General features: G+C 47.8%; 1 protein-coding gene and 1 pseudogene across 1 annotated transcript; one reads left to right on the forward strand and one right to left on the reverse strand.

Moving 5' to 3' along the window:
• The first annotated feature begins 19386 nt into the window (after positions 1-19386).
• Positions 19387-20646, forward strand: LOC149335515 (uncharacterized; annotated as a pseudogene).
• Positions 20647-36624: 15978 nt separating this feature from the next.
• LOC149335516 (calcium-activated chloride channel regulator 1-like) lies at positions 36625-105816 on the reverse strand. The gene is made up of 17 exons (XM_089553950.1): positions 105699-105816; positions 104821-105068; positions 101495-101676; positions 101253-101369; positions 81518-81695; positions 79143-79440; positions 77018-77124; positions 74422-74595; positions 73487-73614; positions 66182-66296; positions 64184-64408; positions 61462-61761; positions 50964-51182; positions 45230-45506; positions 43310-43483; positions 38916-39203; positions 36625-37211 (listed from the first exon to the last, which is right to left on the reverse strand). Exons 1-17 carry the CDS (start codon positions 105814-105816, stop codon positions 36625-36627), a joined length of 3735 nt encoding a protein of 1244 aa, XP_089410076.1.
• Positions 105817-118166: the final 12350 nt, after the last annotated feature.

Raw genomic sequence — 118166 nt, forward strand, 5'->3', positions numbered from 1 at the left:
AGACTGGTCAATTCCGACCCGACCAAAAAGAAGCAGGGATGCACGATAAAGCATCGAACCCCCTTTGTGGAGTGCACCGAAGGCCTTGTTTATTGGTTGCCAGTGGCATGTGGTAAACATTACATAGGGCAGACTGGCAGGTGCATGAATGAAATGCTACTAGAACACAAAAGAAATTTCGAGCAAGCTTCCAGGAACCTGGGAATTCATTGCAAAGATTGCCCTTCAACAAGTTATGCACCTGTTTTCCAAACATGCAAAGCTTTGGCTAATCACGAAGACCAGTTAGACCGGGAAATAATCGAGGCACCTTCGATAGCGAGTCAGTGCGACGATTGTGTCAGCCCGCCGTCTGTTGCTTTGACAAAGAAAGAATTTTAAATGTTAAAAATGTGATTATAAATCTCTGTGATTATTTATCTTATGGTTTTTTTGGACGCTTGAACGATATGGTTGTGACGCATTTGTTTTTGAGGGGGTGAAGAAGGTATAAAATGCAGTGTTTCTTGGAAATAAAAACCAGTTGTAAGTCAGCGCTTGTCTCTTGTCCCGGTGCTTTGCGCTGTTCCGTCACAAATGAATAACCAACATGCCCAAGCTGCTGTCCTGGATGGTTTAGCTTGGTTATCAAAAAGGTTACATCTTTATCGTTTAGCTTGATACGTCTCAATGTTTACGTTTTGTTGTTACCTATAGTTAAGTCATGGTTACCTTAAACACTAGACATTTGTAAAGTGTAGCGCGTTTGTTTTCAAAGTCTTCATCTTGTTGTTTGTCAATTGCCACAAAGACGGCCCGATGGTCGGTGAAGTAGGAAGCAGCCGTCTCAATGGCTCCGACACAGTACCTTTTGGCCAAGGATTGTCTCTGGTAAACCAGGTCGTTCGTGGTTCCCCAAAGTGTAGTCTGCATGTTGGGGTCACTGGCGAGATTCAGGTTAAAGTCTCCTGCCACGACACGCAGTTCCTCGGCAATTCCACGCTTGGGGATGCAGGTGGCCACTACTTCAATGGTTTCCCGGATAGAGTTGCTTGGTGACACGTACGCCGCTTCAACGGCCCGACCACTTTACCAGCCGGACGGCACACGCTTCAACGTTGGGAACTGCTGCGGTAGGCAACGGATTGGCGGTGATTCCTTCCTTGGCGTAGACGCAGACTCTGGCGTTATTTATCTGTATCTACTCGCCTGGCCGCGTCGTATTTACGACGCTTCTCGAGGCGTGCGGCTCGTTCATTCTCCGTCCCCTCGGCTCGCTGCTTGCTCTTGGTTTCGTACCGACGATGAAGCCTGGTTTCTTTCAGTCTCTCCGAGTCTCCATATCTGCCGACGAATCCCACCAAGCCGCCCCTTTATACATACGATGCAACGCTGGCTCCTCCTCTGCTGTTGCCTCGCGGTTTCACCTGTTCCTACTCTGACGGCATGCCAGATGACGCAGCGGGCGCCATCGGGCGATCGGCGCTGCAAGATGCGGCGGTTGCTAGGCAGCGGCTAAGCTCGCGATGTGGCCACCGTATACCGATGTGGCACCGATGTGGCACGTATACGCAGCACTGATGGGCAACTTGCTCCAATTAAGGGAGTCTTCTACGAAATGTCAAACTGGTCAAGAGCGTACAGATTTTAAGTGGCGACTTACCATTGCCAAACTCGGTATGGCGATGGCTACTTCGTCTCTGTTCGCCGTTTCATGGCAACCTTGGCACGGCTTCCCGCTGGGGTCAATGAGGCTGGCGTGGATTCGCATGTTGCCAGGGCTTTTTCGCTTCACGTACACCACCGTCGAGTTTCCGACAGCGGCGTCCACTTGGAACTTCCTCTCAAGCGAACTCGTGAACTCTTCGTCGGCATCCAGCAGCTGTTGGGGGAAGAGACCAGCGCGAAAAATTAACTGAAAGCAGTCAGTCTGGGGAGTGGAAGTAGACGTCACGCATAAAAGAAGAAAAAAGGAGGAAGCAAAAGAAGGTGCAGCGATGGTTGGCCTGTGTTCTGTACAGGTGGACACGTGAAAACCACCTGTTAGAAGCCGACGGCAAATTCATTCGCGGCGCCCATCGATAGAACGAACTTTCAAACGCTCGGCTTCATCTTTATCAGCAGGCTGGATATCTCTTAGCTTGTAACCGGCCAATTTGTTAAAGGTCTTAGACGTGTATATCTGCAACAGACATATGTTAAATAACATGGAACTGGCGTCTCTTAAAGAATGAGGGCTGTACAGGCCTTTACCAAGAAACTCTTGATTTCGCAAGGGTTTACAAATATAGAGTTTGTGTGAAAGTTAATTTTGATGTGGGAAAACAAACAAAAAAAAGAATTCGTCTTTGCATAAAGTAGTTTACCGTATTTTTTGGTCCATTAACATGAAAAGACAAAACTGATGAAGCTGAATAAGATGGTAAAGTACCATTGTAATACTTTACCATGAAAGCTGAATAAGATGATAAGCTTACGATCTAAAAAATTCAAGAGGCACTTTGACCGTCCAAAGTGCGTAGGGGCGAAAGCATTTTCCGCACCACTTTCACTGCCTCTGAGACACTGGTGACGTCACCCCTGGATGAGGTCGCACTTATTTACTGACTAATTACTAAGTAATCACAAATTACTTAATAATGGTTAATGCTCATTACTGCCTAAGTACTAATTAACTGATAATTAATGACGCTTAAGATTCGCCTTTGGGGATGGAACGCGACAGCGTGCTGTTGCGCTGCCAGGGAGTCCACAGAACGCCACCACGCGTTCGGCGCGATGCTTTGCCCTTTGAACGCAACCTGAACCGCACCGTACAGGAAGGGAGGAAGCGAAAGAAATAAGAGAAAGAAGAATGAAACAAATGAAGAAAAGGAAAACTGTACTTGAGGAAAGGAAATATTACGCAGTCTCGCATAACTCGGTGAATACCCGCCAAAAGCGTGAAACCTCTGCTGACAAGCTTCTGCTGTCAGCCTTCTGCCAACAATGATGAGGTATTAAGGCGGAAGCCTTTAATGCCTCATCGTTGTAAGCAGGAGTTGTCGACAGAAAATGTCACGCTTTTCAATTGGTCGAAATGCTCGTGACGTCACAGTGCGCGAATTTCAAATGGGGCCAATTGTACTTTGGCTAGTAACCATGCAATCAATCAAAGGGATCGTATAGGGATGCTCCAACTAAGTGGGACTGAGTTTAGTTAATTGCTTAATAAATCAATTAGCCTAATTAAGATAGAGAAGAATGAAGAGGTCAGAAGTCAGAGGAAAACAAAAGAAAGACGCGCGTCGCAGCGATAACAGCGTCCGCGGGAGACGCTGCTGAAAAAAAACAGATAAGTACGAAGCCGCGTTCGCTCCACCACCACGCACTTCCCCACTAAGTTCGACGTTGCTCGTTTCATATACATTGTGTCGAACATCCTAGACAGTTCCAACATTTGACAGGTGAATGACAGAACACGATGGATAGAAATGCAATAATATAAATATGAAATAGCCTAATTAACCTTTCTAGTTAGACCGCATAAATCGATAAAACCGAGAACGAAATTGGTCGAGTTGGGGAATCGAACCAGGGTCTCCGGAGTGCGATACGAGCACGCTAGCCACTCCGTAATGCCAGCTGAATGGTTTGGAATGAACAAAGGCGCGTCTAGCTAATACGGCGTCTTCGTTCACTCCCATCTTCCCCTTTCCCTTACGGCGAGGTGCAGGTGTCCACCCAGATATGCGAGAGAGATACATTTCCTTTCCTCAAAAAATAAATTTACCGTCCAGCAAGGCGTACAGCCGAATTGGCGATGGCGTTCTGTGGACTCCCTGGCAGCGTTGCAAGACGCTGTCGCGTTCCACTCTTACAGGCGAAGCTTAACATGTTAACCACACATCAGTAACACACGCAGACAGCCAATGGACGCGTCATTCGCTGGTAGCACTTGAATCATCATTCACAACCACATTCGTGGCAGAATGCTGTACTCAGGCTTTCGCCTTGCACCACTTTAGTCGCCAAAGTGACTCCTAATTTTTTAAAGCTTTCGCTTAAAAGAGGAAACATTCCAGTTGCTGTCATGCACTCCTGGTCTAGTCTAGTTCCTGGCGCCAAAAGTACAAAGAAACTTCAGCGCGTCTGTCCGCGACCGTTCTGGCTACAGCTCTACGGCCCTTGGAGGCGTACAGCTCCTTTGCTACAGCAACTAGAAGACCCTAATTATAATATAGACAGCACTGCTACTGCTACCGCACGACGTCAGTGGCAGTGCACATGCATCGATAGCGCAGAGCGACAGCGCATGCGCACTGGAGACTCACTTTGCGCACTGGAGACTCGTTGCTCACAGTCAGAATAGGCTCAAGACATTGCCAAACGTCATGCGGAATTCAGCTGCCAGTGTCAGCAGCCGAACTCTGACTATGACGTCACAAGTCGAGCTGACGCATACAAGAGCTCCTCCATATAATCGCCATCATGTCCCAGCAGCCGGATTAAAAGCGAGTGAACGAACAGCTAGTGGACCGTTTTTTACACACGCACAAATAGGCTTTGCGCGCGTATTATCCTTACAGGGCGCCATGTATCTCTTCACACACAAGGAAATGACCGCGAAAGTTAGTGGTCACCTTCATGCTTTTTGAAGCATCCAGCGCCAGCGCAACGGGCTCGGTGAGGTTGTCGTCCGGCTGTACTTCATCGAACGTCACCTCGATTCGCTTGGACATGTCCGGCCTTGGGAGGCTGGAATAAGAAAAGAATTCCCATTCAGTCTTTCCTTACTCAGCGTGCGCAGTAGCGCGTTCAAAAATTTGTGACGATTGCAAGGAATTGTAAGAGCCGCAACAATAGCGCCGGAACCTTTAAAATATAGTTTGTGATGTCCATGGTACACTGATCCTGGTTGGCACTTTTTCATTGCAGCCTTTCTTTAATTCCCTCTGATGTCTAAAGGTACAAGCAAGATATTGGAAAACAGGCCGCGCTAAATAACAAAACTTGTTTTCACATCGATGCCGAATTTATAAAATACCTAAACATTCCCACGCCCCCCTCGATTGCATAGTTTGGACACAATAGTTGACTGCTTGATCATAAAGTTGTGTCTTTTATTGGGAAGCGTTTTTATTTTTTTGCTACCTCTCTCTGATTTCGCGTGGTATCCGGACTCGTTACGACTTGCTGAACGTCGCGCGCACCGCACATGCGCACATGTGGCCGGTCAGATGCTCAGCTTGCAGAGCTCGCTCGACGACCGAGGGTCCATTGGTCAGCCCTCCTATACCTAAGTTGAACAAAACGTCGAGTCACAAGAGATGTGCTCTCGCTGGCCACCATGAACCACAGAAGAGGAGCTCCTTTACAAAAAATTCAGTAGATACTTTGTTGACCTAAAGTGCCTTGAGGCGAAACCCTTAAGCGTGGTGTTGGTGCTTGTGTCATTTTTATATGGTTAAGATGTTAAGCTTTGCCTCTAATTACAATTTGGGCCACAGAGAGGAGCCTTGGGGACATGGAGGACCGCCTTCAGCAGGCCGCTTCCAAAGTCGATGCGTAAGCTATTGACTGTGGGCTCCAATGTGCTCCAGCAAAATCAGAGCGTCTGCATGTCAGAGCGAACCCGCAGGATAGCACAGCAATACACATCTCTCCCTCATGAGGTCCTGTTATAGAGGTGGAGGAGGTCTGGTTTCTGGGCCTGTTCATTCCCCACAGACTCAGGCCTGACTCCACTATTGCGAAACTCAAGAGAGTAGGCGAACAGGTAAGGCGCATGATCCGCCCCGTTTACAACAAGCGGCGCGGTTTGCGGGGCAAGGACGCGCTTCGGCTCATCTATGCCTTCGTGACTAGCCGGATCCTCTACGTGGTGCCGAACATTCGCACTGCTAAGAAAGACGACGCGCGAATAGACGCGATCATCCGCAAGGCAACTAAGGGATGCCTGGATGTCCCGGTGGCTACATCTGAGGCCAAACTCTCAAGGCATTGGCGGCGCTAAACACCTACCAGGAACTGCGGGAGGCCCACCTCGTGGATCAATACGCACGGCTTATGCAGATGGCTCCCGGAAGCCGCCTGCTTAACCGCTTACACATCCAACACGTTTGCACTCCAGGGGAGGCGGAGCGTATCCCAGGACAGTGGAGCCATATGCTCTGGGTCTGCCCGCTCCCTCGTAACACGGACACCGACATGCACAAAAACAGGCGATAAGCGCGGGCTAGAGCCCTTGAGAGACAACACGGCTCCCGAGGAAATCTTAACCTGTAAATTGCGATCTATGATCGAGACCGCCATGGACCAGATCTCGACCAAGGTCATATCTTCCGTACCCGCGGTGGTCTCAAAACACATCTCGGACAACCCCCGCCTCTTCCTTCGGACGGGGCCCATTAGGGACGTATCCCGACGGGTCTTTCAAAATTCAACCGCCTGATTATTGATTCGGACAATGACGACAGCTGCCCCGCTTCTTCCGTCATCACCTACTTGATGGCGCAAGTAGCTGCCTCTGGGGCAGCCAATACCTCCTCCTCACCCCTAAAAATTTTAAATCATGGAGAGACACTTTAAAGGGACAGTGAGGAGAGCTCTATCAATATTTTTTTTTACAGTAAAATCCGATAGTTTGGCATTTCATGGCTTTGTTGTCACTTGGCCGGCAGCGAAAGATGCATTTATTTCTAAGAAATTTGGATTCGAAGTTGAAAAAGTTTTTCCCGCCGCTCTGATTCAAACTTGGGATTCTCCTATGACGGCACAGGACTAAGTGACGTGAAACATGACGTGCTCATGACGTAACGCAGACTCCTTGATTTCAGACAGCCAGCAGTGCGGCCTGGCAGCAGCCGAAAACAAAGCTACCGCCGGCCGCACGTTGAAGGCATCTATCTATCGGCTATTGCGGCCGTCGCTACCGTAGCTTCGTTTACGTTTGCACCGGCGTTTTGCAAGCGTTACGATGGATCCCGTTCTCGAAGCCGTCAACGAAGTTCTAGCAAATAGACACCTTTAGCATACCGTGTACCATGTTACTGCTAGCGTAATACCGGGAGCCCGCCTACTGCCGGGGAGCAGGCGCTGATTGGTCCCGATGCTGCAGGCGCGTGCGTAGCTGCCGGATACGTGCTGCCATCTGGCGACGTCAAGGAGATTTGTGCATGCATTGGCTGCGCCTCAGTGATTCGGGCCTCCTCGTGCTCGTGTTTCTAGAACCATTGGTTCTAGCAACACTGTTTTGTCCTATGACGTCATCACGCTTGTACTTGCGAGTTTGGCCTGTGGCGGCGATACCTGTATTTTGGTTCTTGCTCTTTTCTACGTTACAAGAGCTTTGTTGTCAGTATGAGTGGCGTGTTTGTAATCAGGAGCTCGTATTCTGTCGATACAAGCAAGCTTCAATTTCTCCACAGTGTCCCTTTAATCAAAGGAGTTCCGCTATCTACAATTCAGCCATGTAAACTTCAATAACACACTGGAACTGTAGAGGCTTTAAAGACCGCGCTAAGCGGGCCAGTTTCCGCTTCTACCTTGAAACCTTCGAGTCCCTACCAGCCGCGGTTGCTCTCCAGGATCCAGGCCTGGGCGCCACACTTTGAAATAACACGACGTTCCAACAGGATCCGTTGTCTTGTCTTCTTGTTCACAAAACCTACAAAGCCAACTTAACCTATCTCGACCTCCAGCTCGGGTATTCCAATGTAATGGTGACTATCCTACCACTCCGCCGCATGGACCCGTCGTTGGATACACTCAACGTGTACTTCTCTCCCAAACTCAAGCGAGTGACTTTCGCGGAGCTATTAAGCCGCGTGCTAAGACCAGCTGGTTGTGCTCCCCTGCTGATTGTGGGCGACTTTAACACTCCCAGTCAGCTGTGGGGGTATCGCAAGGAGGAGTCGCGCGGACGTAAGCTGGCGGAACTTGCGTCCACGTTGGACCTCACCCAACACGGCTAGGAAACTGTGTGACGCGGGATACGTGTCCGGACATAACTATTACTCGCAACATACTACACGCAGACTGGCTCAACCCTCAGGAGACCCTCAGTAGCGACCACTGCATCCTTAACACTACACTACGCGCACGCCCCCTCAAGCATCTCAGAAGACAAGCCCGTATCCCAGATTGGACGAAATTCAGGCAAAATTTTCAATCACTTGGTAATACACCCATTTCCGAGCCAGGCTACCCAGTATGGTCCCAACAGCTGCTGACACACCTTTGCTCGCATGAAACTCAGATCCAGCTCTCAGAGGCGGTCACGGATGCGGATAACCACCTTCTGTACCTCTGGGAAGCCCGTCGTAGCCTCGGCCACAGTTGGCGACGCCAGAAACACAATAGAAAGCTTAAAGCTCGAATTGCCGAGCTTTCCCAGAAAGCGGCAGAGTATGCGGCCCAACTTGCCGACTCCAACTGCATGGATAGATGCAACTCAACCGCGCGGCAAATGTCCAGCCGCAACACGCGGCTTCTCTTTCGAGCCCTAATCGACCCAACCCAAACACGAATGAAAACATTTGCAGCGAGTTATGCACGCTTTCCCTGGCAACACAACTCAACTGGCACAGAAACGTCGGGACCGGTATTTGTGTACAGCTGAAGACCGCCGTGGGTCTGCGTATTCTTACGCAGGCAAAAAGAACACGGAGCTGGATCAACCTTTCCAGCTCCATGATCTGCGGGCGGTTCTCGCCAAATTTAAACGGAGCACTGCACCAGGAAGAGATAACGTCGCTGTCAAGCTTTTGACGAACCTGCCCGACTTGGCATACCAGTCCCTATTCGACTACATCAATGCAATTTGGCGCGGAGACACTTCCCTGCCAATCGACTGGAAAACGGCTCTGGTCACTTTTATTCCTAAAGCAAGCGAACCAGTTGACACAGATAACCCTCGCTCCATCTCTCTCACCTCTTGTGCGGGCAAACTAATGGAGACGATGGTGTGGGATCGGTTATCTGCATATCTTGAACACAAACATGTCTTTGCGAGCAGTGTTCGGATTCCGCCCACACAGAACCGCACAGGATGTCCTCGTGCAACTCAATCGGGAAGTCCTTGAGCCCCTCGAATGCCCCCATACTGATCGGGTAGTACTCGCCTTGGATCTTAGAGGGGCATTTCACAATGTAACACACAAGATCATACTAACTTAAGCGAGACCCACTGTGGCCTCAACGCATTCCAATACATATGTCAATTTCTAATGGATCGTCAATCCTACATCCAAATCCAAGATAGAGAGCATGGTATTTACCTACACGGCACGCGGGGAACCCTCAAGGCGCGGTACTTTCCCCGCTGCTCTTCAATCTCGCTATGATGTACCTGCCAGCCCAGCTGGGTGGTGTCGCCGGCGTACAGCACGCCCTGTACATCACCGTATGGGCCACGCAGGGCAGCACCGGGGACATTGAAACCAGTCTGCAGACAGCAGCGACGACAGTAGACCGCTACGCCCTCCGCTGCGGTCTTCAATGCTCCCCTCAAAAATCGGAATTTTCGCACCTCCGCCCCTCACCTCACAAAAATGCACAACAAAAATCTCTCTTTGTCCTGAGAGTGGTCCCATACGCGAAACTGACGAGATACGGGTACTCGGACTATACACATCGACAAACACAGATGGCCAGACACTGCATTGGCCAATTGATTGATTGATTAAAGACATCTTTATTTGTTCAATATTCTCAGAGCATGTGGATGGGCCACCTAGTCCGGTAGTCCACTGGCTGCTGCTGCCGCGCTGGCCATCCCCAGCAGCAGTGCAGACGGTCAGGATCATCGCTGAGCAGAATAGCCTCCCACTGCTCCTCTGAGGGGTTTGGAAGGGGGTCAACTAAGGGATTAAATTGGCATGCCCACATCATATGGTAGAGGTTAGCTACACCTCCACAGGGTGGGCACTGCGGAGAGTATAGTGTAGGGTACCACTGGTGTAATTTAGCTTGTGTTGGGTATGTGTTGGTTTGTAATCTCCTCACCTCTTCTAACTTATTGTGGGATTTGTGTGGTGTTGGGTACTCCTCTTTGTCTGTTCTGTGTGGCATGAGATTGTCAGCTTACACTGCTAAACCTATCAGGTCGCGGCACCCTTTATGGTCATCAGCGGGAGAAGCCTGGTATAGAACAGCTGGGGTATGCCTGTGAGCGGCTTCGTTTCCTCCTGGTAGTTCCAGGTGACCGGGAAACCAGATGGCCAAACTCTGTAAGATGGGGGACCAGGGGGGCCGCGTGGCCCGCCGGGTTTCCAACAAACGTGGGGGGTTACAAAGAAAGGATGCCTTGCGGCTGGCAAGCGCCTTCGTAACCAGTCGAATTCTCTATTCGACTTCTTATCATCATCTACGAAAACAAGAGGAGGATGCGCTTGAGGTCATCCTTCGCAAAACTTTAAAGCGTGACCTTGACCTCCCCATCACTACTTCAAACAGCCTGCTTATGGACCGTAGGGTGGTGAATATCTTCCGGGAGCTCCGGGAGGCGCACCTTACAAACAAGTACACGCGCTTGTCGCTAACTGAGACGGGTCGCCGCCTTCTTGCTCGACTCGATATCACACACACCCCTCAAATAGAAGACAACTAGGTTTCGCATCCCAGAACTGTGGAGACGTGCCCTCCACGTGCGGCCTCTTCCAGCCAACATGTCACACGAAGACCATAATGGTCAACGCCTGGCACGAGCGGAAGCTATAGCCCGACATTATGATAGCAAAACAGGTGTATACTACGTGGACGCCTCCGGACCGCACCACGGGGGATGGTACACGGGGGAGGTAGCTCACTACAGCAACACAGTTAACGGCCTCACCTTCAGAGCCCGCAGTGCAACGCAAGCAGAAAAGGTCGCGATTGCTCTCGCGGCCTCACATTCTGATTCAAAATACATAATCACCGACTCACTAAAACCTGTCCGAACGTCGAACTAGGCTATTATCCCTTCCTGTCCTATCGAATCTACCAAGATTGCGTACGGGATACAGACACCCCACACCGTTACCTGCTCTGGGCCCCTGCTCATCAGGGGTTGGCAGGAAACGAGGCAGCAGACGCCGCCCGTCCCCATCCCCAACACAACCTTGGAGGACTGGGAGGCGACTCTGCTCGGCTGCCACGACTTAGAGGCCCAACAAGCCTTAGTTGGGCGCGCCCGAGTGGCGGCCACCGCCACTGGGGTCCCATGCTAGGGACCTCCACCGAGCGCTTGTAAGGATCGGTCTCTTACGGACTGATCCAAGCATACCTCCTGTCCGTTCTTAATAAATGTTTTCACCACCACCACCCGGTGTTTACTATGTAGACGTAGCAGTGCCATCGCCCACGGGATTTTACACGGCCGCTGTCATTCACCAGGAAATGCACGTTGATGGACTCTCCTTTCGAACCCCGAATTCAATGCGATCCGAGGAAGTAGCGATAGCGCTTGCTGCCGCTCACGCCAACTCGAGAATCATCATCATGGACTCACGAAAAATATGTAATCATCACTTGGCAGGGGAGCCCCTCTCCCCCTTAGCCGCTTGTATTCTAAGACGTACTGCCACTGATCTAACACCGAAAAGAATCATTCGAGCTTATGACCACCAGGGCTTCGAGGTAGTGAGGCCGCTGACGCGGCTGCCCATGCGTTTACTCACCGGGCTCCTCATCCCAGCTCTCCTGGCTCGGGGAACAACCAGCCGCTGCTGCGGTTCAGGGAAATGATAACACATTATAGCGACAACCACCGCCGTTTTCTGGCCCCTGCAAAGGGGCTGAGTAAGATGGAGGAGCGAAATTTAAGGCGTCTGCCGTCAGGTACTGTACTCTGTCGTGCAATAACCAAACATTACGATCCTAACACGGATCGGCGATGCCCGCACTGTGGGCAGAGCTGTGATATCTTCCACATGGTAAGGGCCTGTACTCAAAATCGCCACCTCTCCCCTTCCCCTACCCCCTCCCGAGAGGCATGGGAGACTGCCCTCCTCAACTGCTCCTCGCTCGAGTCCCAAAGGGCTCTGGTGAAATCTGCTTATCCTCTATCAGAGCTTAACCTGAATCTATATCATCGTCAGACTTGGGGACGACCCTGCAAAGCAAATACATGAGCCAAGCAGGCTAAACACGAATTTTCGCACTTGCACTCTACTACTCTACTACTACTCTACTACTCTACTACTCTACTACTCTACTACTCTACTACTCTACTACTCTACTACTCTACTACTCTACTACTCTACTACTCTGCTACTCTAGTACACACCTCTGCTCTACTACCACCGGCCATATAGGCAAGCAAACTGCGGTTTGTGGACAAACGTCTCATGGTTGTGGGTACCACTTGGCTAAGATACACCGTGATTCACTTATTCACTTCAAAATCACCTTAAAACTTTGGTCATTGAGTTCCTTGCGGCGCATACGTGATAGACGGGAAATTTTTAAAGGAATTTTTGTAGCAATATAAAATCGCTTTTTGCAACCAGACAAATATCAAAGTGGCAGAAAAGAAGAATTATGAGCCAATTTTACTAAACATAGATCTGGATAAGGGTAATAATTTTTTTTAGTGGCCTTTCAAGGTTCCTAATGAGAGTGTTATATTTTTGCTGTGATGTCGCTGGCTTCAACTAAACATCTTTAGACGAGAACCGCTAGTTTAGGCAAAATATTAATAGCGTAAGTTGCTACCAGGGTTCTTTAGTAAGCGCTTATATATTTCGAATTGTTTGTTTGAGTTAGTTACAAACTAGGAGTGCAATTTAAGAAACCTGTATCCCGTGGAGACTTTTGTTCTACACCTTCGTTTCGTGAATCAGCACGCTTGCTCATTCTCAACATGACGCGAACTTGCGCCGTTTCGGTCAAGACTCCTTGTATGTCTTCCCTCAATTCTTTCTCTTCTGAATCACCACGAAGGACACAGAGAGTGCTTTAGAAATAACCGTACTTTACCTACAAGGTTTTTAGTACGCTTTGTCTCTCGCTTCAGCTGTTTCTTTCTGCACACCGCAGTATGCGCGTACTTCGAAACCGCAAACCACCCAGTGCCACAGACAAAACGTATTCCAGTCATTGCGTCGAAGACAGTTAGAAACTGAAAAACCTTCTTGGATAAATAGCCATAAAGATATCGCCATTAAATCGCCATAAAGATATGAATAACGTTTCGCTCAAAAAGCTACACTTATACGTCAGTAAATACTATTTGACTTCTGCCTCGCATTTTGTGGTTATATAACTTTGTACATGTGTCCTCTTTTGTGTGCTTTGCATATAAGTATGTACATTTTATTGCGTATATTCTGTTTAATTTTGTCTGCCTGTCGCTGCTCTGTAAACGTCTCCGGGACTCAGTCAAGGCCCAGTCGGTCCTTTTAGCCCGGAGAACGTTTCAGTGTATAACTGGAGAATAAATTAATTGAATTGAATAACCGGCAACGTCAGCTCACTCGGTCTGTAAGGAAGGCATGCGGTAAGAGAGTGGAAGATTTAATATGGAAACTCGTTTTTTTGTCCTTTAGTTGATGTTGTGATTTAAGGATAACTGTTTTTTTAACGTAATTGAAACGTAGTTGAATTTATAGCTCTGAAACATCTGTTTGAATAAGTTTACATACGTGGATCAGTTTGCTTGTTAAAAATTTTGTTTAACCCAACAAACAATATATTCATGATGAAGAAGTTCTCCTTTTTTCTGGGACTAACAGTACTCGAAGGAAACGATGCATGATCAATAATACAGAGGTTTGTACAAATGTCACGACATTTATATGTTTTAAAAGTAGCCTGGTGAGCTTCTGGAATAGCTGTACAAAAGTGAACAAGGCTTGTGAAGATCCATCATGGCTTTTTCAGAATCACTGAGGGAATATCGGAAGTAGTTGTGAATATTATTACTGCTGTTCTGGTTGTTAACTACTGCTAAGCCCCAGTGACCGGTAGCGGATATGATCAGCCCACTCACTTCTTGAAGTCCTCGTGTTTGCTGATGACATCCCAAGTGGAGCGTTGATTGCAGAGGTAGTTCTGCTTGTTCGGGGCGAACGGGAAGTGGGGTCGGGGCCCGTCTTTGCTGTCACAAAACTGGCTGACCTGTAACGGGGGAGAGTGGGTCGACGCACATCAGCGTGCGGGGCGATGTTTGAAAGAAGACGACGACGAGGAGGTAAAGTCTCTCAGCTGGGAGCGACAATCACTGAGAGAGAGTGAAAGCGGTACAGGAAAGTAGGCAGGTTATGAAAGAGGGTGGTCTCGTTGGCTAACCTGCACTGTCGGATAGAGAGAGAACGGCATGTAAAAGCGCAAGAAGAAAAAAGAAGATGGGGTGGGCAGCCATGACGTCAGGCAAGGATGTGCGTGCAGCAAAGTCACAATTTGTCAGGCAAGTTTGACACCCTCGAAATTAGAAACAGTCCTTTGTACGACTGGCACGCAATGGATAGAAAAATTAACAGGGACACCTAGTCCATTATGTGTTGGCAATAAGATAGTATTAGCAGCTCTTAGTTCATTTACCGAAAGTTGCGTCATTTTCGTTCTGCTGACGTCACTTCGCGTCTGGTCACACCGATATTTTTTTGTCCTCATCTCCAGCGCTTTTCTTTTTTATGGTGAAATCTCGTCATTGCAGCCAGTGGGAATGCTGCAGTGTGCTGAAGCCTGTTCAGTCCAGGCAAGAGGCGAATTTTATGACTGATATTGGATTTTGACCCCAACGGCTTTATCAATAATATATAAATTCGGGCGACATTTCTGCCAACTACCTTAAATGTAGCTGCTCTGGCACAAACTGCAGTTCAATCGCAATAAGCTGCAAGAAAGAGGCCAGACCTATCGCCTGGTGCTATCCTTATATGATGACATCATGATCGCCTGATAGGCCTCTTAGCCGCAGCCCCCTTGCTTGCTCTGCATCAGACACTAACCAGCTTTTGCAAACTCTAGGCCCATTCAAACAGAGCGGGTGATGCCGCACTTCGCCACCACAGTAAGCGACCACTTCTTACATTGGCAACGTAGGGCATGAACATGATGGACGACTCCACGGGGTTAGGTTTCGGCTGGCGGATGGTCACCACGCAGTCGTCGAGAAAGCGGCACTTTTTGTCGATCGAGCACCTTTCTCCGTCTGCCGTTGTCGGGATGAAGACGATTCTGCCCGAGCAGGCATTCAGCCGTGCCTGACAAAATAATTCGCGCGCACGTTTACGAAGTTTGAAAGCACAAGCTGATGGGCGAATTGGTTATTCATTGTTTGATTTGAAGCAGCGCAAGGCCAAAAGCCAAAGAGAGCAGAGAAAGAAACGGACGACACAGCGCTGAACTAACAACTGACATTTATTTGGCACGCTGTACGTATAAATACATTCAGGCACCAAAAAGAAAACAAAGCAAAGAGCTCATTCATGCACTGGGATTCTGCACGCCAACACAAGCTGAGATGTGCGATTCAGGAAGCGAAGTTCTTTTTGAGATAAAGACACTGATGGAGCGCTTGTTGAGCGCATCTGATCGGTGAACAATGCAATGCAAATAAAAAAAAATCAGCTTTTTTTCCTCTTCTCCCTTTTATCCATCGCTATATAATGAACAGCTCAGCAGTTACTTAATTGGCTAAAAGGGGCCCTGCAAAAGAGAGAGCAAGCCTGATTTGACTTTCTGATGTGTTTATCTCTCTTAAATGCGAATCAGCCCTAACAGCTGATGTGTTTTGTTTGCTAATTAGGCCATATAACTTTTACTGGGCTTACTGACTTCCAGAAACGGCTGATCTCGTTGGTGACCGCCACGAAACATTGCCGAACTGTATTCTGGTCGTTATCATGTACCAAAGTTCGCGTTACCCAGCCGCTGTACCACCCCCGTTATCATCTGCACCAGCCTGAATACGTAAAGTGCTGCTGCTGGTAATAAAGCTAAGAGGGAATCGAAATGATATTTTTTTATATTTAAAGAATATAGTTGTATTCCAGGGAAAAGGTTTGAACGCTTTTTTTTCAAGGAACTATGCGCTGCTTCATGTCGCAAGGCTTTTCCCCTGAGCCCGCTTCTTCATAAAAAGTATCAGGAAACTGGCCAAATGCACGTTTCGTTCACCGTTGCCGCTAAAACATATTAGAAGCATTCAAACTAAGTCTTTAAGGGGCGCTATTGACGCACAAATACTCGCTCTTCGCGTGGCAGCCTCGAACGATGATGTGCCGGAGCTCTTGAATGTCCCGCTGGGCTCTTCGTCCGCTTATAAAGGACTGGTGTTTTTGTATATTTTATAGAAACACTACCCAGCTCTATTGTCCTTGTTACCGAGCATGTCTGTGTTCATATTTGTGCCTTATTTATGCACTTTAAATTTGTCTCTGCCTCGCGATCCAAAATATGGAACGGCGGTTATGATTGCCGAGGAGATCGGCACGCCCACATCAACTATCGCATAAAGCGTACAACCTAGAGTCGCATTGCGGCCTATTACATTCAGCTGATGTTAGCGAGGTTTAAGTCTTTGCTGCAAAAAGTTTAGGTTGAGTCTCAAGTTCAGTATAGTAGCTTTAAAGGCGAACATTTTGAACGAAAGTATGTCTGGTTGGGTTTTTAATATTGAAGGAGTCTCTGGCGCCAATCGAACACAGAAAACAAGGTCCAACCTTTAGGGATTTGCTGGGTCCTCCACAAAAGAGAACATGGACGTATGCTCGGGACCTCTTCCCTCTGTAAACATTCTACGTTGCGCCACGGAGAAAATTCTAGATCTACTGCGTGCTAGGTACTCTCAATTTTAGCCCCATTTCAAAAATTTAATGACCGAGTTGGTCACGGAACGTTGATATTTCAATTTCAAATCTCGGTTCACGACAGAGCCTCCTTCTATGTATAGTTGTCTTCCTAGCTACGCTCAATATCTGTTTATAATAAGTTTTTTTTTTTTACAACTGTCTGCTAAAAACCGCCAACCCCTCCCATCTTTGTTTACGCCATCCAATATTTTCCGTGTGGCTCACCGTTCCCTTGTGGCAGTAAGTGAGGGGGTGCCTGCTGTCGTTGCGGCTGCCGTACTCGTCGAACACGCCGTACCTGAAGTGGGCCCACTCGTGCACGAACATGTATGCTGCGAATGTGTGAGCGTCGTTCTTAATCATACTTTTAAGCATAAAATGCTGTTTGGAACTTTGCACCAGAACGGAGGAGAAAACAGAGCCGAACCTAAGCTAACACTGCAGAAACTTCTAGTTCACCCTCTCCGCCAGGTGCCTACGTGCTGCTCTGCCACAGGAGCTGCTCACGTGTCAACGTAGCTTCGTCGTGTTCTCGTAGTGGTAAAAGCCAGCGGCGACGCGAAAGAAGTACTGCCGTGCATCCCGAGAGGCGCATGCGCAGACCTGATGGAACATGATGAACGAGGCAAGCGCCGTGAGCGAGCAGACAGTAGTGCGCATGCCCGCGAGAGTTTAATTATTACGTAACGGGCGCTGCCTGCACGGGCATCCACGGCGCCGTCCGTTACCACGGCCAGCAATCATCTCTGGTTACGCAGGTCACCATATAAACAATAATTTTTAGCTAATTTTCGCTTCATAAAAAAAATTATCGCTTCCTTGCCGGATTCTGCGACGGAACAGCGAAGACATCTGAATGGCTGCAAGTCTGTGATGCACACACTGACAACACACATGCTCTAGGATTATTCCAAAATATTTACCTTGGGTCACAGCTACTTTTCGATGTGCCTCAGTTATAGTGACGCATCGCAATCTCATCCTCTAGGCCGCTTCACTCTTTCTTTGGCCTCTTTGAGCCGCCGTGGTGGCTCACTGGTTATGGCGGTAGGCGGCTAACCCGAAAGAGGTGGTATCGATTCCGGCCGCGGTAGTCGAATTTCAATGGAGCCGAAACTCTACAGGCCAGTGCACTGTGCGATGTGAGTGCAGGATAAAAAACTCCTGGTGGTCGAAATTTTTGGAGCCTTTCACTACGGTGACCCTTATTGCCGGAGTCGCTTTAGGACGCTAAACCCCCTTAAAACATGCACCATAAACCTTTCGTCACTTTGCTGCGGGCATTGATTCTCTGGTTTCTGCTACACTCTATGCTCAGCAAAGCACATACGGATAATGTCGGCGCGTTTCCGAGCGAATTCCTCGTAACAGTGTAACGCTCATTTCGGCGGCATAACGGCTGCATCCCGACAGTGGCTTCCTACGCTGTCCTGACTGCATACATGCACGAGCGTGGTACGAGGAACGCACCGGCGGCCCGGCACCTGTCAGCAGAGGGAATGGAAGGACTCTTGGTTAGTTAGTGCTCTGGGGGATAGTGTTCTGCGCGCGCGCTGTCACTCTGCTTTCCCATTTACGGAGGGGTTCCCCTATTCGTAATCGCCCTGGTGTAGCCATCCCACCCAACTATACTAAATGCCTTTCCGACACATCCACATGACCTTAAGGTGCTTTTACTTTTTGTTTTTCCTGTTTTGACTCTACCCCCTTCTCCCTACCACCGTGGCAGCATTGTTTTCACCGTTCCTTCTTCACGCTTCTCCTTTTCACAAGACTCGGATGTTGCTACGCGAACACACGCGCTTGCACTCAACTTGCTCGGCAACAACGGCCATCGCTGTAAAAGAACTAAAAGCGTAAATATTGTGTCGAAAACTACCTCAAATACCTGGGTTAAGCCATAACTTGGCCGTAGAGTTCTTGATTGTGGCCAGGAATCCGGGAGTGAGCTGGATGAAGTCTCCTGGGCGGCCACACGGCTTCACCTGATGTGTGAAAGGCTTGTCGCCGGTCTGCTCCGTGGGCATGTCAACGCGCACGTCGCTCCTGTAGAAGGCACTCGACGAAAGTGGCCGGGTGCCATTTCTCTTATGCCATGTCTTGGGAACCTCGATGGTGACGTGTTTGAAGTACACACGTCCACTGGTGGCCTTGTGCAGGAACTCGGTGGAGGAGCGGAACAGCCCCTGCGTATTTTCATCATGCTCACAATCTACTTCGAAAAACGTAGCGCGAAACACAAGACACAGGTAAGGTGAAGACAGGACACGAGCGCTTACCTTACCTGTGTCTTGTGTTTCGCGCTACGTTTTTCGAAGATGCAATTGCTCCGACTAGCCCAGTTCAGCTTACTTGTGCAGTTCACAATCTACTCGTCGCGTACAGATTGTACAGAGGGAAAGGAATGAGGGTGGCGTAAAAGGACAGGAGGAAGTAGAGAAATGGAGTCGGTAGCAAGCACATGAAGCAGTGTACGCACGCTAAAATCAGAGGCGACCACACCTGTAGCCTGCGCACCAACCATGGTGGCTGCCGAGAGCTGTGACCTGAGCAGTGCACATCGACCGTCCTTCTTCGCTTAATACGCAGTGCAGATGTTCGGCCGTCAAGGAGAGTGGACGCCGTTCACGTCGGCTCCGCGAAACGGATGTCCTACTGCCGAACCATCAATCTGCATTGCTCAGCACTAGTTGAGGTGCGTCCAGCAGGTTACCAGGCACCCGTAGATACCATTTTAATCCAGGTGGGCCTGCTTTTGGCGATTTTACGGGGTTGTGTCTGTTGATCACGTTGGCGCAGCTGCTAAGCCTAAGGCTTGGGGACGACGCTGGGCCGCTGACGCGGCACTAGGCGCGGCCACCATGAGTCTAGCAAAGGGGCTACGACCGGGAAAGCATGCAAGTAGTGGAGCTACAGGCTGCGAAGAAACCAGTCTTTGATGAAGCCTCCGAATATGCTATTCGGAAGAAATTAGAAGAGCAAGAGCGAACGTCCGCAAGGCGCGCGAGCTCGGAATGCCAGGAACGCTTGCGCGGTGGAGACGCTGCTGACGGCCAAGACCCCACTTCGGCGCCTAGCAAACCGCTTCAACAGAAGCATTGGAGACCAGAGGTGGTGCCCAAGTTCGGCACTGAGGACTATGTTGTCGTCGTAAAACCCAAAGGAACGCTGAATTTGTCAAATTACAAGGGTACCCATCAGATTGGAGAAACTCTATATGCTGCTGCCGGCATCGAACGCAAATCACAAGCGCTTGCAATATGGCCAGCGTGGGATCAGAACATAGTCACCGTTGTAATTCGAGACGCAGCGCTTATTCGGCAAGTCCTCGCGGTGGAGAGTGTACAGATTGGCGGCCAATTATATATGGTGCAAGTCTACCTCAAGATTCCCGAAAATACGTGCCGTGGAGTAATTCAAGTGGCTTCCAAAGCGTCCGAAGCAGATATTGCTCAAGCTATTTACTCGCCAGGCACTCCCGTGGTGGGTGTGAGGAAATTAGGAGAATCGTACGCGGCGGTGATCACGTTCGAGGGCCGTAAAGTGCCGTACGTTCAACATGTTCTACTGGGGAGAGGCTGTGCCCGGCCGTCTCTACCGGAAGTTCACGCCACCTTGCACCCGGTGCGGAACATAGGGGCATAGAGCGGACGTTTGCCCTAATCCACTAGATAAGCTCTGCCGGGCCTGTGGAAACATAATCCAAGAAGAGGGGCACGAGTGCCAGCCCCGATTCATAGTCTGTGGGGCGGCCATCTCACGAACTCCGCGGACTGCACGTGGAAATACAGGAACGGTGCCGGAGCCGGGCGGAAGCCTGGCGGAAGGAAATCCAGCAACCAGCGTCAATCCAGAGAGGACCGGAAAAATTGAGGGCCTGGGCCGCAATCACAGAAGAAGCGGATAGGGGCTCCGTCGCCGGGTCCCGCAGCGAGGACCGCAACGGGGGAGTCCCGGCAAGGGCCTGAAGGAAGCGGTCGTCCAGGTGACAAGAAATCGGGAAGAGCCGGATCGGAGGAAACCACGGGCAGCAAGGTGAGCTGGGCACAGGTTGCCGCTTCCCTGCCTCCCACGTTGGCTGTTGAGAAACTTAAGGAGGAAAATAGCAGATTAAAAGAGGAACTAGTGAAGTATAAAAGTCAGGAGTTGAGAACATCGGCAGGGGGAGAAAATATGCCAGAAGCGCCTGGTGTATCTGCAATGGAGGAGGATGCTTTCCTCCCTGCTACTCAGCAGGCACGAACTCCTGTCCCCAAGGGTGCGAAATAGAAGGAGGAGGAGAGAAAAAGTAACGCAGTGGCTACGGAGACCGATAAGGGGGCTGGTGCCAGAGAGAAAGAAGCCAGGATTGAGGATATTGTGGAGCGATGTTTGCTGAACGAACTTCCGCGTTTGGAAGCTCGCTTAACGCAAAATATCCGGACGAGCTTCCAAGGAACTCTAGAAATTATTATTGAGAAAAACGTTCAGGCAGCTATTGAGAGGGGCATTCAGGCTGCGGTAGAGCGGGTCTTACAGGGCATCTTGGAGGCCCGTCTGATTAAGCTGCAAGCCTTTGAAATCAGAATCCATCGGAAACTTCAGGAGCTTGCGGAGTGTACGCGGACAAAGGTTCCAAAATTAACAGGCCGGTTGCTAATAGACAGCTTGCAGCTGATGATTCGCCCGACACCGGTGTGGACGCACCAAGCGCGATTTCCTTTAGTGTTCAACACTGCCCGCCCTCCTTAATTGCAGATTTTTCAGTGGCACTTCCGCGGGTTTAGAAAGAAGAGGGATTCGCTACAGCAATACGTAGATTCGTTGGATAAATTACCAGATATTATTGCACTGGAGTACGTGAATACGGAAGCCAAACTCAGACCATACAGCACGCATCCAAACAGCTCATCCACTTGCATTCTGGTGCATAAGGATTGCACGGCTTTGACAATTGAGCTGGAGTTAGTCACTGAGGTGGAGCATATATTTATTCAGCTTCTACCGAACGTACACACTAGCATAAGTGTTTATGTGTTGAACATATATAGTCGACCGAAGAACAGGGGTGCGTCTTTCCATGAGAGTTTCCAAAAGGCCGCGCAATTGGCAAAAAGGGCACCTCTCATCACTGTGGGGGATTTTACCGCGTATAGCTTCTTGTGGGGATATAGTAAGGAGGATATATTAAGGGAAGGAGACTCGCTGCGGCCATATCGGACCTAGCACTGACGATTCTTACTGACCCGCAGCATCCCACGAGGATTGGCAACAGTGTATCGAGAGATACATGTCCAGATCGCTCGTTGATTAAAGGAGCGAGAAACTACGATTGGCACAACACGGAGGAAACCTTAGGGAGTGGCCACTGCATTCTCAAGATCTGCCTCGACTACAATAAGCATCGCAAACCGAGAGGGAATGCCCGGCTCACGGACTGGTCGTTGTTCCGACAGGCGGAAGACTCTACGCTCAACGCGCCCATAGGAAAGTACGAGGAGTGGGCTGAGTCGCTGCTGGGAGTCAGGGACCGCTTCACACGTACGCTGCAGACATCAGGAGTCCCGGCCATTGACAACCACCTACTACATCTATGGGAGGCCAGAAGAAGTCTCACACGGCGGTGGAAAAGGCAAAAACATAACCGCAAGCTCAAGATCAAGATCGCGAAATTAAGCTTGCAAGCAGAAGAATATGCACGACCCCTGGCCAAAAACAACTGGTTAGCCAAATGTGACTCTATGAAAGACAACCTTAGCACCAAGGCGGTGTGGAGTCTTCTGAGATGTTTGATAGAGCCCGCCAAGTCTCGCGGGGATCAGCAACGTAACCTCAAGAGAGCCCTACACGGCTTCGCGGGCACGGACAAGCAGCTAATTGCAGCCCTCGCGAGCAAGTACCTCTGTACAGTGAAAGACAACGAGCCAGTACGGGATTATGAGGGTATGGACAATCCCGACCTAGACAAAGAGTTCGAAGTCGAGTAAATACAGGCGGCGCTTATGGCCATGAGGCGGGGCGCGGCGCCAGGGAACGACAGGGTGACGGTGGGATTGCTTGTAAATCTCAATCGGCAATTGCTTGAACATCTCACGCAGTATATCAACGAATGCTAGAAAAGTGGACAGTTACCCAGGGCATGGAAGACGGCTGATGTCAGCTTTATTCCCAAGCCTGGAAAGGAGGTGAACATCAATAACCTCAGGCCCATCTCGCTTACGTCGTGCGCCGGGAAAGTGATGGAGAAGGCGGTACACATGCGGCTTTCGACGTATTTAGAAGACCACAATATTATACCTTACACAATGCTTGGATGGTTTGGTTTATGGGGTTTAACGTCCCAAAGCGACTAAGGCTATGAGAGACGCCTAACAATGCTTGGATTTAGGGCACACTTGTCAACCCAGGACGTGTTACTGCAGCTGAAGATGGAGGTTATCGATCCCCGCGTAAACGAACCAGTAGGGCCATACTGGCACTGGATCTTAATGGGGCTTTCGACAACGTGAAGCATTCCAAGATTCTGGAAAATCTACAGGGTACTCACCGCGGAAAGCGTACCTTTAATTACATCAAGGATTTCTTGCAAGATAGGCAAGCGCACATCAGGATTGGCGACACGAGGTCCGAGGCGTTACCCATGGGCACCAGGGGGACGCCTTAGGGAGCAGTCCTTTCTCCATAGCTCTTCAACGTTGCCCTCATGCACCTGCCGGAACAACTTAATGCCATAAGGGGAATCCGCCACGCCCTCTACGCGGATAACATAACCATATGGACAACGGAGGGAAACTTGGGATAGATGTAGGAGGCCCTCCAAGAGGCTGCCAGTACGGTTCAAAAGTATGCAGAAGAATGCGGACTGCGCTGTCCCCGGACAAGTCGGAGCTCCTCGTCCTGCGAGGGAAGGGGGATGCTGCATCGCTGGAAATCTTGGTCCATGATACACCTATTCCCGAGGTGGAAACAATACGTATTTTGGAGCTGCTCATTAACAACAAGGATGTGAACGCAGCAGCGATAACCAAGTTCCGAACGGTGTGTGAACAAGTCATCCGTACGATATCTCGGATCACAAGCAAGAAAAACGGCATGCAAGAACAGGATACCCTTATCCTAACATAGGCCTTTGTCATCTGCAGGATAGTGTACGTGGCCCCGTACCTTCGTATGAGGAAGACTGACCTAAACCACCTGGACGATATCATTCGAACGGCTTATAAGAAGGCACGCGGCCTACCCATGAAAGCATCTACGGAGCGTCTGCTAAAACTAGGGGTACACAACACGGCTGATGAAATGATTAGCGCCCATCTTACAAGCCAGGTAATGCGACTGGCCACAACTACGACCGGCCGCAGGGTCTTAGAAGATTTAAACATTAGCTTTCCGCAGCAAGTGGCTGGGAGACAAGATATACCTAAAGAGTGGAAGAGCAAATTGCTTACGCTTCCGCTTCCCAAAAAACATGCACCCGGAGCATCATCAGGCTAGACGAGTGTCGAGGAGCAAGAAGATGAACGAGTGCTATTCAAAAGAAGAAGGAGCCTTCTTCGTGGACGTTGCGGGTCCTGTACAAGGCATATCAACAATCTCAGCGGTGCACCAAATGCAAGTCGTGGACGGGCTTTGAGTTTGCAACGGGGATTTTCAATTTCAATTTATTTTCGAATTTCTTTTACAGAAAATACAAACACTTTTTGGACCCATACCCAGTGGCTAGTTCGGGTCCAAGTACACGAAATACGTAAAAGCAAATTCAAAAACGGCGGACATATACAGAAAAGCGTAAGCGTAGTACAAGATTAAAAGCAAAGCAGTCTAAATAACACTGGTAGATAACATTCGGCGCGGCAAAAGAAAGAAAATAGCTTTGAAAACATGACATGCAAAAAGAACTTTCGGACATCAAGTGTTAGTAAAAACTATCGTATTACATATCGTGATACACAGGCTATGGAGGAAGTAGCGATAGCCCTAGCCGCAACGCACTCCGCATCGAAATACATAGTTACAGATTCCCAGGCGGCTAATAGCAACTATATGCGTGGCAGAATCACGCCACTAGCCTGCAAAATTCTTAGTCAATGTAGGACTTCAGCTGAGTGGAAGGAATTAATATGGGTACCTGGTCACCAGGGAGTTGAAGGAAACGAGCGCGCACACGCTTCGGCCCGAGCTTTTCTTCCCCGGAACCCTTTACGTCCTCCCTTACTGATTAAGGCTCCCCTTCTTCATTAACAACATATTCAGAAATATTACAACATTTGCGCCTTGAAAGGCATACAGACATGTGCTAAACGTGTTTTGCGAGGTGTTATATTTGAGCCCGGTATGGTCTTCACTGCGTTCGGCGCAGTACAGAGGCGGATATGCTTTGGTAAACGCTTCACTGAAACATGTCTTTTATTAAAAACACTCACGAGCACACTGCTCGGGGCATCTCTGCGGGCATATATGTGTCCACATGGTTACTTACGGCAGCCGATCGAGGCGAGCGCCGATCCTGTCGTCGCCAACTGTTGTACAGCTTGATCTTCGCTTCATCTACATATGCTTAAAATATCTGAGAGGTACTTTAGGCATGCATCTCCTTGCGTTTGGCTCATTAAATAGATGAAAAGAATCTGCCAGCGCTGATTATGCAAGCACACACCGTACGTGAGGCGCCGACACGCAGGGCTTGATTGTAGCGCCTTTCGATCCAGTGCCAGTTCTGTGCGGTAAAGCTGTGGCATCAGCGATACGACACGCAGCCAGATTTGCAAAGTACACGCGCTTGTCTTCAAGAAGCTGATATGCAAGTTCAAGAAGCTGATATGCCCTTTGGCGAGAATATGCGCGCATTCCTTGCCCGCAGCAAAAGCCGGCGGCCGACAGGCTGCAGTTGAACAGAACGTATCCCGATGTTTTCTCAGTATACAGCTTACAGGAAGCAGTTCACGAGCGTAGAAATCGCAATGACCACACCAGAGTCACGCAGGGTCGATCGCCTGCGGTCATACCAGTCATACTTACTGCGTAGAAAAGAAACACGCGATAATCCGAGAGTACGGCGGGTTGTTTGATAAGCAACGCACAGGCAGTTTTTCCCTCCGATGAGGTGTCGACTGAAGCACGTCAGATTACAATTGCTCATCGCATGCTTTTGATGATTTCTAGAATTTTACACAGCACAGTGTGCACCGAAGGCACACGCTCGCATTCTCGTCGCCGATGTATACCGGTGCGAGCACGATCAGCTCTTTTTTCTGCAGTCAGCGGCAGCCCTGAATAACTTCAGTTCGTTGTTTTAGATACCAAGCAGCCTATTTCTGCCGTACGCGTGCGCAGCAATGAGAGACAGCCGCACGCACAACTACGGGTCTACGGGGACCATGCGCCCTCCGTGATCCGCGTCTTTCTTGTCGCCGCGATTGCCGGCTGGCTGGTCCCGGTGGCCACCAGACCATGCGACCATGATGCGATTTCCTGTCAGAGGCGAACTTTGTTGCAGCTAGTGGGCTGCCCGAGCGCTGTAAATCGAAGAGGCCCATTGCTTCATAACAGAGGGTGTGCACTACTTCGGGAGCGATAGCCAAGTGACTTGCCGGTTCCGCCCTTGTACAGGAGTTGGTCGTTGTGCTTCGTAGCGATTGGCTCCGGATTTTGGGGGGGGGGGGGCGCAATACTTGCTTGGTCACTGCTGTACTGTGTAACTTGAGCAGAGATAGCGAAGGCCCGTATACGACCATCGTCCTTACATTGCGAGTCATATGGGTCCCGTTCTTTATAGTGGTATGCTGAGGGCAAGGACAATTTGCAGAATCATAGACCATCCTTCCCAATGGCCACAGAACTCCTAGTAGACCTCAGACGAGGGTGACAACGTCGTCGCGCCTTAGCAGCGGCAGCTTTTTGTGTGGAATAGTCCCGTCTCATTCGTTCAACCTCCCGTTCCTTTTCAAGCAAGGATAATCTTTTGATGCACCTTCATGACCGCCGCGGCAATTGGCAAACTTTAGGACTCTATCTGGCATGCATCACCGCTGTGTGGATGAGAACAGCACGGCACATGATGGAGAAATTTCACATACTACTCTCGTGTCCAATTTTCATGCATTTCCGGCACTGGAGAGCCTTCAGAACGAAAGGCTTAACCACGTGCCTCAAGTGCCTTGGTTAACGTGGTAGTTATTCTAATCGGTTTTCAAACCCATGCCAAAAGCAATGAGCCGTGAAAAAACGCTCCGCATTCCCACGGGGGGAAAGGGGAAGGAAAACTTCCTTACCTTGATGTTGTCAACGATGGACTCGTCCGGAGGAACATTGTCGCTTATGGATACCCACAGTTCCTTGTAGCCCCCATCTTCCTTGTCGATGTCGACTGACGACGCCGTGGTTAACAAAAGCAGCAGAACGTGCGTAAAACCAAACATCCCGCCCACTTTCACGTCGCCCTCAGTGCACCTGGGAAGTATTAAAAAGAAATATTTAAAGGCGTAACAACCACAGCTGTTCTATTGAAACTGTGTAGCATTGATTTGAGAATGGAGAGAGAGAGAGAGAGTATACTGAAATTTGGCTTTTATTCTAGACAAGTGGGCAAAATGATGGTCTTTTTGCGCTCGGTACCAGCACTGGTGCACTGTAGGGAAGAACAGAAGCTGCGTTTACTCTGGTGCTGCTCATCGCTTCCTAGACAACACTTGCAAGAAAGCTAAGAATGAAACTTTTCACTGACGAAAGTCTGAAGGCCCCGAGCGGTGTGTATTCTTTCCACTCTCACAATTCACGCATTTATCGATTACTCAGGATTACTTTCGTAGAACTGCCCTTTCTGTACGAACTAAGTGTGAGTGATTGGGCCGCAAAAATTCCTTACCGGTGCCTTACTTTGCAGAAGAAAAGGCAAATTGCTTTCGCAACAGAAGCGGTCGGATGAACAGACTTTAAATTATAGGCTCCCGCCGTTTGGATTAAAGACTGTCTAACAGAAAATATTTCCTAGATTCAAATCCGTGTGAAAGCACGGATTCTGTTGTTGTGGTCCTCAAGATGATAATGGAGCTTACTCATGGCGGTGGATTGGCGAAAGGCACAAACGGGGACTGAAAGACGCTGAGAAGTTGTTAAAGAAAAAGTAATGCAGGTTTGGGTATTTACAATAAGGACAAATCGAAAACTGTGAGATTGGTGACTCAGAATGGTAATTGGGCAATACTTGCAGTGTTTAAAAGGTTTAGGTTACAGATCAATTTTTGAACAGAAGCCGCCATAAGAGAGATTTGGGAAAGCTTCAAGCACGTCACCCATTTCGTGTCCCAAAGGAAACTTTGTATGGCGGAGAGCAATATCCTGTTGCTGGTCCCAAGGGTAGAAGCACCAAGAGGCAGAACATCCTCCGCGAAGAAATTTACTCTAAGCTGTCGTAACGGGTGTTCGAGTAAGTGCCCTTGTACTTCCCGCATCCCGACTGCCCGCGTCTTCTCTACCTGTGGTGCAATTTTTACTGCACCACAGGTTGAGAAGATGCGGGAAGCCGGGACAGGAGGCAAGCGCTGAGGCTGAAAATTTCTTTCAATAGCAGATACCTACGGAACCTGGCCTTTCTAATATGTGCGCAGGTTGGAAAAAAAGTCAAGACGGGGCGCTTCACATCATAACCCACTTTGTGCTTCATGGGAAAATAAATCTATTTGTTCGGAAAGCCTTGACAGGCAGTTCCGCTCTGGCACTGTCAGCGACCCCATTTTGCCGGCGCGAAGACAGCCTTTTCCGAAATACTGCTTTTAGGTATACAGTTGGGGTGATTCTTTTTGTCTTCATCAGAGAGAGACGAGCAACACCTAATCGTTACCCACTGCGCTTTCGAGCTCGCACCTCAGCATCCAAATCAACGCATTCAACAGCTGATATTTCTACCACACTGTGATTTTGAGACTTGCTTGGAGGAGCGGGCAGTCGCACTGTTAGCACTTGGCATAATCGATTGGTAGCCGTGTGGACAGAGGATTGGGTTGGTGCAGCCAAAGCTGATGTGAATGCGGCACATAGAGGAGCAGTGGAGGCGTGCAACAAATTGGACGTCTGATTCGCCATCCCCTTATGGTGATCTAGTGCGACGAAGCTCCCATCTTCGGGGACGAAAGCAATTGTGATGCTCCTTACTCCACCACGGAAGAAGCAGTGGAGTAGCAACTAATCAGGGGAGAGACAGGCCGACCAGGGGGAGCTCCCCTGGCGAGCCGAACTTGTGGACATCCGCCAATGTTCACGCTTTCAGCCACACTGTAAAGCAAGAACGCAAGAAACAAAGCACAAAATCATGAGATAGCGCAGCCCACCTGGAACGTAACCACAACCCACGAGGCGCCGATGTCGTACAGAAGTTTGAGTCACCACGCGTTCGAACCAGAGGGAGACTGTTGTTGTTGTTGTTCACCTCATAGAATGGCAACGGTTGAGCTTGCTTCTTCTTCAGCTTCCCTCCACCTGGCGGCCAAGGCAGACTGGCCGGAGTCCGCTCTATTTCGGATATGTGCTGCGTAGGAGACGACGATGAGCGGGCAGTCCTCCCTGCCAGTGCCCTGCTTGTCGTGGAATGATGGGTGGGAGACAGCTCATCGACATAAAAAATCTCACCGGAAAAGCCTCTCTCATAACGACTTTCCGCAAAATTGGTTAAAGTATAACTTTTTCGCGGCTTCATTTAAAAGGACCATTGGTAAAGCGAAAGAGGAGTACAATGTGAATTTCAAAAGTCGTCTATCAAGCCCTAATGACCGCAAAGTTTTGTACCGATCCATGGAATAGGACTTGTTAATGTTGTTAATCTTATCCGCCGACGTAAGTTTCTGCCGCCCACTGCTACATTTGCCTTCTCTTGGAATCCATTCCGTTACCCTTAAAGACCACCGGCTATCGTGCCTTCGCATTGCATGCCCTGCCCAAGCCCATTTCTTTCTCTTGATTTCGACTAGGATGTCACTAACCTGCGTTTGTTCCCTCACCCACTCCGCCCGCTTCCGATGTCTTGACGTTACACCTATGATTTTTCTTTCCATAGCTCCGTGCGTTATCCTTAAAGGGACACTAAACCAAACTTTTGGAGCTGCTTTTTTACATGTAAACAAGAGGTTGTCTGCTAAAATTGATAAATCCGACAAGCATTTTAGCGAAAAAGGCGGATAATACTTTTTTTTTCGCGATTTATTGCCGTGTCGTTGCACCTGGCGGCCGCCTGTGGAAGCTGCGACTAGACGTCATTACACCCGCGCCATCCGCGCGCCCACCATTCCAGCAGAAGCACGATTGCCAGCGCGTCGGCCGCTCGTCGTCTGTCTGTCGTCTGCGCACGGCGTGCACAGATATGTCAAGATGTTAATCGATGCTGTCTACATGCCATAATCGTATGCACGCTTACGATACGCTAAATGCAGCTATTTTTTTCGGACCTCACGCCGTTTCTAACATTCTTACTTTTAAAAGAGGCGCGCGACGATGTTGAGACTAGTGGCGCCATCTGGTGGTTAGGAGGGGAACCATGTCTGTCAACAAACCGACACCCCTCAAGCCTAAAAGGGGCAGAATCGTCGCTCTAAATAAAAAAAAATAAAGCAAATTTATTACTGTACGTTTTCTTATCGGTGACAGGAGACGAAGCAAAAGACCAGTGGCCTCTTTATGGCCAGTGAACGCGCTGAATAAGGCAGTTACAACGACGAATCCAGTCCGAAGCGAGGCTTCATGCATCGAAGGGCGCCGCCATATTTGTCGCCGCGGGAATGCAAGGGCGGTGCCTTGACGTCACGCTCTTCGCCTCGCGCCGGCCGGGAGGGCTTGGCGCGCGCTCGTGAAACATCGAAAATAAAACCATCGGCTGATAAATATGCGCAGTGACGACTAGACTTCGGTGCAATCACATTCCGAGAATTTATTTGCATTGTTTTTGCTCAATTTTAAGATTTTGCTTCAGTATCCCTTTAACTTATGCTGAACCCTCTTTGTTAGCCTCTACGCTTCTGCCACATCCTCTCGCTCAATTCGGGCTACCGTTTACTCTTCCCGTCCTCCAATCACTCGGTGCAACCGTCAAAGGACATGCCCTTAAGCAGTTGTGTGTCAGCTTCTTCACAAGTATATTATTCAAACTGGGAGATTTTTGTGTTAACTTCTCGTAGCCTTTACTTTTCTCTCAAAATCATTTTATTTCTGATTACTGATTTAAAATTTAGTTATACAACCGGCACCGCTTCGTTTTCTCGATTTTCATGGGAATGTCCTGAATATCTTTCAAAATTCGTGATTTTGTTTTAACAGATTCTTCTGTTTATATTTATCAGCCGATTGAGATAAACCACGATTAGCTCTTTACTGTTTCGATCTGCACCAAACCCTGGCTAATACACCCCCCCCCCCCCCCCCCCGGGGATATGTGCCATATTTCTTTGGCAACAACAAAAACAATCTCTGACAACTTTGATGAAATCATGAAACGTCTGAATAATGAAGACAAAGAAATCGTGCACCTGCAGAAAAGAATGGCACAGGTATAAAATACGCGCTGCGAAGAACAACTCTCCCAGCCCCATCCTGGATAACCTGGAATTCTTAAGAAAAAAAGAACAGAAGTTCATGGTGTTTCTTAAAGTGGGCTTGAAATTCTCCTAGTGAAAGTAAACGAAGTGCCTAAACAAAATAATGTCGCAGATATTAGAGCGACACTGAGCCCTGCTACCGACTTCCTGCAAAAGCAAACAATATAAGCCGTTATTTACAAGCTCAAAGAAACCAACAGCTTCAAGGCAGGAGATCTTGAGGAGAAAAGGCAAAGTAATCCTTACTGCTGCAAACTAAAGATTGGGCTCGCCGATAAAAATTAACGGCGCTTTAGCGTTGGTTAAACCCACTGAGGAACTAGCTTCACGATGGTTTATCTTGGTGAAGTCTTGTATGCTGTTGTTGAGTGTTCCTTTGATATTTTCCAGGCTAAACCATTGTGACGCTCCCGCTTTTCAATGGGTTTAACCAAAGTTAATTCACAGTTAATTTTTTTACCCTCTTCTGAGCACATGACGCCATGGCCTGGCACGTAAACACCACACGTGGACTCTGCAGACGCTGACGTCACGGCTTGGCACGCGAACACCACGTTTGCACTTAGGCCTACTGTCGGGCGCACCGGTGTACTTCCTTTATGTACTCGCTTTAGAAGGCAGGGACGGCACGGCCCAACGCGTATACACCGCATGTCGACTTATTCGTAGGCGCGCCGGCGCTCTTACCGTCATGTACTCGGTTAAAGATGGCGCGACGTCTCTTCCTATCCATGTTGCGTTTAGGCTCTTCGGCGAGCCCAAAGGCGATCACGTGACGAAATGTTTGGTTGACCTTGACTTGACCTTTCACGACCTTGGTGCCCCGGCTGCACCTTGACTTGACCTTGAAATAACTTTCACCCCTGACCTGTGGAATTGCTTGACCATTGGTCTTTCTACTGTTCATCCACCGGTTGTCCAAACATATAAACTGAAGGTTTGACCTTGGCTGAGCGTTGAAGTCATCGGCAACTGTGGGCAATCTCATCCAGAGACTTCTTGTAGTGAAGCAGAAATATCCGGTTTGTTTGGGGCTCTAGTGGCAAGGTGCTTGTTCGCGGAAGGGAAGGGGACCCGGCTCAAATAATTCCATATTAATGTGACGTTGTGGACTTGTAATGGTAAGCATGTATCGTTTGTGGCATCTGCATGAAAAGAAACAACAGTGTGATGGCTCCGAACACATATTCTCTCCCATGCGAAGTTCGTGAAACTGCGTTTTAAAATAGAAAGCCCGTCAGTACTGAAGTGTTTTCATCTCAATGTTAGATCAGAAAGGAATCAACGCAATTAATTCTTTATCTTGTCAAGCAGCCTTGGTTTACTTTTCCTGCGTTATGATTTCGGAAGACTGACAGCGATAATTACGGATGACCTTCGTTTTCAACATTTTCTTTAAATTGGACAACATCTCGTGGAGGTGCGAGATGCATGCTTATAGGTGCACGTTTTTCGTGCGAAATTTTTACCGAATTGTGTTATTTGCTGGATGGTCTTCAACTTCTTTCAGTTAGATCAGGAAACGCTTTAATGTATGTTGTTTACAGGCCACCGTTTGGTAATTAGCTCAATTTTTGAACCCATGTATGTTTTTAATGTTTTTCTTGGTTTATTGGGGTTTAACGACCCAAAGCGACTCAGGCAATGAGGAACGCCGTAGTGAAGGGCTCCGGAAATTTCAGACCACCTGGGGTACTTTAACGTGCACTGACATCGCACAGTACACGGGCCTCTGGAATTTCGGCTCTATCGAAATTCAGCCGCCGCGGCCGGGATCGCACCCGCGTCTTTCGGGCCAGCAGCCGAGCGCCGTAACCACTCAGCCACCACGGCGGGTTTTTTTTTTTTTAATGTTTTGCAATGATGTAATCGTTGAAGGCGAGTTGAATATAGATACGTGCAAGGAAGAGCAGTGCAGTTTGTTATCTTATACTGTGATTCTTTTGTGTTACAATTGTGATTACCAATGCAACCGATGTAACTCCCCCCCCCCCCTTCTCAAAACTGCATTGATCTTAACATTGACACTTCACTCATTCACGGAAAAGTTGCTTGCTGCGACATCAGTGATCATATTGGTGCTTATTTATTTAGCAAGCAGGATGTTCCAGAGCGTGACCTTCGTGAATGTGTTATATTCTGATATGGAACAGAGGGTTCTCTAGAAAGATTTCTTTCAAATGTTCTAGATGTTTAGTGGGAATAAATGTATTGAGAAAGTGGTGTGGAGAGCGCTTATGAGTTATTTCCGGGTAAGTTCATTCGTGTATATAACACGCATTTTACTCCAAAGTAAAGAGGGTATCTGACACCAGAAGAAAGCCGTAGATATCGCTTGAATTTTGCATGCGTATTAAAGAAAAGCTCAAATTATCTAATCTATCTATTTGCACCAGAGATGTTCCCGATTTTCAGCGCTCCAAGGGTAACTTCAATTGCGACATACGACAGGTGAAGGAGAGATATTATGAAGCTTACTTTCAAACTCCATCGAATCGGCCTGATAAACTCTGGCGTGTGCTTCGGTCGCTCGACTCTTGCGTCTCGCAGGTTTGAAGCCCCAGTAAGATAACTAACAGTGGCATAGAGTATTGTGGAAGTCATTTCACAAAAGAATTTAACAAGTTTATACCTACTCATCGAACTACTTAGTCCATTCATCTCACCATGCCATTGATAGATGCCCTGTAATAAGGGAGTAATTACTCATTGGCATCCTCCCGAGCGCAGCCATACGGCTACAAAGGAAAGCTATACAGCTTTCTCAGAAACTTCGTAGTTAAAGAAAAATTCGTCCTGCTCCGGGGTTCGAACCCAGGACCACCGCTACACCGGAGCAGTCGCTCTACCAATTGAGCTAACCAGGACGGCAAGCTTATGGTAGGACAAGAGCGAATTAATCAAAAACTCGAAGTGGGAGCTGTGTTGGTCAAATGTTTAGGGGAATCCCCCAAGGTGGAGTAGATTTGTAATAAGGTGGAGTAATTGCTCACTGACATCCACCCGAGCGCAGCCATACGGCTACAAAGGAAAGCTATACAGCTTTCTCAGAAACTTGGGGGATTCCACCTTGGGGGATTCGCCTAAACATTTGACCGATAGATGCCCTTCGTCCTTGTTTCTGTAACCAGTTTCAATGCATAAAGTTTTGTCGAGATTTATACACCTAAAGAATGGTATCTCGTGGGATACGGATATTATATAGATACGTGCAGTTAAGCACGTCAGCTACATTACTGCCAACCATTAGAGCACATATATGCCTTATGATGTATGGAAGCAGCCACTTTCCCTTCGAAAATGCAGGCTGCTAGAGTAGCAGTCATATACATGAAAGGAACACATCCGTAAGGAGGTACACGAGTGAAGACACGTGCAAAACACCTCGTATGCGCTGCTGGTTGATCGGCTCCTTTTCCAAATGTGGGAAATGAGGCGTGCCGTGAAACGACGCTGGAAACGCCAGGGTTTGAAGCGTAAACTTCACCTACTCATCTCTGCAATGTCTCTAAGAGCGACTGACTAAGCCGCGCAGTTGACCAAGTCCAGCACGTCAAGCATATTTTGCGCCAAACGTTGGGGTCCAAACGCTTGTGGAACCACCTCAGAACATTGCTGGACCCCTCCATCAGTAAGACGCGCTCACAAGTAAACACACATTGTCTTATTCACATCCAGACGCTTGTGGGTACACGAATTTCATCCAACCTAAATCTAGGGTCCCTAGAAAATGCAAGTATTTCTAGGGACCCTACTAAAACAGCGATACGTACCGGCTCAAGTTTTTCTAGACCCTAGCAAGCCGTCCCTGGAGCCCCCAGCGTGGAACGCGGAAATAGACGCGTATATAACGCTCATGCTAGTCCGACAGGCCCTTTCTCTCATACAGCGAGGCACGGCGCGGCGGGCCTATCAGATTTATTTGAAGATGCTTTCAAACCCCGATGATGTGTCGCTCGCAGAGGTGACCGGCCTTTTCAATGAACACTGAGGGTCAGTTACGCTTCCCGCTTCCTGGATACACACGCACATCGATTTAATCCCAAACCTGGGCAAAACACACAAACTCGTGAATCTCACGCCCATCGCGAATACGAGCTGCGTAGGTAAATTGTTTAAGAAGGTTGTGCTCGACGGCTTGCGAACCCACATCGAATCAGCGGGGTTGTTTTCCCAGACCCAATATGGCTTTGGCCGAACATTTCGGTGCAGCACATCCTGCTGCAGTTGAAAGAAATTGTTCGCCAAACGCGCGAATTCCTGGGCAATACCCGAGCCACATTTGCATTAAATGTACACAAGGCCTTCGACAACGCCTGGCACGAGCACATCCTCCACAGAGTGGCCGCCACCAGATATTGCACGCTAATCTGCAAATACAGGATTACTTTTAGTACACACCACACGGCACAATTTAGCGTCGCAGCGGTGTCGAACCCATCCTTTTACCTCCCCAACCAAGGCACTCAACAGGGAGCTGTAATTTATGCTTTGTTTTTAATGTTGTCATGGTGCTACTCGCGCGGATGCTGGCCGAGATTACAGACCTGCATGAGGAACTCTACGCGGACGACATCACCTTCTGGATCACAAGAGGGTCCATCGGCGCGGTTCAGGGCAACCTTCAAATCGCGGGGCAGATGGGCGTGGCCTGCTCACACAACAAATTGGAAATACTTGTGATCCGGTCGGAACACATGATCCTCCCATAGAAGTTGACTTCAGCTGCCAACCTTTTCCTACAGTAGAGCTCCTCCGCATTCTCGGATTACATTTGTAAGCAAACGCGGACGCCATATATATCTAACACCTCCTGGAAAAGCAGATAGCATAAACAGAGAACCTCATCAGCGTGTGGCAAACCGCAATTGCACACTTGGGGAGCGCGACACGCTGTGCATGGTGGACGCATTTGTTGTCGGCCGCCTCGCATACCTCCTTCCCTACCACAACCTCCCACCCAAGTAGTCAGAAGAGGCCAATATGATCTGTTAAGATCGGAGAGCACGGTCCTGGGCAGAATTGCAGCGTTTCAACGGCAGCGTTTCAACGAAGGCGAAACGCACATGGCACTCTTGTACTATGCAGTGGCAGGGCACGTTAAAGATCTGCACGTGGACATTATCCGTGGGCGTGTCCGAAACCAGCGGCCGTCGGGCGCGTCCTGACCCCATCTCGCTCTTCCTGGGAGACGCTCTGCTTGCCGCGGACCTGGTGATCAAGCGCAGACTGCTCCCTAAGGCGTGGCATGAGGTGGAGGCCAGAGGGCTCCTGGACATTTAGGAGCCCTCCGACGATGGAAGAAGCGTTTTTTTTTTTATTTTTGCTTAGTTTTGTGAAGTAGAGCTTGTCCCTTGTCCTTCCATGCGGTTTGTCTCCTCCTCCTCCTTGCGGTTGAGCATCATCGATACCGCGACCACGATGGCAATCACGATTAGCGCTGCTATGCAGGAAAGTGGAACCCAGAATAAGGGCGACGCAGTGAAAGGCGACTCCTCACTGGATTCTTTTGGTGAATCCATAGCTTGCGTTGTCGTGACCTCTTTGTCCGGGGCCCTTGTCGTGGTGCTCTGCGTCGTCGTGGCCTTTGTCGGTGTGGCTTTCGTGGTGGTAGCCACGGTTGGTTTAACAGCCCAAGGGGCGTAAAACACGGAAACAACGTTCGAAAGATTGGACTTGAGCCCATCACTGTTAGCCACTCGGGCTGCTAGGTTAGCGTCCCACATCCAGGCTCCATCTTGCCCAAGGAAGGAAAAGCTGCGCGGAAGTGACAAAGTGACGAAATGCCGGTCACCATATGGCAACGGATCCAGGTCGCCATCGACGACGTCGGCTTCCGTGATTTCAGCCTGGTTTTCGAAGTCGAATTTTAGGTCGTCATACTCTTTTCCGACTCGAATATCCACGGCGGAAGCTGCAAAAAAGTAACGTCGTTGAAGGGGAAGCAGGACACCATCCAGTGTGACGCCATCATAAGCTGTGCCACTGATAATCACTGATATAAGCGCTATGCTTTCGTTTCCCTCGCCAAGTTTTCACAGAAGTCATGTGACCATTCTGGCTGTATATATTTCACGACGGAACTTTAAAAGGGGTCATTCTTGGTGAGATTGCCATGAGCGTCTGCTTGTCCTCTTACATGAAATAGTCGTGGTGGGCCAAAAGGTGACGGAACTTTTTCCCAAATAGCTATCCTCACGCCATTTACATACTTATGTCGATGAAAGATACTGTGCTTAATGGCGTGCCGAAGATCCGGAGATATGTTTGTGATCCTCAATTCCGAGCTCGTCTACGCTAGTACCTTTTTCAGAGATGCATCCGTTGTGATGAAGTCAAAAAGTTGCGAACGTATAAATAAGTCTCTCTGCTGTGCTATCGGTTTCCCATTACATGTGTGTAATAGTCGAAGGGTTCAATTCAATTTATTGACTTTGCAACATGTATATAAAAAAATGGCTGAGGCTTAACTTGGTTAAGGCTGGAAAATGCGAAGCATCATCGTGTCGCGTAATTTGGAGGCGCACAACCACAGCGACGGCGCGAGGTGGGCCCCCGTTTCTCCACTGTCGTGACGTCATCGTGTCACGTGGTGTGATGTCATGTATCACGTGATTTGGAGGCGCACAACCACAGCGACGCACGAGGTGTGCCCCCGTTTCTCTACTGTCGTGACGTCATCGTGTCACGTGGTGTGACGTCATGTATCACGTGATTTGGAGGCGCATAACCACGGTGAAGGGCTGAAGTGGTAGCTAAAGTAGTATGCTTCGCAAAAAAATATAAAATTCCCGAGCAAATTGTCGTTATCCCGTGATATTCGTTCTGTTTTTTACTGATGAGAGGATTCGTGTTAAACCTGTCTGCGAAATTAAGCACAAATAATAAAAAACACCCGCAGTGATGCTGTGCAGCTATTGGGGCCAGCTGCTATCTTCGTTATGCTACCGAAAACACAAGGCGCTGCACATCACAAGCCATTTCCGGCATCCCGTCACTGCAGACATACGCGCATCTTTGGTGTGGGTGCTGGCTAACGCAATGGGAACTACAGTTTTTTTTGTTAACTACACGCGAAATTTCGGATTCACTATGATATGTGATTGAAAGCTTCAAGGGAGATATGAGACGGTTCTCTGAGGAGCCCGAAAGACAACCAACCGTTCTAATAACTCCTTTAAATATTCCTATAGTTTTCCACAGCACTACTGGATAATAGTATTGCGGCGATAGTGGATGGGAATTCAGTGCAAGAAGCGGTGTGTGTACTATAGCCTCATTAATTAAAATGTGGCGTTATATTACTCTGAAAGAATACACTTGTATGTAGAGAAGGTTTTCTGCGGTGGATACCAAACATCAACATAATGCAGCATGCGTGGAAAAAAAACAGATTTTTATGCAGTATTCAAGAATGCTGGGAACATAGCGCGAATAATGTCACGACAGTAGAAAAAAACCTTTAAAATGCTCCCCCGCCTCTCTCATCAGCCGTCGTCAGGCCTTCGATGAGACGGTCCCAAGGTTCGATTTAAACTTGCCCAGTTTTACATTTAGGAAATAAGTGGATTAAGCGCCTGTGAGCCCTATAGTACACATCTCATCTTGAAGTGCTTACCCTTTCCACAAGTCAGGTGAGCTCCTGGCCACGTCCATGTTACCAGCGCCAGGAGAGTGTTGTCCTTTCCCGGCCGCGTGTCTCTCACGGCGAGGTCCCGGATGCGTGCTGGAGGCACTTGCGCTTCCACGATATCTGTCGTGACAGTGAAGGAACCTCCGGACACCACCCTCTGGAAATCGTCCATTGTCTCCGCGGGTGGGCCGGTGGTGTCTTCGGTTTGGGTGGGGCTGTCGACAATCTCGAACATATCTAACGGGTACTCGGACGCCGGTTCAAATTTCGTTTCTGCGTGAGTCACAGTTGGCAAAAGGGGAATAAAAAGAATGGGGACAAGAATTCAGACCACCAGAATAGTTTGGAAGCCCAGAACAAAAAATTAAGGGTGATTACGATACCCCCAATGCCAAATTTGAGCGCGGCTCTCTAGGTGTTTGGATTTTCCGACATACTGAGGTAAGGAATTCGAGAGATCTCTATTTTCCACACACACAATATCTTCATGTCACGCTTCTCTAACAGTCTTTCATTGTCATGAAGGTGTCTTTGCGGTTACAGGAGTGAACAAAGCTATATTCAACCTGCTGCATCAACGTCTAGTTTAGTTCACATGTCAGCAGGGCACGTTAAACAACTCCAATTAGTCGATATTTCCGGGGCCGTTCACTACAGCGTCCCTCATAGCCTGAGTCGCTTTGGGACGTTAAAGCCCCATGAACCATAAACAAGGAAGATAACGCTGTGAGTGCTGGCAGACACAGACAGTCTGTCGCGTGCAGCGCATTACCCAGCACCACCCGTCAACGGAGAGGAGCGTTACCTCAATGAAGAAAAATTAACTAAAAGCTTTCAACTTTCCGGCTTCTATTCTCTCCTAGCGCTCTGCCAGGTAATCGAGCCTGCCATTGGCCGAGACGCCGTGGTCACGTGCTAACGCGCACTTTTGGCCCCACAGATGCCGGCGCCATTGTCGGGGTAGGCCTGCGTAAGGCTAAAAGGGGGAAAGTGAACCTCACGTCACATATGACTTTTAATGACGTCATTTCAACACGGCGTTTAGTTCGGGGCATTTCTGGATATTTTTTGTTTGAAAATCAGGTAAAACTGGCGTCGCAAAATTCTGAAACATCCCTAAACAAAGTTCGTAGGTCGCTGGCGTCTCCACGGTTGCCATCGCTGTCATCACGGTGGTTTTTCCACATGGGTGCGATGGCTGCTAACCGCGCGGTGCACTGACGCGTGAAGTAAGTGCTGTCGTCAGAGGCATCAAAAGTTTGTGCAATGGCGAGTGATGCTGACCGCACAACGTTCGGTCTTTTGCCCCAGTGCCCTAGTGTTCTGTTTATTATGTAAGCTTGCAGTGTGACTAGTTCTAGCTGGTGGTATGATATCGGAAGCCCGTAAAGACATTTTGCAAGGGGTTTCTTCGGCACCGTTTTCGTATTGCATCTCATGTTTGAAGCATTGGATGAGCGTGTCGAGAATTATGGTTTCCTTGTGTTGCGCGCAACTGTTTTCGACAGGTACGTATTGATAGGATGAGCACGGATGCATAATCTGATCTGTATTTCCTGTGCGATGTTTTATTTTGTAATCCCGTTTGGCCAGAGATCTTCGAAACAAAAGGCTTCAAAAGAAAATGTGGGTACTGGGAGCCTTTTGGCAGTTGCGGTACATACTGTGTTCCTGAAGTCCTGCATAATTGCCCACCGGTGACAAGCTGTACGCAAAAAAAAGGCACCCGAGTTCGGAAGGAAGGTGGACAAGACGAAATAGGCTAGCCTGTTTAAGGTACATTTCTTCGGTGTTACATGTTTAATATGCCTGCAATGTCTACCCGCGACTAGCCAAGGCAATGGATCACTTGGCGTTGACGCCCATATTGCGCAAAGCACACGGTAGGCCACAGCTGGTTTTCACGACGCCGTAGCGTTCCCCATGGAGAGACTTCGTAACGCGACGCATCATGCCACATGAGCTATAATCCGTGCGCCACCTTCTTCACTGATAGGCGTTTTGCGAATTTCGTAGTATAGTTATACCACCGAACCATTTTATGTCTTAGAAAGCTGCTTTTCATTTATTTATTTAATGAAGAGTTTTTATACCCATCAAGTAGAACTTGTGAAATTAACGTGGTTCTTGTGTAACGTTCAGCATTGGAATAAAGCGAGACAAGGCCGAAACTTGTTTTCCTTGCTCTGTCATTCATGTAGTGGTTTGTGATAAAGTGGGAGTCTAGGCTTTAGGCATCTGCGTAGCCTGTGTGGCCTTTGGGTTTGTTTAGAAATGATGTTGGGTTATTTCATGTTAAGTAACACAGAGGGAAATGCAAACACTCCGGACGATCAGTCTCTTGCGCTCTCAGTGTGTTACATCTTCTCAGCTTAATTAAATCCCTGTACGCAATGAATGCACTCCAAATTTCATTGCTGTTTTTTCTGTTGCTGCAGTTAGTAAAAACGCAGACTGGTCGGCAAGCTGGTATGACATAATAAGGCTAAAACAGCACACCTGCATAAGGAAGATGCTGTGTTTTGTCTCATCTTCCTTCATCCTTGTGCGGGTGCGCTGTTTTAGCCTTATTAGCAAAAGTATGCTCTACAGGGACGTTGGATGCCATACATGCCGCAATGTGCTGCATGAACTTTGTGCTAGCATTGGCAGCTAGTAAGGTTTCTTTTTGACATTAGCACTGTATAAATGAATATGATTTGTGCACCTACGTGAATAACATGCTGTCTTGGCCGTACATAGGCCAGTGGATCATCAGTGCATGAGGTGTCACATTAATTGCATGCCAGCTTTCACAGCATGTGGAGAGTTTTCAGGGGAAAATCTGTTTTGTTTGCACACGGCAGTGACTAGGCAAACGACCTTTAAATGGAAATGAGTTTGCTCTTTAGATGGCAGCTCTATGGGGCCATGGACGCTCAAAAAAAAGTAGACATGATCTTTTAATCTAAAGTCAAGAACCAGCATCAACCAAACATCAACACACCATGCAAGTGACATGCTTCTAGGCATACAGTGAATATCATAAAAATGCATGAAATGTAGGCATGGCTTGTTTACCTATATTTGGTTATTCCTTGTAGAGTGAAGCATATTCACAAATTTTTCTATGCTTCAAGGCAAATGTCTAAAATGGAGTGGGATTTCAGTAAGGAAACATATAAAATTGTCCACATAAGTATTACGTTTCCAGCTTGGAAAGTCGGAAAAAGCTGTGTGACTTTCTTTTCTAGCTGCATTCTAATATTAATTCCTCGCTTGACATGCCGCTGAATGGATGGATCTGCTGGTTGCTGACTCACTGGTTGTGTAACGTGTACAGTCAGAGCGTATGTATATCACGAGTGTGAGTCAACATGGCTAAAAGCACACTGCGAAAAGAGCTTGTCGATACATTTTTGAAGGTTGGCAGCTCGGTTTGCTGATATGTTTAGGTGATTTTTAAATTCTCAAAGATCAGTAGGTATTAAAAGAGAAGAAACAACAAAACTTTAGTTTTTTTCTTTCGGTTACAATGATGCGCAATAGTTTAGAAAATATAAATACCTGCACGCATTGCGAGAACAAAAAAAAGCATATTTAAAACTGCATTTTTCTCTCGCAATGCTTAGCTTAAACACCCGAACGACGACTGTGATGCCAGGGATGCGTTCAGGTCATTTGGGGCATGCAAAGACTGCAGTATTGTTGAACTGTGTTCATTGTTATTTAGATCAACTGGTACACGAACCTGCCTAACAGTTGGAATCGAATAAAATGAAAAGGCAGCGATTAGATCTGTTTTTGCATGCCCCACGTGACCTGAACGCGTAGCTGACATTAGCGCAGTCGTTCGGCTGCTAAAACCGAAGTCAGACGACCCAAGAAAATGTGAATGGCAATCAAGCGCTGTCAGTGAACCGATTGCTGTTTATTGAATTCATTTAGAAGGTAGAGGAAGTGAAACAGGCTTTGATACCGGTCGCCGCTGCACGCCTCCGTTATTCTTCAGGCCTGATAAAACAGACATGACCTTGATAATATGACGAATCTGTTCCAAATGTATTCTATCTAGATTGTTCTCACCATTCGTCATGGGCTGAAGCAGCGACACGCCTCTGCTAATATTGTAACCAACGTTTCGTCGATGTGGGGATTAAGGATTCAATATATACGAAAGAAAAGCGATGTTACATTACTGCACTGCACCCCTGCATTCCAGTGTCACCAATGTCGGCATTCGCTCGGAGTTGCATTGTGCTCGAATGACGGTACTTCTTCATTGCCTGGGGGGAGCCCGCGTGAATACACCTGCCACTGTAATTCATTCACTCACCAATACGAGTTGCGGTTATGCGAGTGCTTCAGAGGGAGATTGTGCCGAGTGCATGAAAACTCACCCGTAGACGCACCAAGTACTGACGTTTTGAACCAGGTATCTGAGCGCCTCTGCTGGAGCGCAACAAGAGTCGTCTTCTGGTTTGAGACCTCCGCCGTGACAGTGTATCGTCCCTTGCCTATGAACTGGCAGAAGTAGCCGGTGTAGGTGCCATCATTTTCGTCTACGTCGGCGCCTGGGAAGAAGTTCAGGAAAGGCATATGATGACAAAAAAAGGGAAAGTGAAATGAAGGTTGTAAAGAATGGGAGAGAGCGCAAGGAAGAAGTTTGGAAAGAAAGCGGGAGAGGTGGAAGCAAGAACGATGGAGAGAACGCGAGAGAGGGGATGGATGGTGGAGGGAAAAGAAGCGAGAGAGCGGAAGGAAGATGGATGTGTTTAGCTCCAGGGGAAAAAGTTTAAACTACAATGCTATCACCTTGCATGTAAATAATGAGCCCTTACAACATGTAACAAGTTCTAAATACCTAGGTGTGCATTTGATTCTGATATGCACTGGAGAAATCACACAAAACAAGTTTGTTCAAAACTTGCGTATGGATGCCATATTCTCCTGAAAGTGCGAGAATGTTTTCAATTCTCCGTTCTCCGTATATTCTATATTTTGCTTTTATACACAGTCAGTTAAGTTACTGCATAGAATCTTGGGGCAACACGTACCCTACATATCTTGAACCCATAGTTAAATTACAAAAGAGAGCTCTAAGAATTATCACAAACTCAAATTACACTTGTCCCAGCAGGCCACTATTTCAGTCGGCACATATTTTATCTTTACATTCTATCTACACGTTAAAAACAGCACAGACAATTCATAAAATACTGCAATTCAATGACCCGTTTCATCACAGTATCTTTATAACTCCTAAAAGGGACACTAGAGCTGCAAGTGCAAATCATTTTAACCTACCAATATGCCGCAATACTTACGGGAAAAGGTTGATTGAATTCAACGGTGCACAAATATGGACTGGCATCCCTAATGATGTTAAAATAAAAATTAATTTTTCACAATCTGTTAAAATATTTTTACTGAATCCGTAAGTTTCCGCCCGTTGAGATGTAAATTCTGTACCCAAATGACTGCAAAATTTGTTAATATTTAAGGTTACTGCGTACAAAGAATGTATGCATGATAACAAGTGTATATATTAGCTATGTATGTTGTGATTTTAAAATTTTGAAATTATTTATGTGAGAAGTGTTCTCTCCACCTGCCGCATTTTTGCAAAATATCATTGTGTTGGACCCGACATTAGCCTTGGCTGTGGGTCCAGTACCAATGTACATAGTTTGCTGTATTCATTTCTGTTTTCAAATAAAAAAAAGAGAGGGGATGGATGGTGGAGGGAAAAGAAGCGAGAGAGCGGAAGGAAGATGGATGGAAAGAAATCAAGAGATTGTGTAAGGAACAAAGACAGAGAGAGCAAGAAGGAAAGAACGAGAGCAGGAAGGAAAGAAAGGGAGGAAGAAAAGCAGGAAGACACAAACACAGGAAACACCAACGTAACAGACGTAACGACTTTTTTTTTGGTGGATCATAATATGCAGTGACTTCGGTTATCTCATTAATCCGCATAATATGACTCGGGCATTCCAGAATCAATTGTTATATATTTAACACAAACCTTTAATATGAAAAGAACAAATACGACAGTCCCGCATTTTCTCTTTATCGCGCTTTTTGAGCGTTAGGTAGTATAATGTTCCCTTCAAGTCTACTTATCGGATACGTTCAGGAGTTTGATAATCCGTTCAACTTTCTTGTATGGCTCACCACAAAAAACGCAGCAAAAAACACGCAGGACAAGGTCCGAGCACAGCCCTTGTTTAATAATGCAAGTCCAGTTTTTTAGCCGTTCATAGCGTTACACTGTTGAAGAGGTACGAATGTTTCTTACCATACCTAGCAATAGCTCTTACCACGTCCGTCGTCATGAAGAGGGATTTTTATCGCGTGCGGATCGTTGTTCGGGCGGTGAACTTTGGCGATGACCACGGCGTCCAGAACCGCCCTCTCGCCCTTGGTGACCTCGACATAGATCAATGCATCAGTGAACCTTTCCACGAGACGTTCCATCACGTTGCAGTCGATTCGTAACGGCTCGTCGTATTTTGTTCTTGCTTCGGTCTCGACCCCGACGTTGACCTTCACTGGGGCCGGGGTAGGACTCGTCACATGCAGTGTCCACGTTCCAACCTTGTAGGCACAGAAAAAGTGCCAGTAAGCCTTTGTAATGATGGTTGCTTTGTAATGCTGGGGAGATTTCTTTCTTAGAGGGCGCTTTCACGTCGGACATTTCATCCGGGGACCTTTTCTAGGCGCAGTTTATTTGCAGGTGTTGTATATTAAGTGCACACCTCGACAGAGTTGACGAAAAAAACTCCACAACATCGTAACGTGTGAACGGCCTACAAAGAAAGCTAGACGTAGAAATGGAAGAAAAAATGGCGGACATCTCCATCGGAAACTGCTATGGCGGAAATTCCTGCGCGAGTCACGTGCATGCGGCCTGCACTTGCGTGGGCACCGAACGCACACTTGATCAAGCCGGCTTGGACAGGGACCGCCATTCGCAGGTGGCAGCTAGGAAGTCTGGAGGCCATGGAGAGGAAGGGATCAAGGTAAATCCCACGATAGAGGTCGCAGTGAGAGCCAACAGATGGACAGAAAGAAAGTGCCTGAGTGATATCAGGAGGCAGAAACCTGACGTTAGGAGAGAGGGAGAGAGAGCACCCAAGTGCATACGGCTGGTGGCTCGAACATGAGGACGTGTGCAGGACATACATGGCGTTTCACCTAAGCCTTACAGAATTTTAAAATCAGGCTTTTTGAGTTAGAAGAGCGATTTCTTCGGCATACCATTGGCAGTGGTATAGTACATAAGAATACAGCTAAAACGTGCTAACTCGCAGGCTGGTTAACTCATGTTTAGTAGCTAACTTTTTAACTATTCTTGTTAGGCTTCTTAATTGTTGAAAGGCCTGTAGACCACCGCAAATAATATCTATATCAGTTTTCAGAATTTCGTAAGCGCGCTTACCATGGGCGCTGTGGCCCCACAAATTTTGGCTGCATCGCGTCAAAATGCATGCGCTTTTGAGGAGCTTGCAGGCAAAGCAACGTCTGCAGTCGACGGTGCTCGTCGAAACAGACAAATATTGTTGGGCCACAGCGCCGAGGGGAGCCACTTTTTGAAATTCTGAACAGTGATATTGATATTACGAATGCTGTGGTCCACCCCTCTTATTTAATAAGGAGCCTAACAGAAATGACTAAAAATTAACTTTTCAGTATTAGTTACCTAGCCTGCTGACTAGCACACCTAAGCTGCATTCTGATGTACTACACCACTGATAATCGGAAATCAAGAAAGGCGCTCTTGTAAGTCGAAATCCTCTTTTCAAAAATTGCGTAAAATCTTAAGGGAAACACCCTGTATAACAGGGCAGGGTATAGGCGACAGGCGAGTATCAGTCGTGATCTTCGCAGAATGTGGCAGTTAATGTGGTAATTGTAGCAGCGGGACTGAATGATGTCTTTTACACTGACGCTGCACAAGTGGCGGTAAGATTAGCCAAGGGAGTTGACGATAGGAAGGCAACAGCACATCAGGAGCAGATCCTGGTGTGCACACTACATTACTGGAGGTGATGGGACAGTACGAAGAGGTTGACAGAGATTGAATAGGTGGTAATCGGGAGACAATGATGGAGAAAGGTTTCGAAGTCGAAGAAATAAACAGGGATGTGCGTGGAACAGGCGTTGGTTCGGACGAGGCGGCCTTAATTTCAGTCGAAGGGTAGAAAGGCAGGTACTCAGCAGGTAGGATCAGCGTACACTGGTGGGCGAGTTAGTACGACATTCCAGGAAAAAGCAGTGCACTAGCACAAACACGAGTGAAGGAGGGACGGAGGCAAGAAGCGCAGTGTCTCGTCCCTTCTTCCCTCGTGTTTGTGCTAGTGCGCTGCCTTTCCCGCCGCCAAACCGGGTGTCAACGAAGGGAACCCGACACGTGCCTAAAGACCGCCCCGACGCCCAGCCACTCCTCCTCGCTCGACGCGCCAGGCTCATCACTGGGACACAAAGAAATTTAAGTGTGACTCTTCTTTTTGACTCTCTTCTCGCGTGTGTTTTGTTTTCGTTTTCTTTTTCCTCCTTGTTCTTTTGTCTCTTGTTTTCTTTTTCCCGTATCGTTTCAATACTTAAAATTAGAGTTTCCCTTCCTGCAAATGCCGCCTCATTTATTTCTTTCCTTTAACTCATGAATTTTAATGCGTAAATTCCACCTGCAGTCTTACTTGCTCACAATCATCTCGTTCTACGCCATGGTTCCCCTAAGGACCTTCTGAGCGACCGCGGCCGTGTCTTCCTCTCAGACACCGTCGAAGCCCTACTTCGCCAAAACCGCATTGTTCACCGCTCTACAACGGCCTACGACCCTCAAAGGAATGGCATTACTGAACGTTTCAACAGCACATTGACCGACATGATCGCCCTGCACGTTGCCTCTGACCACTCAAATTGGGACCTCATTCTCCTATTTGTGACATATGCTTACAACAGTGCAACACAGAGCACAACTGGCTTCTATCCCTTCTTTCTTCTTTACGGCCGCGAGCCTACCTCTACCATGCATACCATGTTACCGTATCGCCCTGATGTGTCCGTGTCTCTTACCCTTTCTCAAGCAGCGACTTATGCCGAAGAATACCGCCAGCTTACCGCTCTTTCACAACGCAAGACCAGAATCACCAGAAGCACCTTGGCGCCCCTACCAGTCCGCTTCCGTCATATACCCCAGACTCGCTCGTGTGGCTTTCGGTTCCCTCATCCAGTCCCGGTTTCACCACAAAACGCATTTCAAAGTACCACGCCCCGTACAGTGTCGTCTGCCAGACCTCTCCAGTGAACCACATTATTGAACCACTTTCTCCGCCCCAAGATGCGCGCCATCGTGGCCGTGAAACAGTGCACGTTGACCATCTCAAGCCGTACTACGATCCGCCTACCGTGTGTGCGGCCTAAGTTGGTAAGATGCCTCCTTTTTCGCCGGGAGGTAACTGTTGTGTAGCAGCCGCGCTTCCTCACTGTGGTGAACTGTGGGAGTGAAAGACGACGACGTTCCTTAGGCGTGAAGCTCACTCGCAGCCCGAACGCTTGGCCTGAACCTTTGCTGAACGTTGCAAACCGACCTAGGTTCTGCTGAGCCACAAGCCCCTCGTACATAGTTAATACCATGTAGTCAAAGGAAAGTTAGTTGATCGGTCTTTAATTCTTGAAGTCCTTACCGTCTCCTTTTTGTCAATTAAGATAGTGTTAGCGTTCTTCCAAGCTCCTGGTACGCTCGAGGTCACAAGGCATTCCTTATACAGCATGGCCGCACCAACTTAATTCACAATAAACTACCAAAATACTCTCTTTTTCAAACACACAAAACACTAGACAACTTCCACATTTACGAAAACTCAGACCAGCCTGGGACAAGGCTTCTTTATTACAAACGTAGCTTCAAACCTTTATCGAAACAACAAGGACCCTTACAGAAAATAAATCACGCGACAAAGCTTACAACCGCACAGTTCTCAGTCAAAACATATAGGCTTCATAGCACTGATAATTACGCCGGGGGGGGGGGGGGGAGGAGGGAAGGGAGGGGCACTTAATATTTTCTTAAATTTACTTTTGAGCTCAACGTCCACTCCAATAACCCAAATGTCGCAAAAGACGGAAGGAACAGCTATGAATCTCAATCAACATTTTTCCTTCATCTCCTTGAAATTCTTCAACATCTGTCCACCAGTAGCGAACATATTAAAGTCCGGCATTCTCATCACGCTTACTATATCTCCTAATTTTATACCTCCTGAAGTTATATCTAAGAAATTAATATATACCACCTTATTTGATATGATTAATCTTATTATCTCTATTAGTTATCATTATTTTAAGGTGCTGTTACACAAAAGGTATTATAAGTATATCTCCTAAAGTTATTATCTACCTTCATTAAGTGCCGCCGCCGTGGCTCAGCGGTTATGGTGCTCGGCTGCTGACCCAAAAGACGCGGGTTCGATCCCGGCCGCGGCGGCTAGAATTTCTTTGGAGGAGAAATTCTAGAGGCCCGTGTACTGTGCGATGTCAGTGCACGTTAAAGAACCCCAGGCGGTCGAAATTTCCGGAGCCCTTCATTACGGCGTCTCTCATAGCCTAAGTCGCTTTGGGACGTTAAACCCCATAAACCAAACCAAACTTACCTTCATTAAATAATAACTGTAACAGTCATTCCAATCGCTTCGACTCCAAGAGTACAGTTTTTTTTATTTCTTTTCTGCTATGCGAAATTCTTTTTTACTGTTACTTTTTTACTTCATATTGTATTGAGCCCGTTATGCTTAGTGGGACTGGCCGGGACTCCACTCTTTGCAAATTCTTTTTCCTAGTCCCACCTTAGAAGTAGCATTAGTCGGTAGAGTACCGCACGTGACATGGGGAGGCAATTTTGAACGAACCCCACCAGCAACACGTGGCTGTCGTTTCTTTTCCGTTATCTAATTTATTCGTACCTAAATTTATTACTGATTTATTTTAAATTAAAGGGACAGTGTGGAGAGCTCTATTAATATTTTTTAAAAGCAAAATTCGATAGTTCGGCATTTCATGGCTTTGTTGTCACTTGGCCGGCAGCGAAAGATGCATTTATTTCTAGGAAATTTGGATTCGAAGTTGAAAAAGTTTTTCCCACCGCCCTGATTCAAACTTGGGATTCTCTTATGAAGACACAGGACTAAGTGACATGAAGCATGACGTGCACATGACGTAACGCAGACCACGTGATCTTTAGCGGCCAGCAGTGCGGCCTAGCAGCAGCCGAAAAGAAAGCTACCGCCGGCCGCACGTTGAAGGCATCTATCGGCTATTGCGGCCGTCGCTACCGTCGCTTCGTTTACGTTTGCACCGGCGTTTTGCCAGCGTTACGATGGATCCCGTTCTCGAAGTCGTCAACGAAGTTCTCGCAAATAGACACCTTTAGCATACCGTGCGCCTTGTTACCGTTAGCGGAGTACCGGGAGCCCGCCTACCGCCGGTGAGCAGGCGCTGATTGGTCCTGATGCTGTAGCCGCGCGCGTAGCTGCCGGGTACGTGGCGCCATCTGGCGACGTCAACGAGATTTGCACATGCATTGGCTCCTCGTGTCCTAGTGTTGCTAGAACCATTGGTTCTAGCAACCCTGTTTTGTTCTATGACGTCAATACGCTTGTACTTGCGAGTTTGGCCTGTGGCGGCGATACCTGTATTTTGGTTCTTGCTCTTTTCTACGTTACAGGAGCTTTGTTGTCAGTATGAGTGGCGTTTTTGTAATGAGGAGCTGGTATTCTCTCGATACAAGCCAACTTCAGTTTCTCCTCAGTGTCCCTTTAAAGCAGTAACAAGAAAAAACGTTGCATTCTAGCTTTTTTCCGTGGCCACAAAGGCTAAAGAAGAACAAAATATTCGAAGGCCCACAGCGCCGTTTTAAAAACAATGCTCATAGCATGCATGCGTACGTTGGCACATATAGGCAGCAGTGACAGGCTGCTTGATCCAATTTAGGGTGTCTTCTACCAAATGTCAAACTGGTCAGGAGCGTACTGTATAAATTAACAGGCCCCTTACCATTGCCGGACTCGGTACGGCGATGGCTAATTCGTCCCCGGTCGCCGTTTCTTGGCACCCTTGGCACGGCCTCCCGCTGGGGTCGATGAGGCTGGCGTGGATTCGCATGTTGTCGGGGCTGTTTCGCTTCATGGCCACCACCGGTGAGTTACCGACGGCGGCGTCCACTTGAAACTTTCTCTCAAGCGAACTCGTGAACGCTTCGTCGTCATCCAGCAGCTATTGAGGGAAAAGAATGTCGCGCGGCATTAACTGAATCCAGTCATCCTCTGCCGCGCAACTAGGGCTCACGCATAGATGAAGAAAAAACGAGAAAGCAAAAGTAGGTGCAGCGAAGGTTAGCGTATATTCTGTAGAGGTGGACACAAGAAAACCATCTATTAGAAGCCGACGGCAAAGTTGCTCCCTGCGCCGGTGGACAGAACAAAGAACTTTGAAATTCCTGCCTTCCTCTTTAGCACCACGCTGGACCTCTTTTACATCGGAACTGGCCAATTCATTTAAGGACTTAGGCGTGTACATCTGCAACAGGCATACGTTAAGGAACGTGGTACAGTCGAGCCCCGAAAGGCACAGAGTTGTAAAGGCCTCTACCTGGAAATTCTCGATTTCTCGCTCGCTTACCGATCAAGATTTGCATTTTTATGCGTGACTACAGAAAACGAGAACATGATTGCTCTCCTCGCAAAGTGGTTTACCTCATTTAATGGTTCACTAGCATGAACAGCCATAACTAATGAAGATAAATATCACAGAGCAAGTCGTGGAAATAAAGTACACTGATCAGCTACCTAGAGTGCTTTTCAGACACCCAAGCTAAGCAGTGCAAAGATTCCAATTGCTGTCATGCACCCCTCCTCTAGTTCTTAAGCTCAAGGGAAACAGAATAATTGCTCTGTTTCAAAAGCGCCGTAAGCACTAAGAAACTTCAGCGCATTACTCTACGACCGTTCTGGCTACAACTCTGCGTCCTTTGGAGGCGTACAGTTCCATAGCTACGAGCCGCCGCGGTGGCTCCGTGGTTATGGTGCTCGGCTGCTGACCGGAAAGACGCGGGTTCGATCCCGGCCGCGGCAGTTGAATTTCTTTGGAGGAGAAATTCAAGAGACGCGTGTACTGTGCGATGTCAGTGCACGTTAAAGAACCCCAGGTGGTCAAAATTTCCGGAGCCCTCCACTACGGCGTCTCTCATAGCCTTAGTCGCTTTGGGACGTTAAACCCCATAAACCAAACCAGTTCCTTGGCTACAGCTCTAGAAGACAATAACTATAGTATAAAAAGCACTGGCACTGCTACCGCGCGACGTCAGTGCCAGTGGGCACGCATCGGTGGCTACAGGTTTCGGCACGTGGCGGCCAGCGGCGATAGTGCATGCGCACCGGAGACCTAAAGCTGGAACAGCGGCGCCCGGTGCGATTCTTTGCGCACAGAGGAATACGTCATCATCATTATCATCAGCCTGACTGCACCCAGTGAAGGGCAAAAACCTCCCCCATGTCTCTCCAATTAACCCGGTGCTTTGCTAGTGGCGGCCACCGTGTCACCGCAAACTTCTTAATATCATCCGCCCACCTAACTTTGGGGCGCCCACTGCTACGCTTGCCTTCTCTTGGAATTCACTCCGTTACCCTTAAGGAACAACGGTTATCTTGCCTCCGCCTTACATGCTCTGCCCAAGCCCATTTCTCCATTTGATTTCGACTAAGATGGCAGTAACCCGCGTTTATTACCTCACCCACACCGCCCGCCTGTGATCTCTTAACATTACACCTATAATTTTTCTTTCCACAGCTCGCTGCATTGTGCTTAACTTAAGCTGAACCCTCTTTGTTAGCCTTCACGTTTCTGCCCCATAGGTGAGTACCGGTAAGATACAGCCCTTGTATACTTTACTCTTGAGGGATACTGGTAAACTCCCATTCATGATCTGAGAGAACCTGGGATATGCGCTCTACCCCAGTCTTATTCTTCTAGTTATTTCTTTCTCATGATCCGGATTAGCGCCTGCCCAAAGTAGACACATTGTCTTACTACCTCCAGCATCTCCCTGCCGTTGCAAAGAGCAATTCTCTTGCAAAGCATTACTTTTCTGCATGTGTATTGTTAGGCCAACCATTCTGCTATGCGCGTAGAACTCATTGACCATGTTTTGCAGTTCATGTCCTGAGTGACTTAGCAAGGCAGTGTCATCAGCGAATCGAAGATTACTTAGGTGTTCTCCAGGCCCCAGAATACCTCCTGTAAACAGCCGGTGAAGAGCATTGGCGAGATCGTGTCTCCGTGCTGGACACCTTTCCTTAGTAAAATTTTAATGCTGACGATATGAACGACATTGGTAGCTGTGCAATCGTTGTAGATATCTCCAAATATTTTCACATGACACTCTTCTACGCCCTGATTCCACAAAGCCAGCATGACAGCTGAGGTTTGCACTGAGTCATATGCTTTCTCGTTATCAATGAACGCTATACATAGGGATTGGTTTTGTTCCATGCATTTCTCGATCCCTTGATTGATAGCGTGAATACGGTGTATTGTCGAGTATCCTTTACGAAAGCCTGCCTGATAATTTCGTTCATTGAAGTCTCAGGTTGTCCTGACTCGATTGCCGATTACCTTAGTAAATACTTTGTAGGCAACGGACAGTAAGCTGATCGGTGAGCAATTCTTCAAGTCCTTGACGTCTCCTTTCTTATGAATTATTATAGTGTTAGCGTTCTTTCAACCTCCAGGTGCGCTCGAGGTCAAAAGGCATTGCGTATACAGGGTGGCTAGCTTTTTTAGCACAACCTCTCCTCTGCACTTCAAGAAATCTGCTGTTGTCTGATCCTCACCAGCTGCTTTCCCCACATGAAATGCTCCTAAGGCTTTCTTTACTTCCCACTTCGTTACTGGCGGTAAGTCCCGTTGCTGTGCTCCACTGCCTCTCTCAGTAACATTCTGTTCACACTCCCTAGTGTATATAGTTTGTGTAGAACTCTTCGGCTACTTTAACTATCCTATCCTTATTGCTAACGACATTGCCTTGTTTGTCTTACAGCGCATACATCTGGTCTCTACCTGAGCCTAAATTTCACTGTTTTTAGGCTACCTTCATTCTTTAGAGCAGGCTTGATTTTCTCCATGTTGTACCTCCTTATGTCGGCTACCTTGCGCTTGTTTATTAACTTCGACAGATATGCTGGTTCAATTCTGTCTGTCGAGTTAGACGTCCTCGAGCTTTCACATTTCTTCATCAGATCTCTAGTGTCCTGTCGCACCATCTCAGCGTTTACTCTACGGCGCAATCCGTAACGATAGCTGTGAGATTGTTCATTCTTCCATTATAACGGTTGTCTTCTTCAGCTAAAGCGAAAAATCTGTTCTGCAGCGAAATCCTAAAGTCCTCTAGTTACAGTCCCCCTTAAAGGTAACTTGTCAATGACCTTACGGTGCACAAGGTTTCTTCGTTCCCTCTTTAAATCTGAGCTAATACGAGACCTTACCATACTGTGATCTCTACAATGGACCTTTCCGAGGACGTCCACATCCTCTACTATGCCAGGGTGAGCGCACGGTATGAAGTCTATTTCATTTTTAGTCTCACCACTGGGTCTCTTCCACGTCCACTTCCTGTTTGCTCGTTTGCGGAAGAAATTATTTATGATCCGTAAATTATTTTTGTCTGCGACAATAATAATAACTCTACGCTGCTATTGCTAGAACCTATGTTATAGTCACCTAAAGCCTGGTCTCCAGCCTGCTTCTTCCATACCTTCGCATTGAAGTCGCCCATCAGTTCAGTATACTGTGATTATACTTTGGTCATTGGCGATTCCAAGCCTTCACGGAAGCTTTCAATGATCTGGTCATCATGGCTTGATGTAGGCGGGTAGGCCTGCACCATCTTCAGATTGCGCCTCTTACTATGCCTAATTACCATAGCTGCCACCATCTCGTTAATACTATAAAACTCCTCCATGTTGCCTGCTATATCCTGATTGATGAGGAATCCCATACCTAGTTCTCGTCAGTCTGCTAATCCACCATAGCACAGTACGTGCCCACCCTTTAGTTCTGTACGCGCCTCATCTGTCCTAACCTCACTAAGATCTACGACATCACATTTAATAGCGGATAATTTTTTCCAATAGCACTGCTAAGCTAGCCTTACTGGATAAGGTTCTAGCATATACAAATGCATTCAAAATGGCCAAAAGAATGGCACACCGAAAGGTAAAATACGAACACATATCAATGAATCCAACACCTTCACCACGTACTCCCCTTCTCTCAAAAATTGTATACTACCAAGGCATTAACATGCCGCAGCCGCTTACACTTTTGCAAGTTCCACAATGTCCAACAAAAAACATGCAAATGTGGCCTTCAAGCAGAAAACATCGATCCCTACTTAACGAAGTCTTCACACAAACAAAAAGAGAGGAAACCTCTCATAGATAAATTCCCTGACCTATTTAAAAGATGCAGCAACATACAAAGTGGTAGAATCCACTATACAAAAAATAAATACATTAAATGAACAAATAGCCTGGCTGTAACAATACAAAACGAACCATAGCATTCATCACTTAAATTTAGCATCCACCACAACCCTACTTCCCTCCTTCTACTTCCCGCTGTAGCTTTAACTCCCCACCCCCATATACCATACATCCCCATATACCTTTACTTCTCCCACATTTTTCCTCATTCCAGTTCCTACTTCCCCGTCACGTCCAAGGGGAGCCTTAAAGAGCCTCAAAACTATCGGAACTCACACAATGGGAGCAACAGTCATGCCTCGAACACAACCGCGGCCCACACTGGAAACCGGGATAACTCCTGCACCGAAGCCTGTATTACCACGCAAGCAAGTTGCCCCAAGAGGCCCCGCGTGTGCGGCGACCAAGTTGTCAAACATTACAACAGGCCACACTCTTCGCCCAATCTCCGCGCTGCATCCCCTATAGAGGGTCCTCCCTTGGTGGTCTGAAAGTGGCCGGACGAGTTCATGTGCGCCCACAAACTTATGTGCCACAGCGTCTTGTTTCTACAGCTGGCTGGGGGCCACCTGTCACATTCAGCACTAACCCCGAGGGCTACGGAACGCAATAGAGAGGGGCCTCTACGTCAGAAGTGCCCTCCCTTAAAAACCTAGGCAGACAATTGGGTTCCGTGCATATACTAGCAACATGGAAGGTGGCAGGTCCATGATAAGACGGAAGACCAATCCAGGCCTGTAGGATGACCTCCTCCCGGGCTGGGGCCTCACCACTACAAGGGTTATAGCCCCATAGAGACTCACCTAAGGTGGCTGGGGTAGCATCCCCATAAAAATGTTTGGCCAGAAGAGCCGTCTAGTGTTGCTTCTCTGTCTAGGCTTTCAAAGCGCGCGAAAATAATGCACGTCAGTGTCATTCTGCATGATCTTAACACTAATGGCAATGATGAGTTCCTTCTGAAGCACATCGCTGGAACAGTGGCTTATGGTCCCTCTGCTCTTCTGACAATTTTATTTATAATGATCCTCTTCTCTTCTTCTTGCTTCTCACTCTCTCACCCTCCCCCCAGCCCCCCCTCCGCAAAAAAAAAACAAGTTGCTCGAAAATCAAGCAAAATTCCTAAATACCGCCGCAGGATGTGAAACAGTCACCTAACAATTATATACTTTGCAATCATAATATATCATAATATATTTGTGTGCGTGAGTGAGTGAGTGTGTGTGTGTGTGTGTGTGTGTGTGTGTGTGTGTGCGTGCGTGCGTGTGTGTGTGTGTGTGTGTGTGTGTGTGTGTGTGTGTGTGCGTGCGTGCGTGTGTGTGTGTGTGTGTGTGTGTGTGTGTGTGTGTGTGTGTGTGTGTGTGTGTGTGTGTGTGTGTGTGTGTGTGTGTGTGTGTGCGCGTGTGCGCGGGTGTGGGTGCCTGGGTGTGTGCGTGTTAAAACGACCTGCCCATTAATAAACCCCCGTTTACCAGTAATCGAATTTGACTACGATAACTGCAAAAAATATCCTCCCAATTGATTTAAGTGCTATCCTTACGTATTCAGTTGATCCGAAGTCCAATGTGAATTGCATGTTTATAATAGTTGACTTTCATTCTTAAATTTAGATGTCCTATATCTATGAAAATTAGCACAAATATCCAACACCGTCATCACCAACATCATCATCATTTATCGGCTGACTACGTCGACTGTAGGGCAAAGGTCTTTGTCATGGCTCTCCAATTAATCCTCTCCTTTGCCAGCTGCGGCCACCGTATCGCAGAAACTGCTTAATATTATCCGCGCATCTAACTTCCTGCCGTCACCTGCTACACTTGCCTTCCCTTGCAGCGGACTCTGTGACCATTAAGGACCAGCGGTTACATTGCCTTCATGTTACATGTCTTGCCCAAGCCCATTTCTTAATCGTGAGATTGATTAGGATGTCATTAACCCGCGATTTATCCCTTAGCCACTTTGGCCGCTTCCGGTCTCTTAACGTTAAAGCTATATTTTTCTTTTCATAGCCCGCTGCGTCATCCTGAACTTAAGCTGAACCCTCTTTGTTAGCGTCCACGTTTGTGCCTCATAGGTGAGTGCCGGTAAGATACAGTTGTTGTATACTTTTCTCTTGAGGCATATTGGCAAATTGCCATTCATGACCTGAGATGAACTGAGATATCGGCTGCGCCCCATTGTTATTCTTCTAGTTATTTCCTTCTCAAAACCGGAACAGCGGTCACTACCTGTCCCTAAGTAGACATATTCTCTTAATACTTCCAGCACCTCGCTACCAATTGCTAACTGCTGTTCCGGTGCTAGACTGTTGAACATTACTTTGGTTTTCTGCATGTGAATTGTTAGGCCCACCATTCTGCTATGCGTGTATAACTCATTGTCAATGCTTTGCAGTTCATGTCCTGATTGACTTAGCAAAGCAATGTGATCAGTGAACCGGAGATTACTTAGGTGTTCTCTCTTAACTCTTATCCCCAACTGATCCCATTTCAGGCCCCGGAATACCTGCAGTAAACAGGCAGTGAATAGTTTTGGCGAGATCGTTTCTCGCTGCCGGACACCTTTCCTTACTGAGATTTTATTGCTGACTTCAAGGAGGACAAGGAGGTAATATTTTCACATAACACTCTTCTACTCCCTCATTCCGCCATGTCTGCATGACTGCTGAGCTTCCTACTTAGTCGAATGCTTTTTCGTAATCAATGAACGATATATAAAGGGGTTGGTTTTATTCTACGCTTTTCTCTACCGTTTGATTGATAGCGTGAATATGGTGTATTCTAGAGTATCGTTTACGAAAGCCTGCCATATAATTTGGTTGACTGGAGTCTAATGTTGTCCTGACTCCATTACTAGCGATTTCCTTAGTAAACACTTTGTAGGCAACGGACACTAATCTGATCGGTCTTTAATTCTTCGAGTCCGTGAATTCTCCTTTCTGATGTATTGAGATAACGTTAGCGTTCTTCCAAGCTTCCGGTTCGCTCGAGGTCTCAAGGCATTGCATATACAGGGTGGCCGCAACATCGTAATTTACAATAAACTAACAAAATACACTCCTTTTTAAAACACGCACAACAGTAAGAATTTCAACTTTACCAAAGGAAACCAGCTCCAAATGCTAGATCACCTTGGGATAAGCCTTCTATATCACAAACATAGCTTCAAACCTTTCTCAAAACAACAAGGACCCAAATAGAGAATACGTCACGCAACAAAGCTTACAACCCCACAGTTCACAGCCAAAACATATAGCATTCTTAGTACTCATCATTACGCCGGGACGGAAAGGGAGGGGCACTTAATATTTTCATAAATTCACCTTTCCAGATCAGCTTCCATTCAAATGTCTGCAATGCCGCAAGAGACTGAAGCAAGAGCTAAGATTCTCAATCATCATTTTCTCTCCATCTTCTTGAAATTCTTCCTCATCTGCCCACCGGTAGCCAACATACCGATGTCCGGCCTTCTCATCATGCCTATTATATCTGCTCTGTATTAGTAGTATATGCTATTATATTATGTCTCGAAAAGTTATTTCATATATCCTTATTTTTAACATTATTTATTACATCTATTAATTATGAGTATTTTAAGGTGCTATAGTATTAAATTTATTATTAGTATATGCCATACAGTTATTATTTACCGTTATTACACAATTCTCCTTAACTGCCATTCCAAAAGCTCCTGCTCTAACAGTACTAACTTTTTTTTCAATTTTAATTCATTTTCTTTTCTGTTAAATTCTTTTTATTATTTATTACTTTTCTGCTTTATATTCTATTTAGCCCGTTGTACTTATTGGAACATGCTGGGACACCATTTTCTTATAATTCTTTTCCTTAGTCCCACCTTGTTATTGGTATTAGTCAGCAGAGTACCGCACGCGACGTAAGGAGGAAATTAGGATCGAATCCCACCGGCAACATGTGGCTCTCGTTTCTTTTAAGTTCTTCTGATTTATTTAGTATCTAAAATTATTATTGATTTATTTTACTCGCATAAATTAACGCAGTAACAAAAATTTTCTTACATTGCAGCTTTTATCCGCGGCCAGAAAGAATAAAGAAGAACAAAATATTCGAAGGGCCGCAGCGCCGTTTTAAAAAGAATGCTCATATCGTGCATGCATCTATTGGCACATATACGCAGCAGGGATGGCCAGCTAGATTCTATTGAGGGTGTCTTCTACCAAATGTAAAACTGGTCACGAGCGTACTGTATCAATTAACCGGCCACTTACCATTGCCGGACTCGGTATGGCGATGGCTAATTCGTCCCCACTCGCCGTTTCCTGGCAACCTTGGCACGGCTTCCTGCTGGGATCGATGAGGCTGGCGGGGATTCGCTTGTTGTCGTGGCTGTTTCGCTTCACGTGCACCACCGTCGAGTTACCGACGGCGGCGTCCACGTGAAACTTTCTCTCAAGCGAACTCGTGAACTCTTCGTCGACATCCAGCAGCTGTTGGGGGAAGAGAACGTCGCTCAGCATTAACTGAATGCAGTCAGCCTCAGCCGTGTAAGTAGAACTCAAACATAAGTGAAGAAAAAATTAGGAAGCAAAAGAAGGTGGAGCGAAGGTTGCCGTATATTCTGTGCAGGTGGACACGAGAAAACCATCTGTTAGCAGCCGACGGCAAATTTGTTCGCGGCGCCCGTCAATAAAACAAAGAACTTTAAAATCATCGGCTTCGTCTTTATCAGCAGCCTGGATCTCTCTTACTTTCTAACCGTCCAATTTGTTAAAGGTCTTAGACGTGTATATCTGCAACAGGCATGTTAAATAAGATGGTACAGGCATGCACCGAAAGGGTGGCGGCTGTACAGGCCTCTACCAAGAAATTCTTAATTTCGCGAACGTTTAGAGATTAAAAATGGTTGTGAAAGGTAAATTCGATGCGTGACTGCAAAAAAAAGAAGTGACGAAAAAGTGATTACCCTGTTCAAAAAGTGGTTTACCTTATTTGATTGTCCATTAGCATGAAAAGACAAAAATAATGAAGCTTAATAAGAAGGAGCAAATTGTGGAGATAAAGTACACTGATGAGCTACCTACAGAGCTTTTCTAAGCTCCCAAGCTAAGCAGTGCAAACATTCGAATTGCTGTCATGCAGCTTTCCTCTAGTTCATAAGCTCAAGGCAAAGACAATGATTCCTGCTCGTCAAAAGCGCCGAAGTAGTAAAAAACCTCAGTCTACGAGCGTTCTGGCTGCAGTTCTATCGCCTTGGAGGCCTACATCTCTTTGACTACAGCTTTAGAAGAAAATAACTATATTATAGAGAGCACTGCCACAGCTACGGCGCGACTTCAGTGCCAGTGCATACGCACTGGTAACGCCAGGTTTCGGCCCATGGCGGCCAGAGGCGACCGCGCATGCTCACTGGAGGCAGTAAGCAGGAGCGGCCGCACACAATACTACTGTGAGTTTCAGCTGCATGAAAGAAAATATTTTTGTTAGTACGATTGCGGTACAATGATAAGTATTTTTGTCTTCGAAGCATGAAATCCCTAACATGGTATCGCTTCTACTCTTCGGCGTCCCATCTTTGTCAATTCGTCCGCGTCTATTCGCGTTCGGGGACGCCGAGATACGGGCCAACGTCCTTTATACACTTTGCGCTTTAATGCATTGTCTTCAGTGACAGCTCGTCGGGTTTATACACGTCTAAGCTGTTTTGGGCAGGACCACAGCAGCCATTTGTTTAAATATCTAGCACGCCTCAAAGTGAGCTCTGCTAAAGAAGTGCCACTAGGATGTATGGGGTACGCCGTGACTAGAGGGTTGCCCTACTGCATGAATAACAAGGATTAGCCACCGACAAGCACTTCCAATTGTATTTTTAGAGGTGCATGATCCCTTTGATAGTGTTTCAAAATCGAGGCAGAAGAAAACTATAATCTATTTTTGCGTGCATGAGATAAATGTTCCTGTTTGCATTGCTCGCAGCTATACAAGTCCCCGACTACTCAGACCACGATCAAACTGTACGGGCCACCTGATTGAGCGTACCGTGTGGATTCGCACAGTGTTGTCGGCCTCTGTCGTCGTTGAAGAAACGAAGGCGCTCCTGAGCTCACGTTTCATGTTTCCCCGGAGTTCGCTGAAGCCGAACGCCTTTCCGCCCGTCTTTGTGGCGAGAGTCTCGAGCTTTTCGTCTGCCTTGTGTTCCAGCGCCAGAGTGCTGACGACCACCTTCGACGCGACGATCTCTGGCAACACGTCTTTGATGAATGGGGCTTCATTCTCTTTCCCGTCAGATACGAGTACGATGAATGCGCCTTCTGGCGTTTCAGTGCCGTTTCCCAGGTGCTGAAAATAAATATTAAGCAGTGGATAACTTCCCAAAGCCTGTTTTGACTGACGCCACCAGGTGTCACTATGGTAAAAGGTGGAGTTCTGGAGCATTGATATTAATAGGTGCTGTGCAGTCGCATGTGCATATCGAAAATTGCTTTTGTAACTCGTTTTTGTGTGACGTAATTTTGCACATGTGGAGCTCATATGGCGCTCAGCTGCAATGCAAGGCCTGACCAATACAGGCATGCGTCGCTGCTGAAACGTCCTCGGTTCGGTGACTCACTTCCTTGGTACGTGGCCACCAGGAACCGGAACGGTTATAGAACAAAACTGTTGGAGGTGCACCAGTTCTGGAACCAATGTGTCTGAAACATGATGGCATGGCGGCGCTCAGCAACAATGGCTTGGAAAATGAATGCAGCGTGGGCCTCAAAAACAGCGCCGAACCAGCTAAGCTTGAATGCAGCAAGTAAAAATTTCGCTGCTTTTCACACGTGCTCTATCAATGCGGGGCTAAAATTAATAAGGCAGACAATTCAATGGTGCCATATTCCTACTTCAAGTAAATGGTTTATCCAACTGCTGTAAGATCGGTTTCGTCTAAGCACGGTGCAGACCATCGGTTGCACCATTTCACTTTATGTTCCAGACGACTGGCTCAACCGCTTGAAGACACAATGGATTCGTACAATTTAGAAAACTGTTCGCTTGATCGGGGTGGAAGCCCTTGTCTCCTCTTGCATCCACCTCCCATATATTTTAAACCGCTAGTTGTATAATTGCTGGGTCCTCGCCGTTTCGCTTCGTCGTCTTCTAATCAGCATGCTCGATTCTGGGGCCGATAGAATGACAACTACATTCATGCACGTATACATAAATTTGCTGGCTCGGAGACACTGCCAGTCTAACTTGTTCTCCCTCCACCGGCGACGGCAATCTCGGCTACATGAGCCGCCGCGGCGGCTCAGTGGTTACGGCTCTGGGCTGCTGACCCTAAAGACGCGGGTTAGATCCCGACCACGGCGGTCGGATTTCGATGCAGGTGAAATTCGAGGCCCGTTACTGTGGGATGTCTGTGCTTGTTAAAGAACCACAGGTGGTCGAAACTTCTGGAGCCCTCCACTACAGCCTCCCTCACAGCCTCAGTCCCTTTGGATGTTGAATTCCCCACTAACCATGAAACATTGGTTATCCGAATGCGCACCGGAGGCCCTAAACCCGACTCCGATTCAAAGTATACTTCCCCTCAGCTGCCTATCCGCCCGCTCTTCCGTGGGTTATGTGACTATTTGTTTTCATACGTTATATGATGATATCCTTTCTCGGAGGTGAAATAATGCACGTGATGCTACGCAGACTCTTAATCGCATTATGAACAGGATCAGGTAACAGGAAATTTGTTGAAGGACAGAGGGGATATTGTCCTGTCCATTCTCCACAAGGTGTTTACTAAGGTAATCGCTGATACAGTCAGGACAACCTTAGAATTCAATCAACCAAATTATCAGGCAGGCTTTCGTAAAAGATACTCAACAACAGACCATATCCACACTATCAATCGGGTGTTATAGAAATGAGCAGAATATAAGCGACCCCTATATATAGCCATCATTTATTACGAGAAAGCATTTGACTCAGTGGAAACCCCAGCTCTCATGCAGGCCCTGCGGAATCAGGGTGAAGAAGAATTTTAGGTGCTAATATTGGAAGATATCTATAAGCAAGGAAGAGTGGTTGGTTTTAACTAACGAAGAGGGCTCAGCTTAGGTTAAGGAACACACAGCGAGCTATAGAAAGTAACATGATAGGTGTAATGATAAGAAATCGGAAGCGGGTGGAGTGGGAAAGGGAACAAAAGCCAGTTAACGACATCGTAGTCGAAATCAAGAGGAAGAATTAGGATTTGGCAGGGCTTGTGATGCGAAGGCAAGATAACCGATGGTCCTTTAGGGTAACGGAGTGGGTTCCAAGACTAGGCAAGCGTAGCCGGTGGCTGCAGACAGTTAGGAAGGCGGATGAAATTAAGAAGGTTGATGGAATGCGATGGCCGCAACTGGCTAAGAACAGTATTATTTGGAGAGACATGAAAGAGGAGTTTGCCCTGCAGTGGGCGTAATCAGGCTGATGATGATGATGATTTTGATGATGAACAGATATGAAGGAAAAATGCGAAGCAATGCTTTTGGGGAAAAATAAAAATTGATTGACTGAAAAAGAGGTGGGAAAGATGCCCTTTTGTTCTGTGCAGTCCTATGCTAGGGCCTCCGTCGTCGCAGATCCCGACGGATAAGTATTGCTAATATCCTGCCACGCCACGGCCATGTAATCACGCAAGCCGTGCTGTGTTGCGAAGCTTCATGGAGTTGTAGGCTCAATTGAAGAAAACCAAAAAAAAATGAAATCCTGCACACGCAAAATAAAAAGATGGCCTTGCCTTGAGAGCGGTTCTGAGACCGGATCCGATGCTGGTGGCTCCAGCGGCGTCAAGCCTGGTGATAGCATGCAGGAACCCCTGCCTGGTGGTCTCGTTCACGGTCATCAGCGTGTGGACTACCGTGGAACTGGAGCTGTATGTAACGATGGCCAGTCTTCGGGAGCCATCCTCGATGTCTGCTATGTACCGCTCAGCCGCTTCCTTCAAAAAGTAGATGCGGCTTCCCTGCAATATGCGGACACTTTTGCTGAAATCTGTCGAGAGACCAGAGCTCATCACATGACAACGCGTAGCCCAGGGCAAAATTTCCCAAAAATTTAGGGTCCTTTCTGTGTGTCTAAAAGGCCCTAACAGATAACTTTATGTAGCTCTGTTAATTTTGTTTCCTCTTAGAATAACTGAAGGAAACCATACTTTCCACTGAGGTTCAAACTACACACGATTAGTTCGATATTTCTCGTTTAATTCACACTGCATTTTCAATTATCGGGAAGAGATGGTGGAACCCATATGAGAGAACCCAAATTTTTCTTCCGTGTTATGTTTTCGGAATGTGCTCAAGAGATTAGGAAACGTCGGACAGCATGCGCAATTCGGCACCCAAGCAACCGAACGGTGTCTATGGCGTCACAAGTAGAACTGAGAGCTGGCATTAAGTGAGGCGCACAAGAGGTCCAATACAATCACTCCGTCCATATAATCGCTAGCTCTTCGTAGCGGCCGGAATGAAAAGGAGTGAACGGACCACAGCGGCCGGAATGAAAAGGAGTGAACGGACAGCTGTTAGACAGTTTTAGTCACTCGTACGAAAGGGCTTTCCGCGCGTACAGCTCGGACGGGTGAGGAGTGCGTAACCACAGACGTAGGTGAGATTCCGAAGCATCCGTGTGTGCCTCGCGCGCGTAGAGACCTCCGCGGATGATCTGGCAAGATCTCTGCAAGTAAGAGCGGCACATGAGAGACGACAACTAGAATGCAGTGATGGGGTGCGTTCGGCAGCACCCTGCCGTGATTTTCTAAGCCTGTCGGCTTGGATTCGTGGCGAAACGTAAGGGAATGAAACCCCTTCAAGGCAGGCATGCGAGATGCAATGCGGTGAACGGAAGGCGCAGTGCGCTTTCAAGTGGGGGAAATAGTGTTCAGCGCTTGCACTGTGCTCGACCGCACGAAAATGGTGCTCTGATGGCAGTAGAGCATCCGTTGGAGGTTGAGGCACTTGCAATACACGCTACACGACGGCGTACACGGGAGAAAGCCTCGGCTGCATAATGACAGCAGATATGGACTACACGACACACCTCGGGGATTAGCGGGCCTTAGGTCGGCAGAAGCAGAAGCTGCGTTGTTTCGCGAGCTCACGCATCTCGACTGGCTTCACTTAGATACTCGCCTTGGATGATATTGGCTACTGCACTGACCACAATCTGCGAGAGATGGCACGGAGAAGCATGCGCAAGCAGTACCGATTCTGTGCAATACGTCCACGTGGCTGCTTGTTGTGTGCGTCGCGTAGGTGTAAATAAAAGCGAATCAGATGACGCGCGCTTAGAGCCCGTACGTTTCTCGTATTTGCGTCCGTGAGGTCTCTACAAACGTTTCCTAAAGCTGTATTATACTGTGATCCTTGATCGTCTTGCCTGAAACCCTCTACTTGCGACGCCTTAAGCGCCGTCTGGCTGGCGAAATTGAAGCCGCAATGGAATTAAATTTAACCTTAAATCGTATGTCAAGCGCGGCCTAAATTCACATCTCAATGCATGTCTACTGCTTTACAGACCATTCCAAAGAAAGAACCCGGCTCGAAATTGTCCGCCTGTACACGTTTAACGAAGAAAAAGCCAGTTGCGTGGGAGAATGCTGCAGATCTGTGTAAAGGTTTGCTGAAATTATACGCGAAATGAATGTTTATAGGGGGCCTTTGGGTGCTCTGCGATCGTTACAAGGGCGCCGTGCATCTCTTCACACTCACGTAAGTGACCGCCAAAAGAGTGCGCTCACGCTCATGCTTGCCGAAACGTCCAGCACCAGCACCACGCGCTGGGCGAGGTCTTCTTTCTGCTGCGCTTGGTCGAAGGTCACTTCGACTCGCTTTGACATATCCGGCTTTTTGAGGCTGGAATCAAAAAAGGATTTGAATTTGTTCGTTCCTCCGCTTGCTGACTAGCTCGTTCAATTATTTGTGAGTATTCAGCATTCATTAGGCTCCAAAGAGTAATAACAGCCAGAAAAGTCGGGCGAGCTCCTTTATAAAGCAGTTTGTCGTAGCCGTTCAACTCGCATCTGGATCGGTACTTTTTTTTTGCAGTGGAGCCTTGTTTTTAATTTCCACGATTATCAATGAAAAATCTACAAGTGCCAGCAGTGTGTTAGAAAACAGCTGGCTCTAAATAACGATTTTTTTTTTATTAGCCGCGGCGAATTTCGAATATACCTAAATGTTCCTACATTAATAGAAAATATTGTTCGAGACAACTTTCACGTATGCAGCTGGATTGGATAGTTGGGGTAAAACAGCGAGAGTCCATTTCGGGCAGCGCTGCTATAGCGAAGTTAAATAAAAAGTCGAGTCAGAAATGATGCGCTCTCGCATGCAACCATTACACAAAACAAAAGGAGCTCGTTTACAGAAAACGTCGACGCGCAGCCGCCAAGCGCCGCCGAATGCAGCGAAGCGGGAGTATTGGAAGCAACAGCGCCCACAGCAGGTACAGAGCTCCGATAATGGCGCACCCGCGAAACTAGCGATGAACGCGACGAAGGGCTCGAAAATAGGCTTGAAATTATGCACCGCCGTGCGCCAGAACATTCATTACTGTGGGCTCTACTACTGTGCTGCTACCGTGCACAGTACTGTGTACAGATGCTACTGTGCACAGCACTTTATGCAGAACGGGTTCGAAGTTTATTCCAGCATGTGCGAAAGACGTTCATTTACGTCGGGCCTCACGTGTGCACACGAAAAGCGCATAACGGTACTCTAATTATGCGCTGTTCAAAGTGAGCTCCGTCATGAGGTCATGACGAAAGCTCTCACGCCCCATAGCCAACCAGCGCACTGGTCTCTGGAAAATTTTTTTATTGCTTCGGCATGTTCATTCAATGAGCGTGCCCGCCTAGTTTCAAAGACCTTTTCCATCTTCTCAAGAGAGAATGCAGAGGACATTCCTAAACCACCACATTTTGGGCGAAAGCACTATTTCAAGATTTCTAAGCGGCTCACCCAGTTTGTGTGAAGCTTGAACCTGAAGGTGACCTTGCGGATACCTATCATAGCAACAGTCCATGCGGAAGTAGAGTGACTAGTGCCGAGACCATGTTTGCAACCAGCGGAGGCGCGAACAGATAATCTTCACCGTCCACTGCATAGAGTACTATACTATCAGCGCAGTCGATCACGCCTCATGTAAATTTCAACACACACTCGCGCTGTGCATTGCACATCGTCGTCTTTGCCAAATTCCATGAGGACGAGGCGGGCGACTTCTTAAAAGGAATTGCCGAAGGCGTCTATAGCAAAGAAAACTTTAGCTCTGCTGTGGACGTAATGAAACATTGCTGTGCATTTGAAGTACTACAGTCACGGCGGATTTCCAACTTATTTCGATGGCTATCGAGTGTGACAAGTGTCGCCAGCGTCGACCTTCGTGGATCTGACGATATCGCCACAGTGGTTTGGCGTATTGTGCGTGAGGAGTTGACCTCTCAGCTGGAAGGTGACACACACGATCACGCTTGCCACCCAGGCTCGCTGTTTCGGCCACATGTGGACCAGACCGCTCCCTGGTACCGACGCGCCTACGAGAAGCCGCGCAACTGTTACAGTTCAGGAGATCGGGCTCTTTTCCGAACCAGGACATGAACCTGGCCAGCTCCTACCAGGTGACCTAACCGGGACCATGCCTTCTCGAACACCTCGAAGCGCACCTGTAGGATGTTCTCGGTCCAAACGGCCTCCTGTCTACTCCTACAATAAGAAAAACGCGCCCGTTTGTTAGAGTAGCGGCCGCAGCAAACGCATATCCCGGTATTGTCCTCGCCGTCGATCTGCGCGTCATTTCGTCCACGTCAGCATTTGCTCTGCGTCTGTAGCACTGAGTGGTGAAATTTTCTGGACAAAATTCACTGTTTTAGAGCGTGCAACCGACGATGAAATCCTGGGCGTTGACTTTTTTCGCGAGTGTAGAGCCACCCTATAGAGTGGAGCTGCCAAAATTTACCTGCGACGACACATGCTCTGCGCGTTAGGCGAAGATCCACCGCAGGGTCGAGAGGATTTACATTTGCTCACGCAAGACGTCGTCCTGGCAGCTTAGTCAGCAGCTTTCTTCCTGGTTAAATCTTCCTCCATTTCAATGGGGCCTTGGCACATCCTAATTGAACCGAAAATATATCCAGTGTAAAAAGAACGTATTTGTCCCACGTGCCGTCAGGACGGAGCGGACTGTTGCACGCTCGTGTGGGTCGTGAACCCTTCCACACAGCCAGTGCGCCTTTCGTCTGGCTTTAAACTCGCGAGATCTGACGACTGTTACCGACACTGTCTCGGCGGTTTCGGATTCTCAACGACCAGCATCAAAAACATCTGACTATTTATTATTCTCAGTTGCGAGAGATGATCGAAAATCCGCTCCCTTCTCCCGAGTGACGTGCATTGCAGGACGTTATCGTGCTTCATTCCAACGTGTTCGACATTCAGGTCCAAGAGAAGCTTCGGGACGGAATCATTCGGCAATGCAACAGTTCGTGCGCCCGTAAAACTAGTGACGAAGAAAGACAGTTAACGGTTATTTTGCGCCGATTCATCACCACCATCATCAACCTGACTACGACGACTGCAGGGCAAAGACCTCTCCCATGTCTCAACAATTAACGGTGTCCTTTGCCAGCTGTGGCCACAGTATCCCCTCGAACTTCTTATTAACGTCCGCCCACCTAACTTTCTGCTGTCTCCTGCTACGTTTGTTTTCTCGTAGACTCCGCAGCGTTACTCTTAAGGACCATCGGTTATACTGCCTTCGCATCACATGCCTCGCCCAAGTCCATTTCTTCCTCTTCATTTCCACTAGGATGTCAATAACCCCCGCTTGTTTCCTCAACCACTCTGTCCACTCCCGGTCTGTTAACATTACTCCTATCATTTTTCGTTTTATTGCGAAAGTAATACTACGCCCACTAACGGCCTTTCGCGTAGCGGCGGCCGGTAGCCATGTTTGACCTTTAGAATGACCTCTGACGTAGTAACCGTCGCGGTGAACACCTTAACCGCACCGTACAAGAAGGGAGGCAGTGGGAGTGAAAGAAGAAAGACAAAGAGGAGCAGCAGTGAAAAAGATGAAAATTCTATTTGAGGAAAGGAAATTAAGCCGTAACTGTCTCGCATCTCTCGGTGGACACCCGTCATCCGTTTGCAGAGGAAGGGAGGAAGTGGGAGTGAAAAAGGAACACAAAGAGGGCCCGTAGTGAAGAAAATGAATTAGAGGAAAAAAAAATGGCTGAGGCTTAACTTGGTTAAGCCTGGAGAATGCGAAGCATCATCGTGTCGCGTAATTTGGAGGCGCACAACCACAGCGACGGCGCGAGGTGGGCCCCCGTTTCTCCACTGTCGTGACGTCATCGTGTCACGTGGTGTGACGTCATGTATCACGTGATTTGGAGGCGCATAACCACGGTGAAGGGCTGAAGTGGTAGCTAAAGTAGTATGCTCCGCATAAAAATTACGCAGGAGGTTGCGCCGCTGCGCGGAGGAGAAGCCACAGTTGGCACGATTCCAGCGCAAGGATGGACACCGCGAGCACGGATGGAGACGAGAGCATGAGCGGACGCCGCGAGCATGAACGGACGCCGCAAGCATGGACGGACACCGCGATCATGAGCCATAAAAGGCTTCCGCTTTAAAATGAATTAGAGGAAAGGAAATTACGTATAGGCGCTAGTGACGTTCTAGCGTGACGTCATACCTGGAGGGAGAGACGGGCTACCAACTCGGCTCGTCGGGGAACGGCGGCCGCTTGCCACGGCGCGCCGCGCTCTTCCCGCTAGAGGCGCTGCATATGCCGCATAAAAATAGCTGCTTTCGCAACCTACCAGGCTTAACCAAAGCTGAGCCCCCGCCAATGTTTTTTTTTTTTGTAGCTCTGACCACAAATCAAAACGTGTACCAGTTAGAGCCCATTGATGACGCTGTGGACCGTCATCACTCGAAGTCATACTGATAGTCCTTTGATATCCGATATGGGTACTGGATATTACCAGTACATCCTTAAGACAGAGAGAAAACCGCCTTCGTGAGTCCCGACGGCATTTTCTGACTCAACGTAATGCCATTCCGCTTGGACAGCGTAAATGCGACATTCGATACGAGGATTAAAATATTCTATATGCATGTGCTACTTGCATGACGTCGTCATCTTTAGCAAGACCTTTCAAGAGCACAATGAAAGCCTCGGCATCATCCTCCACTGCATCAGCAAGACAGCAGTCTTCCTAAATTCCAAGTGCTATTTCAGAGATCGGCAAACTTTCGTCCTTTGATTCCTCGTACATACGGAGGAAATCGGGCCCGATCCGCAGAACCTTGGTGCGTTTGGCAATTTTGAAAAACGACGAGCCCTGAAAGCCCTTCGGAATTTCCCCTGCCTGTCTTCATATTTCCGCCACTTTATTCCCTATTTCGGGCAACATGCGCACCGGCTCACTTCTCTACTGCATAAGGACTGGCAGTTTGTGTAGAGAGCCGAATGGGATTTCAACAAGCTGAAATTCGCTCCCATTCCAGAAAGACGCCGAGCTAGCATTTGTGACCGACGCATAGAACACCTCGAAGAAAGAGGTCACCGGATATTCCCCTTTCTAACTGCTTTTCGTCAGGATACACACACTTTGCCTTCTTGTTTCACGAAGAGATTTCCACCTACTAGCTATTAAGTGGCGCTGAAGAAGCTCGGCGAAGAGCCCGCTTGCGCAGTTCCTGTTGTCCACTCCGACCAAAAGACCGCTATGACAAGCGTCACCTTGTGGCTACGTACCCCCAAGATGATTACTTTGGCTCTGGACGCCATTGCGCAAGCGTGGTCTGTGCCATACGTTTTTTGTTTTTAGGTATCCTGGCCGTTTCGTCGTTGTGGGTCGCTTGAGCGATGTCACTGTGTCACTGTGTGAGAGTTATTGTTGGGAAAGCAACACTACTGGAGCCCAGCTCGGCTCGTCGCGTATGCTCGTGGCGGTGCGTCTATGAAACGACCTTGAGACGCCGTCCCCTAGCAACCGCTTCAGCTGCGCCCCAACAGATCGCGCCGCACCGCTGCCGCCTGTAGCCTACACATTCTGAGGGCGCTGGGTTTCACAGCTCATGAGGGCGTCGAGCCGGAACGAGCTAAACGAAACGCTTCACCACAAGCGTATTGGCAAAGGAAAGGAAAATGATAGGTGTAACGTTAAGAGATCGGAAGAGGGCGGATTGGGTGAGGGAACAAACGCGGGTTAATGACATCTTAGTTGAAATCAAGAAGAATAAATGGGCTTGGGCAGGGCATTTAATGCGAAGGCAAGATAACCGCTGGTCCTTAAGGGTAACGGAGTGGATTCCAAGAGAAAGCAAACGTAGCAGGGGACGGCAGAAAGTTCGGTGGGCGGATGAGATTAAGAAGTTTGCGGGGATACAGTGGCGGCAACTGACAAAGGACAGGGTTAATTGGAGAGACATGGGAGAGGCCTTTGCCGTGCAGTGGGTGTAGTCAGGCTGATGATGATGATGATGTATTGGCAAAAACGGCACATACGAACTTGTACCGTTGCCCGGAAATGCCAGTTAATACCCGACCATGCACGGGTTACTCGGGTAAGCTCGGGTAAGTTCAGACGAGCGTCGTGCCATCTGCGCGAGAGGTTGCTCAGGAAGACCAACATGGGTCACAAAATCCCGACGGGTAGCTAGGATAGAAGCAGCCACCTGCCAATGCAGCGACGCATCGCTCAACCGCTGCGCCACTGGATGGATGGATGGAAACAACTTTATTACACACAAAAAAAATCTTCCAGGGTGGTCCCCTACTGGTCCAGGAGTCCACGGGCTTGCGCTTCACGTAAAGCCCGATCCACTAGCCATTTCTGGCCGGCGGGCTGAGCGGTCCGTAAAGCAGCCTCCCAGGAAGAATGAGTGGGATTGGGGATGGGGGATACTGCCTTTGGGGAAGGACATTCCCAAAGGTAATGGAAAAGTGTGGATTTGGGCACGCCACAGGTGTTACAATCAGGAGGAAAGGTGGGATGAAAGCATGAGAGGCGGTGGGGTGAAATAAAGCAGCCTGTCTGTAATTGCCGCCATGTGGCGCTGGATAAGGGCGACAAGGTACTGTGGGGTGGTGGCAGTGTCATGCGGCTGAATTTGTAAAATGTGGTAATTTGGTGATATGTAGAGAGGACCGAAGGGGCTTCTTGCGCAGGGTTGGGTGCCTGATCCTCCGGGGTCCGGGAGGAGAGTTCTCGGGCCAGCGCATGAACGCGCTCATTACCGGGGATCGAGGCATGCCCAGGGACCCACGACAGAGTAACCGTTCGGTCGAGAGAGGTGGCCGTGGTAAGAATACGGTGTGTTGCCGGAGTCGCCACGCCCTGTAGGTAGTGGCGGTACGCGGCCTGTGAATCTGTGCAAATTTCTGTTATGTTTTTGTCAATGATGGAGTGGGCCAGAGCAAGTGCGATGGCGGCTCCTTCCGCCTCTGCAGGCGAATTAGTTCGAATAGTGGCAGCGGCCCCCACTGTGCCGTCTTCATAGGCTGCGACTGCCGTGAAATATCCTGGTTTAGAATTTTGTGCCGCGTCGACATAAAGGATATCGGAGCGGTTGCTGTATGTTTTCGTGTAATAGCTCGCTCGTGCCTGCCGCCTACCGTGATGGAGACTAGCACTCATATTGCGCGGTAGGGGCTTCTGATATATGTGATCCTGCGTGCGCAGAGAAATCATGTAAGGTGTAGGACTTGTTGGGGTGGGAATTGGTGGATTGAGACGTATGCGCCACTGAGCTTGTAGTGGTATATGAGGACTCGCCGCCATCTATGAATTGTAAGTAGGAATTACCAATTCAGCATGCATGGGCATTAACCCAATAAAGATATGCCACACCACTAAGGCGGGTTTTAAGTGTCCCCCTCAATTGAAGAATGAACACCTGCTTTCGAAGGTCTACTCGGTTTAACAACGTTAAGCCCAATCGATTTTTATTGTAATTCTCAAAGTTAAGCATCTCGACAAGCCCCAGTGATATCACTACTGGCCGGCATCTGCCAGCGCCACCCAACTCACTTTTTGAAGTCCTCGTGTTTGCTGATGACATCCCAAGTGGACCGTTGATCGCAGAGGTTGTTGTGCTTGTTGGGGGCGAGCGGGAAGTGGGGTCGGGGCCCGTCCATGCTGTCAGAGAACTGGCTGACCTGTAACGGGGGAGAGTGGGCCGATGCACGGAAGCGTGGGTTAGAATGCGTCAAAGGAGAAGAACAGGAGGAGGTAAAAACTTTATGGCCCCGAGGTCTCGGGCAGTGGAAGCGAAGGCTTGTCCATCTCAGCAGGAAGCGGTAATCAATGAAAGGGTGAAAGCGGAACAGGAAAGTAGACACGTTATGAAGGAGTTTGATCCAGTTCCTAACTTGCACCGAGGGAGAGAGAGAGAGAGAGAGAGAACATAAAAATTCACAGGGACACCTTCTTCCTTTCTTTGCTTGCAATCCGATTACATTAGCCGCGCTTAGAGCGCTTGCCGAAAGTGCCGTCATTTTCAATCGGGTGACGTTCCTTCCCGTTTTGTGACATCCTTTTCTTTTCTTTTTTTTAATCTGCTGCGTTTTTCAATTTATGACACCTCTACCTTGCAACCAATGGTAATATTCACCCTGGTGTTGTCTCTTCCCTGCAGCCAATACGCAAATTTTATGACCGATGACGCGTTTTGTTCCCAAGGGCTTAGTCATTAACACAAGAATTCGGGTGAAATTTCTGTCCACTCCCTAAAATACAGCTTATGTTGCAAAAGCTGCTTTTCGAGCAAGACAACATGCAAGAAAAGGGGCACCTATCAGCTGGTACTATCTTTATATTTTGACATGATCATCGTGTAGGCCTCCTAGCCGCCGCCAACTTCCTTGATCTGTTTCAGAAACTAAATCAGCGTTCGTAACCTAAGTCCCTTCAAACAGAGCGAGTGAAGCGGCACTTCACCACCACGATAAGTGAAAACTTCTTACATTGGTGACGTAGGGCATGAACATGATGGAAGACTGGACGGGGTGATGCTTGGGCTGCTTGAAGATGACCTCGCAGTTGGCCTCAAGGTTGCATTTGTTGTCTATCGCGCACAAACTTCCATCTGACATTCTCGGGCTGAAGATGATTCTGGCTGAGCAAGCATTCAGCCGTAACTGAGAAAAGAATACGTGCGCACATTTACCAAAGGGTGAGCGCATCTGATACGTCAACAATGTAATGCAAATAAAAAAAAATACTTGTGTTCTGGTTGCTTTTTTTTCTTCTGCCTATTATGCATAAATAAATCATGTAAAACTCCGCAGTTACTCATTTGCATGGAAGGGAACCCTGGCCAGGAAAATAGTTAAAGTTATTTGATTGTTAGGTTGGTTTATCTCTCTCCTATTCATCCTTTTCCGCTAATATATCGTCCTTACTGGCTAAGCCGTATAATAACTTTTACTGAGCTAATTTGCTTCCAGAAACAACTGAACTCGTTCCTCACCGCGAGCAAACATCCGTGCACTCTTTTTCTGGCTGTTCTCGTTCTCGACGTCCACACCAGCGGCTTGGCAGCTCCATTACCATCATATTTATCATCTGCAGCAGCCTGAATACGCCTACTACTGCTGCTCGTGTGAAAGCTAGGAGGGATGAGAAATGATATTTTTCTTATCTGGAGAATATAGCTGTGTTCCGAAGAGCATATTGGGACGCTCTTTTTCAAGCAAGGATGTCCTGCTTCATGTCAGAAGATTTCTCCCCAGGTTCCGCGTCTTCATAGAAATGAGCAAGAAAACTGCCTAAATGCACTTATATTTGACCACTGTTGCTAAAAGATACTAGACGCATCCAAACCGAGTCATTCTGGGGAGCTATCGACGCGCAAGCTTTCGCTACATATGTGGCGGCCTCGAGCACTGACGTGCCGAAGCTCTGGGAACTCTCGCCACGTCTCTTCATCCACTGATACAGATGGCGGTGCTTCAGTCGGAAGACTAGTGCTCCTGTATAAGCTATGTAAACACTGCAGAGCTCTAAAGACCTTGGTAGACAACACCTCTTTGTCCGTCTTTGCGTTTTATTAACGGCGTTTAAATTTATTCTCGCTCGCGTTCCAAAACATCAGGCGATGGCTGTGACTTCCTGGAAGAACGGCACGCCCACGTGAACAATTACCGCATAAAGTGAGCAACACGAAGCCGCATTATACGCAACTGATGTTAGCGAGGTCTACGACTTCGCCACAAAAACTTCTGTTCAACAGTGTCAAGTTCTCTATGTTCGTTTCGAACATGGACATCTTTAACGCAGGTATGTCTGTTCGAGTTTGTGAAAGTGACTCAGTCTCCGGTGCCACTCAAGCACCGGAAAAACTAGACGTAATCTTTAGGAATTATCTCGGTCCTCCACAAAAGAAAGCATGACCATATGCTCGTGACCTCTGCCCTCTGTAAATATCCTACTTCACGCCACAGAGAAAAATCAAGTTCTGCTGCCCGTTAGGTGCTCGCAACTTTAGGTGCTCGCGACTTCAATGTCAACGCTTGGTTGTCGGCAGAATCTCCTTCTAGGTGTAGTGGGTTTCAAGCATGAAATGCTTTTAGCTCCCGCTTTCGGCAATGTGGTGATGCCCGATGTTTAACGAGATTGGTTGCGACTGAGAGAAGGATGAAAAGGAAAGTGGACGGGCCTGCCAACTGGCTCAAGCCGAGCCACCACCGCTGCCACGTGCAGAAAGAAAGACAGAAAGAAAGAAAGAAAGAAAGAGAGAAAGAAAGAAAGATAGGAAGAAAGAAAGGGAGAAAGAAAGAAAGGAAGAAAGAAAGAAAGAACGAAAGGAAGAAAGAAGGAAGGAAAGAAAGAAAGAAGGAAAGAAAGAAAGAAAGGAAGAACGAAAGAAGGAAAGAAAGAAAGAAAGAAAGGGAGAAAGAAAGAAAGAAAGAAAGGAAGAAAGAAAGAAAGAAAGAAAGAAAGAAAGAAAGAAAGAAAGAAAGGAAGAAAGAAAGAAAGTAAGAAAGAAAGAAAGAGAGGATGGCGCTACGGTCCTACACTCACGCATGTAAAAGACCGGCCGCTGGGTCTTCAGCTCACGCCCTTTCCCCCTCTGGCAGGCAGATGTATACACGCTCGCGGAGTATTCGAACGCGCTGCATATACGTTCTTGTCAGGCCTGCGTCTCGTCGTGTCCGCGTACGCTTCTGCATCATAATGCATTTCAATGCCGCCACCGTCACAGCTGCTTAACCCGAGCAATGGAGCCTGATAAAACAAGAGGTAGGAAGCGTCTTGCGGAAAGCGATCGCTTTGCGAGTGATACGCCAAAGAAGAAGACTGCTCGCTCCTGGCCTGCCGACAACGAACACTAGACCCATTTCAAGATTTTGACTAGTACCATCTACAAGCAATGTGTTATGCCCGTAAACATTTCATGCTTACTCTACTCTCGGTTACGGGAGAGGCAGAGATTTTTTTTTTTTTCTACCAGCTCTCAATATTAACCTGTAATCAGCTTTTCTTTTAGAACTGCCAGCCTGTAACCGTGAACCCCTACCATCGTTTTTCGCCCCATCCAATATTTTCCGTGTGGCTCACCGTTCCCTTGTGGCAGTATGTGAGGGGGTGCCTGCTGTCGTTGCGGCTTCCGTACTCGTCGAACACGCCGTACCTGAAGTGGGCCCACTCGTGCACGAACACGTACGCTGCGAATGTGCGAGTGTTTTCCTTATTCGTACTTTTAAGCATAAAATGCTGTTTGGAACTTGGCACCAGAACGGAGGAGAAAACAGACCCGAACCTAAGCTAACACTGGAGAAACGTTCAGTTCAACCTCTCTGCCTGGTGCATACGTGCTGCTCTGCCACGGGAGCTGCTCCCGTGTCAACGTAGCTTCGTCGTGTTCGCGTGGTGGTAAAAGCCAGCGGCGGCGCGAAGGAAGTTCTGCCGTGCAGCCAGAGAGGCGCACGCGCAGGCCTGGTGCCACTCGATGAACGCGGCAAGCGCCGTGAGCGAGCCGACATCACTGCGCATGCCCGCGAGAATTGCCGCCAATACGGAATGGGCATGCTGCCTACGCGGGCATCCGTGGCGCCGTCCATTACCACTGCCAGTTATCAGCTCTGGTTACGCAGGTCGCCATATAAACACTAATTTTTATTGCGAAAGCAGCGTGGCCCCGGCGGTCACCACGTTTGTCCTTTAGACGACCCCCGTAGTGACGTCACATCGAGCGGAGGAAAACTTGAGACCAGTTCGGCTCGTCGGCGCGGACCCAGGGTAACCACGGCGCGCCGTGCATCTGCTGCGCGCCGCAGCCGCGAGGAGGCGCTCGCTGTGGTGACGTCACACCAAGCGGAGAGAAAACTGGAGACCAGCTCTGCTCGTCGCCGCAGTCCCAGGGTAACCACGCCGCTGCTGCTTTCTCTCTCTCTCCTTCCCTTCCTTTCTCTGAGAGGAGATTACGTGTGGATGTGTATATATAAGGTGTTTCGACCAAGGCCGCGTTTGCTTTTGCAACCTACCGGGCTTAACCAAGCTAAGCCTGTGCCAAATTTTTTAAACTAACTTTCACTCCAGCGCCAATTTTCGCTTCATGAAAAAAAATTCTCGCTTCCTCGCCGGATTATGCGACGGAACAACGCAGAAATCTTATGGTTGCAAGGCTGTGCTGCCCACACTGACAGCACACATGGTCTAGCATTATTCTAAATATTTTACCTTGGGTCACTCCGCGCACTGCAGGACCCTTGTGCTGTACAGCTACTTTCCGGTGTGCCTCAGTTTGAGTGACGCGTCGCAGTCTCATCCACTCGGCTGCTTCACTCTTCCTTTCGTCACTTTGAGACGCCGTGGTGGCTCACCGGTTATGGCGCTAGGCCGCTGACCCGAAAGAGGTGGGATCGATCCCGGTCGCGGTGGTCGATTTTCGATGGAGGCGAAATCCTACAGGCCCGTGCACTGTGCGATGTGAGCGCAGGATACACTCCGGGCGGTCCAAATTTTTGGAGCCTTTCCCTATGGCGTCCCTTATAGCCGGAGTCGCTTTAGGACGTTAAACCCCCGTAAACCATGCACCTTAAACATTTCGTCACTTTGCTGCGCGCATCGATTCTCTGGTTTTGTGCTACACTCTATGCTCAGCACAGCACAGGCAGATAATTCCGGCGCGTTTGCGAGCGAATTCCTCGTAACAGTGTAACACTCATTTCGGCTGCATAACGGCTGCATCCAGACTGTGGCTTCCAACCCTGTCCTGACTGCCCACATACACGTGCGTGGTACTAGGAATGCACCGGCGACCCGCCACATGTCACCAGAGGAAATAGGAGGACTCTCGATTAGTTAGTGCTCTGGAGGATAGTGCTCTGTGAGCGCAAACTGGCGCTCCGCTCTCCCTATCCCCTTTACGGAGGGGTTCCCGTATTCTTAAGCGCCCTGGTGTAGCCATCCTACCCAACTAAACTAAATGTCTCCTCAACACATCCACAGCAGCCTAATGTGCTCTTACTTTTTGATTTTTCCTCCTTTGTCTCTGCCCTCCTTCTCCCTACCACCGTGCCAGCATCGTTTTCACCCTTCCTTCTTTACGCTTCTCCTCTTCACAAGAGCTGTATGTTGCTACGCGAACATACGCGCTTCCGCTCATCTTCATTGGAAAGAACGGCCATCGTCGTAAGAGAACTAAAAGCGCAAATATTGTGTCGAAAACTAAATCAAATACCTGGGTTAAGCCATCTCTTGGCCGTGGAGTTATTGATTGTGGCCAGGAATCCGGGAGTGAGCTCGATGAAGTCTCCCGGATGGCCGCACGGCTTCACCTGATGTGTGAATGGCTTGTCGCCGTTATGCCCCGTGGGCATGTCGACGCGCACGTTGCTCCTGTAGAAGGCAGTTGACGAAAGCGCCCGGGTGCCATTTTTCTTCTGCCATGTCTTGGGAACCTCGATGGTGACGTGTTTGAAGTACACACGCCCACTGGTGGCCTTGTGGAGGAACTCGGCTGAGGAGCGGAACAGCCTCTGTGCATTTTCAACATGCTCACAATATTTACTCATCGTGTCGCAATATATTAAATCTAAAAGTGCCCGTGGTTGCTAATCGGTCACGCGCCTATTCTTTCCCTTTATAGTCGCGTGGCATGCATCTTACCTCTACATATTCCTTATCTTTATTTTGCTCGTTTTTTATCCATCTGCCGCTTTTGTTGCTGCTCAGTTGCCTGGCTTGGGATGCACATTAGTATTCTTGAGCTGGGCGACAACACGCTGGGGAGATTGTCTTCGGGAGGAGGAAAACAGATGGACTGAGTCCAAGTTGACAGGGTCGCCCATCTGTTATCGTGATATAGATGGACGGACGCATGCTGTTCTCGTGAACAGGACCCCTAATTCTATCGCATTGTTATTATTTTTCAAGAAAGAAGAACGCATCTCGGCAGGCTACAAAAAATGGGTTGGGTGCTTAGCTAAGGTTAAGCCTGGATATCTCGAAGCGAAAAGCTGCGGTGATGCTTATGGTTTAGCTTATGGTTATGCTTTATGATCACTTCTGTATCGGTAGTATCACGCTCTTCTTCCGTGCTGAATGCGCACGCCTATTCTCTGGCAAGCGCTTATATAGCCGGCCTCCGCGGTAAACACGCGCTTGCGGCGAACGTCAAACGATAACGCATAGCGCGCGGCAGCGTGCCCCTGTTCTATGGGCAAGCACGCCTTATATACCCCTCCTTTCAAGTGCGCACGGCTGCAGCGAGACGTCAAACGGTGGCGAGGAGGAGAAGGGGCAGCGCACATACGCACTAGCCTGCTCCTTGCGTGACGTCACTCGTGCTGCGGCATACGCCGGCTCACGCGAAGCGCGGTGTCGTCTAGCGTAGTGAAGCTTTTCGCTTAAAAACGGAATACCAAAATGAAGTGAAACATGCCCAAAGAAATCATTTGAATCATGCAGCGCTTAGTGTATAAAAAAGCGCGCTTGAAATTCTACGCGGGATTCGCCATGGAACGCATCTCTAAGACAAAGAGAGATACAGAAAAGTGGTGAAGGAAGGGCAGGGATATTAACCAGAATGGTGTTACGGTTGGCTAGCCTGCACAGAAGGAGAGGGATGAAGGCGGCGTGAAAGGACAATAGGAAGTAGAGAAAAGAGTCCGTAGGAAGCACATGAAGCAGTGAAGAATGGCCTCCACAGCTGTAGCCTGCGCACCGACCATGACGGCTGGCGAGCGCTGTGAGCTGAGCAGGGCACATCAACCGTCCTTCTTCGCTTAAGACGCAGCGCAGATGTTCCTCCGTGCAGAAAGGCTGCTTGCCGTTGCGGTTGATAATGCAGATGACAAAGAGATGTATCCGCACTCCTCGGAACATATCAAGCACTTGAAGGCATTTTGTGCAGCTGGTGTGCCAAAGCTGGAAAGCAGCACACGCATGGCGTTCACAAAAGTCTGCAGCTTTGCAATTACTTGCTCGTGCATAAATTGCACGGGTACCTCGGCTAGAGTCCGAACAATAGAAGGCTTAGCACACTGACTACGTCTACCCGTCTACGACCACCGTCTTTGCACTGCCAGTCATACGGGCCCCGTTCTTTATAGTGGTATGCTGAGGGCGAGGACAAGTTGCAGAAATCAGGGACCATCCTTCCCAACGGCCACAGCTTTCCTAGGAGACCTCTGACGAGGGTGACAACGTCGTCGCACCTTAGCAGCGGCACATATGTGTGTGGAATAGTCTCGTGTCATTCGTTGTATCTCACATTTTTTTTTCAAGCAAGGACAATCTTTTGAGGCCCCTTCATGAGCGCCGCGGCAATTGGCAAACTTTAGGACTCTTTCCAGGAAAGCATCACCGCTGTGTGGATGAGAACAGCATGGGCACACGATGGATGGAGAAATTTCACATAATACTCGTGTCCAATTTTCATGCATTTCCGGCACTGGAGAGCCTTGGGAACGAAAGGCTTAACCACGTGCCGGAAGTGCCTTGGTTAACATGTCACTTATTCTAATCGGTCTTTAAACTGATGCTAAAAACAATGCTCCGTGAAAAAACGCTCCGAATTGCCGCGGGAGGAAAGGGGGAGAAAAAGCTGCTTACTTTGATGTTGTCAATGATGGACTCGTCCTGAGGAACATTGTCGCTGATGGATACCCACAGTTCCTTGTAGCCTCCATCTGTGTTGTCGATGTCGACTGACGCCGTTGTGGTTAACAGAAGCAGCAGGACGTGCGTAAAACCGAACATCCCGCCCACTTTGACGTCGCCCTCAGTGCACCTGGGAAATATTAAAAAAGAAATATTTAAAAGCGTAAGAACCACAGCTCTAGTGTTGGAACTGCGTAGCAATAATTTGAGAACGGAGAGAGACAGGGAGTTCCCTGAAATCTGGCTTTTATTCTAGACAAGTTTGCAAAATGATGGCTTCTCTGTGCTCAGTACCAGGACTGGTTCACTGTAGGGAAGATTCGAAGGAGCCTTTCCTCTGGTGCTGCTCATCGCTTGCTAGACAACACTTGCAACGAAGCTAAGAATGAAACTCTCGACTGACGAAAGTCTCAAGGCCCCGAGCGGTATGTATTCTTTCCACTCTCACAATTCACGAATTTATCGATCACTCAGGATTACCTTGATAGAACTGTTCATTCTCTACAAACTAAGTGTGAGTGATAGGGCTGCAAAATTTCCTTACCGGTGCCTTACATTGCAGAAGAGAAGGCAAATTTGTTTCGCAACAGAAGCCGTCGGATGAACAGACTTTAAACTACAGGCTCCCGCCTTTTTCGTTAAAGGCTGTCTGACAGAAAAGATTTTCTAGATTCAAAGCGGTGTGAAAGCACGGATTCTGTCTTGTTGTCCTCAAGTGGATAATGGAGGATACCCATGGCGGGGGATTGGCCAAAGGCACAAACGGGGACTGAAAGACGCTCAGAAGTTGTTAAAAAAAAGGAATGCAGGTTTGGTCATTTACAATAAGGAGAAATCGAAAACTGTTAGATTAGTGACAGAAAATGGTAATAGGGCAATACTTACAGTGTTTAAAAAGTTTTGGCTAGAGATCAATTTTTGAAGAGAAGTAGCTATAACAGAAAAAGGGGAAAGCTTCTAGCATGTCACCAATTTCGTGTCTCAAAGGAAACTTTGTATGGATGACAGCATATTCCTGTTGGTGGTCCCAAGGATAGAAGCACCAAGAGGCAGAAAATCCTCCGCGGAGAAATTTACTCTCACCTGACCAGGGGGAGCTCCCCTGGCCAGCCGAACTTGTGGACATCCGCCTATGTTCACGCTTTCAGCCACACTGTAAAGCAAGAACGCAAGAAACAAAGCACAAAATCAAGAGATAGCGCAGCACACCTGGTACTTAGCCGCAACCCACGAGGCACCAATGTCGCAGAGCACTTTGAGTCACCACGCGTTCGAACCACAGAGAGGCTGGTAACGGTTGAGCTCACTTCTTCTGCATCTTCCCTCCACCTGGCGGCCAAGGCAGACTGGCAGGAGCCCGGTCTATTTGGGATATGTGTTACGAAGGAGACGACGATGAGCGGGCGGTCCTCCCTGCCAGTGCCCTGCTCGTGGTGGAATGATGGGTGGGAGACAGCTCATCGACACAGAAAATCTGCCCGGAAAAGCCTCTCTCTTAACGACTTTCCGCGGAATTGGATAAATGATCAATTTTTCGCAGCTTCATTTAAAAGGACCATTGGTAAGGTGAAGGAGGAGTAGAATGCGAATTTTAAGTCATTTATCAATGCCAACTAACCGCAAAGCTTTGTACCGATTCATAAAACACAACCACAATTCGCCGCCCTCTCATGTTAGAGTCAGTGGGGTTAGCACCTCAGGGTGCAAAAGAACAACTCGACCAGATACCACAAGGCCTTGCTTTGCGCTTGCAAGAGCGGTTGGTGTTTCCATTCGTCCTCCACCCTCCGCGCGCACACTTCATTGCGGTTACACCCTGCGAATTATTTTCCGTAGCTACTGGCCTCAAACCTGCAGCTCCTAGATGCGATTGTGTCTCTATCGATATGTGGAAGTCCCTTGCGGAAGACTTTACCTGTGATGAATTGCATATTGTTTATGTGTTCCTTGAGACAGCTTGGCTCCCACCTGAATGAAAAATAGCGAAAATAATCTTACTTCTCAAACATCCTGGGAAGGGTTTCGTAATCGATAACATTCGGCCGATTTACCTCTTGTCTAATTTAGTAAAACTTATTGAACGCATTGTTAACAGCCGTCTTACAGACCGCATTATTACATTTCAAGCCTTGAGTGCTTCTCAGATAGGGTTTCCTCGTGGGTACTCGACCTGATAAGTGAGATAAATGCTGAATAAATTGGCTAGGGAAATTGCAGAATTGGCTAGAGAAATAATGGATGCGTATCCCATGCATAATTCTGGGAACACTTTCATCTGTCGGATTTCGTAGTGCTGTCACAGAATGAACTTCATTTGCTCAAGGGTGCCCATCTAGATTGACAGCGCGATTTAGGACACGTCCAGTGTTATCTTCATCTGGGCAGAGTGTTTTTTGTTGTTTTTGTTTTTGTCTTTTTTTTTTTGTTCTACACTTGCGCATTAGTTCCCGCCGTCTATGCCGGTTCCGTTTATGGTTGATTTTTTTTGAAGATATATATGTGCACTTCACTTCCCTTTGAGTTGAAGTCGGCGCTTCTTTTGTCTATTCCCCCCTTTTGTCCATGTTTCCTGCGTGATTCCTTGTTTCCTATTCAAGCTGACATCAAAGTGTATGTGTATGCGGATGATATAGCATTTTTTAATTTAGCTAGAGCTTTTCATTCACTTCACCAGCTATTGCAGGCCTACCTGGCTATGTTACATTTAATTCTCAACATGATCAGATGAAACAGTGGCATAGAATATTCTGGTAATCATTTTCCAAGAACATTCAACGGGTTTATACCTATTCATCGAATTACTCTGGCCATTCATCTCACTCAGCCATTAATAAATGCCCTTCGTCTTGTTTCTACAACTAGTCTCCAGGCATGAAATTATGTCGATGTTTAGACCGCTGAAAAACAGTATCTCGTGTTATGCGGATGTTATATATATACATGTATACATACAGTCAAGCGCGTCAGCTACCTTATTGCTACACCATTAGAGCGCATATATGCCTTATGATGTATGGAAACCGCCACTTTCCCTTCGAAAATGCAGAGGTTGCTAGAGTAGCAGTCATATATCTTAGAAAGGAATATCTCCGTAAGGAGGTACACGAGACGAAGACACACGTGCAAAACACCTTGGATGCTCCGCAGGTCGATCGGCACCTTTTCCTAATGTGGGAGGTGAGGCGTGCCGTGATCCTCCGCTGGAAACGCCAGGGTTTGAACCATAAACTGCTCATCTCTGAAATCTCTCTAAGAGCAGCTGGCTAACCAGCGCAGCTGACCAAGACCAACAGGTTAAGCATCTGCAACTCATTGCGCGGAACGTTGGGGACCAAGCTCATGTGGAACCATCTCAGGACACTGGTGGACCCCTCCCTCAGTAAGACGGGATCATAAGCAAACACACGGCGTCTTATTCGCATCCAGACGCTTGTGGGTACCCAAATCTCATGCCACCTAAAACAGCGATTCGTATCGGCTCCCGTTTTTATGGATCCTCGCAAACCGTACCCGCAGCCCTCGGCTACGAACGCAGACATAGACGCCGACGTTACGCCCGCGCAAGTCCGACAGGCCCTTCCTCGCATACAGCGAGGCACGGCGCCGGGGGGCCGATCGGATTGCATTGAATATGCTTTCAAACCTGGTTGATATTGCCACGTATCATTGTATTGTTTGTTCGTTCACGCTCAAGGCTGCAGGAAAGGGCTGTTATCATTTTTGTTCCTGACGCGAGAAGCGACCGGACTTATCTCGATTGTTCACAGCCATGAACAGCTGCATCTACGTGTTTCTAGATTACTCTAGATGATCTCGACCTGTTATCTCGAAGTTTCCTTGCCGGCTTTAAATTGAACGATGCCGCGAGCAGCGGGCATTCGTAGTTCGACGATTGACGAGCACGCTTGTTGCTTACGCCGCCACTGAGTGATTCAGTTCTTTTGAGGGCGCAAGTCAGCCCAAATAAAGAGCTTCGTTTGAAAGTATTTCTGGTGTCTTCCTGACCGCTGGACTGCCGTCACTACAACGTGACATCTGGTGGAGGTGCTGGGTAGCCTTTCATGTTCCGGACACCCCCTACAAGCCGTGACGCCAGCCCTCTGAGTCATCAACCGCAGGACCTGAGTCCAGTCCACCGCGCTAGCCGACGCCTGCAAGGGGACGCACCAGAGTTCGGGAATCTGCCGGACCCTACCCGGAAGCGAAAGCCAGCAGCAACGTCCACCATGAGCTTGCCCCAGACGACGACTCCAATCATTCTGCAGCAGCCCCGGGTGCCACCAACCTTCGACGCTTCGCCTGGCGCCGACCCCGAAGAATGGCTGGAGCAGTTCGACCGAGTGGCTGTCTTTAACAACTGGGACGATGCCATGAAATTTAGGTACGTCTTCTTTGCCCCGGAGGGACCAGCAAGAGTCTGGTTTGAGAATGAGGAAGCCAGCCTCGCGAATTGGGCAACCTTCAAAGAGCAGCTTCTCAAGACTTTCACAAACGTCGTGAGAAAGGAGAGAGCCCAGCAGCTGCTACAGTCTCGCATACAACACCCAAACGAGACCGTTGCAGTGTACACTGAGGAGATGAAGCGTCTCTTCCGGCGTGCCGACTCGAACATGAAGGAAGAAGAAAAGGTCAAGCTGCTTATGCGAGGAGTTAAAGAACAACTCTTTGCCGGCCTCGTACGGAACCCACCGAAAACCGTGGCGGAATTCATAGAAGAGGCCTCCACGATGGAAAACACTTGACGCCCGAGCCCGCCAATATGAGCGCCAGCAGCGCGTTTTTTCAGCAAACTGCCTGGACGCCGCTAACAACGATAACCTGCGGGAGGTTATACGCCAAGTAGTACGAGAAGAGCTCCGACGATTGCTGCCAAATGGAACGCAGCCGCAGGTTTCACCACTTACTGACGTAATCCGGGACGAAGTTCAACAGGCCTTGGGTGTGACGCCGACACCCACGCAGCCTCTGCAGCCCCCAGCCATGACTTACGCCGCAGCTGTGCGCCGTCGTGCACCTCGACGACGGGACCCAAGCCCCTATCGCCCACAGCCAGCTGCGTTGGACCCCCGCCCACTCGCCCCAACCCGCCCGTCCTACGAGCGACGCGCGCAGCCGAGGAAATGCGACGAGTGGAGAACTCCCGACCAGCGCCGCCCACTATGCTTCCACTGTGGAGAAGCCGGTGACGTCCTCCGGCACTGCCCATACAGAAGACTGGGCATCCGAGGGTTCTCTTACGACGCTCCACGACCCCGACCCGGCCAGCGACCAGCCGAAATCGAGGAGTTTTTACGTCGGGAAGAATACTCATCGCCGAGCCGCCTATCACGTTCCCCGTCGCCATCGTCCCAGCGCTTTGCATCTCCTAGCCGAGGTTACGCCGTGCGTGGACGCTCCCCCAGCCCCCGAAGGTTAAACTAAATAAAGCAGCCTCTGGAGGTGAGGTTGCTTCTAAGCGCAATGACAAAGATCCTCCATCGACGAGTACTCAAGACCATGCCACGACGACGAGACCGACGACGACGACGACGACGCGGCCAGAATTGAAGCTTTTACCGCTGCCCAGTGGAGTAACGTCGCAGTACGCCCACCGCAGCCTCACTACTCGACGAAGCCGTTTCGGACACCGAAGACAACGTACAATACGAGAACGCGTACAAGTGACCTTGAAGTTACGGTCGACGGTCACGCGGTTACTGCCTTGGTGGACACGGGAGCTGACTACTCTGTCATGAGTGGCCCACTCGCTGTCCGACTCAGGAAGGTAACAACAACCTGGGATGGCCCGCTGATCCGCACCGCAGGTGGCAACCTGATTACGCCGTCAGGACGCTGCACCGCGAGAGTTACTGTAAATGGGAGAACCTATGCGACAACCTTCCTGATCCTACAGCAATGCTCGAGAGACGTGATTTTGGGAATGGACTTCCTGAACGAACATCGGGCGATCATCGACCTTCGATCTAAGTCGATCAAGCTTTCCACGGAAAAAGCCATACCTGTTGCGACGAGCGCGACTCATCACGTTGCCTTAAACGTCCTCGATGAAGCATTGAGCGTGCCACCCCGATCAAGTGTTCTCGTAGGCATAGGTACTGGAGACATCGAAAATGCCGAAGGCGTTATCGAGGGGAACACCCAGTTACTCCTGGATCGAGGATTGGGCGTCGCGAGGGGAGTCGCCGAAATCCGAAATGGCCAAGCCCAGGTGTTACTAACCAACTTCACCGAAGAATACCGGCATCTAAACAAAGGTACGACGATCGCTTTCCTCGACAAGCTGGCAGACATCAGAGACGTATTTGCCCTACCCGACCAACCCGCAGAACTATCTGACCAAGGCCATCAACCCACGTTCGACATCAACCCGGCATTACCCCGGAGCAGACAAGACCAAATACGCAGTCTTCTTCAAAGGTACACCGATTGCTTCTCATCAGCATCGAATGTGCGACGAACCCGGCTTGCCAAGCACCGCATTGTCACAGACGAACACGCGCGACCACTGCGACAGAGCCCCTACCGCGTATCGCCGCTAGAACACCAAGCTATCCGCAAGCAAGTTGAGGAAATGCTTCGTGACGACGTCATACAGCCATCGAGGAGCCCCTGGGCAGCACCGGTCGTCCTAGTGAAAAAGAAAGACGGCACCCTTCGCTTTTGCGTCGATTACCGCCGCCTGAACATTACGAAGAAGGATGTCTACCCCTTCCCCCGCATCGACGATACACTGGACCGGCTGTGCAACGCTAAGTACTTCTCATCGATGGACCTGAAGAGCGGCTACTGGCAAATTGAAGTCGACGAAAGAGATCGCGAGAAGACTGCGTTCATCACGCCAGACGGACTCTTCGAGTTCAAGGTGATGCCATTCGGCCTCTGCTCTGCCCCAGCGACGTTCCAGCGAGTAATGGATACGGTGCTCGCAGGCTTGAAGTGGCAGATTTGCCTAGTCTACTTAGATGATGTTGTTGTCTTCTCCTCAAGCTTTGAAGACCACCTCAGAAGGCTTCGGATAGTGCTGGAAACGATCAAGTCTTCAGGCCTGACACTGAAACCAGAGAAGTGCCACTTCGCCTACGAGGAGCTGCTATTCCTTGGTCACGTCGTAAGCAAGGATGGAGTTCGCCCAGACCCCCAGAAGACGGCTGCGATCGCAGAGTTTCCACAGCCTAATGACAAGAAGGCTATACGCAGATTCCTTGGATTATGCGCTTATTACCGACGGTTCGTCAAGAACTTTTCGCGCATCGCTGAACCTTTGACTCAACTTACCAAGGCTGACGTGCCTTTTAAATGGGAAAGGCCACAAGAGGAAGCTTTCAACGAGCTGAAGCGCCGCTTACAGTCCCCTCCTGTGCTCGGGCACTTTGATGAAAACGCCGAAACCGAAGTTCATACCGATACAAGCAGCGTGGGCTTAGGAGCGGTCCTCGTTCAGAAAAATGGCAGACAGGAGAAAGTTATCGCGTACGCTAGCCGTTCACTGTCGAGAGCCGAAGCCAACTATTCGACGACAGAGAAAGAATGCCTCGCCATTATTTGGGCCACGTCCAAATTTCGCCCCTACCTATACGGACGACCATTCAAGGTTGTGAGTGATCACCATGCTCTGTGCTGGCTGGCCAATTTGAAAGATCCCTCCGGCCGCCTTGCTCGTTGGAGCCTGCGTCTTCAAGAATTCGACATAACTGTAGTCTACAAATCTGGCCGCAAGCATTCCGATGCAGACTGCTTGTCACGAGCTCCTGTCGACGCAGCACCCGAAGAGGAAGACGACGACGCTTTCTTAGGACCGGTAAGCGCCAGCAGTTTCGCGCAGCAGCAGCACTCGGATCCTGACTTGCAAAGCCTAGTTGATTATCTGAAAGGCAAGACCGCATCGCCTCCTCGAGGGTTCAAGCGGCAACTGTCGTCCTTCGTCCTTCACAATAATGTCCTCCTGAAGAAGAACTTCGCGCCGAACAGGACAGTGCATCTTCTTGTCGTGCCCAAAAATCTCAGGCAAGAAATTATGCAGGCATGTCATGATGAGCCGACTGCAGGACATCTCGGGATTGCTCGCACGTTGCACCGCATCCAGGAGAAGTACTATTGGCCACGGCTAGCTATCGACGTTTCCCATTACGTGAAAACGTGCCGTGAGTGTCAGCGACGCAAAACGCCTCCGACTAGACCAGCCGGACTCCTGAACCCCATACCACCGCCAACTAAGCCCTTTCAGCAAATAGGGATGGACCTCCTTGGCCCCTTTCCGACCTCTTCATCAGGAAACAAGTGGATCATCGTGGCCACCGACTACATGACCCGCTACGCCGAAGCAAAAGCGTTGCCTAGTGGTACCGCAACAGAAGTCGCAAAATTTTTTGTCGAACAAATTCTCTTGCGACACGGCGCCCCGGACGTGCTCATCACAGACAGAGGAACGGCGTTTACAGCGGAGCTCACGCAAGCCATTTTAAACTACAGCCAGACAAGCCATCGGAGGACCACTGCCTATCATCCACAAACCAACGGACTCACAGAGTGTCTGAACAAGGCCATCGCAGACATGCTCTCCATGTACATCGACGCCGAACACAAGACGTGGGACTCCATTCTGCCCTACGTGATCTTCGCTTATAATACTGCCGTCCAGGAGACAACCAGGTTTGCCCCATTCCAGCTGGTATACGGCAGGAAGCCCACGACAACACTCGACGCAATGCTCCCGCACGTTTCCGACGAAGACAATCTCGACGTCGCCGCCTACCTTCATCGCGCCGAGGAAGCCCGAAGACTTGCGCGGCTTCGCATTCAAGACCAGCAGCACACCGACGCCCGACGCTACAATCTGCGCCGACGAGACACGCATTACAAGCCAGGTGATCGGGTTTGGATATGGACGCCAGTTCGCCGCCGTGGATTGAGCGAAACGTTGCTGCGACGCTACTTTGGCCCGTACAGGGTTCTCCGTCGGATCGGTGACCTCGACTATGAAGTCATCCCCGACGCCACGACAGCATCTCAGCGACGCCGCCCACGCCCGGAAGTCGTACATGTCGTACGCCTGAAGCCATATTATGAACGCTAAAGCACTCGAAGTTTCATTTTCCGTGTTTATTTTCATTTTAAAGCATCGAGACGATGCTTCTTTGGAAGGGGGGTAATGCCACGTATCATTGTAGTGTTTGTTCGTTCACGCTCAAGGCTGCAGGAAAGGGCTGTCAACATTTTTGTTCGTGACGCGAGAAGCGACCAATCTAATCTCGATTGATCGCAGCCATGAAAGGCTGCATCTAGGTTTTTCCAGATTACTGTAGATGATCTTGTCCTGCTATCTGGAAGTTTCCTTGCCGGCTTTAAATTGAGCGATGCCGCGAGCAGAGGGCATTCGTAGTTCGACGATTGACGAGCACGCTTGTTGCTTACGCCGCCACCGAGTGATCCAGTTCTTTTGCGGGCGCAAGTCAGCCCAAATAAAGAGCTTCGTTTGAAAGTATTTCTGGTGTCTTCCTGACCGCTGGACTGCCGTCACTACAACGTGACAATATTGTGACGAAGACGAAGCTGGCAGTGGCGCGGGACGGAGCGCTCGCGCTAGGCCAGCAGCCATTAAATCATCTCATCGCCATAGTTCACCACGCCTCATTCTTCGGCTGGCCGCCGCGTTACATTTGGTGTGAGGTGCTGGGGTCCCTTCATAGCCATCCTGGTCACGGAGCTTCGGCGTCATGGGCCTGCCGTGGACGTAGGCCGTGAGTACCTAGTCAGCGCCGCACGGCCGTGCCCCAGCCCGCCCGACCTGAACCGACCTCGCCGCTCACCCCAGCCCCGTCCCCCGCCCGGACCACACGACACGACGACCCAAGACCCGACGGACCCAAGACCCCACCGACCCAAGACCCCATTGACCCAAGACCCAAACGTGAAGACACCGCCCCCCTGCCCCCGCCGTTCGGTGCGTCCAGAGACCTCGGCCGTCAGCTCCTGGCACCCTAGGGCGCGGATGCTTCGTGGACCGGGCCTCATTCTCTCATCTTTCTCATTGTGGCGGCCAGCACTGCACCATCTTCTACATATTGTTCGATCCTTCACTCAAGACCATCGCCATTTCGCCGTCTGTTCGTCACCGATCGGGACGATCGCTCGGAGGCCCCGGGTAGTGTGACGAATTCGAAGCTGGCAGTGGCGCGGGACGGAGCGCTCGCGCTAGGCCAGCAGCCATTAAATCATCTCATAGCCATAGTTCACCACGCCTCATTCTTTGGCTGGCCGCCGCGTTACAATATGTCCCTCGTTTTCAATTGAACACTGAAGGACAGTTGCGCTTCCCGCTCGCACATCACTTTAATCCCAAACCTGGACAAAGCACTGAAACTCATGAACCTAACGCGCACCTCGGATGCGAGCTGCGCAAGTAAATATATGAAAATGTGCTCCACGGCCTGCAAATTGATATTGAATCTGCGGGGTTCTTTGCCCTGTCCCAATGTTGCTTTCGGCCGCACCTTTCGGTGCAGGAAATCCTGCCACAGTTGAAACTGTTCGCCAAACGCGTCAACTCTTGTGCAATACGCGATCCATAGGCATTAAATGTGCACAAGGCGTTCGAGAACGCCTTACAAGAGCACATCCTCCAAACACGTGCCGCCAAAGGATATGGCACGCTACTCTGCAATTGCATGAAGGCTTTTACTGCATAACACACGGCACAATTTAGCATCGCAGCGGTGTCGAACCCATACTTTTACCTCTCCAACCAAGGCACTCCACAGGGAGCTGTAATTTATCCTTTGCTTTTTAATGTTGCCATGGTGCCACTCGCGTGGATGCTGCCCGAGATTCCAGACCAGCATCAGGAACTCTACGCGGACGACATCACACTCTGGATCACAAGAGGGTCCATCGGCGCGGCACAGGGCACCCTTCAAATCGCAGGGGAGATGGGCATGGCCTATTCACCCCACCAGTTAGAACTACTTGTGATCCAGTAGCAACCACATGGTCCCCCTATAGAAGTCGCCGTCAGCTACCAACCCGTTCCTACAGTGCAGCTCCTCCGCGTGCTCGGATTACACTTGTAAGCAAAGGCGGACGACATATATATGTAACACCTCCTGAAAAAGCAGATAGCATAAACAGCCAACCTCAACAGCGTGTGGCAAATCGCAATTGCGGGCGGCTTGGGGGCGGGACACGCTGCTCATGGTGAACGCATTTGTTGTCGGCCTCTTCGCATACCTCCTTCCCTACCACAACCTGCCACTAAAGTAGTCAGAAGAAGCCAACATGATCCTACGGAGGCCAGTAAGGACGGCATTGCGCATGCCCTGGTTCGCCTCCAATGGAAATGTTTTCCAGCTCACAGTCCACAAGAACTTTTAGAGGCCCATCAGTCGAAGCATCACAAGCGTCTGCGCGCCCCAGCCGACCGCCCCAGACTCCTACGACAGCTCGGATACCACGTCTCGTGGAGGCTCCGGACGCAGCAACGAGACCCATTCCCGCTCTTATAATTGAACAACTGCGACACGACCCCCTGCCAGGCAACATGAATCCGGATCTGCACACGGGCAGTAGACGAGCCACGCCCAACACCTCACTCGCCATATGGGAATAAGCAGAATGATGTGTGCACGTACTGCGCCGTTCCACCCAGACCAGCCCAAAAGCACTCACTAACCAGTGACTTCACTTTACACAAAATGCAACAGGACCCCAATACACCCGACAGTCAAGTGTGTGGCTCCATAACCACACTTGTCCACACGTACTGGAACTGCCCAGAAGCCAACACGTGGCGCACAGTCTCGTTACATACCCACGTGGGAGGCCTGTGTTGCCCACTTCGGGAAAACGGCCTCTTATTTGGCGCAACCTCCTGCAGCACCTGCTCAGCGGCGGTGGCATTTGCTCAGCGGCGGTGGCACCGAACGCAGCGGCCTCCGCTAACAGCAGTATTCATACTTCGCAGACTGCTATCCAGGCCCAGCGCTGTTCTTCGAGTTTGCTGCCCCCTTTCCTCTGCAAGGACGCCGAAGCAAGTGATTGGCCTGCTGCTCCTGGATGGGACTACGTCAGCCACGATATCTTGAAAAAGACGGAGCTAACCCACGCTCGGCGCATTTGCTCAGCGGCGGTGGCACCGAACGCAGCGGCCTCCGCTAACAGCAGTATTCATACTTCGCAGACTGCTATCCAGGCCCAGCGCTGTTCTTCGAGTTTGCTGCCCCCTTTCCTCTGCAAGGACGCCGAAGCAAGTGATTGGCCTGCTGCTCCTGGATGGGACTACGTCAGCCACGATATCTTGAAAAAGACGGAGCTAACCCACGCTCGGCGCATTTGCTCAGCGGCGGTGGCACCGAACGCAGCGGCCTCCGCTAACAGCAGTATTCATACTTCGCAGGTTAGTTGGGTTTTTCTGTAGTTTTCCTTGCAAACTACCTGCCCCGCCACCGCCGCTGTTGCTGAAGTGCATTCTGTGTGTTTTGCATCTTTTGCTTTGTTACACATGGCTGCAAACGACTCCTGCTTGGTTTGCAATGAGCTGCTACCGGAAAACGGCACGTATCCGATGTGCTGTGAATGTGCTTACGGTTATCACTTAGGATCCTGCTCCGGAGTTTCTAAAACTGCCTTTAAATCTAAAAGTCTCGCAGATAGGAAGGAATGGACGTGTCAAACATGCGTCATTTTATCGGCTCGAGGCACTGCATCACCTAGGAAAGAAAAGCCGGAAAAGGAACCGGCCTTTCAGGACGTTTTACTACAGATAAATAAGAAGCTGGCAGAAATAACGGAGATAAAAGTCAAGGTCGAGACACTGCTGCAAATTAAAGAAACTGTAGACAGAATGGAACATTCTGTTCAACATATGTCTGAGAAGTACGATGAGGTACTTGTAGAAATGAAACAGCGGTCAGCTGAAATCGCGGTTCTTCAAAAGAGGGTGGAAAAGGTTGAGGCTACTAACACCGGACAGGAAGTTCAGGAGCTCAGGCAAGAATTGAACAGCTTAGAACAATACACTAGGCGACAGAACTTGGAAATTCATGGGTTGAAACACGATAGTAATGAAGACCTGCTTGGTAAACTAAATGCACTGGCAAATGAACTAAAACTTCCTCTGCTGTCCGAACATGAGCTCGATGGCCTGCACAGGCTGCCCGAGAAAAAAGGAAAATCGCCGGCGGTACTTGTTCGCTTTGTGTCACGTACAACACGGGACCAGTGGATGGCGAAGAGGCGTGATCTCAGTGACACGAATTCAGGTGTGCATATGCTCGACAATCTGACAGCATATAACAAAAAGCTACTATGGGCAATGAAGAGGAAGGCTGCTGAAATGGCTTATCAGTACGCTTGGCAAAGCAATGGAAAGTTGTTTGTGCGCAAGGCACAAGGCGACGCAGCTATTCGTATTGAAAGTCATGCAGATCTAGATAAGATTCGCTGAATCTTTTCTATTTCTTGCTGTGTTGTTCATTCTAAATTCTGATGTCACAGCCCCGAGTAAATACTTATCATGACTGCTCGTCTTTTACACGCATTGCAGAGACTGAAAGTGGAAAGATGTCATTGTTTCATGTTAATATCAGAAGTTTAAAAAACAAATGGAACGATACTGAGTTATCTTTGAGTTCTCTGAACCACGAGTTTGATATTTTGGCCTTCACTGAAACGTGGTTTTTAGACGAAACTGAGGTTGTCGGGGTCCCAGGCTATAAAGAAGTAGGCGTGTACAGAAGAACTCGAAAAGGGGGTGGAACTTCACTCTACATTAAAGATAAACATTTGTATGAAGTCTTGCCGGAGTTTTTTGTTGTATGCGACCACTATGAGTCTGTCGCCGTAATAGTTCATGGGACCCTAATTGCTTCAGTTTATCGTCCACCTTCTGGTGATATCAATCACCTCTTGAATTTTGTTTCTAGTATTTTCGAACATGCCTTACTTCTCAATGTACCTATTGTTTGCGTTGGTGATTTCAACATTGATCTGTCATCTGAAAGCCCTCTTTGCCTACGTTTCCGGGATACATTCGAGTCGTTTGGCTGTTGTAACGTTATAAATGCACCAACCAGGATAACACCTAACACAGAAACACTGCTTGACCTGTGCATAACTAGCCATAGTAACGAGGAAACTATTTCAGGAATTTTAACACTGCCACTTAGCGATCATCTACCCATATTCTGTTTTTTTCCATGGGCAAAAAGAAGGGGAGGTCGTAACCGGTTCGCTCCAATCTTTCATCGTAATTATAGTGCTGAGGCGCTAGCTACGTTCCGCACTGGGTTAGTAGCGACAAACTGGGATGATGTTTACTCCGAGGAAAACCCAAGTTTATCCTATGATATTTTCCTACTTAAGGTAAAGGAAAGTTATAACAGAGCATTTCCTTTGCAGCCGGTCAAAGTTTGCAAGAAATCCAGAAAACCCTGGGTAACCGAACAGTTGTATAAAAGAATAAAGGCACGCGATAAACTGTACGACAAGTTTGTTCGGTCAAAGAACCTTGATCTCTTAGCTGAATATAAACGAACCAGGAACAAGCTCAGTTCAGATCTCAAGAAGGCCCGGTTACAATACTACACGCAAAAGTTTGAAGCCATCTCCAGTAATACCAAAAAGGTATGGAACTGCCTCAGGGACATTATTGGAAAAACTAGCAACAAGATACCTAACGTTCTTAAAATTGATGCTGTTGAGTATAAGGACACTTGTTTGGCCAATAAATTTAACACTCATTTTGTAAACTCTGGGGCTACGACACAACAGGTGGTAGATATTGATGGACTTGACAAATACATATCTCCTAGTGTGGTTGATTCATTGTTCCTTACTCCATGCAGTGAGCTTGAAATTATTTGCTGTCTTAGCTCTTTAAGCAAAAATGCTGCCCCAGGGAACGATGATATCAAGGCTCTGCCTATAGCATCTGTTGTTGACCTCATATCTCGTCCTCTGCAGCATATATGCAATAGCTCGTTAGCTACAGGAATCTTTCCAAACAGCATGAAAATAGCAAAGGTGGTAGTTTTGCATAAAGGTGGTGCGCATGATGACATTAACAATTACAGACCTATTTCAGTTCTGCCATTATTTTCTAAAGTGCTTGAGAAAGTGATCAAATCACGCCTAAGTAAGTTCTGTATTGAAAGAGAGCTTCTTGTGAGGCAGCAATATGGTTTCCGTCCAAATAGCTCAACTGAAATAGCCCTTCTGAATATTAAAAACAAGGTTATCAATAATTTTGAAAATAACCGATTCACGCTAGGTCTGTTCCTTGATTTCAGAAAAGCGTTTGATTCTATTAAACATCAAATATTATTTTATAAACTTCCTTTTTTTGGAATCCGTGGCGTTGCTCTCAATCTTATTCGTAGCTACCTGACGGACAGATACCAATTTACAAGCCTTAATGGACATTCTTCTATTCTAGAACCGATTGCATATGGTGTTCCACAAGGTTCAATCCTGGGACCCTTGCTGTTTATAATTTATATTAATGATATTGTCCTCATACCAAATACACCCGATATTATACTTTGTGCAGATGACACCAGTGTGTTTTTTTCAGGAAAACAGTTATCTGCACTAGAAACCTTCGCGAACACCTGGCTACATGAGCTTTCATGCTGGCTCCGGATAAACCAAATGCAATTGAACGTTCGGAAGACAAAGTACGTAATGTTTAAGCCGCGAAATAAACCTGAAGATTTTAATATCCAGGTCAAGTACCAAGACTCAGCCCTTGAACGCGTTTCCATTTATAAGTTCTTAGGTGTCTTATTTGAGGAAAACTTAAGCTGGACTTCTCATATAAATAAGGTTCACACAAATATCTCTAGATCTCTAGGCATTTTGTATAAAGTGAGATATTTGGTTCCCAGCTCTATTAAACGTCAGTTGTATTTTGCTTTAGTACAGTCTCATTTGCATTACTGTCTGTTAATCTGGGGCACCACTACCAAGACAAACTTGCACAGGCTTGAGATATTGCAAAAACGAGCTCTGCGTTGCATAGAAGAAGTAGGTCCGCTAGAACATACATACCCATTATTCTTAAAACATAATTTACTCAAGATAAACGAACTATTTCAACTAAAGCTTGCATATCATATTTATCATGAAGTCACCCGTGACCCAGTTTCCTTTTATGCTTTATACTTCCCTAACAATAAACCTTATGATTTCAGGTATAGTCATTTTCAAATGCCTCTGATGAGAACGAATTATGGTATGCAGCACATTGATTACTTAATTCCTGATTTACTTAATAAACACCCACGTATTATGGAACTTCTGCAGCAGCCTCGTTCCCCCCGTAACTTCAAGAACAATGTTAAAATGTACCTTCTGTCCCTATCGCCTCCATAAAATGTCCAGTTTCAAGTTTTTTTTTTTTTTACTCGCTGGGTGTATTGTCCAGGTTCGCTATTTTTGGTTTTGTTGTCCTAAAGACGTAGGAGGCATGCAATGCGGTTTTCATTGTTTTTGGTTTGCGTGCTATTTCTCCCCTTGCCTGTATGTTAATTCTATGCATCTCATTGTTTGCTATTTCAATTTTTTTGTTTTGTCCTAGCTACATTTCAGCTATGCGTTGTTTTTTCCTTTATTTTTCATTGCATCTGTGTTAATTATGTGTAAGTCATTGATCGTTACATATAATTCATGTAGTATGTATGCGATGTTGTTACTTTTCTTGTTTTTAATTTGTGCACTTTACTGTGTAATTTTCCACCCCCCTGAGCAATGTAACGGGTGACGGGGCCACGTCAGGCAAAAAATGAATTGCCTTTTGTCCCGTCACCTCTGACAAATCGATGTCGAAATAAACTTCACTTCACTTCACTTCACTTCACTGTCTTGGGGGAGGAACCTTAACTACCGCTCCCACAAGAACATGGATCCGGACATATGGATCGCTTAAATTAATATATTTTTTCTCTCTCTATCTATAGTAGGATTGCCGGCGTTGCTTCGGCCTCTTCAGAGTGACGACACACGCTACCGTTTCGTTCCAGTGCACTCGAGACCCAGGTTAATTAGAATGCACTGTTCTAGCCCTACTTGTCGACCACTCAGCCCCATAGACACCGAAAATCTGCACCGATTCACAAACCGCACGCAGACGCTTTCTCTGACAACATCTGAGGGAAGCCCGCACGGGTGTTTGAATGCTCAATCGCTCCGCAACACTCCATGACTGTCACGTCTGGACCTGGCAAGAGGGTATGTTCGGTAATGAGCGTGTTCATGGGCACGCATAAGAAATTTTATTACGAGCCCCGACGGAACCTTTTCCCGAACCCCGCGGAAGATGCAATGATTTGATACCCGACTAACATGCTGTCAACCCTTATTAACTTATTAACAGGGTCCCTAAGCCTTGGGGGTCTAAGAAAAATGCAGGCTCCGACAATACGGACACGCGTGTGTCATGGACTTTTAAAATAGGGATTTTCTCTGCGCAGTTTTGCTAGCCTTCGCTTCGTTGATTGCGGTACCATTGCGACCAATAAGTGCAATAATCACAAATAAAAAAATAAACAAATGAAGGCGTTTTTGTTCCATAGAGGCGGTTACTCTTCTGCACCAAAAATATCCCGTAAAATAACCGAAACAAACTGTAAAAACATTGGCCGCGTTAGACATTTTTTTTTGCCGTATGCCACGTGTAGCGCCATATCGGGCGTAACACGCATTGGTAAAGATCAGAAATGTAATTTTGTTTTTTTTGACGTCCGCGCAAATAAAAAAAATTACGACGATTACGTTACCTCCTAAAGCAAAATTTTAGCGCAGCTCATCAGCTGTTTCAGCTTTTCGATAGATTGAGGCAAATAACTCGAGCAAGACATGGATGTACAATTACAGACGACCTGTTATCTTTGACTCTTATTCCATATTCCAGAAGCACTCCACAAACAGTTCTTTATTTTGAAGGAAGCTTTGTGGTCGGAGAAATGGATATATGCTCAACTTGCTGCACCATTGCCTGGTTCTCAAAGACGAGGTCCGTGCAAGTATTTCGCGATGATGTCACGAAGAACTTCCAGCCGTTGTCTCGCTCATGGCTGCGAAAAAACTGGCACAGCACAAACTATCTATACAGGCAGGCGGTTCGAAGTGGCAAATGGCTGCGGCGATGCGTTTCTGCTTGGGCCTGCGGGAGATAGCACCACGAGAGCGCGCGGCTAGAGCAGTGCGCTGCCCCGGCTGCGGGGCTGGTAACGCGGGACAACGGTGACGCAATGAAACGCAGGAACGGGCGCCAAGGAGCTGCGCTATAGAACTACTCCATAAAGAAGAAAACGGCGGGATAACTGAATGCTAATTCCTTGTGACCCTTTTCTGCACCAAACTAAACATGCCGCGGTGGCTCAGTGGACAGTTCGAACCCGACCGCGGCGGCAGCGTTTCGATCAAGGCGAAATGCAAAAGGCGCCTGTGTGCTGTGTGATGTCGGCGCACGTTAAAGATCCCCAGGTGGTTGAAATTTTAATGAGACCTCCACAACGGAGCCTCTTTCTTCCTGACTTCATTCATTGCCTCCCTTATCCGTTCCGTCGCCGTGCGTTTCGGGTGTACACCGAGGTAAGTGAGACAGTTACCGCGTCATTTCCTTGCCTAAAAAAACGAAAACAAACCCCAAAGCTTCGAGCCACCTGTTCTAAATCAACCTGCTGCCGCGACAGTACGCGCCCAAGTCGACAGCCACACCATTCCCTCTACACACGTGAGAGCGCAGTCTGGAGGCAGCGCCGGGCCTACCTCCATGCTTCGCCGGTAACAGTGAGCCGCATGCACCCAGCCTGATACCCACCCCACTGCTGGTGGTGGTGGGTAAACATTTATTTAGGCAATTTATAGGATAGTGTGCGGACTGGCCTTAAGGGCCAGCCCCTTACAAATTCTAGGAGAGGTTCCTAGTCAGGGACCCCTGCGGCTTCCGCAGCAGCTCGGGGCCTAGCGAGGAGGACTCTTTGGCTCTCTAATGTAGAGCTGCCTAGCAGGGAAGGCTACCAGCTCTATCGGGCAGGTGACTGTAAGGGGGGTAAGCAGGGTTAAAGGGGCACGCCTACACCATGTGGTACACGTCCGAGCACGCGCATCCACAAGGCGGGAACTCCCCATTAAAAGCCGGATTAAAATATTGCAGCACTGCCGGGCACAGTACCGTGTTGGTATACAAGCGACGAAGCCAACGCTCCTCGCTTTTGGTTACCCCTTTCGCAGGGGGGTGAAAGCGGCTATGAAGGGTTTGATACAAGTGACTAACTCTTCCACCTTTCAGGCCCCAGCGGCCGACCTCAATCATTATCCGTGGGCGTGCCCGAAACCAGCGGCCGTGGGGCGCGTCCTGAACCCATCTCGCTCTTCCTGGTAGTAGCTCTGTTTTCTCCAGAGGCGAGGAACAAGCGCAGACTGCTTCCTTAGGTGAGGCATGAGGCGGAGGCCAGAGGGCTGCTGGACATTTAGGAGCCCTCGCACGGTGGAAGAACCGTTTTTTTTTTTATTTTTGCTTAGTTTTGTGAAGTAGAGCTTGTCCCCTGTCCTTCCATGCGGTTTGTCTCCTCCTCTTCATTGCGGTCCAGCATCATCGATACTGCCACCACGATGACAATCACGATCAGCGCTGCGAGGGAGGAAAGTGGAACCCAGAATAAGGGCGACGCAATGAAAGGCGACTCCTCACTGGATTCTTTTGGTGAATTCATAGCTTGCGTTGTCGTGACCTTTTTGTCCGGGGCTCTTGTGGTCGTGCTTTGTGTCGTCGTGGCCTTTGTCGCTGTGGCTTTCGCGGTGGTAGCCACTGTTGGGTTACCAGCCCGAGGGTAGTAAGTCACCCAAACAGCGTTCGAAATATCGGACTTCAGCCCATCACTGTTAGCCACACGGGCTGCCAGGTGAGCGTCCCACGTCCAGGCGCCATCTTGCCCAAGCGAGGAGAAGGTGCGCGGAAGCGACAAAGTCACGAAATGCCGGCCACCAGATGGTAGCGGGTCCAGGTTGCCTTCCACGACGTCGGCTTCCGTGATTTGAGTCTTGCTTTCGAAGCCATATTTTAGGTCATCGAATTGTTTTCCAACTCGAATATACTCGAATATCCACGGAGGAAGCTGCAAAAAAGTAACGTCGTTCAAGGGGATGCAGGACACCATCCAGTGTGACGTAATCATAATATGTGCCATTGACTCAGATAAGCGCTTTGCTTTCGTTTCCCTCGCCATGTTTTCACAGACGTCATGTGACCGTTCTGGCTGTGCATTTTCACGACGTGACTTTAAAAGGACTCATTCTTCGTCAGGATGCTACGAGCGTCTGGCTGCCCTCTGACATCAATTAATCGTAACGGGTTAAAATGTGAACTAACTTTTACCAAATACTAAGCCTAACGTCCATTACATAGTTGTTTCGACGAAATACTGCGCTTGATAACGTGCCGAACATCGAAAGATTAGCCTCGTCACCTTTGTGAAGTGAACAAGTCCCGCGAAGAATTGTCGCATGTTGAAACAACTCCATATATCAAGCATGAAATGATCCTCAATTCCGCAGTCTTTTCAGCTAGCAATTTTTCCAATCATACGTCCGTTCTGACCAAGTGAAAATATTTTCGAAGTTATAATTCTCTCCGCTGCTCTAGCGGCTTCCCGCACCATTTCTCTCATAGTCCAAAGGTTCATTCCAATTCAATTTATTGACTTTGCAATATGTATGAATTAAAATTTCCGGGTACCTTTCCGTTATCCCTGTATATGCGTTGTGATCTTTAAAAGCGGAAGATAGGATTCGTACAAAAACGGTCTGCCAAATTAACTACCAATAATGAAGCGTTCGAAGTCACTGTGGTGATCCGCATTGGAATAATGCGAAAGCACTGACCACTCCTCGGCACTCCACGCGCAATTGATCACCGCGTCACGCAGCACACGATCACGACACGCGCCAACGGCGAGAGAACGACTGAGGTAGGAGCGCCCTGCCGAAGCGGAAGGGGCCCTATACTCATTTCAACTTGCTTTTTTGTTGCGCTGTCGCTCTATGCCTCTGACGTCACAGTTACCGCGAGAAGCTACGGCTGGCGCTCTTCTATGCAGCCACGGTGACGTCACAGCGAAACTTACTATGATGACATGACGTGACGCCATGGGTTCCCATAGTAACCCCGCCGATAATTCACCACCACCGCAGATTAACTGCTGTAATTGAAAGACGGTAATGAAGCCATAACTTTTTCACCCATAATTCCCTTTAATTCATCCTAATTCAGTTTATTTCGCCCAAATTCCCCTTATCAGACTTAACTTGGAACTATCATATTAACTTCATTCTGGCAGCTGCTAACCGTTCTCTTGGCCTTTTAAAACGTAACCTTCGACATGCTCCGGCACACGTGCGTAAACTTGCTTATATTACACTAATTCGACCTAAAATTGAGTACGCTTCCGCCATATGGGACCCAGATTAAGCCTACATCAAAGATAACATAGAATCCCTGCAAAACCGTGCTGCTCGTTTCATTTATTCCGACTACTCACGTTTTACTAGCGTCACGGCGTTAAAAGCTCGTGCTGGTCTTGACAGCCTTTCCCATCGTCGTAAACTCTCCCGATTAACTCTTCACAAAATTTACCATCATCCTTTGCTTCACGACGATTTCTTTCACTTACCCACAGCAGTGTTTCCACGCCGTGCCCATCCTTTCAAGATAAAACGCATCACATGTCACACTTCAAGTTTTGCCAAATCATTCATACCCAAAACCATTATTGATTGGAACCGGCTGCCTTCCACAATCGCAACTGAAACTAACGCGACATCATTTCATGAACTTTTCTTCTAGTTCTGTTCTGTTCACCGTAATGTGTTTGAGTTTCGCTTTTCGTTCTGTTTATTCCGATGTTGTTCCGCCACATTTCGATTGTTGCTGACTACGAGTTATTGCTCTTTTCTTGGTTCTTTTTTTGCCCGGTTACTCATGTTAAATGTTCCTTTTATGTATACAATTTGTAATTTTTACCACTCCCTATGTAATACCCTCGTGAAGAGGGCCTTTAGGGGTATCTTGAAATAAATAAATCCGTTACTTGTTTCATTTCTGCCCTTAATTCATAAATTAACACATTAAGACCGCGATTTTCCCGCCTTACTTTGTGTACCCATTTTGGTATTTCCAATTTCGCGCTAGGCGTTGGATTCGCCCACAGGTCCGGTCACCTGCTCCCACACTTATGGTGTTTTCAAAATTGGTGCCATATTCTGCTCTAGCTCTGCCTCCTTGTTGGACATTTTTGGCTCCAATTAACTACTCATTCGATTTCGAAAATTCTTTTTTTGCGCAGTATCCTCACTTCATAGTCTTTAGGTTACAACCACTCGTTTGACTTTATCTCTTCAGAGTTCCGCACAAATACTGCCGACACGTTTCGATGACACGCTTTAGTGAGACGACCCCGCGAACATAGCCTAGTAATAATTTCGCATTAATAAAGACCTGCAGTAATACTGTGCAGCTGTCGGGGCCAGTTGGTATCTTCGTTATGCTGCCGAAAAAACAAAGCGCAAGTACATCACAAGCCCGTTCTGGAATCTTGTCAGTGCAGACATTGCGCAACTTTGGTGTACCTACTAGCTAACACAATGTGAACTGGTCCTCTTGGACGAACTATTTCTATTTACTGTGATATTCGATTTAAAGTGAGTACGGTGATATGAGACGCTTACCTGACGAGCCCGAAAGACAACCGCCCATTCCAATAGCTTCTTTAAATGTTCCTAAACTTCTCCACAGCACTACGGGATTATAGTACCGTGGAGATTGCGGATCCAAATACTGCGCACAAGGCGGTGTATATTTTCGCCTCAGTGAAGTAAACTGGAGCGTTTTATTTATCTAACAGGTTACAATAGTGCTTAGAAAACGTGCTTTGCGGTGGATATCTAGTTTCAAAATAATGGAGGACGCGTGAGAACAAACCCGATTTTTGTGGAGTATTCATGAATGTATACGGCAACATAGCCCGAACAATGACTGAACAATAGTAAAAAAATCTTTAAAATACTCCCCTCCCTCGCTGATCTGCTGTCATGCCTTCGATGAGACTGTCCCATGATTCGATGCCAAATTGCCCAGTTTTCTACCCTGGAATACGGCGCCTAATAAGTGAATTTAGTGCCTGTGAGCCCCACAGTAAACGTCTCTGCTTAAAGTGCTTACCCTTTCCAAACGTCAGGTGAGCTCCTGGCCACGTCCAAGTTACCCTCACCAGGAGAGTGTTGCTCTTTCCCGGCCACACGTCTTCCACGGCCAGGTCCCTGATAGGTTCAGGAGGCACTTGCGCTTCCACAATATCTGTCGTGACATCGAAGGAACCACCGGACACCACCCTCTGGAAATCTTCCACTCTCTCACCGTCTGGGCCGTTGGTGTCGTCGGTATCGGTGTCGTTGACAAGCGGGAACCATTCTATCGGCCACGCGTCCCGGTAAAGGCTTTCGTTGTATTCATCTGCGTGGTTCACAGCCGGCAAAGGTTCATAAGGAGAACAGGGACAAGAATTCAGGCCACCAGTGTAGTTTGAAAGCTCAGAAAAAAAATATACGGACGCTCACGATAGCCCTAACTACTAAATTTGAGTTTCAGCTCTGTAGGTGTTTTGGTTTCCAATATATTGAGGTAAAGAATTTGATGTCTCTTTATTTTCCACACACACACTACCTTCATGTATCGCTCCTCTAACATTCTTTGAATGTAATGAAGGTAACTTTCGGGTCAGATAAGTATATGAAGGTGTGTTGATCCTGCTCCAACAATGAAAGATTCATAAGCAGACGGTTGACATGTCAGTGTACGTTAAAGTACTCCAGCTGGTCTAAATTTCTGGAGCCCTTCACCACGGCGTCTATCATAGCCCCAGTCGCTTTCGGACTTTGAACCCGCATGAACCATAAACTAGGAACACAAAGCTGTGTTGGTGTGACTGAGGCAGACAGTATTTCGCGTGCAGCACATTTCATAGCACCTCCGGTCAAGAGAGGAGTGCGGTGCCACGGCCACGTGACAGCGCGTGGGTGCGCACGCCGCTAAAGCCACTCCTCTACGCTCCGCAGCAGAGACCCCCCCCCCCCCCCCCCCCACCAACATCACCCGCAAACACCCTATCTCCACACGCCATGGACGACGGATACGCATGAGGGGTGCGCACCACTTTGGCGGTATCTGCGAGCGAGCGGCGGCAGTTTCCTTCGCTCGGCATGGCTGGTCTCATAGAGTGTCTTGCTATAACCTAGAGGGAAAGCTGGCGGCGCTGCACCTCAGCCACCATGGACGCACAAAGAATCATGAGCCGGTGAGCTACTTGGTGCGGGACATTCAGATTTTTCAGTACGCTTATTAAGGACGAAATGTTCGTTTTTGTAGTGTTCAATATTTAGCCAATGGGAGAGCTAGCCATTTCTTATTCTGGCAGACTTTCCATTTACATGCTTTACTGCTCATCTGTTGCAATTTAAAGAAATGATATTGAATGTTAGGGCACTTTTGATTATCGAACAGCGTTTATTTTTGCATTTGTTTATTTGTTTATTTTTGCATGATGCTTTGAGCGCCCATGGTAGCTGAAGTGCACTTGAGGGAGCTCCATGCAGACCCCCATAGAGGGGCGCCAGCTTTCCCTCTAGGTATTAGTAAGTATCTCTATGGCTGGTCGAGAGGGAAGCGCGCTAGACCTCCCCTCGCTCCCCTTGAGCTCGGTTACACCTCCGACGGCGTCACCCAAGAACAGACGCTTAAGAGCTGCGCTCTGAAAAGAGTTGTACATATAAGGAGTGAAAACCAGGCCGACGGACCGCAGTACTTTATACGACATATCGCAAAAAGCCTGAGCATTGCGTGTAGTACCACTTCTCCCCCGCACCGCTACCACCGGTGGTAACGTGCTCACGCAGATGGCTCCGACAAGCTATAGGTGCGGGCCAGCACCATGAGCACGTGCCCTCTTCGGCCGATCTGCGCATGCGCAATGCCGGTGCGCGGTCGAGGTATGCGACTTCGCTAAAGGCTATGCTAAACGTATCTAATGCCGCTCTCAAAGACTCGTGCAAGGGCACCACTAGCACAGAAATGCCGTATTGCACTACGTTTTTGTTCGAGATTAGAGGCCCGCATAAAAGAAGGAGAAGAAGAAGAAGAAGAAGAAGAAGAAGAAGAAGAAGGACAAGAAGAAGAAGAAGAAGAAGAAGAAGAAGTTTATTCACATCACATTACATGATGCAGGAAGCCTGCAGAAAAAGCTGCCAGAAGCCAGCTTGACAGGGCCGCAGGCCCGCTTTCATTGGCAGTTGGCGGAATGTCGCAAAAAAAAGTTTATACACAGCATATTTTATCACATGTAAAGAAAAAAAAGTGAAAAAAAACAACATATTACAAGAAAAACGCTAAAACATATATACTGTTACCACATTTCAGTGTAACACGTACTCACATTTTTAATACATTCATGGGGAAATATTATAGACACAAAATCTCGTTTTGCTTCGTTTTGAAAAGATCGCGCAGTGCTTTGAAAGTTATATTGTCGAGTTGGATATTTTTAGCTTGCAAACTGTTTAGTAATCGGGGTAACTTGTTTTGCAGCATTTCTAGACCGCATGTAGTTCTACTTGTGTTAACCTTCCATGGTTCAAAATGACGCGTCTGGTATGAAACTACATTATTTTCTAGCTGAGCTATGTTCTGAATAGTACAATTGTTACATTTAGTTTCTTGTTTGAACAACTTGCAAAGCCGGTAGTCATAGGATTTTGTTACTGGAATTACATTGTATTTTTTAAATAATTCATGTGTGTGGTAGTGCATTGATACGTTTTCGACAGCTCTTAAAAACTTTTTTTTGGAGAATGAGCACTCTGTCTATATTAGATTTAGTAGTCGATGCCCATACCAAGTGACAATAATTAAGTCTAGGGGAGAAAAGACCATTATAAATCAGCATCAGAATGTGGCGAGGGAATGCATGGCGATTTCGCGAAACAATGCCTACTATTTGTGATAGTTTTTTTGTAATATAATCTATGTGGGCATCCCATGACATTGTGTTTTGAAAAATGACACGCAGAGTTTTAAAACTAGACACAATCACTACAGGAGTTGACCGTAGTGTAATTGTGTTTTGTGTGTCTATGTTTTTGTTCCTAGTATGATACAAAACTGCTTTAGTTTTATCAGCATTAATCTTCAAGCTATTTTTTTGGGTCCATTCATCAAGCTTAGCCAGCGCTACATTTGCTGCAGCTATTAGGTGATCACTTGATTCTCCTGTGAAAAACACGCTTGTATCATCCGCATAATTCACAAAAGTAGCGGATGGAGCGATACCGTAAACATCGTTCACGTACGAATTGAACAAAAAGGGGCCCAGGATGCTGCCCTGCGGCACACCCTGGGAAACATGAAGTGCATCTGATAAAGAATCACCAATGGCTACAATTTGGGTACGATGTTTAAGGTAGGATTCCATAAGAACACCGGCCTTTCCGCGAATGCCATAATGTTCTAACTTCCTAATAAGTATTGCGTGGCTGATAGTGTCGAATGCTTTCGAGAAGTCAACGTAAAGGCCCAAGACTAGCTTACCTTTCTCCAAACCACTTAAAATGTGTTCTTTCTGCATCAAGAGGGCAAGTTCAGTGCTAAATCCTTTGCGGAAACCGAACTGGCTACTAGCTAGCAATGATTCGTTTCAGTTAAAGAAGTGCCAAGGTATAACCCTTATAAAAATGGTCTATAGACTTTCTATAGACCTTTTATAGACTCTATAGACATCCTATAGACTATTACTTTTGTCTATAGACAGTCTATAGAAAATCTATAGACTAAAGTCTATAGCTGCCTCAATTTCCTTTTGTCTGTAGACTGTCTATAGACTCTCTATAGACTAAAGTCTATAGCTGCCTCAATTTATTTTAATCTATAGACGGCCTATAGATTCTCTATAGACTTAAGTCTATAACTACCTCAATTTCCTTTCGTCTATAGACGGTCTATAGACACTCTGTAGACCAAAGTCTATAGCTGGCTCAATTTCCTTTTGTCTATAGACGGTCTATAGACTCCCTATAGACTGAAGTCTATAACTATCTTCCTTTCCTTTCGTCTATAGACGGTCTATAGACTCGCTATAGCCTAAGGTCTATAGCTGCCTCAATTTCCTTTTGTCTATAGACTCTCTATAGACGAAAGTCTATAACTGCTTCAATTTCCTTTCGTCTATAGATGGTCTATAGACTCCATATAGACTAAGGTCTATAGCTGCCACAATTTCCTTTTGTCTATAGACGGTCTATAGACTCTCTATAGACCAAGGTCTATAATTGCCTGAATTTATTTTTGTGTATAGACGTTCTATAGACCAAAGTCTATAGCTGGCTCAATTTTCTTTTGTCTATAGATGGTCTATAGACTGTCTATTGACTGAGGTCTATAGCTGCCTCAATTTTCTTTCGTCTGTAGACGGTCTATAGACTCTCTATAGACTACGGTCTATACCTGCTTCAATTTCCTTTCGTCTATAGACGGTCTATAGACTCCCTATAGACTACAGTCTACAACTACCTCAATTTCCTTTCGTCTATACACTGTACAATATAGATAGTCTGCTGTCTATAGACCAGTCTATAACAATCCTAATTTTATCGAACAATGTTCGATACACTGACTTTCGACTAAGTATAGAACAATGTCAATTTATTTTTGCACTGCATGCTGTGGGGACCTGATCTCGTGATCGCAACTATGCCGGGAGTCCTCCACCTCCTTCGCTATTACGGAAATTAAAAAAGTATTGCGTGAGGACATTACAACACCCTCCTGTATATAGTTTTCAGGAGCCTTGACAAGCTCCTTTTCGTTATATCGTGACGTATATTGTCAATACAATTAAATATTTAATGCTAACAAGTAAGCCGAGGAAGGCAGCCGTTCTTGGAGTAAGGGCGCCGCAAACTGTACTACATCGAATGAATACGCTGTCCCTTAAAGGAATCGCTCGACACAATTCCATTCCATCTTTCGATCGTTACTGTCCAACGCGCTGAAATCAGAAACATTTCATCAACGCTTCTACATTTCTCTTTAAAACGTGCTGAAAATAAAGAGGGAAAGACGGGTGTGGGAATTCAAGGAAGCGCCCATCCCTTAGAAACACCTCAGAATAGTCTCAAAGAGCCTGGTCTTCTGTGCGATTAACATCTCCCATTTATACCTTTGCAGTTTGTATTCACCGACGCAAAAATCACAAGTGCACCGACGCAACAATCACAAAAGCCAGTATTTTTTCGTTCCGACCCGTGCACCTGTTGCTTCGGAGCCGATGACACGCTGATGTCGAGCATACCAGTTTTCTAAACACGTACACACGCTAAAAAGACGGTATGCTATGCAAAATTATAATTATTATTTGATAATTGTACCACATACTATTCGGTGGGAGATGCGGCGCGTATACGGTCAAGCAGTTAGATTTTGGTTCTGTTTTCACAAAAACAATAAGGTTTTTAGAGGGTAAGCGAAGAATTTATGCTTATAAACCAATTGCCTTCTGTGGTCTTGGATATCAGATCAAGCTGCACACGCCAAGAGTGCGAGCGATAAAGATACGACCGTGATATGGGTTTCTGTTTCACGTTTTACCCATTTTACCGCGAGACGGCGGAAAATCATTCGGGCTGCAAACAACCCTGTGCGTGGCTGCGTCGGTGGCGTCGGCGGTTTTTTCGCTGATTATGTTTTCTTCAAAATCCAGCTTCATCGTCCGCTTACGGTAAGTCTACACGTTTATATTTTATTCATTTGGTCTCCTAAACCACTCTAAGCAGAGCTGTGTGTGCAGAACAGATTATGTGCGCAGTGAGAAACGTCCTATCTTCGTTTCTAAGGCGGAAGCCATCGTGTTCTCGACTAATGCCGCTTATCTCTGTGCCGCTGTCTTTACTAACGCGCTGAAAGGCAGTCTGTGCGATGCCCTTGATGATAAGCCGCTCCTCGCGAGCTCTCTACTAGATTTTTTCGTGTTTCAAGGTAGATGCGCGGCCAGAAATGTCGTTTAGCCTGTGAATGACGGCCGAAATGGAACTGTGCGTTAGTTAGCGCTGTGTGAGCTCAATTTACTTTGCACCTCCGAAAACGTACTTACATACACTCTCGTTCTGTGGTGGATTACATTTATTTTCTAATTTTTGTGTTATCGCCTGTGTGGACCTTGGAGTGCTGTTCTTTTTGAGGTGTGCATTTCTTGCTACGTATGGACGCTCGCTCGGTGCGCGTCGTGGACGCCGACGTTTCAGCAAAGGTGTCTTGTAACGCTACAGACTGGAGCGCGAGACGCTTGTCAAAGTTGTAGTCAAGCGGCGCTGGAGGAATGCGTATAGTGTGATGGTATAAAATTCTTTGCCGGCGCGAATGGCCGGCGTGCTCAAACACCGCGAAGAACCCACGAGCTCCATCCCGTCTCCCCTTCGTTGCACACGTACGAATTCCTCCATGTCTGTCATCAGAGCCGTTGGCCGCCGCCGCTGGCCTGCGGGCACTTCATTTTGAAAGCTGGGTAAAGGTCGGCTCGACAAGAGGTGGCTTACATTTCGTTCCGAGTGGTTCGTTCATGAATCCCGCTCACGCTTGCACAGATTTCTAGAATACCATTTGCGCGAGAGGCAAAGTATGTGTTTCTGATTGCAGACTGCTACGTTACGAAAGCGCCGATGTAATTCGCTGCTTATTTGCGCCTAAAATTAAATTAAGCTCTCGTGTTATTATAGCTGCACCTGTTGAAGGCGTTAATTGTTTCATTGAAATACTTCCTACTTTGAGCGCGTTCATGCTTTAGTTGATTTTTCTAGCAGCGTTGGGTTAGGCTACCTCAATGCAAGAAAGACACCTCTTTACTGCGCTCTTGGGTCTGCACTTGAAGGAAAAACTAAGTGAATTTCAGACGGTATTTTATCATGACAGTAATTTGTTGTCTCAAACTCGCGACTGCTTTTGAAACGGCGCAGCTGCAGCCTCTGTGTGCTGTATGAGTTTTCTGAATAATGAGCGCGGCTTGGAATCGCTGCAACCCGCTTGTTTCTAAGAGCGCGCGCAGATGTATGAGTATGCTGTTCCATCTCTGTGCTTCAAGTTATAGGCGCAAATCTGTGGTGAACTGGTTGCTTCTGCCTGCTGGTTTTGAATAGCTTGTGCCCGTTTGACTATCGGCTTACGTACACCCGGCCAAATCTTTAACTGGCTCTGGTGTTGTATCGATAAATGCACCTTGTAAAAAAGGTACCTTTTGGCTACACTGCTGGCATATTCATGTTGTAATTTGACACGTGAGATGGCATTTCATAGTTCCTTTTTGTTAATATAACGTTTGAGTGGAGTACTTGCGAGTTTAGATCAAAGTTATCAGAAATATTCATCGTCTGCCGCTACGAACAGCCGAAACAAGCGGAATACGCAGCAGTGGTTCTGGTGGCGCATTTGCAGTTAGTCTGGGTAAACGACTTGTCCGCCATGGAAGGAGTGGTAGTTTACCCAGAGGATGAGGCCATATGGACCAGATTCATTGCTGCGTCCGCCGCTTGTGTCAGCTGTTCGTAGTGGCAGACGAATGTTTCTGATAACGTTGATCTAAACACGCAAGTACTGAACTCAAACATTATATGAACAAAAAGGAACCACGAAATGACATTTCACTCGTCAAATTACAGCATAAATATGCCATCAGTGTAGCCGAAAGGCACCTTTTTTACAAGGTGCATTTAGCGATGCAACACCCGAGCCAGTTAAAAATTTGGCCGGGTATACCAGGCTTCACGCAGGGTATTTTGAAGCGCTTCTTCTATAACGGTTATAAGAATAAATTCTCCAACATTCTCCTTTTTGGATCCCTGCGTAAGGTGCACTGAATCTGTATTTTATGGAGGTGGCATTCTTAACAGCTCCTTGCGAGTCAATGCAGATATGTGACACAATTGTTCGAAGTGTTCTGTTAAAAATAATGTAAAAGGATTGCCATACAGAAATCAGTATCAGTACTGGATTCAGAGTAGAGTGCTCCAGGGACTATGGGTCTTTGTTCCAATGTTTTATGGAGACACTTATAATCTCTCGTGTATTTACTGAAATGAATGCGCCGGCATGATAGCTCAGTGGCTATCATGATCGTCTGGCGACCTGAAAGATGCAGGTTCGATTCCGGCCTAGGCGGTCCCATTTTAATAGAGGCAAAATGCTAAAGACCTGCGTACTCTGCACAGGTGGCCGAAATTATTCCGCAGCCTTTCACTTCAGCGTCTCGTAGCCTGTGTCGCCTTGGGTCTTTGAACCCCATAAAACCAAACCAAAAAATCAAGATTGCCTTTCTAGAATGGCATAGCCAGGATATGCCTTGCATTGTAAAGCACATGTGTAGAGATGGAATGGGAACTTTTTTTGAGTTCCTCAGTTATTTTTTTCCTTTGTGCTGTACAGGTGATCATGCCCGGATGATTAACTGCAGACAACAGGCCGCAAGAATGCTTCTGAGGAAACTAGCCGGACTGTTACTTTCAACATTTATGTTACTGTGGTGCATTCTTAATGGTCCATGTATTGCATATTCCCAGCCTGGATAGCTTGGAAATAAAACTAAATTTGTAAGTATATTGATTGTGTCATTTGTGAACTCTGTCTGGTGACCTTTTTCAACGGTTGTAGACTGTCTATAGGCAGTTTATAGATAATGGTCTACTAATAGTTTAGTAGACAGAGGTCTATAGACTGTATATAGACAGTGGTCTATAGCACTTCCAGGCCACACACCTGTGGAATGTCTATAGACAGTCTATAGACATATGTCTACTGAACCAGTAGACTTTTGTCTGTAGACTGTCTATAGACAGTAATATACAGGAAGTCTATGGCCATAAGTCTATAGGTCGTCTATAGACAAGTGTCTATAGACAACTCTATAGAAAATGCATGACCATAAGTCTATAGATAGTCTATAGACTGTTTATAGACCTGTGTATATAGACTTCCTATAGAGCTATAGACTTTCAGTAGACATTTGTCTATAGACTGTCTATAGACAAAAGTCTACTAAAAGTGTATGGCCATGAATCTATATACAGTCTATAGACCAGTCTAAAGGATTTGTCTATAGACAGTCTATAGACTTCATAGACTAAAGTCTATAGACAGTCCATGGACTTTCTATAGAAATTTTTATAAGGGAAGTACCTTGGCATTGTTCTAAACTCGCAACTAAAATGGAATGACCATATAGACCACATTAAATCCTCAGCTTTACGTAAACTTGGTTTTCTTCGCCATAAACTTAAAGACGCACCTAGCAAATGCAAACTATTAGCCTACAATACTCTTATAAAACCAAAACTCGAATATGCCGCCATCGTTTGTGACCCGCATGCAAAAAAAGACATAAGAGAATTAGAAAAAATACAGAGGCGCGCAGTACGTTTTATATTTAATAAGTACAACGGAACTGATTCCCCATCCTCGTTAATGGCAGCAAATAATATTAAACCTCTCCACGTCAGACGCAAGATAGCCCGCCTATCTTTCCTTCACCAACTAATCCACGGAAAACTAGGCATCTCTCCAGCCCCCTATGTGCAGTACTCTGAAACGCGTAAAACTCGACGTCACCATAATCACACCTTAGCACCATACTTCGCGCATACTAACGCTTTTAAATTTTCTTTTTTCCCGAAAACTATTGACGAATGGAACGCTCTGCCTCTACAAGCGATATCTGCTGTTAATTTTGACAACGCACTTTGTGAGCTATTTTAGATTGTATATGTGCTACACTGTTGTGTGAATGTGTTTTTCTGCCCGCCCTGCCTGGACCCAAATGAGGGTCTGCAGTATTGTGAAAATAAATAAAATTTGTGTTTTTCTTGAAATGCTGTCAATCGGTTTAAAATAGCTTTTTCAAAGACTTTGGAAAACACCGGGAGAATCGATATGGGCCGATAATTTCCCATATCATTTTTGTCACCTTTCTTAAATAGCACGCTTACTCGAGCGACCTGCATTTTGGGCGGAAATATGGCCTGCTGAAAGCATAAATTAAGTGCATGCATTAAGCATGGAGCAAGATAATGTGCAACGTATTTGATTGGTTTTACCTGAATTCCATCTACGTCTTTGGCACTGCTATTTCTTAAATTCAGAATTATGCTTGCAGTTTCTGTTTCACTTACTGGAGTCAGAAACACCGAGTTATCATTACGCGGAAAGTTTGCTAGGTCATTGGAGCAAATGGCGGTGTTACCTTGAACAAAATGTTGGACAGTGGACAGAAGTCACTCGATTACGAAAATCATGTTTATCGGTGGCAGTGGCGAGTGATGGACGCACCCTTACATGGCTTCCATGTTCTTTCGCTCTTTTTCCGGGTTGGTGCATTCTTTTTTGTTGTTTTAGTTCCCGTGTATCGCTACTGCTGCTGCCAAACCTGTCGTAAAGTGGTTTGTGTACGAAATGCACACGAACTATATGACATGTGTACGAATGAATAAGTTTTCGTTGCCTGCAACAGAATCATTGACACTCCTCAGGGCCTAATCATATGTAAAGAATGTGGCTACCAATATGATGAGGAAGGCTGTTCAAGAATTCGCGAGTAGGGCAAACCATTGACTTCTCGTTCTCGCACAGCATTCCACTGTCCAACCGCAAAACAGGATCATCTCGCAGCAGAAATGTGGCCCCCATGGCCGAGCCTCCTGGTTCTGATGCCGGCTCTGCTTTTTTTTATGTCAGTTCGTTCAGACAAAGCCTGAGAACTTTACTGAAATCATGAAATGTGTGGATAATGAAGGCAAAGAAATCATGCACCTGCGGAAAAGAACGGCATGGGTAGAAAATACGCGCTGCGAAGAACGACCCTCTCAGCCCAACCTTGATTTGGAGAAGCTGGAATTCAGACGCTGGAAAAAAGAACATAAAAATTCATGGTGTTTCTTAAAGTTATCTTGAGAATTTCCTAGCCAAAGTGAACGAAGTGACTAGAGAAATTAATGTCGGAGATGTTAGTGAGGGCGACATTGAGGCCTGCGACCGGCTTCCTGCAAAATCGATCAACATCAGCGCTTTCAGCGAAAAGCTGGAAGAAACCAATAGCTTCGCCGCGGTGGCTCAGGGGTTATGGTGGTCACCTGCTCACCCGCATGATTCGGGTTCGATCCCGACCGTGGCAATTGAATTTCGATAAAGGCGAAATTCTAGAGGCCCGCGCACTGTGCGATGCCAGTGCACACAATGAAGCCCACTTGGTCGATATTTCCGGAGCCCTTCGCTGCGGCGTCTCTCCTAGCCTGAGTCACTTTGGGACGTTATAAGGCCCAGAAACCAAGCCAAACCAATCAAAACAAGAGTTGTTTGGCAGAGAAGGGCAAACGTCTGTACTTGTGTGAAAACCTTGCCAGAAGAACGAAATCCTTGCTTCTGCAAACTAAAGATTGAGCTTGGAAAAAAAAAAAATTAGCGGTGCTCTAGCTTTGTTTAAGCAGAGTGAGAAACGGTAGCGTCACGTTGGTTTAGCCTTGTAAAGTCTTGTTATGCTGTTCGTTGAGCGTTTCTTAGGTATTTTCCTCGCTAAACCAGCGTGGAGCTACCGCTTCTCAATCCTTAATTAAACCTAAGCAAAATTAATTTTTCATGCTCTCCTGAACGCGTGATCTTACGGCCTAGCACGTGCTCACCATGGGTGCACTTCGTGCCTGGCGCGCCGGTGCTACTTCCGTTATGTATTCGCTTTAGGTGGCCATGACGTGACGGCCTAGCACGTGTACACGGTCTTATTCCTAGGCACGCCGCTGCTCCTACCGTGATGTATTCAGTTGAAGATGGCTTGACGTCACGCCGTATCAAGTAAACGTCGCGTCTAGGCTGTTCTGCGAGCCCATGGTCGATCATGGTATCTAATTTTGGTTGACCTTGACGTCCCCGACTCGACTTTGACTTGACCTTGAAATCACCATGACAGCCTCGCCTTGACCTTCACTTGACCTTCGCATGTTCAATTGCTTCGCCATTGGTATGATCACTGACCATCCACCCGTTCTACAAACTTATAAACTGAAGGATTCGCCTTGACTGAGACTAGAAGGTCATCAGCAACGCACGGCAGTCTCATCCCGAGACCTCTAGAATTGAAGCTACCGCTTTAAAAATATCAGGTTTATTTGGTGCTTTAGTGGCAAGGTGCCTGTTCTCGGAAGGGAAGGTGACATTGCCTAAATCACTCGATATTAAAGTGACTTTGTGGACATTTAATGCTAATGATGTATCGTTTGTATCGTTTGTAAGGATACGTGCTTACCTTGATACATGAGAAGGTGATTTGCGGTAGATGGTAATCTCCAACTTCATATAGGATGTGTTTCTGGAAACTCAAGTTAATGGCGAGTTCATGGACGCTATGGAAGCTGTGCCAGATAGGGTATTTACCTCGTTGGTATTGCACAATGGTGATGGCACACAACCCCTACCCGCATTCGAATACGAGTCCATACAGACCACTGCGAGGCGGTTACACCGACCTTCGAGCCCTCGGGGACAGTACATTCTCTATGCATTCGATTGAAACCGGAATATCCGTTCGCCACTGTCGCCAATAGCGCGCAACACTCGGCCTGCTTGACGTTGCATACAGTCCGCTCAACATTTGGTGTAATCGGCTATCAGTGGAGCGTTCCAGGATGGACAACCCATGTCAGGAGACTAAACCAGCCCATTAGCGCAGTGTGAGATATCTCCACCCTTTTATTCTAACTAAAATGACCGGAGCAATTATTTTGGCCAAGCCGATTCTCACATGAGAACAAATGAACTGAAACTCTCATGCACAAGCCGGGGCATATCGCCATGCGACGGATGCTTCAGATTCGTTGTAAAGTAGGCAGGAATTTAACGAAATAATCGTCGTAGGAGTGCGGTGTTTTACGCCCCAGAGGGACACACGGTTCATATGGGCGAAGCCGTAGAGGATCGCAACCGAATATTTTATACCACGTGGGGGTTTCTGAGGGGCCTTCGCACCGCAGAGTATCCAGGTTTTTTGGAATTCTGCCTCCATCCAAATGCTGCCCCGCAGCCGTGTCCCGATTTGGCCATCTTGGGATAAGTAGCCCAACGCAGAAACCTCGTAGCCTCCGCGTTGAGTCCAACCATATGAAGAAATTAAACTCAAATTACCTATTAGTAAAGTTGTCCCTTTAAAAGCAAAGAATAACGAAACTCTCAACAGTGGCATTAGTTATACGCCCACCTGGCAGTTGGCGAAATGGCAGAAACAGCCGTTTTACTCCGCCTAGCTTTTACATACGTACGAGTGCGTTTTAGCGACACACACGCCCCCTACAGCCGCGCACTCGTGCGCACACACCTATTACGGGTGTTAAATGCGACTGGCAACATATATGCGACAGACAGGCTGCACTATCGTAAATGTTACGGGGAATCAAGCGCTCTCATTGAACTGATTCCTCTTTATCGAATTCATTTAGAAGGTAAAGGAAGCGGAACAAGCTTCGACACCGGTCGCCGCTGGAA

Source organism: Amblyomma mixtum, chromosome 7, assembly GCF_055824585.1.
Source record: "Amblyomma mixtum isolate Tamu chromosome 7, ASM5582458v1, whole genome shotgun sequence".
NCBI classification, from domain to species: domain Eukaryota; kingdom Metazoa; phylum Arthropoda; class Arachnida; order Ixodida; family Ixodidae; genus Amblyomma; species Amblyomma mixtum.

Bases quoted from the DNA above. Each gene is read 5' to 3' on its own strand.
- LOC149335516 (XM_089553950.1), bottom strand. From the start codon at position 105,816: ATGCCGAGCGAAGGAAACTGCCGCCGCTCGCTCGCAGATACCGCCAAA. The intron at 79,441-81,517 runs GTAAGCAGCTTT...GAAAATGCACAG, and splicing joins CCATCATTGACAACATCAAA to AGGCTGTTCCGCTCCTCAGC. The intron at 73,615-74,421 runs GTAAGAAGTTTT...CCCCCGTTACAG, and splicing joins TCATGCCCTACGTCACCAAT to GTCAGCCAGTTCTCTGACAG.